Raw genomic sequence first — 144,179 nt, 5'->3', positions numbered from 1 at the left:
ATGCCAAATTCTCATACTGGTAGCAGTCGGGATGTTTGAGGGCTTATCAGCCCTTCAATTTTCTCCATCTAGACAGCTGCAACTCTGCCTCTGACTCTTGTCAGCACCCCTAACTTCCGTGCTGTAGAAAGTGTCTCAGAAATAGCACATCAATATGACCACCAGGAGATTTCACATTGGTTAGAATATATAAGGGTTAAGGAGGGGATTAAGGTTCTTGCTCTATAAGAGAGGCAGAAAACTGCATCAAGGACCCAAATGATTCTCTAGGAGCAGCATTTAATGAACAGTTCACATGGCATGAATCACCTGGCCAATCTGGTTAAAATGCAGATTTAGACGGAGTGAGTCAGGGCGGGGACAATGAAACCTAAATTTCTAACCAGCTCCTAGGTGATTCTCAGGGTGTTGGTTGAAGGACTATTCACTTTGAATAGTGAGGGTCTAAGACACCTCCTAGTAATACCTCATCTGGTGGTAAGGAGTTCATTGAAACATACTCTCTTTTTTTAATTTTTTTAATGTTTGTTTTTGAGAGAGAGAGAGAGAGAGAGAGAGAGAGAACAAGTGGGGGATGGGAAGAGAGAGAGGAGACACAGAATCTGAGGCAGGCTCCAGGCTCTGAGCTGTCAGCACAGAGCCTGACGCTGGGCTCGAGCCCATGAATGATGAGATCACAACCTAAGCCAAAGTTGGAAGCCTAACTGACTGAGCCACCCAGACGCCCCAAAACATACTATAAGATCCTCCAATTGCACTCCTTGGTATTTACCCAAAGGAGTCAAAAACGTATGTCCACACAAAAACCTGCACATAGATTGTTTATAGCAGCTTGGTTTATAATTGCCAAAGCTGGGAGGCAACCAAGATATCTTTCAACAGGTGAATGGATAAATACACTGTGGTCCATCCAGAGAATGGAATATTATTCGGTGCTAAAAAGAAATAAGCTATCAAGCCATGAGGTCATGGAAGAAACTTGAATGCTTATTACTAAGTGAAAGAAGCCAGGCTGTCTACATATTGTCTGCTCCCAACTGTATGACATTTTGGAAAAGGCAAAATTATGTGGACACTAAAAAGATCAGCAGCTGACAGGGGCTAGGAGAAGGGGAGGGTGAACAGGCAAAGCACAGAGTACTTTTAAGTCAGTGAAAATACTCTGTATGATATAATGATGGGATATACGTCATCATACATTTGTCCAAACCCATAGAATGTACACAACCAAGAGTAAAGTCTAAGGTAAACTATGGACTTTGAATGAGGATGATGTTTCAAAGTAGGTGTATACTTGGTAAAAAAAAAAATGCACCATTCTAATGACTGATGTTGATAATGGGGGGGACTATATATGTATGGGTGCAGGAGGTTTGGGAAAGTCTCTGTACCTCCCTTTTAATTTTATTGTAAGCCTAAAACCATTGTAAAAATTAAAGTCTTTTAAAAAGAAAGAAAGAAGAAGTTCATTGACGACAATTACAACCCCATACGGGCATGGCCAGAGTGCTCGGGATTTGCTGGAATGAAGGTTCAGGTTGTACTGTCTGGTATTCAATCCTGCCCAGCTGGGTTGCTACCTGAAGGCAAAGCAAATGTGAAATGCAGAGAGAAGGAGGAAGCTATAAATGATGGTCACGACTCACGATGTATTGCGCAAGTAACACCCCATTAATTTTTTCTGGTTCTACTATATGCCAATTTATTTTTGGACTCTATCTCGTGCCTCTACTCTTTTATTTAAGGTGGGTCATTGGCAGGAAATGTTACAATTCAGTCCTTAGTTATAAGGTATCAAGTAGTGATCGTGGCTGAAGTATAAGAACAATTAGAAATCAAAGACCATAAAACATACTCTTAAATTCTGCAAACTGGAATTATAGACTCAATTTGGCATCATCTTTAATAGAATTATACACTGGGCAGCAATCATAATGATTTGTGAGGAACAAGAAAGTCAGGGTAATCAAATTCACTTTTATAATAAAACGAAGCAGCCAGGGGTTTGAGTGATAGTGATAAATGTAATAATTCTAGATGCAGCCATTCACAATGGCCACATTTCTGTGTCATATACTATAGCCTCTGTAAGATGGGAAAAAATGAAATAAAAATAGCTTACTTCAGAACTTTCCCAAGGGTCAGGTTAGCTTCACGAAATATTAAGTGAATCACAGGTGGATTTGTAGATAATGTGGACGTGCTCTTCTCTAGGATATCTCATCAAACGAATTTTGAACGGTTAATCTTTAGATTTATAATTTTGTTTTTTGTTGTTGTTATTGTCAACATTTTTACCTGAAATCACTAGCAATAAAAAAGGTTCCTTTAAAAATACCCTGACCCACAGAAGGAATTTAGAGAAAAAGGGCCATTATTGTTTGCTTGCGTTAATTTTGAGAATACCTTTCTCATGATCCAATTACTAAATGGTGTTAAAAAGAAAGTCTGAGGGGCGCCTGGGTGGCTCGATCGGTTGGGCGTCCGACTTCGGCTCAGGTCATGATCTCACGGTCCGTGAGTTCGAGCCCCGCGTCGGGCTCTGTGCTGACAGCTCGGAGCCTGGAGCCTGTTTCAGATTCTGTGTCTCCCTCTCTAGAGCTCCTCCCCTGTTCATGCTCTGTCTCTCTCTGTCTCAAAAATAAATAACGTTTAAAAAAAAAAAAGATTTAAAAAAAAAAAGAAAGTCTGAGGGGTGCCTGGGTGGCTAAGTCGGTTAAGTGTCTGACTCTGGCTCAGGTCATGATCTCACAGTTGGTGGTTTCAAGCCCCGCTTTGGGCTCTGCCTGCTTCGGATTCTGTGTCTCCCTCTCTCCCTGCCCCTCCCCTGCTCACGCTCTGTCTCTCTCTCTCAAAAAATAAACATTTTTAAAAATTTTTTTAAAAAGGAAATCTGAGATGGTCACTATTTTTATGTTGTCTTATCTTTTAATCACCGAAAACATCATATACATACAAAGAAAACAGAACAATATAAAGAATCTCCACCTACCATTACTCAGTTTCAATAATTATAAACATTGTGCCATTCTTATAGTGTCTATACCTCGGCTGGTTTCCCACTTCCCACTCAATAATACTACCGACAATAATGATAATGACAACTACTTCATGGGTAAGAATAATGACTAGTTGTATTACCATTATTGGCCTTCATTTGGGGTATAAGTTCCACACATTAAAAGGCATTGAAATGTCAGCTGAAAAATGGTGACAAATGGATACAGCTATGTAACCCACATCCATTGTGATACAGAACATCTCCTTCTCCCCAGAAAACATCCTTGTTTCCCTTCACAATTACAAGTCCCTCACTCCCAAAGACACTGTTCTCATTTTTCTCCTTAAAGTAGTTTTGCCTGTTGTAGAATTTCTTATAATCACAGAATTTATTTTTTCAAAATATTTTGCACCAGCCTCTTTTCTTCAAACCATGCCTGAGACAATCATTCATGCTGTGCTGTGTATCAGTAATTAATTTTACTGCTAATCAGAATTCCACAGTATGGATATACCATAATTTGTTTATCTATTCTCTTCATGACAAATAACTTCCTAATTACTCCTTTAACCTCTTTTGACCTATTAATTAGTCTGAAATGTATTTTTTTATTTCTAAATATTTTGGATTTTTCCACTTTTTTATACTAACAAATGCTGATGATTTCTAACCTCATTTCATCATGGTTAGAGAATGTATCTTACAGTATTTCAATCTCTTGAAATTTGTGTATCAAGACATTTTTTAGAGGTCAGCATATGGTCTGTCTTGGTGAATGTTCCATATTCACTTGAAAAAAATGTCTGATCTTGTAATTGTTGACCATATCGTTAGAGGCCAACACGATTAATGGTGTCATTCACATTTTGTACATCATTACTGATTATTTTTGTCTACTTGTTCTGCTGAGAAGACCGTGTTGGAGTTTCCAACAGGACTTTTGGATTTGTCTATTTTTATTTTGTCCTTTCAGTTTTTCTTTCATGTAGTTTGAAACTCTGTTACTAGGACCATACATATTGTAAACTTTGTTTTCTTGATGTACTAATACTTTTATCATTTTCAATGTCCCTCTTTGCATTTTTGATAAAATTTGCTGTTTAGAAGTAGGTTTTCCACGACATATAATACAGCCCTTCCAGCTTTTTATTAGTACAGTCTTCATGACATATGTTTTTTGTGAATTCTAACTTTCAACTTGTTTGTATCTTTGTAATTAATGTTATGTCTCTTACAAACTATATATAGGTGGGCCTTGCTTCATTCATCAGATTAAAAATCTTTGCCTTTTAATTGTGGCATTTAGTCATTTATATTTAATGCAATTATTAATATATTTCAATTAGGGCCACTATTTTACTATTTGTTTTCATTTGGCTTTAATGGTTTTTTGTTCCTTTGTTGGCTTTCTGGTTTCATTTAGGATAATTCAATTCTTTTTTAGTATTTTGTTTTGATTTCTCTATTAGAATTTCAGTGCTTTGTGCTATTTTTCAAGTAGTTACTCGAAAGTTTACATTATGAATCTTTAAATGGACATAATCTACTTAGTGTTAACTCTGTACTATTTCACACTAATTTATGTTGCTACAGTATGGTTATATTTACATTTGTTCTTTGTGCTATTCTTGCTATATATGCTACAACTATTCCCATTATAAATCCTTCAACATGTTACAATTATTGGTTTGTTAAAGAAATTAAGAAAATAAATTATATGTGTGTGTATTTACATATTTTGAAATTTTTAAATGTTTGACTACATGTTTACATTTCTGGTGATCTTCATGCCTTCCTATAGATCCAAGTAACTATCCTCTGTGTAATTTCTTTCCAGTCTGACAAGCTTCTATTACCATTTCTTGTCTGTTTCTGTTTAATCTTCAAGAGTACATACTCCTCCATTTTCTGTCTGATTTTGGCAACTCTCTCAGTGACTTCAAATTGTTGGGGGCTTTGAGGGCATTGTGGAATGGGGCAGATTTGATAATTGTTACCCGTAGCTGGCTTAGTTGGATCAAGCCCCTCCAGCATCAGCAGAAGCTAAACTCCCTATGGTTTATGTTTTAATACGCTAAATAGTAGTCCTAGTCATTCATTAAAGAAACACTTATTCAGACTTTAAAATGTGCTGGACATTAACAAAAGTAAAGCTTTATACATAGAATTCCAAGTGACTTGATATGATTAGAAAAGAGGGCAAACTGGGGAGAGTGGAGAGCAGTCTGTGATAAAAATAGCCATGTAAACATACATGTATTCTACCTTGTAGGTTATAAGGATCTGTGGATAGAATTTAAACAAAAGAGAAATACAAGCAGATAGGGGGTTTTTGAAAGACCAATGGTATGGATAAAGAAATTTATAGAGCAAAGCCTATGGGTAAAAAGATCAATTGGAATCCTTAAGGAATTCATGTGGATTTAAAGAGAAGGAGAGAAAACCAGAAAAGCAGAAGGCAGAATTTGGGGACTGATTTGGATACTGAGAGTATACAAAAGTGATGTGACAGAAGGTACTGATCCCAAGTTTGGCCATTAAAAAAATTAACTTAAAAGAACTAACTTAAATTCTGAATATCTTTTTCTGCTAAGCCTTACTGATACAGTGGTCTAAACATGGTAGTGCATTTCCCTGACATATCTAACAACAGTTCCTGTCATCTGCTGTGTGCAGAGGACACGAAGCAAGCAGGGACTCAGACATCTCGTAAGATCAGAAGCCCAGTATCTCAGACGTTAGGAATGTTTTCCTGGAGTAGTGGTTCTTAATCAGGATGCACATAAACACCAAGAGAGTTTTTAAAAAGCCTGATATCTAAGTCCCACCCAGAGAGGCTGAAGTAACTGTTCCGTGGCTTGGCTTGGGTATTGGAATTTTTAAACCAGTGGTTGTCAAACCTCACTGGGCATTACAATCACCTGGAGGACTTGTTCAAACAAAGATGCCTAGGCCCCACTCCCAGAGTTTCTGATTTAGCAGGCTTAGAGCAGGGCCTGAGAATTATTATTTCTAGAAAATTCTCAGGTGCTGCTGATCTGGGGTCCACATTTTGAGAACCACCGTCTTAGAGAACTTCCCAAAGAGCAGCTAAAATTCCATAATAGCACACATACCATGTTAGGAATAAAGATTGCTTTGATCGATAGGAAAATAAATAGAAAAAAGTTTTCCACTCCATTGGGTAAAAGTTTAAGTGATATAAACCAAGAGGATTACAAAATGCCCAATAAAGATACAGAAGGATTGGTTAAATAATATAAAATTCAAGAGCCCATAATTTTAAAGAGTTGGATGTTACCTGTCTAGGTGATTAAGAGAGAATTGTATAAACGATCTTTAAAAGAATGATACTAAGTGCTCTTATCTTCTACAGAGAGCAATTCAAGGTGAAATTTATTCTGAGATGCTGATAAATTATTAGATCAATATTTTTTTCTCAAGGATGGTAATTAAACAAAGCTTACCAAGATTGCTTCTGGGGTAGGGTATTTATGTATCTTAATTCTAGAATGAGTTGAATATAGTTTTTTCCCAGAATGTGTGCCTGTGACATCTGCATTTTCTACCTTCATTGTTGCCCACTGCTTGCCCTTTTGTTCTGTCTACACGATTTGGGGATTGGGTCCAAGATGGTGATGTTGGAATACCCTGAACTCTCCTCCTTCACAGAACACATGAAATTACACCTATTTACAGAGCAATTCTTCCTGAGGAAGAACTGAGGGCTCACTGAACAGCTTCTGCACAACAAAAGACAGACAGAATGGCAAAGAGAACAGCATGAGAGGCAGAGACGGGTAACAAAGGGAACCCCCACCGGGCCAACTCCACAAACTGCCCTAGGGAGGGACAGTACTGAGAGAACTATTCCTCCACCCTTAAGCACAGGAAAACAAAGCCTCCTGAGGAGATCAACTAGCATACAAAAAAGCCAGCCCTACAACTCTGCCAAATGGCAGGGGAGCTGCTGGAACTCTCTCTACATGGGAGGGCCTAACACACAGGGTTTTGACCCACCTTGAAAGCACACCACCTGGGTGCTCTACCCAGCCTGCTGCCTCAGTGGGCCCTGGGCCCCTAGCCTGCACCAGCCCTAGCAGTCCCACCAAGGTGGCCAGGAAGTGGTACACACACCCAAACATCCCGTGGTAGCGCTCACTACAGTTCCAGCCGTTGTGCCAAGGGGACACAGGGGCAAACCACCTTAGAGCACTCGAGGCCCACACCACGTTGACTTCAGACGGCTTGCTAGGGCACTGTTAGCACAGATGATTCCAGAATTTGGACTTCAAACAAATCATCCTGACTCTCTGCTCCAAATCCAGACACTCTGACAGGACGGCCCCTGCACTGAGTGCCCCGGGACAGCCCAACTTGCACTCACTTCAGCTTTAGCTGTCCCACCAGATCAGCCTCTGCTGGAAGAGTCCTGGGAAACCCCAGCCTGCAACCACTTCAGCTTCAGGGCACGTTTTGTGCAGAGAGCCCAGGAACCACACTGGCCCACATCCACTTTAGCTTCAGCTGTCCTGCGGGACGACCCCTGTACACAGCACCCCAGGACACCTCACCCTATACCCTGCTTTGGCTCGAGCCTCCCCTCCAGGACATCCTCTCTGCAGAGAACCCTGCGTCCCTCTGGCTTGCATCCACGTTAGTTTCAGTTATCCTGCCAGGGCACCCTCTCCAGAGAGAGCCCCAGGACGTCCCGGCTGGCATACCACCTCAATCCCAGATACCCCATCAGGGCACACCCTGCACAGAGTACCCAGGACACCCCAGCTCGCACCCCTTTCAGCTCCAGCTGTCCTGTCAGGATGCGCTCAGGACGCAGAAGCCCAGGATACCCCGGTCTATATCAGCTTCAGTTTTAGTCCTTCTGGCAGGGCACCTGTTGCACGGAGAGCTACGGGATCTCCTGGCTTTCACCCACTTCATCTTCAGCTATCCTGCTGAACCCCAGGACACCACAGCCACACCACACTTCAGCTCCAGCCACCCTGCCAGGGTGCCCTCTGCATGGAGAGCCCCAGGAAACCTTGGATAGCACTTACTTCAGCTTCAACTATCCTACCATGATTCCTTCTCCAAGTAGGGTGTCGGAACACCCCAGCCTGCACCCACTTTAGCTTTAGCTGTCCTGCCAGCACATCCACATCCTGCATGGAGAGGCCAGGGATCACGGTGGCTTGTGCCCACTTCAACTTCAGTGGAGTTTATCAACACTAAATCAGCCTTACAAGAAATATTAAAAGGGCTTCTTTAAGTGGAAAAGAATTGGCCATAATTAGATATAAGAAAATTATGAATAAAAAGATGTAAAATATGATAGCATGTATATGATATGTGGAGGGAGTAAAAAAAATGAAAAAAGGTTTTTTTTAGTGTTTAGGGGTGCCTGGGTGGCTTAGTCAGTTAAGCATCCTACCCTTAGTTTCAGCTCACGTCATGTCTCACAGTTCGTGAGTTTGAGCCTCTCGCCAGGATCTGCACTGACTGTGCAGAGCCTACTTGGGATTCTCTCACTCTCTCTCAAAATAAATTAATAACCTTTAAATATTTTTTTTTTACATTTATTCATTTTTGAAAGACAGAGACAGACAGAGCACAAGCAGGGGTGGGGCGGACAAAGGGGGGGTGGGACACAGAATCTGAAGTAGGCTCCGGGCTTTGAGCTGTCAGCACAGAGCCCGACGCAGGGCTTGAACTCACGAATCATGAGATCATGACCTAAGCTGAAGTGGGATGCTCAACCGACTGAGCCACCCAGGTGCCCTCCTTTAAATATGCTTAAATGTAAATGACCATCAACTTAGTATTATAGATTGCTATATTCTTAGGATGTTATATATGAGCCTCATGATAACCACAAACTCAAAATCTGTAATAGATACACAAAACTTAAAGAAAAGGAAAACCAAACATAACACTACAGAAACTCATCAATCACAAAGAAAGAGAGCAAAAGGCAAAGAAAGGAACACAGAAGAACCAGAAGAACAAGCAGAAACAATGAACAAAATGGCAAGTCAATACCTATCAATAATTACTTTAAATGTAAATGGCCTACATAATTACTTTAAATGTAAATGGCAAGTCAATACCTATCAATAATTACTTTAAATGTAAATGGCCTACATAATCCAATCAAAGACACAGGGAATAGATTAAAAAAACAAAACAAAACAAAAAAACACCAAGACACATCTATATGCTGCCTACAGGAAATTCATCTCAGACCTACAGACAAATACAGACTGAAAGTAAAGGGATGGAAAAATATTAACCCTGAAAACGGTGCAACAACAACAACAAAAAGCTAGGATAGCAATACTTATACCACACAAAATAAACTTTAAAACAAAGACTATAGCAGACAAAGAAGAGTGTTACATAATGATAAAAGGATAAATCCAACAAAAGGATATAGCAATTACAAACATTAATGCATCCAACATCGCAGCACCTAACTACACACAACAAATATTAATGGACATAACAAGAGAAACCAATGGTAATACAATAATAGTAGGGGACATTGACACCCCACTTACATTAATGGATAGATCACACAGACATAAAATCAACCAAGAAACAATGTCTTTGAATGACATGGTCTACCAGATGTATAAGATATATACAGAACACTGAAGCCCCAAACAACAAAATACACGTTCTTTTAATGTGCACATGAAACATTCTCCAGAATAGATCATATGTTATATCACAAAACAAGTCTCAAGAAATTTTAAGACTGAAATCATAACATGCATCTTTCCTGACTACAACAGTATTAAATTAGAAATAAATCATAAAAAAATAAACAAAAACATGCAGAGACTAAACAACATGACACTAAACAACAAAATGGATCACCAAAGAAATCAAGAATAAATTTTAAAAAATACATGGAGACAAATGAAAATGAAAACACAGGGATCCAAACTCTTTGGGAAACAGCAAAAGCAGTTGTAAGAGGGAAATATATAGAAATACAGGCTTACCTCAAAAAATAAGAAAAAGCTCAAGTAAACAATCCAAACTTTCACCCAGAACAAACAAAACCCAAGATCAGTAGAAAGAAAGAAAGAACGAAAGAAAGAAGATGAGAGCAGAAGTGAATGACACTGAGAATAAAAAAATCAATAGAAAAAAAATCAATGAAACCAAGTGCTTGTTCTTTGAAAACACGAACAAAATTGATACGCTCTTAACCAGACTCAGCTAGAAAAAGAGTAAAAGGGTCCACATAAATAAAATCAGAAAGAAAAGAGAAATCAGACACCACAGAAATAAAAAGGATTATCAGAGAATACTGCAAAAATTATATGCCAACAAATTGGACAATCTAGAAGAAATAAATTATTAGAAACATACAATGTTCCAAAACTAAATCTAGGAAGAAATAGAGAATTTGAACAGACTAGGTACTAATAACAAAACTGAATTAGTAATCAAAAAACTCCCCCAAAAAAGAAGTCCAACACCACATGGATTCACAGGTGAATTCTGCCCAATATTAAAAGAAAAGTTAATACCTAGTCTCCTAAAAATATCACACACACACAAAAAAATAAGTGGCAGCTGGGTGGCTTAGTTCCTTAAGCATGTGACTCTTGGCTTAGGCTCAGGTCATGATCTCACAGTTCATGAGTTTGAGCCCTGCATCGGGCTCTACTCCAGTGGCTGGCATGGAGACTACTTGGGATTCTCTCTCTCTCCATCTCTGCCCCTTCCCTTCTCTCTCTCTCCAAGTAAATAAACATTTTTTTAAATAAATAAATAAGAAAGGAAAGCTTCCAAATTCATTATATAAGTTACCCTGGTTACACCAAACCCGACAAAGACACACAACACACACACACACACACACACACACACACACACACACACACTGAAGAAAGCCTCAGGCCAATATCCCTGATGAGCACTGATGCAAAAATCCTCAAAATATTAGCAAAGTGAATTCAACTACACATTAAAAGGACCATTCACCAAGATCAAGTAGAATCTATTCTGAGTATTCAAGGATGGCTTACTATTTGCACATCAATAAACATGATATACCACATCAACAAAACAAAGGACAACAATCATATGATCATCTCAATAAATGCATGAAAAAAGCATGTCACAAAAGTCAACATCTGTTCATGATAAACACTCTCAACGAAGTGGGTTTAGAAAAAATAGGTTTCAACGTAAGAAAGATCATATATGAAAAAAACCACAGCTAACATATTCAATGTTGAAAACTGAGAGCTTTATCTTTATGATCAAAGACAAGACAATGATGTCCATTCTTGCCACTTTTATTCAACCCAATACCAGAAGTCCTAGCGAAAGCATTCACCCAAGAAAAAGAAATTAGAGGCATCCATACTGGTAAAAAGGAAGCTCAACTATACTTTTTGCAGATGACATGATACTACATATGGAAAGCTTTAGAGTACCCAAAAACTATTAGGCCTGATAAATGAACCCAGTAAAGCTGCAGGATACAAAATTAATAAACGCATATTGGTAGTGTTTCTCTACACTAACAATAAAGAGGTGAAAGAGAAATTAAAGAAAATAATTCCATTTCCAATTTCATAAAAAGAATAAAATATACTGGAATAATCTTAACAAAGGAGGTAAAAGAAGGTACCTGGGTGGTTCAGTAGGTTAAGCATCTGACTTGATTTCTACTCAGGTCATGATCTCACAGTTCATGAGTTAGAACCCCACATTGTGCTGACATTGTGGAACCTGCCTGGGATTCTCTTTTCCCCTCTCTCTGCCCTCTACCACTTGCATTCTCCCTCTCTCTCTTTCTCTCTCTGTCCCTCAAAAATAAATAAACATTAAAAATAAAACTTAATAAGGGCACCTGGGTGGCTCAGGCAGTTAGGCACGGTCATGATCTTGCAGTTTGTTAGTTCCAGCCCCACGTCAGGCTCTGTGCTGACAGCTCAGATCCTGGAGCTGCTTCAGATTCTATGTCTCCCTCTCTCTCTGCCCTTCCCTTGCTCACACTTTGTCTCTCTCAGAAGTAAACATTAAAGAAAATTTTTAAAAATTTTCTAAACAAACAAACAAACAAAAACTTAACCAAGGAGGTAAAACACCTGTACTCTGAAAACTATAAAATACTGATGAAAGAAATTAAAGATGACACAAACAAATGGAAAGATATACTATGCCCACATGTTAGAAGAATTAATATTGATAAAATGTTCAGACTACCAAAAGCACTCTACAGATTCCATCAAAATACCAGCAGCATTTTTCACAGAACCAGAACAAATAATATTGAATTTGTGTGGAAGCACAAAAGACCTCGAATAGCCAAAGAAATCTTGAGAAAGAAAAACAAGGCTGGACGTACCACAATTCCATATTTCAAGATATACTACAGAGCTGTAGTAGTCAAAACAGTATGGTACTGGCATAAAAACAGACACATAAATCAAGAGAACAGAATAGAGAGCCCAGAAATAAACCCATTCTTATATGGTCAATTAATCTATGTCAATGGAGGCAAGAACACACAATGGGGAAAAGACTTTCTCTCCAATAAATGGTGCTGGGAAAAGTGGATAGCTACCTGTAAAGGAATGGAACTAGACCACTTTCTAATGCCACACACACACACACACACACACACCACACACAACATGAAGACCTAAATGTGTGTTGTGAAACCAAAAAAGTCCCAGAAAAGAATACAGGCAGTAACTTCTCTGACACTGGCCATAGCAAAATTTTTCTAAATATATCTCTAAGGCAAGAAAAACAAAAGCAAAAATAAAGTATTGGAACTACACTAAAACAAAAAGCTTTTGCACAGTGAAGCTAACCAACATCAAAATAAAAAGGCAATCTGCTGACTGGAAGAAGATAATTGGAAATGACATATCTAATAAGGGGTTAATATCCAAAATACATAAGGAACTTATTCAACTCAACACCAAAAACAACAACAACAACAACAACAACAAAATCTGATTAAAAACGGGTCGAGGAGTTGAACAGACATTTTTTCAAAGACGACGTAAAGATGGCCAACAGACACATGAAAGGAAGCTCATCACTCAACCACAGGGAAATGCAAATAAAAACCACAATGAGATATCACCTTACACTTGTCAGACTGACAAAAACAAAAAACAAACAAACAAAGAAATAACAGGTGCTGGCGAGGATGTGGAGAAAAGGAATTCTTGTGTACTGTTGGAAGGAATGTAATTGGCGCAGCCACTGTAGAAAACAGTATAGAGGCTCCTTAAAAAATTAAAAATATAAATACCATATGATCCAATAATTGTACTACCGGGTATGTACCCAGTAGGAGAAGACACTAATTCAGAAAGATATAGGCAGCCCTATGTTTTCTATAGCATTAATCGTAACAGCTAAGATACAGAAACAAGTGCCCATTGGTAGATGAATCACTAAGGAAGAAGTGGTATATATACACAGAAAAGTGGCATATGTATGTATAACGTAATATATAACATACGTATAATGTGACATTCCATAGCCATAAAAAGAAATGAGATTGTACCATCTACGACAACATGGATGAAGCTAGAAGGTGCCAAGTCAGATCACGAATGGCAAATCCCACATGATTTCACTCACGTGTGGAATCTAAAAAACAAACAAACGAATAAACAGCAAAAAGTAGAATCAGATGTATAAATACGTGGAAGAAACTGATGGCTGCCAGAGAGGAAGGGTGTGGGGGGATGGCCAAAATGGGTGAAGGGGAGCAGGAGACACAGGCCTCTAGTTATGGAATGAATAAGTCATAAGAATAAAGGTCACAGCATAGGGAATATAGTCAATGATATCGTAATAGCGTTGTATGGTGACAGATATTAGCTACGCTTGTGGCGAGCACAGCATGACGTGCGGAGAAGTTGAATCGCTAGGTTGTACACCTGCAACTAATGTAACAGTGCGTGTCAACTGTACTCAAACAAAAAAATTTAATTTTTTTAAATTAAAAAATAAATGAATTTAGGAGCTCAGATTATATAGAGGAAAGGAGTGAGAAGGCAAAAGCTGGGAAAATTTTTTCAAAATTATAAAATCCATGCTATATTTTTCTGCCAATCAATAACTTGAAAGGAATTTTTATTTATCAGTACAATTTTTGTCATAACTAATTAACAGACATCCAGAATTAGTAGTGCCTTCTTAGATATGACTATCATTTTTAAACACAACAGTCTGTGGATTTCTCCCAAAATAAATAGTATTTTAATAAACAGATAACAATGGAAAACATATAAGAGAAACTATAATTATTCATGTATGTTGTCAACTCTCAAAGACCTATTCAAACACAAATGGCAAGTGATGTTTATCTATAGTTTTTTTATAGTGTTCTTTCAGGAAAGAAGCATTTCCTGTTATTTCTTTGGCAGTTTATCTGTATCCTAAAACATACTAAGTATGGGTGAAGCCATTCTAATTTAAAACAAGTATATATCTGTATGTATGCCATTTTGTTATAATGACATTCCTATCTACACCTCATTGTTTTCTTTACAACTAAAACCTCAAAAATAAACTGCTAGAGAATGGATAGGTACGTGTATCCTAACAAACTGGAGGTTGTAGTTCAATACAAGGAACCACTTGATGGGTTACCAGTACTGACCGTTGATAAAGTCATTCACTCGGTCCTGACGTTTATTTCGCACAATTTTTATTGTCACCTGCTTAGTCATTTTTTTCATCTTACTTCCCTAAGTTTATTTTCTTATTAAACTTTAATTTACCTTCTGTTTCTAAATTATCAAGTGACATAAATTCCATTAGAAAAAAAAAGTGAGAAAATAAATTACAGGTGGACAGATGGAGGTCTGTCCAGATGGATGGTCCTACTACAGATAAGAAATGGTGAGTCATACAAGAGGGGAGAGGAGAAAAGGAGGAAGCAAGGGAGGAGGGAAGAGGAAGAGAAGGAGGGAGAAAGGAAAGCTGAAGGAGAGAAGGAAAGAAAAGATTTCCATCAGTCACTTGGGGTAATAAAACCTTTGGACTGGATTCAAGAAATGCCATCTAAAAGATCAACGAGTTGCGTGTCTAATACCTTAGTTTATTGTTGCAACAAACAAACTTGGGCAGGAACCAAAAGTACTGCTCGCCCTCTTATCCTCAATTCTCAGCAGATCCAAAATTTAACTTATTTTCCCTACTTCCCTATTTTTTCGTCTGGTTCTTCTGTCCTCACTGTACCCCATATAATGAGATGATTAGAATAATGCAAAATATTTTGAAGACCGTCATAGGAGTTTTGAAGAACAGAGTAAATTCAGGCAAATTACCATTTCTCACCCAGTTTCCTCACTAGATTGCTAGGATAAAATGAGATAATACTTGTGAAAACTCTATTTCCCTGCCTTTCACACAGGAGCTGTTCAGCAAATAAAAGTGTCTTTACTTCCTGTTACAGTCACAAGCCTATTGTTTTTTAACTTCAAAACTACAGAATGTAATTCCTTGTCATCAGTCACCTACGTTGCTGGAAAAATGTATTATCCTGTTTCTCTACCTCAATCTCGTTCTGTCTACCTCTCAACACACCCTTACCCTAGCTGAATAATGGTAATAATTCATTTCCCCAACGCTCTTCTCACGGCGTTAAGCGTTTCTGTGTAAAGCCTGTCAGTGGGTGGTCACTGCAACCAGGTGAATAAAATTTACATTTCATCTCAGATGTGTTTTCCATTTCGGCCAACTCCAATCTGGTCTCCCCACCCTCCCATTCTGACAGGCCCTCTTACTTTCCCTCTATACACATCTCCATCTAGCTACCTGTGAACTCTCTCTTCTCTGGGCCATCCACGTCACCCAGAAGCATTTTTCTACACTTGTCCCTATTGCCTGGTTTCCCCCTCTCTCCTCAACCGACTGTGCAATATGACCTATGCTGCCAACAGGTCACCAAAATATTTTAGTCAGGCCAGCGGAGGGTCCAGTGAGTGTTCCTCAGAACTCAGCTTACTTTTTTTTTTTTAGTTTATTTATTTATTTTGAAAGAGAGAGAGAGAGCAAGAGCAAGCAGGGGAGAGGAGAGAAGAGACAGAGACTCCCAACCAGGGTCCACACTGTCAGCATAGAGCCCAACACGGGGCTTGATCCCCTGAACTGTGAGGACGACTGGAATGGAAATCAGGAGTCGGACACTTAACCGACTGAGTCACCCAGGCGCCCCGTCTTTCTTGGCAGGACTGACGCTGCTCGTGGACACCTCTATGTCAACATACTCTCCTCTCTTGATCTGACAACCCAGTCGCCTAGCTTTCTAATTTATAGGCCACCCCTCACACTCCTTACACCTGGTCCTATTCAGCTTTCCTATCTTGCTGAAGGATCCATCATCAACCCAATGGTGAAAACCAAAACCTGAGATCCAGCCCTCAAACTTTTCTCTGGTTCATTCTAATGCTCACTAAAACAGAAACTCTTTTGAATCAGTAAAGCTCTTGTGAATTCATCCACCTATTTCTGGTTCTGCTGCGACTATCCTAGTTCAACTTCTGGCCTTTTCTTGACTGAACTGTCATAATTGTACCCTGTACCCTCTTATCTGTTCATAAACACTCCCATTCCATTTTTAGCACTGTAGTAAGGATATTAATTTAAAAGTAGAAGGCTGATGATGTCACTATATCATCATGAAGCCCAAATCGGCATTATGAGATCTGGCTGAGAAGTCATAAGCCATCTGCTGGAAAGTAATGAATCCATGCAGTTCAAAAGAAACTGCAGGTATAATACCTCCACTGATAAAGGAGTTTCAGAAGAACCACAATAGCCAAAGAGAATTCTCTCTTTTTAATGTACAGCATAGGGAATATAGTCAGTAATATTGTAATGTCTTTGTATGGTGACAGATGGTAACTACACTTATCACAGGGACCATTCTAAAATGCATAAAAATATCCAATCACTAAGACGTACCCTTGAGCTAGAATATTGTATGTCAATTATACCTCAATAAACAATTGCCATGTATATACTGTACCCCCAAAATACAATTTGTATACTCACATTTCTGAAGTTTATAAAAAATGAATTATTAGGTATTCTCTTGTGAGTTGCTTTTCTCACTCAATATTATGTTTGCAAGGTTTGTGCATATTGATGTACATATTTGTAATCCATCCATTTTAACTGCTATATAGAACTCCATTTTCTGGAGACCTATAATTAATCTATCATTTCTACTTTTGATGGAGGTTTGAATTATTTTCTAGTTTTGTTTTGTGACTATGGAATAAAGCTAAGAACATCGAGGGGAAAAAAAGATCCACAACAGCCAAAGAAAGTTAACTCTTAACGTTCTCCAAGCTCAGAGAATAGTGAAGGTAGACCATCAGGGCACAAATCGAGAAAGACGTTTCCTCCTTTTATCTCCTTATCTTCTTCCCCTTCCCTTATACTCAGAAGCATCAGAACTGCAGCTTGCAAGAAGAAGGCAGGGGACCAGCCACCGAAAGCAACTGCACTCACCTCTTTCTCTCTATTGGCAGTAAGACTGTGTAACAAGACGAGGAGGGAGGGCTGCAATTTCTAATAAAGACAGAAATTCTCTGAATTGGAGTAATGAATTACAGCATGCAGACTGCTTCTATGTCTAGAAGAAGCTGGAAGGCTTTTTATTACCTAAAAAGATCAGAAAACTTATTGGGCCTGACTTAATTTTCATGCACCTGGCAGGAGTCAGTTTAAGAATGTCGTCATGAAAAACCTCGGGTTCTTTTCTAATTATACACGATGAATCTTTCCCGTTCGATGCACCAGTCCAGGGAGATAAAATATGCAGAACTTAGTGACTGAGCGGCAAGTGAACAGGAGGAATCAGGAACCGTGGACGTGGAAGTTGCAGGTCCAGCACCTGTCTTGTGAGCAATTGGACGACCTTGAGATAGAAGCCTTGAGATGAATAGCAAAGCGGAAAGACTGACTGACTCCATGGGCCTGATGAATGTACTGCCACCACATCAGCCCTATTCTTCTCCCCTATAGGCCCATATTTCATAAGAAAGTGTATGCATGTTTGCACATATATCTTCCATTTTTTAAGTAGATTGATATACATACCAGTCTTTCCAGGAAAATATAGGTTTACATCCATTGTTACAGTGTAATTGTTGCTAGAACCTGTTTTGTTCTCAAAGGGGTCTTATTTCTTAGACAATATACATGGCACACGTAACAGAGATTAACGATGCGTGGAACAAAAACTAATATAAGTGTAAGGAGAGATGGACAAACCCAGATGGAGGCACCCTTGTCCCTCTTGTGATAACTCAGAACAGGTAGACAGAAAGTCAGAAGGGACATAGGAAAACTGAACAACACTGTCAATCGGTTTGACCTAATTGACATTCATAGAAAATTCACCATGCCACAGAATATACATTACTTTCAAGGGCACATGGAACATTTAGCAACTTAGAGCATATTCCATGCAAGAAAACAAAGGTTAATAAATTTTAAAAAATCAAGCCATACAAACTACTTTCTGTGTTCACAGTATAAATTAGGGATAACAGAAAAATTTCTGGAGTACCTGTATTTGAAACTTACATGACACAATTATAAATAACCTATGAGCCAAAGAAGAAACCAAAAAGCAAACTAGAAAGTACTTTTCCCTGAATAAAAATAAAAGTACACGTACCAAAATTTGTGGTATGCTGCTAAAGAAGTATGCACTTAGAAATTTATAGCACTAAAGCTATAAAAGACAAAATGTCTGAAATCAATGACATATTTTATCTTAGGAACTTAAAAAAATACAATAAACCCAACCCACACATAAGAAAATAATGAAGAGTAGAATCAATGAAATAGAAAACAAAAATTTTAGAAAAATCAATTAAAAATAAAAAGTTGCTTCTTCGAGAGATCAATGAAATTGATTAGCCTGTACCCAGACTGATCACAAAAGAAAGGGAAACAGAGAGGGGGAAGACACAACCACTGATATCAGGAACAAGAGAGGTAACATCAGGACAGACTCTACACATACTCAAAGGAATAAGGAAATGTGAAAATTTTATGTCAATAAATGCAACAACTTAAAATGAAAGAAATCCACGAAAGGTACAACTACCAAAGCTCATTCAAGAATAAGTCAATAAACTAAGGAGACATATATTACATAAATGGAATTTACAGTTAAAAAGTCTTACCACAAAGAAGATTCAAGGTCCAGATGGTATCAACCGTGAATTCTATCAAATCTTTAAAAAAGAAACAATACTTTTACTCATTTGTTTTGCTTCTTAAATTCCACATGTATGTTGTGCACCCGAAACTAACACAAATAAAAATTAAGAAAACAAATAAGACCAACTGTATGCAAACACTTGGAATTATTCCAGCACAAAACAGGTTGATTTAATATTTGAAAATCAATCAGTTTAATTCATCATATTAAGCAGCTGAGAAAGAAAGCTCATGCAAATTTTTGTCCCTTGTCACATCAAGATCTTGACAAGAATGTTCATAAAAACTTTGTTTGTAATAGCCAAAAACTGGAACAACACAAATTCATCAAGAGGCGAATGGATAAACAATTATGGTACATCTGTACAATGGAATACTAATCAGCAAAAAAAAAAAAAAAAGAAAGAGAAAAAGAAAAAGAAAAAGGAATAAACTTTTCATGTACTCAACAACATGGATGAATTTAAAAATTATTATGCTGGATAAAAGCGGTCAGACCTAAAAGTGTACATACTATATGGCTTCAGTTATATAAAATTCCAGAAAATTCAAACTAACATATATATATATAACAGGAAACAGTTCAATAGTTGCCTGGAGATGGGGGAACAGAAGGAGGCGACATGAGGAAACCTACAAGGGTGATAGGTATGTTCACGACATTGATCATGGTGATTGTTGCATGGATGTGCACATAGGCCAAAATTTATCAAATTCTATGTTTTAGATATGTGCAGTTTATTGTATGTCAGTTACATCTTTATAAGGCAGTTAAAATAATAAATGAATAGATAAGTTTCTGTCTCAAATTCCTTGCTCACTTAAATTCAATAAACTCTTGCGCTAGGTGATACAATAAAGACACTGATGAATGAGATTCAGTCTCTACATAGAAGCTGGTTAGCATTAAACATGAGGGCCAAGGCAGCGGCAGATACAATTTTTATCAGATTGTGATTTGGAGGAGGTTAGAAAGGAAGAATGGGAAGGAGGTAGAGAAGGGAAGAAGGAGAATGAGCAGAAGAAGAAGCATCTGTGCTTTGATTACCCAGGGTAACACGAGGCTCACTTATTGTTCAAGTATATACTAAGTATTTATAATATTCCAGGCACCGTGCTCATCACTAAGAAAATACCCTCACTAAGTAAAATGTATGAGATAAACACACATTTACATCATGAAATTTACAAAAATAATGGCACACAAAAGAGGAAAGAAAGAATTCATTCTGATGGCTTAGATAGGAATGTCTGACCATGACCACGACGATGAAGAAATAAATAAAAATAAAAACATTTCGGTGAGCGTTAAGACTGGAAAACATTGCTCCTCTTATGGAAATAAAAGGAAAAATGTGCTTTGGTGAGACAGTTTCTCTGGTGTGACTGAGAAATGAAAATCCGTCTAGTATGGTTGGCAAATAGGACCCACAACAGAAAAGAAACAGGAAATTAAGCTAGAAATGTGGGGCTGTCATGATATTGTGAAAAAAAACCGCATCCCACAGTAAGCACTTTGGAATCAATTCTGTAAGCATGTGGCTATTTAAAAATGACAGCATGACGACCAATTGTTCTAATCAACTGAGATGGTTCACAAGTAATCTGTTAATTATAATGATCATATCACTCATGTTTGTAAACAACAGTTTTAAAAAGTCAATCATTATTTTCCCACTGATAAATCATACTTAGCAACTAGCTTTCCAAAATTCTTTGACAAGCATGAGGGTTGGATGTGCAATCACAATTGCTGGGTGGTGGAATTTCAATAATCTTTAGGAATCACAGGAAAGTGTCACAAAAGTGAACTATGCACACGGGTATCACAGCTGGACAATTACATGTGTGAATATATACATACGCATAAAGAGAAAGAGGAATCACTGGGATCAACAATGGGGGGCAAGTTCAAAATCAGGTAGAAAAATTCTAAGACGCATCAGGAAAGGATGAATAGATGGAATGAATAACAAGAAAAGTTAACACAAATGAAAATAAAGGTAGAATGTCAACATCTGTGTACAACATGTTCTAGAAAAACAAGGGGAAAAAACAGCTTGTATAAATTATTTGAAGACATATGACCCATTATTCAGCAAAAATTACCCCCCCCCCATACATACAAACATGAACTCAGATCAAGAAAACCCAAAGCGTGCCAAAGAAGTTACAAATAAATCACTATGGACACTTACAGGGAAATTTAATAACAGCAAAGACAAATGGACCATTCTAAATTTTCTGACAAGAAATGGCAGATCATCTGAGAAGGAAAAGCACCACAGCAGTACTCGTCAAGTGACAGTAAATAGGGGGCAGTGCTTAATCTCCTGGTCTGGAGCCACCTGCTTTGAATCCAGGATCTGTCAAACACTAGCACTAGCTTTAACATTAAACAGGATATTTAACTTCTCTGTAGCTCAGTTTCCTCATTTACACAATACAGATCACAGTAATTTCCATGTCATAAGATTGTGGCGACTACTAAATACATTACAATATGTAAAACCCATAAAAACACAGCAAACACATAATAGGCCTTATATGGCTGTAAACTATTCTTGTTTTCAGATTTCTTGGTAGCAATATTTCACGGAGAAATACAATAAAATAACATTTTTTTAAATGCTTAAGAAAAAACAGTCAATGTGAGAATTTTATATCCATTGGGACAATCATTTAATTACAAGGGTGAAAAAACGGAAAAAATATAATACATGTAAGGAAGAAATGAAGATTAATATATCAATATATTATTAACAGCATACAATTATTAATAATTATTAGTCATGCTTTATCCAAAATTTATTGAGAACGTGAAATGCCACGTATTATTTTAAGTTCTTTACATAAATTAACAAATTTAGTATTCACATGAACCCCATGTGGTGAAGAAAGGTTCCCCAGAGGTCACTCAGGGTAGGTCTGATAGGCAATCAGGAGTATCTCCATACTAAGCCTCCTTTGTAGGTCCGTAAATGTGAGACAGATCTTAAATACAAACCATCTGTTCCTTGTTCCCTTTCTGAGTCTTTCCTCCATGAAAGCTTGTTTACAGACGTTATCTCTAAGAAATGGTCCTTGAGTGTGGTTTCGGTGGAGGCAGAAACCTTTCTTTCTAAGGAGTTTGCATTTTGGTTACCTGTCCTGTTGTGTTCTCATCCGCATAAAAAGCCAGTCTGTGGTTGAGTCCAATTATGGATGAAACCAAATATTTCATAACAAAGGACTGGCACTAGCCGGTTGGCACCCGTATGCAAATGTGTGCAAAACACAGAGCTCTGCTGTTTTTTTTGGACAAATCTTGCACACATTTCTCCCAGTATTTGAGTCAGAGCAAGAAATGACTAAAGACAGAGAAAGCAACATGAAAGTTAGAGGCCTTGACTTTTCACTGGTTAAGAAATAACAATCGTTGGTTACCTATCCAGTCCCCTAAGCCTATAATCATGGAGGAAACTTGCCAAGAGGGAAAAGAACAAAAGCTTATGGATCTGAGCATGGTTCCAGTCCTCCAAGTCTAGTACCATAGGCCTCTTCTGGAAGCTGGCCTGCAGTGGCCGTCCTGTAGTCTTGGCACAAGGCTCTGAAGTGGAAGTTCTCTCCACCCAAAGACCAACTGCTTCTAAAACAATTCTTAAGAATTCCTAATTTTAAAATGTCTCAATCCTGCTGTCAGTGGGACAAACCTTGCCTTTTCAGCTGGATACATGAATCTAAGTATTTTCTTTCTCAAGTGTAACCGCTCTTCTAGTGATCAGAAATTAGCCCAGCATTTTTTTATGGTGTCTTTTCCAGCTGACAAAGTCTGAGTTTTTTAGGTCGTGGAGAGGCCACGTGGGAGAACACGAAGGAAATGCCACTCATCCCTGTTAGTACTAAGCCTGGTCAGATTGCCTGAGTCTCTTTTAGTCTCTGCCCAAAGCAAAGTAGAGCCAGAATTGGGGTCGAAATGAGCACCCTGAAAGGGAGGCCTGTGACATACTCTTATGGTAAGAGGCAACGAGTGTTCATTTGAGTGTAAAAACACCACACCTTCTCTATTCTTCATGATCACTGTGAGTAATAGGGACAATAAAATTTCGGAGTAAACATCGAGGCTTTGCAAAGTTCTTTAGTAACCATCCCAGTACACTGAGTACCTCCATTACCAGAGAAATAGTTTGGAAATTCCCCAGATTGAAAACACAAGGTCAAGCAACTTTTTTGCCATGACTAGAACTATACCTTTCCAGCAAACAAAAGTTTCATTCCACCTTGAAAATTAGCAAATATTGACTAGGATATTCAAACTCCATTGCAAGTGGAGTTTGGACCCATTTGTAAGTGTTCTAGGGCACCTGAAAATTACGGTTCTTGTCTACATTCCATCTGTACAGCTTCACCAGAATTAATCTGGTGCAGATGCGACATGCAACCAGAGACAAGCTCAGCAACCTTAATAAAATTTTCTCACCAATGCTGACAAAGTATTTGTCAATTTGTCTTCCTTGAAGCAGGTGATTTCTTCTTAAATGTTTGCCAAGTTTCCAACTGAAGACTTCTTCTGGTGATGCCAAGGTGACAGAGATTATCTTCCCCAAGTGTTTTTTTTTTTTAATCTGCATACTCTAAAACAGGTATTGTGTCACAAAAAATATTCCTCAGTCAGACTCTTGGGGACTTTAAGAGGAAATGAGATATGGAGCCCGTGACAGTCATTTGTGGCAGCTTCATTGATTTTCCCTTTCCTTTTTTCCCTTCAGTTTCACTTGGCGAGAGTTTAGAGGTCCAGCAACAGGACTGTTTTCCATTCCAGTTTTTGCTTGCGTATGAAATCCCTGATTTCTGACTTAAGGCCATTCAGTGAGGAAAGAGCTGTGGTCATCGCTGCTCCAAGATCTACACCTGAATGTTTTCCAAAGGTGTTAAGGTCTCCAATATATTCATCTTTCTATTTGTCTGTGACCATGGTCTCCAAAATTTCTAATATTTATAGTGTTTCTAAATTCCTCTGGTTTTATTATAGAATTTGACATCTTCAAAGCCACAATCAGAATATTCACAGTACCTTTTCCATTGAATTTTATCACATATGAGGTTCCTAATAACATATAACTCAATTGATGTAGACCTGGGAACTCTCAATTAAATGCCCTTAGAACCACAGCAAATTGCTGTAAATCTCCACCTACCCTGCATAGGTTTTGGAAAGCCTTTGAAAATCACTTTCAGACCACATTCGGGGCTCAAGTTCCACCATAAGGGGCTTTTTCTGACCTGGATACCTTTAAGAGCCAATTCAGCTTTCAGAGTGGTTGGCTGGCCAGCAGGAAAGGAGAGCTGGTCAGAAAGAGTGTTGGAGGTAGGGGACAAGGGAGGACCACAGGATAGAAGAAGAGGGAGGGTAAGATCAGAACTTTTAGGTTCAAGTTATGGTTTGGGCAGATCAGAAAGACAGTCTTTCAAATTGTTCATTTGTCTCCTTCACAGAATATTTAGAGAGGCAATCGTAGAATCTGAATTTCTCTTGCAAGCTTTCTCATACCAATAAAAAAAAAAAACACAGGTCATTGAATGTTTGCATTTTTAGTCCCTTTCCATTCTAAAAACAAACAAACAAACAAACAAAAACACTTCTCAAATGAACAATTTTGTTCCAATGAAAGGTTTCCCCAAATGGCCACTAAAGTTAAACTACCGTTGGTAAAACTGTGCCATTTCGGACACAACTCACGTGTATTTGTTACGGTATAAATACACGCAAGAGGCCTTCAGGAGACACACACCTGGGTTCAGTCTGGGACAAACGTGTGACAGTCTGGCAATGGGCCGTCAATCCAGTGGCTTGTTCACCTATGTCCTGGGCTCCCCAACCTATTGGCTTGGTGGTCTCCCCTGGAAGACCTGACAGATCTCGGAAGACACGAGGTTTAGACATGAACTCCCACCCATCCGAGAGCGACAGAAGACCACGAAAAGCACAGTGACCCAAACCAACGTTGTTAGTACTGAGACAGCTTTCCGCCAGGGATGTGTGTCTACAGATAGGATCGAATCACCAAAGAGTCCCTGAAAGGCAACCTCACAGGACAAAATACACTTAGCACTTCAGAGCCTGATGAAGACTGGAACTGAGACCTAATGGGGACACTTACCTCATTGCAGGCCTCAGGGGGGCCCCCCATTTCTGAATTAAGGGACTTGGGCTTCAGCACAAAGGGGACTTTAAATAGGGTCTCGGCGGGACTTCCAGGTTGTTTAGCTCACCAAAGTATCACCGGATAACCCTTCAATAAACAAAAGTCTCGGGCGCCTGGGTGGCTCAGTCCGTTAAAGTGTCCAGCTTCGGCTCAGATCATAGTCTCGTGGTTCATGGGCTCGAGCCCCGCGTCAGGCTCTGTGCTGACAGCCCGGAGCTTGGAGCCTGCTTCGGATGCTGTGTCTCCCTCTCTCTCTGCCCCTCCCCCGCTCTTTCTCTCTGTCTCAAAAATAAACATTAAAATTTTTTTTTTAATAAACAAAAGTCATATTTAGAACTTACTGCATTAAGGGACAGCACCATTGTGACAGTTTTAGCAGTGTCCCTGGAGAGGTCAGTCAGAAGCAGAATAACTGTAGGACTTTGGGGTCTGCACTCAGTAGGTTAAGATGGTGTAGGACTGGGCAGTCTGTGATGTCACCGTTCAGGACTGGTTGACACATGAAGGGGAGGGTCTTGATAAGGAAGCTGTTACTGACAAGAAGGCTGTTGCCAGAGTGAGATTACTGTCTTCGATACACTGATTGGTCGGCTTTTACTGCAGCAAACTGTGGATTTAATCGCTAGTTTGCAATCTTCTCTTTCCTAGGCTAAAGTTTCCTAGAAGGAATAACTAAGTCGCATTGACATAAGTGTGTTTATCGTTGTCTCCAAGTCAGGTTTACAGATGGCCTCAATTCTCAAAGACTCTGATTTTAATGCCAGTAAAAGCAGAATGTCAAACGAAAACATCAGATATTACAAAAAAGGACATATACCAGTAAAAGAAAACAATTTGATTAAAAAACACATTATGAGCATTTCATCTTATTTATTTATTCATTTTATGTGTTTGAGAGAGAGAGAGCAAGGGAGAGGGGCAGAGGGAGAAAGAGAAAGAATCTTAAGCAGGCTCTAATATGGGGCTCAACACGGGGCTCAATATTATGACCTTGGGGTCATGACCTAAGCCAAAATCTAAAGTTGGAAACTCAATGAACTGAGCCACCCAGCGCCCCACATTTCACTTATTTTATTTTTATTTTTATTTACTTTAGAGAGAGTGAGAGCACGAGCAAGGGACAGGAGCTGCGGGGAGGAGAGAGAGAGAGAGGAAGAGAGAGAGGGAGAGAGAGAAAGCCCCATGGGGGCTCAATCCCACAAACTGTCAGATCGTGACCTGAGCTGAAACCAAGAGTCAGATGCTCAACTGAGCCACACAGGCAGCCCCCCCAACACATTTCATTTTAAAATTCGATCTCGAGAACAGAATATTACAATAAGCTCAAACTTAATATCCAGCAAGAAGGGGGCACAGAGAATTAGTTCCCCAAGTCACATAGAAAACCTCAATGCTGGGGCACCTGGGTGGCGCAGTTGGTTAAGCGTCCGACTTCAGCCAGGTCACGATCTTGCGGTCCGTGAGTTCGAGCCCCGCGTCAGGCTCTGGGCTGATGGCTCAGAGCCTGGAGCCTGTTTCCGATTCTGTGTCTCCCTCTCTCTCTGCCCCTCCTCCGTTCATGCTCTGTCTCTCTCTGTCCCAAAAATAAATTAAAAACATTGAAAAAAAAAAAAAAACCTCAATGCAGCTGTAAGGTCAACATCATCTATAGTACAACTAAGTCTAATAAAATTAAAAACTACTAACAAAAACTTCACGTGTCTTTTTCCAATGACAAAAAAAATTTAATAACTTCTCAAAGAAAAAAAGTCAAAAGAAAATTATGGTAAATTTACAACACCTCAAAGAAAAAAGTCGAAAGAAAATTATGGTAAATTTACAGCTCACCACAGAAAGCAAGAGCCAAATGCAGCACGAAAAGGTAAAACAGCCTGTCCCCTTCGACCTTCAAGGCACTCTTCACCTAATGCACGCTGGTCTTCTAAGACTGGTCTTTCTTTCAAGTGTACTTTTTGCCAGCATTTCTTTTACTTGAAATAATAACAGGGGTAAGAAGATAACATTTTTGAGAAGAAAAAAGTCTGTATGTGCTTCCTGCTGTATTTCATATAAAATAGATCATACCGTTAATATGATACATTTTTAAAATATGTTTTCATCGTTGATTTGCAGTCTCCACACTATGCCCTGCCCTAGGAGTGTCCTAAATGCCTGAGAGTCTCAATGTGGTGGCCCATTAGGGTCCTCAGTCCACATCCTACCCCAAACCAATTAAACCAGAAACTCTCAAGGGTACACTCAAGCATGTTTTCGAAACCTCTGATAGGTATTTCAAGTGCGAAGCGGAGAAAGGCTCTCAGAGAGAACGGTCAAGAGAAAGCTCCAGCTAGGACTTCGATCCTACTCCCGGTCTGACCTTGCCTCCTCCTTTCCCACAGCTTCATCAGTATCTGAAGACAAAGAGAGCAAACTGATGAAATAGGAGTAGAAAGACAGCAAGAAGAATATCCCAAAACATCCCACTATGCCATGATCTTGGGCTGACTCCCCGAGTGTTCCCAACATAATAGAGATAAATAACAAAGCTCCGATCTTGGGCACAGGAAACCAGCTTCACAAATAGTGGGTAATGTGCATGTGACTAACACCAGTGCACATGAAAAATTCTTGAGGAATTTAGTTGATTTTTTTAATGTTTATTTATTTTAAAAAATTTTTTAATGTTTTATTTATTTTTGAGACGGAGAGAGACAGAGCATGAGCAGGGGAGGGGCAGAGAGAGAGGGAGACACGGAATCTGAAGCAGGCTCCAGGCTCTGAGCTGTCAGCACAGAGCCCGATACGGGGCTCGAACTCACGGACCGTGAGATCATGACCTGAGCCAAAGTCAGATGCTTAACCGACTGAGCCACGGAGGCACCCCTGTTTATGTATTTTTGAGAAACAGAGACAAAGTGTGAGTGGGGAAGGGTCAGAGGAAGAGAGGGAAACACAGCATCTGAAGCATGCTCCAGGCTCTGAGCTGTCAGGACAGAGCCGGATGTGGGGCTCAAACCCACAAGCCGTGAGATCATGACCTGAGCCGAAGTCGGACACACAACCATCTGAGCCACCCAGGTGCCCCGAATTTAGTCGATTTTAAGTGTAGTGTGAGTCAGTAGTCATTTGGCTGCCAGCAAATTAACTCCACCGGAGGCTGGATCAATAAATGTATAACGTCTGGACAGAGAAGACTCTGTACGTGCTCACGGGAACACTTTAAGTACTGAGTCATGTTCTGAGCAGCATACTATATGAAGAACATGGAGAATGAGATTAAGGTTGATGAGGGAACTTGGAACTGTCATCTTCACAAAAAGGATATTTTGCTGGGAGGAAAGCTAGCATAGGGAAAACATGACAGATGTTTTCAAAATATTCAAAGAACTCACATGTGGAAGTTAGATTAGATTTATTGCGTAAAGTCCAGAAGTCGAAAGCAATGGCTAGATGGAAGGAAATGCTTTTCGGCAGTGTTGGTTTTGCAAAGGCACAGAGGACTCCCTGTCCCGGGAGCTATTTGAGCCTTCAAGTATGCAATGGGTGAGGGCGGTTTCCGAACTTGCAGAGAATTGAATCAGAATTGAATCAGATAACAGCGCGTCCTCCATCTAAGATTTTAGGATCAGTGTACTGAAAAGTAGCTCGGGCTTCTGTTCTGAACACTGTTGAAACCCAGTAGCTTGGTCATCAGCAGCCCGTCCACTCTGCCCCGAGGAGGAAGACACCAGGGCAATCAGCCCCACAACGTGATTTTCCCAATGGGGACACGCAGTGACTTCTCCGCACAGGTCACTTCCTACACTAGGATCAACACACGCGGCTCTTTATCGCTCCCTTTCCCATTTAAACCCAACTTCCCTGCAGAAACTGACGCCTCGAGACTTTGCTCTCCGCGAAGACTGTGGCCCTCCATCCCCACCCGCCCCAAGTTTGGGATTCCAAGGGGATCATTAGCATTCACCCCCGTAGCCTGTCCTGCACTCTGAGCTCTTGCTGCACATGAAAGTTGCCCAGAGGAGGGGAGCGAGGGGGCGGCGGCGGGCTCCGAGGTCCCGGCGGGGTCTCCGCCATTGTGACGACTCTCTCTCTCTCGGACCTTCCGGAGCCCCCCGGGGGCACTTTGCAAACCTGGAGCAGGAGGGCGGGGGGGGCGCGGAGGGCGAGGCGTGCCGGTGGGCTAGGGGCAGGAGCCCGGGAGCCGCCTGCCGAGGACAAAGGGTCGGCCTGCCTTCCCCACCACGCCGACTCGGTCGCGCTCCCCCTCCGCCCCGCGCGGCCCGCCGGCCCCGGCTGGACTCGCCCCACGGGCCGCGCTCCCGGGAGGGGGGCGGGGGGAGGGGACGCGCGGGGCGCCGGGGCGGAGGCGCGGGGCCGCGGGGAGCGCGCGGAGCGCTTCCGAGGGAAAGTGAGAGGGGAGGGCGGCCGGGCTCGGCACGCTCCCTCCCTCGGCCGCTTTCTCTCACATAAGCGCAGGCAGAGGGCGCGTCAGCCATGCCCTGCCCCTGCGCCCGCCGCAGCCGCCGCCGCTCGCCCCGCGCTCCGGAGCCGCCCGCGCCGCCGAGCTCCCCCGGCCTGGCCGCGCGGCGCCCCGCCGCCCTCCTCCCGGCCGCCGCTCGCTGCACCGGGGGAAGGGGAGGGGAGGGAGGAGGGGGCCGCGGGCTCGGGGGGGTGGGGGGGCCGCAGGGGCCGAGCGGCGCCGAGGGGGTCGGCTTTGCCCCCCTCTAGCCAGAAAGCGAAAACAGAAAGGCGGACCGAGGCGCCGTCCCCCACCCCCCCCCCTCGCCCTCGCCCTCGCCTCACCTCGCCGGCTCCGAATGCGGGGAGCTCGGACGTCCGGTTTCCTGTGAGGCTTCTACCTGACCCCGCGCCCCTCCCCGGCCCCGGCCAGCACCGCGACGCGAGGCGTCGGGAGCGCCCAGCCGCGGACCGCTGCCGCCGCCTCCGGCCGCCCTCGGGGGGTCGCCGGCGGCTCCGCGCGCAGGGAGCGCAGCGTCGCGGGGGCGCCACGCGCCCACCCCGCCCCCACCGCGGCCGGGCCGCCGCGCTCCGGGTCCTTCCACCATGCACTTGCTGGGCTTCTGGTCCCTGGCGTGTTCCCTGCTCGCCGCTGCGCTGCTGCGGGGTCCGCGCGACGCGCCCGCCGCCGCCGCCGCCTTCGAGTCGGGACTCGGCTTCTCCGACGCGGAGCCCGACGCGGACGAGGCCCAGGTAGGTGCGGGGCCGGGCCGGCGGTGGGGGGCGACCGCGGGGCGCTGCGGACCCAGAAGCCGCGCCGACCGTGTGTTGCTGTTTCACCTTCGGAACGTTGCCTCCAAAGTTATACCGAGTTATACTGCACGCTTCCTGGGAGAAAAGTTTTGTTTTTGTTTTTGCATAAAGTTGTTACTAAGTAGGAAAGCCAGAAAGCCTGGTAGACGCAGCCGCTGAGGTGGGGGGGGGGTGGTAGAGATCGCGGAACCTGCTGGGGAGCAGTCGTCCCCCGCGGGTGCGCCCAGCGGGCTGGAACCCTCCCCGGGAGCGCGGCTCGTCCGGGTCCGCACTGCTCTTTTCCCTCCGGAACAGATTAGTGGGAGTCCCCTCGGCTCCTGGGGCCAGGACGACCGGTCAACCGAGGTTCATTTTCCCGGAGTGTTCCCCTTAGGCGGAGCACCAGGCGATTTTAGGATAATGTGGAAGGGATTTAGTCACCGGGGCTTGAGGGCTCAAGACTTCAGAGTCACTTGGAGAAGTTGGCCAAACTTGAGCTGCAACAGGATCTCCCGTAGATCACGATCAGGCATGACTTTTCAACTTCAACCTCTGCGTTGCTGAAATCTGGTCCTGAAAGTCCTGAACAGTAAGGTGGATTGTTGTTTTGTTGGGTTTATGAAATAGCGGTTTAACCCTTTGCCGGAAAATGTTGCCAAGACACTTTGGAGACATTCTGATTTTCAAAAAGGAGTGACCGTAGGTGTGCCCGCTTCTCAACTTGCTTTTCCAAAATGTGCGCCTAAAAAACGTTCAGATCTGACATTAAGGATGGGTAGTATTCGTAATAGAGTTGGGAAGTCCTGAAGAACTTTTTATATTACACATACTCTGGGACGTCCCCGTTCAAACATGCGCAGTACCCCTGGCTGGGTACAGAATGCGGAGCTTTATTTCAACCGATGGCAAGTGGAGAGGTGCCCATGGTGTGTGACTATCAACTGTGAGTTGACTTGATTGAATGACATATGTTGAATGTGCAAAAATTGAATTGCCTTCACAGTTATTTTGCAATACGTTTTAAGATTGAGAAGACTAATTAAAAAAAAAAAAACTACCTTTAAATTTTAAATTTCGGGGTGGGGGGGAATTGAAAAAAAAACCGGAATCTGTCATTCAATATAGAAGTCAAGGAAAACAACCTTGCGAATAAAAAAACTGTTAAATTGCCGAACAGAGTGTATTCTAGGACTTGTGAAATTCCCACTTAACAGTGGTAGAACTATTATCGTGAGAATGTCTTCCTGTGCTTAAATGCCACAAAAATGTAGCATTAGACCCACTAACACTTCCTGTAATTGGAATGCCTGGAGTTTCATGATATCGACTCACTTTCTGTTTCTGCAAAGTCAAGCCATTAAAAGTATCATTTAGTAAGGCAACACCCGGAGAGGTGGCTGGTGAAAGAGACCACGTAACCTGTTCCAGAGCAGGTTATTGCCTGTGATTACTTTCTTGAGTTTACAGTAAGAAAGTGTGAAGAAGGAGGTAAAATGAGAAGTCTTGCCCGGTAAGCCAGAAGCCTGTACGAGAGTCACTCACCGGTGGGTCGGTCGTGAATGAACATGCCCCTGTGTGCGCATGCGTGTGTGTTATACGTGGGCGTCCCGTTGGAGGTTAAACTTGTTGTTAGTCTTCAAATCATCTTCGCTGGTGATGTAATCAACTTTTTCTTTACTGTGAAGAAAATCTTTATGCATTTTTATTTGCTTTTCATACTTAACCATCTTTTATATCCTGTATGGTGCACGTGAGTTGACATTCTGTATGTGATACGGACTCTTTGTCACTTGGTGAAACATCATTTTAGGTCTCTTGAGTTCCACGGCCCACAGGGCAGTATATTATGCATGCACTAAAGTGTTCCTCATTGGTCGAGTAGAGGCTTGACAGGGCGTGTGTCATGAATGCCTTCAGTGAATTGCTGTGTCCCTGCCATGAAACTCCCAGAAGACCTGGTCCAAAGACTCCATGTCTCTCCCTAGTGGCCTAAACAAGTGACTCACAGGGATGGAAACCGTGGAGAGGGAACTGATTGTTAATTTCCTGTGAAATACCCATATCCCAAGAAGAGATTTCAGAAGGTAAATAAGGAACACTGAGTATACAAAATCTCCAACAAATGCAGGGTTTTGGTTAATTCACATTTAGGAAGTAAATGCTTTTGTAATGTTTAAAAAATACAAAATAGCTCACAAACTATAAACAAAGCTTAGCCATCCAGTCCTTCACCCCACCCACAAAAGCACACAAAAATCGGGAGGTAAAATCACAAAGACAAATGAGATCTCCTTGTTACTTGACTTATATTTGCATTTATTAGGTTCCTCTAATTATCCGTGGTACAGGACTTACTAAAAGATCCCAAAATGTTTCCCTGAAGGACAGTAGTGCAAGCAAGCCAACATCAGAAAAGTGAGGCAAACACAGTTTTGCCTATTATATAATTAAAATTAACTAGGCGTGATGGGAAAAAGAGGAAATATATAGAATTATCGTCCAACTAAAAATAAAAAACTGCAAAGCCTAGAAAGAGCAACTAGATTGCTAAATGAAATTATTTGCCAACATGACATTGCACAGAGTTCACTCTGGTTGGATGAAGTTCAGGATTTTGATGTTCAAAGGAAAAACTTTATAATAATAAAGGAAGAGTTATGTGAAGTATACTTTTATTCCAAAAAGTGTTGGAGTGTAAGTACCTAGATCCTTATATATTTTTAGAGTAATGAATTCAAGGAGAGCATGTCTTATGTTGCACATGCCTTTGTTAAAGGTCAAAATCAACAAAAGAAAGCTTAAAGATTTATAATCTTGTATCAATTAAGTGAATAATCTAGAAGATCTGTTATTCTTGAGTGTCAAAATATAACTTCTGTTTTACATAACTTTAAGTATCCCTACTTTCTAGTTTAAATGAAAAAAACAAGATTAGCTTAATATTAACATGAATTGCTTTAATGAGAATTGCTATTTTAAATTCAAATACTGGAAGCATATATGGTTTATGGTGTCTATCACAAAAAAACTTCCTAATATTGGCAACTGGTTTGTAACATGCCAGGTTTTCTGTCTCTATTATTTATAATTCTGCGTACTTTTGTACTTGTTTTATTTGCATTTACGGTTTCAAATTAATCAGTGATGATGTTTTTCAAAATACTATCTGTATGTTACTCGCATGAGAATTCCCTAGAAGTCTTTAATTTTTTTCCTCTTACCTGAGACCAGCCAAATCTCTCGGTTTGGGTCTAGGAATATACATTTTTAGTGAACATTCTAGATTACTCTCATACACAATGACAGTTTTAGATTCGTTGGTTTTACCATCTTCATTATATAACTGTTGAGTTTGCAAGGTAATGTGTTAGGGACTGAGCATCTTAAAAGACATAAGACATTTTCCTCTCTTCAAGGAGCTTACAACTCATGTAGAAAAAAGAAAATCTTAAGCACAAAAATACTGTGAGATACCAGGGGAATGGTACCAAAGCATTGTCTGTGTCCCGAAGTTGGCACAAGACACTCAGGCATGTGGCCTGGTTGGTCCGAGTGCTTTGACATAAGGCTGGACTTGGGCTAACAACTCGGGTGAGAATTTCTAACAGATGACTACATCAAGCACAGGAATCCCTTCGTGTTGTGGATGGCTTGAGAAGGTGAGAAGGCAAGGGGATTATATAGCGTAACAGCGAAGAATCGTAACTATGAATACGTTTTTAGAGGTGACTGGGGCTGCACTGCATAGGGCCCACGCCAGTTGAAGGTGGGTCATGGAGGGTGATTCGTGCACTGAGCTCCCGAAAGACACAGGGAGCAAGAAAAGTATTGGAACCATTTGTGGGATGTTATTAGAGATCACAAAGACTTCTGGGGACGTGGTCTAGTGACCAGCAATACTCTAGAAGGGGAAGTGATGAATAGGGCAGAGTGGAGGCAGTGAGACTAGCAGCCAAAGCTGTCACGGAGGAAGAACCCATAGCTTTGGTGACTGATTTACAAGAAAGCTTAGGAAGTGGAAGAAATGGACCTTGGCGTCAGTGTTTTCATCATAGGACAATGTTGGTCCTACATGCAGGATTAGGGCGTCGCAGAGAAGAGCAGAGGCTGGTTTTCATGGACCGTTGATGGAGGATGACGGCATTATTCTGTAAATCACTTAAGATTTTACTAGACTTCAGACTCTTTGGAGAAGCAAAATAAGCTTTACACATTTACATCCTATTAAAGGAAAATAATTGCCTGGGATCAACAGGACTTAAATGGTGTAATATCCGTAAAGTATTTGAGCATTTGACAAGTACTATTACAATCCCAAAAGGAAAATTAACAGTATGCATAGTCTACTGCCCTGCATTCAAAATAAAGAGGCAAATTTTATTCCACTGAATTAGGCCATAAATGCAACTATAATATGTAGTCATGGACTTGCAGCCTTCTCTGGGCTTCATGCCTCAGTACCCATGACATTTCCTGATGTACTGCAAATGTCCATACTTTCTGGCAGCAATCTTTAGAAAGGAGGTTCGGTAGTAAGGAAATACATTTGTGAAAGTGGAAACCCATGAATTCTCTTGTCTTCACTTCACTCTGCATCAGTTTATGGCGGGTGCCTGGAGTTTCACTCCCTGGAGTCCCTTTCTGAGGAGGGCAAAGGAATACATAATGGAAGGATTGGATTGGGTTCTTGCAAGCTTCCTGCCTTATGAGAGATTTCTGACCAAACTCTTGAGTGATGCTGGGGATCTATGGTTTGGGGCATAAGAAACTCAATTCATCCTTCACTTCTGTGTTTCCACTTCTGTGTAGTCTTTCTTCTGAATTGTGAACACCTGATTGGCAGTCATTTGTTCGAGAATCAGTTATCATCAAAATTGCTTCATAGGAAGCAGTTACCGATATCGGTGGCATGGCTTCCAGACCAGTGGGTCTCTATTCTTGTCCTTCTGAGTTGATCTGAGAAGGTGGAGGGTGGCGGACTGGGGAGGTGTCTTTCTGGCCTTCCAGTTCTGGAGCTCTTGATATGGAGGTCTTGGCCTCCTATCAACATGGGACCAACCAGGAGCTCTGTCTCATAGCTCTTTCTAGGGTGTTTTGGGACACAGGGGTGGTGGGAGAGGAAAGATGGTTTCCTGTGCCCCTGGCATCGCTTTTGTCTTTGGCAGCTATAGTGGTATTCACAGGTTCTAATTGCCCCCTGGGTACCATACATATGTCTGAATATTGCATAGATGTTTACATCATAATTTGCTTTCCTCTACGACATCCTCGGTATCTATCTATCTGTGCCATGCACTGTGCTGAGAGCTTTACAAGTTAAGTTTGTTTTTCACACATCTTTTAAATTTTTTTTTTAACGTTTATTTATTTTTGAGACAGAGAGAGACAGAGCATGAACGGGGGAGGGTCAGAGAGAGGGAGACACAGAATCTGAAACAGGCTCCAGGCTCTGAGCGGTCAGCACAGAGCCCGACGCGGGGCTCGAACTCACGGACCGCGAGATCATGACCTGAGCCGAAGTCGGCCGCTTAACCGACTGAGCCACCCAGGCGCCCCTGTTTTCCACTACATCTTTATGAGATGGATGTTATTCTGACTTAGCCAGGAGCAAGGATAGAGCTTTTTTGTTTCATTTCTCGTTTTACTTACTTTTTAATTTTTTTTACATTTATTTAGTTTTGAGAGGCAGAGAGAGATAGAACATGAGTGGGGAAGGAACAAAGAGAGGGGGAGACACAGACTCTGAAGCAGGCTCCAGGCTCTAAGCTGTCAGCACAGAACCCTATGCGGGGCTCCAACCCACGAACCATGAGATCATGACCTGAGCCAAAGTCAGATGCTTACCCGACTGAGCCACCCAGGGACCCGCATTTCTCGTTTAAAAAATACTTACATGGCATATGTTTTAGAAAAGTGTGATAAGGGGTTTGGGCCTTCTGGATTTATGAAAGACCCATGATCATATATATATTCCTTTCTTGTTGCAGCTGGGTGCAGGAAGGCAGAGAGAAGAGGTACTCTGCCTACCCAGTTACTTTTATTTAAGTCCTGATTCCCTGCAGTTAGACAAATCTGAAATAAACCTGTACTTTCTTCCAGGCCTTACCATATGGTGCCCCTCTGACCAAAGAGCCATCACAGATGGCCTAATCCATAATAGGCTCGTAAGAATGACTGCGTAACAAGAATCTTCACCAGAATTCCTGACAATAATCACACAGTTTTTCAAAGTTGCACTGCTCTGACTTCAGTGAAGGATTATGGTCTTACCTATGCCAAGCGACCTTTCCAGGAATCATTGGATTTGGAGAGAACAAACTGTGGTTGGTGGAAGCATTACAGGCCCTCTGACTTCTGGGCACCCATTGTCTTATCCTGTACCAGTTACATTATTTCTGGTAGAGGTGCAGTCAAATACTACCTGGTCCTACGTTTTGTTGCAGAACGCACATTTGTAAGTGCGACTTGTATACATTTTGACTTAAGTATCATTGAGTTTTCACATTAGAAATAACAGATGTAGCAGAGAACTTCAAACAAGGGATGATAGTTCAGTTAACTTATAACGTAATTCTACAATTTACATTAAAGGGGCGCCTGGGTGGCTCATTTGGTTAAGCGTCTGACTCTTGGTTTCGGCTCAGGTCATGATCTCACACTTTCATGAGTTTGAGCCCCACATCGGGCTCTGTGCTGACAGTGCGGAGCCTGCTTGGGAATCTCTGTCTCTCCTTCTCTCTCTGCGCCTCCCTTGCTCAAGCTGTCTCTCTCTCTCTCTCTCTTTCAAAGTAAATAAGTAAACTTTAAAAAAAGTGTTTAAAATTTTCAGTAAAAATTATAGGTTTGTCTGGATAATTGTTTCTTCTGAAATTTACTCGTGTATATTCAGGTTCCTATCTTTAGTTGATTTACTCTTTTTCAGAATTTGTAGTTTAACTGTTAGAAGAAGACATTGTCTTTCTTGGCATTCATCGCAAGAGTCAGTCAAATGGATGCCTGGAAATGCCTTTTGCCGGTAGATTCTTACTGTTTTCTGGTACTGATCGTGAGCTAGTGTCTTTCAAAGTGTTAGGAGGCTTTCATGAAGTTCTGGAATCCAAAAGCATTTTCATAAATTATTTGGTGCTATGACCCTGATATAACATAAGGCTATGTATAGTATTTATCCTCTGGGTTTGAATATTTCTAAATTTCATTAAAGAAATAGTAAGGTGTTCACTTACGAGATGTGTATACATATACCCCGGGCTTGCTGAAGAATTCTGGGATCTGAAGTTTGCGCAGGCTCCAGGACAAGGGGAAGGGATTGGATTGTCGAATGATTCTTTTCCAAAGGCTTCCCCTAGTCCCCTGATCACCCCAGTGGTCACCTGGAGGGGATACTGAGGTACTCAGGAAGGAGGCCACGGTGATGCTGCTAACTCCGCTTGCCCGTTAGTATCAGGTTTATGGATTTCTTCCTCCAGATTCTCCTATTTAGATTGACTTCAATTCAGGGGCATTTTAATTAATTCTCACTAGTAGCAGCTTCAGTCGTAGGCAGGAAATTACAATGTGGTGAGTGATCACACAACTCAGAGTGAGTGATTCTTGTCTATAACAAGCATGTGATCTTGTGTAAGGGACAAGAAGCTTACTCATTAAAAATACCAGAAGTGGGTTACACTGGAAACGCAGACAGTGGAAGAGCTATTGTAAGGAAGTCTCCTGATTTACCAGAAGTTGTCGAGTGAGCCCCGGAGGCTGCATGGACAAGCATGGGAAGGCCGGACTGGTATGAGGTCAGCTGTGCAAAGCAAGTCGATGGTGGTTGCAGAAACAAAGGAGGGGATTTCACATATTGAAGTGTGAGTGCAAAGTACAAGTCAGTCTAGTCAGCAGGGTGTTTGGGGAGAAGGGAGTAGACTGTCCAGAGCTTTAAGGGAAACAGAGGGGAATCTTGTAGAAGGTATAAAAAACCAAGGAGCAGGACCTAAGTTTGGATCTCGGTTGACACAACAGGAGCCACTGAAGATTCTTGAGTGATAGGCTGAAATTGGTGTCTTAAGGAACTTAATTTGGCATCATTGTGCAGAAGTATCTAAAAGAAGAAGACTAGAAGGTGGCCGCAAGGTTCCCCGAAGCCATTATCAACTGCAGACTTCCTTGCAGTGTCTGTCAACGATTGCTGTTCTCATTCTGTGGGCCACCCATATATGGAATTTGAACTCCACTATATGTTCCTGGTTATTTCTGATGATGATAGTGATGACCACTGCAGATTTATGTAAGCACCCACCCCTGCGCTATCTGGAAACATTTATAAAGTATATTAATAACAGACATTTTCTCTATTATGGCTCACATTCCAAACAGAGCAAGTAGTGTAAACAATGGTCATGCTTAGATACACACACACACACACACACACACACACACACACACACACTACCCCCCACCCTTGTCCCTTTCTGTCACCACTCCCCTCCCTTTAATCATTCTTCAAACTGCCAGCCATGGCTTCTGTATTTTTTCTTGCCTAGCTAAATATTTTCGGACAATCCATTGAAAGAGAATATAAAAAAAAATCAGAGTATATGATATTATATTCTCCACAGTTTATATACTGATTTGTAGTTCAGCTGACAAAGAGCAAGAAAGGGAGAGCAAGAGAGAGAGACTGATAACTCTTAAGTGTCCCAGCAATTCCTACCCCCCCACCCTTTTTTTAAGATGGCTCTGTGCCCACTGTGGGGCTTGAACTCCCAATCTGAGATCAAGAGTCACATGCTCTACCAACTAAGCCAGCCAGGCGCCCCAGCAATTCCCACTTTTTAAAATCTGCTTTGGGTGCCTGGGTGGCTCAGTCGGTTAAGTGTCTGACTGGCTCAGGTCGTAATCTCGTGGTTCATGGGTTCAAGTCTGGCATCGGGCTCTGTGCTGACAACTCAGAGCCTGGAGCCTGCTTTGGATTCTCCCTCTCTCTCTCTGCCTCTCCCCCACTCATACTGTCTGTCTCTCTCTTTCTCTTTCAAAAATAAATAAACATTAAACAAATGTTTTTAACCTGCTTACAAGTATTCCTGCCAACAGTAAGACTAGAGGGGACAGCCATAAGCTATCAAATTCTATAACTTCTTGTTAGATAGATGGGTTTCATCGTCAGAAACACATCATAGACATAAAGGCTGTGGTCCTAGGCCTAGGAAGTAACTGTGATATTCTTCCCAGTGATTCTCCAGCACCTCCCACCTAGTTTATTACATTTTTATTATAAGCTTACAATTTTCCTGATTTCGAAAATATGGGAAGAGGAGATAATATTGATATTTGATTTTGAGACCACTGAGTCCAGGAATAGGGGACGATGGTCATCGTCTGAAGTGCCCTGCACTTAAGTCATTTGGTGAAAAGGATTTTGATACACACAAGACTTTTACAATGCCGTATCATTTCACATGACCTCATCCTGAATACTTTCAAGGCTTAAATACTTTAAAGTTCAAATCTCTGGTAAAGAAACAGACTAATGTTGCCACTTTAGTGTGTAAACCTCTCAAGTCTTTATATTATTACCTGGCATGAGAGAAATAAAAATATACATTCTAAATTTATAGGGAAACCTTTCCAGAATACCTAAAATATTAAAAGCGGAGTGTCCACGAATAAAACATAAAGAAAATGTCATGCCAGCATGTTACCTGCAAGAGGGAAGCTTGTGTAAATTTGTTTAGGAAAATGTACTAGCCCTGCCTCTCTGGGGCAACCTTCCAGACCGGCAAAGTCTGTCCGGTCGGTGCTGTCATGGAGATGAACCGGGGAGTAGACACTTCACTTCGAGAGTAAGCGTGGTTTACCTGAGGACCCTGGCTTGCTCGCGGTAGCTGATTTTGTTCGATGGTTCTGTTTGCTGGCCTGCCAGTCAGTAGACACTGAAGTTCTTGGTGCAGCCTCTTGGTGCGGATGGGGGTGAGGAGTGTTGGAGGTGCACGAGCAAGGAAGGAAGAGGAAATTCATATAAGTGGGGTACACAGCTCCTAGCTCCTCAAGAGCTAATGCTGTATTTGTTCTTCATTAACATCTTGAAAGTACACTTCCTTAGGATTCCAGTACAGACGTTAGCGGAAGTATTTTAGGAACTTCTGACCAGATCCCGTATTTCTAAACTGAGAATGTTGTCCTGACCCAGTCCGGACCAAAAGATTAGATGCTACTTAGGCACTCAGCCTCCTTGTAACTGAATAAAGAATTAGATGACATATTAGCTATAGAAATCCGTGCATATCTATGTAGATTAGCCATTCAAGTCTTTATGCAGGTACGGGTATCCCCCTCTTTTAAAGTGAGTTGCAGGGGCGCCTGGGTGGCTCAGTCGGTTGAGCGTCCGACTTCAGCCCAGGTCATGATCTCGCGGTCCGTGGGTTCGAGCCCCGCATCGGGCTCTGTGCTGACGGCTTGGAGCCCGGAGCCTGTTTCAGATTCTGTGTCTCCCTCTCTCTCTCTGACCCTCCCCTGTTCATGCTCTGTCTCTCTCTCTCTCAAAAATAAATAAAAACCTTAAAAAAATAATAATAAAAAATAAAGTGAGTTTCATATTTTTATTTCAGGATCAGAACTATGTGTCATGATATAAAATGCAGCTTCATATGTAAGTGCCATTATATGCCCTATTTTCAAATTTAAATTTTGCAAATTTAAATTTTAATGTAATTTTCTTCACAGTAACTTTTATACAATTTTTTTTTTCCCTGTTAAAAGGGCTGTGGCTTATATTTTTGGTCAGAAACAAGATTAAAATAGCATTGCATATTTAATATTCCTTTATATGTGGAGGATATGTTGTGTGATTAGTAATACTTTCGCTTCCAACTTGCTGAAGTACTTGAAACAGATGAAAACTTTCTGAGAAGAAAGAGCAGACTTTGATATTGTAGTTGTTTAGGAAAAGTCTTACATATATATGCATGGGGAGCCACACTCCTGGGAACTGGCTGGGAGCAGGGAAACTGACTCCTTATCACCTCCTCAGCCAGCTAGCGGTCAAAGGTTTAATGTCTTTTTTTCTGAAATGGCAAAAATCATTACCTTACTAAAAAAGATGTGTTGGTAAGAGCCCTATAACCTTTCCTCAAGAAAATAGCGCATTTTCTTTTCTTTGTTTACACTGACATGGAGCCTTTTCTTCCAATGCTCACCTCCCCCCCCACCCCCCCAAAACAAATGGTGGGTGGGTAAACTTGACAAATTAAATCAGACTGAAATCTGAAAGAAAATAGTCCTGATTCTCTTGTAACCAGAGTGACCACACATCTGCCATGAATCTTAGGACTGAATTCCTATAATCTGTGAAAGGGGTTGTTTTTTCCTTTCACTCAGAGTTCCTTGGAAGTAGCCGGTTAATATCAAATACCAGATGTGATGCTGTTTTAAACCACTGTGGTTTACTTTACTACGGTTAGCATTGCCTCCATGGAATATTTTTGATTCTTTCTTTATGTTTGCATCTGCTGTGTATATTTCGTTACTTTATCCTTCTTAAAGGCCTCTTCCAAGTTTATGTTTTGAAAAATGGAACACTTATGGAGGTTCATGTTTGCTTATGGGTCATGACACTTAAGACTTCCCTAAAACACAAACTAATCCTTTTGTCTCAGAGCCAGATTTACGTTTTGGGATGACAGTGAATCATTGTTTGTTCTCTTTGAATCCTAGGGCTTAAAAAAAAAGAATTGGTGTCCATCCATGCCAAATTAGAATTTTACCAAGGTCAAAATTACTCGTGAGTCATGACCATTACACTTAAAATTGAGTAATTTGAAGCTGCTTTAGATACACAGATTAAGCAAATCATGATGTCATAAATTGTAGCACAAATGATTTTTTTCCTCCTAAATATTGGTAGCCGGGGTGGGGGGCTGCTCTGTTGAGACCCATTCTGTTTTACTTTAGAAAAACGCACCTTTGTGTCATGGCCACAGGAGCGTAGCATAATGATATTACTGTAACCTAGCATACGGTGACACCCGCCTTCGTGAATGGAAGATGAAAAGATTTAAAATTGGCGTTCCCTTTCTGTGTCACGCTTATCTGTCAGTGCAGCCTGCAGTTTCTTCTGGATTCTTAAACCGGGGCCAATGTTAGTGTGACTGCCTCAAGCTTCCTCCAGCAGAAAATACCTGAAATTTTGCCGTCGCAGGTACCAAGGTTTGCTGTCGTCGTCGTTGTTGTTTTTAAATAAAGGTGTTCTTGACATTGATTTTGACTTTATTGCACCTCTGTAAGGTGTTTGCGGTGTGGTAGGAAGGAGAACAAATATGCCTGATTTGCCTTAAATACCCTCTTACGACTGACTGTGGGTTTTCTCCTCCCAGGAGTGTTTTAGATAATTATAAATTGGACCTTCTGCCCCCAAATTAAAATGGTAACTTAAACACTAAGATATCCATGTGCTAAAATTGAATCTGTGACATTCAGATGAGCTGTATGGCACACCATATGCACTGTGTGTTGCACGTAAGCGTTCTACACTTGCTTAGCCAATGGGTTATAAACGAGTTGTAACAGCTGCGTCTGTGCAATGCCAAGCACTCAGGTGCCATTAGTCTGAACTTTAGGAGTTCCAGTTAAATAGTGAAGTTTAAAACCTTTCCCTTTTTAACGAAATGTCACCAACCTGTCATTAAACAAGGACTTCCACACCCGTGAGGAACAGTGTCGTTTAGACCTAATGGTACGCGAATCTCTGAAGCTGTGTGATTTCGTGAGCACCCTGGTGCATTGTTTCTACCCGTATTTAAGTTCAGTCTTTTCCAGAACAGTTTCTGCCTTTCTAACCCTAAGCCTAAACGATTACCATTTTAGTTAACTAAATTCTGTTTTGTTTTGTTTTTTTCTCTGGGTCCTTTGCTGGACCCCCTGACACGAGTTGGTCTGTCCCAAGGGCAGAAAGAACATGTTGTAATTCCAGGATCATGGGCTCCCTTGAAGGTTACAAAGACTCCTGATTAGAGAGTAATGCTTCACTCTAAAGCAACGTATCCCTCTTGATAACATGCCCTTGGGTGCTGACAGACATGGGACCATTCTTTCATAAACCAAAATTACAGACACATAATAGTCTTCCTGATAAATTACATAATCTTTCCTTTTCCTATATTCCATCTTTTTACTCTAGTATATTTTGCCATTAACTATTTTTCAACACGCTTTAAACAACTTCAGCTCATTACAGAATAACTATGTCTACCACTGCCAAGAGTCATTGTTTATACCGCCTTGTACTTCAGTCTATATATAGCATTCTACAAAGAAGGTCAACAATTTAGTGAGAGCAGAATTTCTTACAGTACATTTAAATTTGAACTTAATTTCTTTTTGGAAAATTAGGCTCCAGGCTCTGCCATCTTTGCACCTCAACACATCTTCCCACTATTTTGGTGCATAAATGATGCTTTTATATCACAGTTGCTTCCATTTTAATGTAATAGTAGCTGGTTGTGGCTTGGAAAACTTAGTACATACACTTCTTCCATGACTACAGAAGTACACATAGTATGTAGGTCGTATGTGCATCTAGGGTGCATTTAACATGAGGAACCAGAATTCCTTCCCAACTTTGGGTGCTTTTTCTTGTGGCAATATATATAAATTTATAATTTTGTTAAACTGGTTTATGCTGTTGCTGCAATGTGCAATCAGAAAATTTTCCAGGATATATCTGGAGTTTATGAGGACAGCAGGAATATTTGAAGACGAAACACTCTCAGGAAATTGGGAAGGTAAGTTGCTACACATGTAGAATGTAGAACAGACAGTGTTTTGGGCGAGACCAGATGTTTCACAGCAGGGAGTGAGAGCACGGTTAAAGTATATTTGGGTCATATGTAGCTATCAAAACCCGACTTCACTGAGACTGGGAATTAAAGATGAGTATAGTTTAGATTCACCCTTATAAGTCTTCAGTTCAACAAAGTAACTTGCTTGCAGGGCCAGGTGATTTAGTCGGAATTATTTAATTAGTCGTTCTTACTTGAATCCGCATTTGATCGTAATAGATGTCATAGCGCTAAGTAATTTGGGATTGCTAGCTTAATGATTGTTGAAGAACAAATACTTGTTTTCTTTGTGTTTTTTTTTTAAGTTTATTTATTTTGAGAGAGAGTGCAAATGGGGGAGGAGCAGAGGGAGAGGGATAGAGAGAGAATCCCAGCTCATAGTCAGGAATCTTGAGTTCATGACCTGAGCTGAAATCAAGAGTCTGACGCTCAACCAACTGAATCACCCAGGCGCCCCTTGTTTACTTTGATGTAGGGCACCTTAAGGAACACTTTTCCCTCTGGTAGCATTCTTTTCTAGAAGGGGACCGTTCACTTACTTTCTTTGTGTGTGTGTGTGTGGGGGGGCATTCTCTTCCTTGCTTCCAATTATAATTGTGAACAAATATCAGTAGAAATTCCATGTAACCCAGTATGGATTAGTTATCGAAGCTCACCAGCAAATGTATTTACCCTGAGAATACAGTCGGCCACAACTAGACCATTAGCATGTGAAGTCATATTGTCCCCTGTTGCTCATGCATTTTTTTTCCCCTTTTTATGTACTGTTCTGGCTAAAGTTCAGTATTTTGGTGATTATAATTGTGGGCCGAATAAAAATGTATTTCATTTTGAATTGTAAACAGAAAAGACATCAAGTTCTTTGACTTGAAGAATTAGAATTTGAGTCTAACTTTGAGCTGAGAGAAGTCAAAGAATTAGATTTCTAGGCACATTCTGACTATAAAATGGATACCTTACATATACCAAGAATAAATCATATCCGTATCTGTTACTTTATAAAATTGATTACTTGGTTCACTAAGTAGTTATTGCCTTCTATGTGTCAGCATTTATGGTATTAAGTAAAATCTGAGGAAAACAATTCTATAAGATTCCAAGATGTAAGCTTTTATGTGCTTAAAAGTTTCATATATAATAGTGACTTTTTTTTATGGAACAGTTTTCATGTACTCGGTTAAAATTTATAAACTTCTTTTCTAGTGTTCTTTGTAGGTGGCACTGGCATAGGATATTCTGGCCAATGAAGTATAAGGCAGAATCCAAGATTTATGGGAAAACTTTCACTTTTCTGATAAAACACTGCTTTTCTTCTTGTTTTCTTCCCTGGAAATAAGAAAAGTCGCTTAAATTTAAAAATACTTCATACTTAACAAAGAACACTTTTAGACTTGTGTGGACTAAAATTTTTTAAATTATTAATGTAAGCATGTGACTGTGGAGTGACTTTCTAAATTTGTACGACGTCCTCAATCTGTTGCCCCTAGACTTATAATAATTTGTATCTTTATATCCAACATTTTTTGCATGACTGATGGATTCTCTTAAGATGATATTTATGTTCATATTTTGTAAATACTTTAAGCCAGCCACATCTGAAATAAATAACAATTGTGTCTATGAAGACAGGTACACCTCCTGTCCCTTCTCACCGTTAGAAGTATTAGTAGCTTGAGAGTGACTCTGGACCAACTCTAATTGTTTAGAAAATGGCAGCTAGAGAGAAAATTCTCATGGGATTTAGAGAGAGAGAAGACTGGATGAGAAGTCTCAAATATGAGGAAAAGATGTGCAAACAAGGAAGTATTTTCATATCTTCATTCAGATTAATGAATAAACACCTGGGCTGTGCAAAACTTGTGTTTGATTCCAGGCCTTTACGAGCCCAAATGTGTCATCGGAGCATCAAGATGGGAAATTAGGAAAGCATGCTAATTTAAATTTAAAGCAGCTGGAAATACAGTACATGGCATAGAGGCCCATCTTCACATCTGTCAACAAGTGCTTACAGATGCCACATGAATGGCTTTAAGTGCAATTATAAAACCCAATGGAATGTTCAGAGGTGCCTCCAAGAATGTGATTGGCCAACGTACAGGGTACTCATTCCTAGGAAAAGCTCTGTCCAAGACAAATTTGAAATGTGTACAATCCCTCCTATAGTGATATACAGTTTCGGCTTAATGTTTGGGGGAAAAACATCAAATTATAAGAGATATATTATGTTAGTTGACTTTTCTTTGTGTTTTAAGTTTATTTATTTATTTTGAGAGAGAGAGAGAGACAGAGCACGAGCAGGGGAGGAGCAGAGAAAGAGAGAGAGAATCCCAAGCAGGCTGCACACTGTCAGCACAGAGCCTGATGTGGGGTTTAAACTCACAAACCATGAGATCATGACCTGAGCCAAAACCAAGAGTCAGATGCTTACCCGACTCAGCCACCCAGGCGCCCCTTAGTTTACTTTTTCTAATAAAAGTTTATTTATAAGCACAAGCACAACACAGTTCTCTTTCAGTTAGATTTTTTTTTCCCTCAGCTGAAAGATTTTGGATCTGGAGCTCACAGGCCAGTTGTAGCAATCTGCAATGATTAAGGATTTCATACTTGACTAGCCCTTCTCCCTGAAAATTACTGGCTCCCTCTTGGAGCTGTGGATTTATTAACTTCCACTCCAGGGTGGGTAAGTGTCCTAAATTCACTTCTGCCACGTTATTTGCCATCTAGGGGACTGTTAGGCTATCGGTGGGTCAGCCAGAATCGTACGGTGGACTCCCTATCTATGCTCAAGGCACTTTGACCATATCTGGTCATTAAAATCTGATCAGTCGTGGTTCTAGTCTGAGGCTAAACCAGTTGATGGCTAGATCCTTTTACCTGGCAATCTAGAGAATACAAATCAAGACAGTCATATGCAGGAAGCAACACGAAATAAAGCATGCGTTCTAATGCTTTTCCCTTAAAACGCAGTATGGACCATGACGTGTATTTTTACTTACTAAGTTTCTTATTGGGATATTATTTTAATTTCTAGAAGTGGTCATACTTTTCCATTTCTCACTTCTCTGATGTCTAAATTTTCAGTTTTGTATTCTTCCATGTTACATGCGGTAGCCGTTTTATATCTGGAAAGATCATTTTTGTTGCCACAAAAATAAGTGTTTGACACACCCCACACATGTAGACTACCGGAATAACTCAATACAGGGACTGAGTCGCAAGCAAAAGTGATTCTTTGATTTTTTTTTTGTTTCTCAAGTTATTCACTACCTATTACTTTCTGTCACATTTAAAACCTAAAGCTCATAAAGTTAATTTTCACAATGATCACTGAATGTAGTAATTCAAAGTATCGATGAGAATTCGTATTTAACAATTTCTCCTTAATTAAAAATCGTTTGCTTAACTATACCTTAAATAGTCCTATGCGATACATTATTCAAGAGTTTTAGTCAATTGCATGTTGTAAATCAACTGCGTATTGTGGAGGACTGATTTTTTTATTTTCTTTTTTCTGAGCAGTGTGCTGGGAACAAGGCTATTCCACAAGCAAAGGATACGTGCTTATCATTATTCAGTCTTTCTAAAGAAGTGAGGTTGTCTTAAGTGAATTTTCTGGACTCCTGCAAATTAGCACTTTTAAGTATAATACATCATATTTATATTGTGTTGATTGAAGCAAGTTAAACATAACCTCGTTTTAATAATTGGGCTATAAAGGGGCGCCTGGGTGGCTCAGTCGGTTGAATGTCCGACTTTGGCTCATGTCACGATCTCATGGTTCGTGGGTTCGAGCCCCGCGTCGGGCTCTGTGCTGACAGCTCAGAGCCTGGAGCCTGTTTCAGATTCTGTGTCTCCCTCTCTCTCTCTGCCCCTCCCCCACTCGCGCTCTGTCTCCCTCTGTCTCAAAAATAAATAAACATTAAAAAAAATTACATTAAAAAAAGAATTCGGCTATAAAATAAAAATTACTGCTACTTCCCATTTTTCTTCCTACCACTGTTATTTACCACTTCTGTTTGCAGGGTCCTTTGCACCTTTTAAAAATTTGTTTTTATACTTGTCTTTTTTGTTTCCTTTCCCTAATGCTTCTGTACGTCTGTTCTTTGATGGAAGAGAGAGATTTTTTGGTTTTTAGCTTTGGGTTCTTTATTATTATTATTATTATTATTATTATTGTTAGTGCCATACCATCAAAGAATTCTATTTCAGCCTCTGGTGATCTCGCCAACTACTCTGAGAATATCAGTTAAAGTGGGATCGGGCCATTTGTACCAAAACTCTAGCTCAGCGGCTTAAGCGAATTTGAGTTTCCTTCTCTCCCCAGCGGGCAGTTAAGGGCTCGCGCAGCCAGGAGCTCCACGGGGCTGTCCGCGTGTCAGCCCCTGTGCGCTTCCCCTCTCACGGCTGCAGCAAAGCTGCCTCCTCCCAGCCTTATGTCTGGTCTGGAGGAAGGAAGGATACGGAGATGGGAAGCGGACGTCCTAACAGGAAAGCAGCAGCTTGCTCAGAAATCCCTGGTAGATTGGAACTTACACTGCCCACAACCGTCCTGTGGCCATCTCTAGCTGCAAGAGAGGCTAAGAAATAAAATCTATGCACCTTCAAGCAATATTGGAACTCGCTCCCTAAGGAAGAAAAGGAGAATGGATTTTGAGTAGCAGTGTTTGTAGCGTGGTATCAGTATGATTTGTAGCTTTCCCCCTGAAATTTCTCACGTTTTTCCTCACGCCTGCAACATCGCTGTGTCCCTTAAATACTTACCTGAAAGATTAATGTCACTGAAGCGTTGATTTTTAAGCAATATGAATGTATCACACGAGACCTTTCGACTCTTCAAAAGATTTAAAAATCCAGTTTGGAGGGGCGCCTGGGTGGCTCAGTCGGTTAAGCGTCCGACTTCGGCTCAGGTCATGATCTCGGGGTCTGAGTTCGAGCCCCGCGTCGGGCTCTGTGCTGACAGCTCAGAGCCTGCAGCTTGCTTCGGATTCTGTGTCTCCCTCTCTCTCTGACCATCCTCCGTTCATGCTCTGTCTCTCTCTCTCTCTGTCTCACAAATAAATAAACATTTAAAAAAAAATCTAGTTTGGAGAGATAGTGCCTTTGAAACATTTATAGAACATGAGAATTTAAACTTGCTAATTGTATTGTGTCAAAAGTAAGTGCAGTAACAGAGAAGGGAAAGACCGGAAAAATCTAGTGTTCTTGAAAAATACTCGAGGGGTGTGGATTTCAGTATAAGACAATACTACCGCCCCAAGTAAATATAACCCACTTCATTTAAAATTTTTTCAGTAATATATTGGTGTCGATTTTTCTTTTACTCTATATTTGCTGTGAGGTTGGACACGGAAACATTTCAGATTTGACGTGGCTTCTTTCTGACAATGGAGACATCACCATTGCTTAAGGCATGAACTTAACGTGCTCAGTCTTTCCTCTCCGTGGAGCTGTATTGTTTGTGAGGCCAGCTTGGTACTGATGGAGACGTCCCCTGTCTCCTTCCCTCACACGGTTCTGCTGGAAGAGTGGGGCACGGCTGCTGTCAGATCGCAGCCCACTCCAACAGAGTACCATCATCCCGACTTCACTGTGTTGATTTACAGATCACACCCCCGAGATAAGGACGGAAACTAGCCCTGAGACGGGGACGGAGTCAGTGGCCTCACCCCCCCAGTAAAACGCCTGGTACGGATCCGGCTGTGTTGTCCTCACACAGGACCAGGTGGGGTGTGCACGGCATGACTACCAGATGTGAGCATCTTCCCGTGTGTTCTACGATGCCACCCTGTGGATGGCGGCCGGGCAGGGAGAAGGCGCTCACCACATGGAAAAACAAGATGATGTATTAGGCCTTAGTGGAATTCTCACCGCTTTTATTGAACTGTCTGTCCCGATTGCTTTAAACCAACTCAGGAGAATGTCTGTTGGCGAAAATAGGAGCTCAGTTGTTTTTCAGGGGCAGTGGTCCAGAGGACACGATAATAGGAATAGATAATTCCAAAGCTGAAAATACATTAGATACATTCTTATTCTCTGTTTGGAAAGTCTGCCTGGAGACTTTCTGCCATTGTGCTGTCTCAGGGAAATACCCTATTCAGGTCACTGGAAATAACATCTCAGGTTTGAAAAGAGACTTCATACATAGCCAAATAAACTGGGTAAATATGTTTAGAAAGTCATTCTAGTGACTAATATATTAGAATGTTTCCACAATAATAATGTTGGTGATGTTAGGATTTATCCTTTTCAATGGAATGACTTGTCACATCTGGAAAGAGACTTTATGGGTAGCTAAATATACTTGCTAAATGTGTTTAGAAAAGATTTTTACTATGGGCACCCGACTGGCTCAGTCGGTTAAGCGTCTGACTTCGGCTCAGGTCATGATCTCACAATTTGTGGGTTCAAGCCCTGCATCGGGCTCTGTACTGACAGCTCAGGCCCTGAAGCCTGCTTTGGATTCTGTTTCTCCCTCTCTTTGCCCCTCCCCTGCTTGCTCTCTGTCTCTCTCTCTCTCTCAAAAATAAACATTTAAAAAAAAGGTTTTTACTAACAGTTTTGTTTCTGTTTTTGTTTTTTTTTTAAATAGCTGATTAATTTCAAGCAATAATACTGATTGAAGTCTTTGGGTAGCCAGGGGTAGGAGTTACTCTGGTTTTGTTAGTGTAGTTCTAAATATTTTCAGTTTGATGAGAAAAAAGGAATAAGATGTACTTACAATTGGAAGTTTGAATGTTTAAGCTAGGTGAATTTTGTTTTTCAGAATGACTGTTTCTAAGATCATGTGTAATTATATTTTTTAAGTTGCCTGAAAACTTATTTTCTAGTAAGTAGATGTTTCTTCCCAAGCCTTGTAGGAATATGTTTTATATATTTTGTAAACATATAAAATTTTCTTTTAGCATAGGTTAGCATAAGATAGTAATTTGGGGGAGTACAGGGACCCAGATTTGATTCCCAGTTAATTCAAGTAAGCCTTTTATAATCCTTTCATTCTGTTTTACTCTCAGAGAACATAGGGTAGTTGAAACCACTTGGACTTTGGGGTCAGAATTGAATTTGAAATTAGCACTGCACTTTAATAGCTGTGAGATCTTAAGACTCCTGAGTCAGGTTCTCCACTATAAATTGAAGGAAATAGTGTATTCCTTACAGCACTGTAAGAGAGCTCATGTAAAGCAGTGCCTCATGTTAACTACTGATAAAGCCCTAGTTCTCTCTCCAGGCCCTGGAAAAATATTTAACTCCATCCGTGTGATTCACACTCTTGCCTTCAGAGTCCTTAATTAATGTTTTGTGATCAAAGGCCCACAGATGGAATAAAGTTCATCTAAACATCCATTTATTAATGGAATATCTACTGGCTAAATACTATTAATTAAATATAAATAATACATTGCTCTTTGCAAGATACCAGTGATCTCCATGTTGCTGAAGCCAGCGAACCATCATCAGAACTTTGTGTTCTGTGTTCTTTTCTGGGATGGTCAGTCAGATGTGGCCACGAGAGGAGTCACAAGAGAGACGCAAGAAAACAAAGTCTATAATACTCACAGGAAGAGCTCCCCACAAGCCATGCGTGGCCACAGGGGAAGATTTTGGTGAGGAGGCAGAGAGCAGGAGTGAGGCAAAAGCAGAGTTTCCACAGGAAAGGCATAGCAAGGCATGGTGAACCGGTTAGGGGTTAGGATTGGCTGGTCTGAAAAATGTCAGCGGGCTCTACACTGGAGGGGTGGTCCCAGGTTGCCTGGTAACTGGCCTGGGGGCGTGGGGGACGATGAAGGCAAAGAAGAAGTGCCTCAGGGGGTGTAAGGGCCAGCTAGAGCAGGTGCGCCTCTGGACTGGTGAGTTTGCTTGTCAAAAGCATGCTCCCAGCTGCAGCCCTTGAACCTCTAAGAATTGGCCAGCCTGGGAGGGGCGGTCTGTCCCTGCCAGCCAGCGCCGGTGCGGAAAAGAGAACCTGAACTACTGGCCGTTCTTCTTCCTGGATTTTTAATACCCAAGTGCCCCCAGCCCCACCCCATGCCCTCTGTTCTGGTGTCCACTCTCTCTTGGTGACGCAACCCAGGCCCGTGGTTCTCAATGTCCCCCAATAGTGTCTTCAGCCCAGATCCCTCTTCTGAACTTTCTGAACTTCAGAACGTAACCAACTCTCTTCTCATCTCCCTGTTTGACATTTCCACTCGGACGGGTGAGAGACATTCCAAGTTTAACATATTCAAAGACTGATCAGACTGATCAGACATATTCACCCCTGATCAGACTGCCTTATCCACAGCTTTTCCCTAACTCAGTCAGTGGCACCAAAGTGCTTCAAGATGGACAAGTCAAAATGTAGGGAGTCATCCCTGACTTCCTTCCTTCCTTCTTTCCTGCCCCAAATCCAAATATGGGAATCGAGCCTGCTTGGCTAAGCCTTCAAAGTATATCCGGAATCTAACCACGTCTCACCACATCTACTGTGACCTGTCCTGTTCTGAGCCACGGTTGTGTCTCACGGGGATCACAGTGAGACAGTGCTGTGTTCTCTAGTCTCTCTGGTTGTATCCTTAACCCCTTCATAGAGTATTCGCAACGGAGCAAACAGAATAATCCTTTTAGAACGCAAGTCACATCACAGCCCTCTTCTATTGAAGGCCCTAGAATAGCTCCCTATTTCACACAGAGCAAAAACCAAAATCTCTGCAAGGGAATAGCAACCAGGATTCTAGAAATGTTTTAATCGAAGAGAATTTAATGAGGATATGTTTAAGGAGGTGTGGGTGTTCAGGAAGTACCCAGGGCCTTAGCAGCCGTGGGAAGCCCTAAGCACCTGGGTCCTGCAGGAGCAGGGTGAGGGGGTGGTCCTGGAAGTGACGGAGGGACTCGATCTCCAGCAGGATCTGGTGTGTGGCAGGCACACAGGCTCATATCTGTGGTGAGGCAGGGACGTGCAGGAGGAGAGTAAATGTCCCAACCCAGTTTTTGTTCACATCCTGGTCAAACGCTTGATTCTGTCACCCTTTTCCATTTTAGCCATTCTGGTTATTACATAATCCTATTTCATCGTGGTTTCATTTTGCCTTCCCATGGTGACTGTAATGAAGCTGGACACGTTTTTATAAGGGTTTTTGTTTTTGTTTTTGTTTTTGCCCATTTTGGATATCTTCATTATAAAAATGCCTGCTCATATATTTTGCTCATTTTTCTGTTTGGCTGTATATCTTTCTTTGCAATTGTTTTTTCTATTGTTTATTTTAGAGAGACAGACAGACAGAGTGTGAGAGCAGGGGAGGGGCAGAGAGAGAGGGAGACACAGAATCCCAAGCAGGCTCCAGGCTCTGAGCTGTCAGCATGGAGCCCTAAGAGGGGCTTGAACTCATGAACCGTGAGATCATGACCTGAGCCGAAATTGGACGTTTAACTGACAGAGCCACCCAGGCACCCCTCAGTTGATTTTTAAAATAAATATATGTGACTGGATACCAGACTTTTTTAAGATATATATTTCAAGTATTTTCTTCCACCTACTACTGGCCTTGCTTTTTTATTTCATTCAATGGCCACAGTTTTCAAATTTTAATCGTAGCGTGATTTTCCTTCCTTTTATGATTAATGACTTTTATATCTTAAAAAGAATAAATTTTTTCTTAAAAATTTTAAGGAATCTTTGTCTACCCAGTGTCATGAAGGTATTCTTCAAGAAGCTTTAGTGTTTTTACCTTCCACAGATTTATAATGAACCTGGAATTATTTGTACAGCAAGAGGAGTATGAGTCGGGACAAATATTTTCTATTTAGATATCTAATTACCTCCGTGTGTTTTACCACTGATCCTTGGTGTTACCCTTGTAAAAGTGTTCTCTCTATACATACGCAGTTCCTTTCCGGATTGTCTGTTTATTATTTCACTCTATTTGTCTTGTGTTAGTGTTGTGTGCATTTTTTGTTTGTTTGTTTCCTAGAAAGACTCGATATATGGTACAAATATTTCCAGTTTGTTTTGGATGTTGCCTTGACTACATATGTTGGAATTGCATTGAATCTGAAGATGAATTAAGGAAAACTGGCATATCTAGCAATATTGAGCCTTCTATTTAGGTTTTTAAAAATTTCTTTCAGTTGTACAAAACCTTTTTTTCTTTTTGTGTAGAGGTTTTGCACGACTGCCTCGTTGGTGCCCGGGTATTTGACATTTTGATGCCACTGCAAAGGGGATTTGCCTTTGCATTCCATTGCCTAACTTTTCCGGGTATAGTATTCTACATTGGCATTTTTTTCTTTACCTATTTTATTTTTTAGCATTTGTTTATTTTGAGGGAGAGGGGAGAGCAGCAGAGAGAGAGGGAGAGAGAACCCCAAGCAGACTCCATGCTGCACATGGAGCTCAGTGTGGGCCTTGATCTCATGACTATGAGATCATGACCGGAGCTGGTATGAAGAGTCTGACACTTACCTGACTGAGCCACTCAGGTGCTCCTATCCCTGTTTTAAAGATTTTTCTCCCCCGGCCCTTGTTCTGATTTCATTGTTTCCACTGTCAATGTTATTACTCCTTTGAACAAGAAATGAGCTTCCTTGTTGGCTTTTGGGGTTTTCTGTTTTTGGATTTCAGTAGTTCTGTTACACTTTTAGGTCTAGCTTCCTTTGTATTTAATATGCTTGGAGTTCATAGAAATTCTTCAGTCTGTAGCTTGACTGTTTTTATTATTATTTTGGAAAATTCTAAATCATTTCGTCAAATATTTCTTCTGTCCTGTAGTCTCCATCCTCCAATTGAATGTATGTTAGACATCCTCACTGTGCCCTCTATTTCTGCATCAAATTTTTGTGTTGTCTGTGTCTATTAGGCTTTTCCTCTAGTTTCCTGTGGGGGTTTTCTACTGACCTATCTTCCAGTTCACTGATCCTCCCTTTGTCCTAATACTGTTAATCCATTGTACTGAGATCCCTGTGTTTTCAGTTAGTATGTTTTACAGTTCTCAAATTGCTGTTTTTTCTTTGATAAATTCAGTTTCCCTGATAACATTCTTCATCTTGCCTTCTATGTTCTTACCCATACTAGTCACACATATTGCAATACCTGTTTCAATATCTGGCTTATCTATGGTTTTATTTTTATTGCATACTTTTTCTGTGATTTTGTTTTCTTCATCTAATTTGCAAGTGTGGTTGAACATTATTGATTAAGTGCCTGGCATCGGATATGAAGAGTTAAAACTGAATTAGGCTTGTTCTTTCAGAGAGGGTTTACTTTGTCCTCTGCTAGTCAGCTAAGATGGGGACAGGCCACCCCAGTTCAGTCAGAGGGTGGCGTGCCTAGAGGCTTGTCTGCAGTCTGGGTGTGGGTCAGGCTGCTGTGGTTCGCCCATGCTCCAAGGGAGTACACTCAGGGGATTTATCTGGGAGCCATCGTTGCTCCTCGGTGGGTCCTGAACTCCAACTGTGGTTTCTGAGCACTGTGATACCGCTGAAAACACCCCATACTTTTCAGATTTTTGCTTGGTTACTTTGCTTCTTGCCCTGGACAGTTTGAAAATCTTATCCAGTGCCCCAAAAGGAAAACTAGAAATGTCAGATTGCTTCTCTTGTCTTACCGTCTCTCAGGATGTGAGCCCCTCCAAGCCTGACTTTCCCTGCAGGCCCAAACTTCAATGTTCCCTCTTTTCAACCCAGCAGATTGCCAGAAGTCCCCACTTTTAACTTCTATGTTGCTTTTTGCCCGAATGTTCAGCCTCTTACCCATGCGAGGACTGGCATATTATCCAAGGGTAGTGCTGAAAATGTCAGCCCAGCTTTCTGAGTTTTTTCTATCCATCATCCTGACTCCTGAAGCCTTGGCCACCTCTGCAGTTAGATATTCCAATATGCGTATGCTGTCTTCAATTTTATCTTGTATGTTCTAGTCCTGAGCAGAAGCTGCACCCATGATGGTTACAAGTGACATTCACTAAACAAGCCATCTTAATAATTATCTGGTTAGGATGGCTCGGTGACTAAGGGAACAAAGTTTTGGATAGGTTTGTGATTTGAATTCCACTTACTGTGTGAAATACCTACCTAGTGAGAGCTCAGTTTTATCACCTGTAATCAGAAAATCAAAGCTTTTTCATAAGATACTTGTCCCCTTAACACCAAGTCTCTGTAATTCATCCGTGGTAACATTTTGTACCTGTAGTTCTTTCATCCCCCTCCCCCCCCCCATTTTTCAACGTAGCGAGATTTTAGTGTAAAAATATCCCCCAAATATGTATTTTTCTATGAATAGAAATATGTTTTCTGGTTTTTCATTTTGGACTTTTTTTTTTTTTTTTGGAACTATATCTAGGTGGATTGAGGATGAATTTCTGTAGAGCAGATTTGTGTTTGCTGTGTTAGGCACCTGTGGACATCATAAATAGAGACCACTTTCAAAGGTAGATTTGGTTAAAGTCTGCTTGAACTGCACAGGTAGATTTTTTCAGAACACAGACCACGAGGAGAGCTCTTTTATGATCACCTCACAAGGAAGAGAGTTCTTCCCCTCTTTCACCCGGAAGAAATGTTGAGGTAGCAACTCCTGCTGTCTCCTGCGGCTTTCTTCTAGTTTGCCCTTGTACTGAGGGGACACTGTAGACTTTGGGTGTTCTAGCTTAATACAGGAATATTCTATCAGACTTCCAAATCCAGGGGAGTTCTTGGCTCTGTCTTCTCTGACACGATCAATCTCAAAGCCCAAGTTCACCAGCCAAAGCACCTGTTTCTCATTCCAGAGTGAATATGACTTGAGTGCTTCCTTCATCTGTGATTTCCCTCTTTCACTTCATTTTTGGCTTCCTAGGAATCTTTACTTTCTTACCAGACTTTCACTGTATATGGGATGCACACACACGGACACTTTTATATGTACATAGGTCGGTCGGTCGGTTGATAGATCCCTTTTTAGAAAACATCTCTTCTACCAAATGGTTAGAAGTAACTAATTCATTTTTATAAGAGATTTTAGGATTGTCCTTAAGACTCGGTGATTTTAAGGACTTGTGTTCTGTGTCTGCTTCTGATACCAATTCTCAGCGGTACCAGCTGCACAGCCATGGGCATCTCTAGTCATAGGTGCAGGGTAAGATAGACAATTTTCACTTCCTTCCTAAGCTTAGTTGGTACAAACGCATGGGACATTGCTTGGTTATACTGAATAAATTGATTATTCTAAATAAAATTAATACACAGGTCAGAGACAGCTGGACTTTACTCACTATCCCTCTCTTACCTTTGTCTCTCTGCCCATATTTTCTTCTCAGACTGATGATGTCCTCCAACTCTGAATTCTAGTACTTTCTTTCACCCCATTTATACTCCATGCCTTTCTCTCTCCCCGTTGATCCTTCCATCTGTGTGTGATGAGCCTGCATGCCCCTCCCTCTGTATTATTTGTGTGTACCATAAGATATAATTAGCCTAGGTGCTAAGTATGTGTTTATTTTTCTAATGTTATATGGGCATGTATATAATGTGCACAGGGAATCTGTCTGACAATTTATATCAATTCATTGTTGTCCTTGATGTAGTATTCAACTTTATCAATTCCTACAATCTTAGTAACTCTGTGGCATAGTTTTGTTTTTGTTTTAGGGATCATCTATAAAAACTATGTGTTTGCTCCCCAGAAAACCTCCATGTGTATATAGTCACTACAAATGATAGCAGCTGTTTTTATATTCACCGATACTAGGTTAAAGATAGTTTATATTAGAGTATTCACTGATATTTGAGGGAAAATGTCCAGCAAGAGGAAATAAATACATTTGCTTCTCAATTGTGGTATTTAATTTCATAGAAGTTTTAGGACACTTCCATAAAAGCACTGTGATCATGCACTAATTTTTATTTTTCAAAAACTGTCACTTGCTTTTGTTAGATCAGTAGCAGGAAAACACAGAACTTTTTCACTTTAGGGAACAGACCATTTTAAATTCCTGGGAGGCCTAGCCTTGCTCACTGGGCCAGACACACAGCACGCCAAACTTGTTTATGCTGACTTTGAGTGATTTTACCGGGAGCAAAACGATTGCTGATACGATGAGTAGTAATAAGCTTAGACAACATCCTAACTGAGATTGATGCCATCTGGAGCCGCCTCAATGTGGTGTTTGTTCAGTTCTTTAAAAAATAATTCTTTGTTTTGGAATCCGCAGATTATTAATGAATGGCATATTTCTGGGGGAATAAATAGGACTTTTTCAAACCCTATGCATGGGAAAAAATTGGCCAGAGAAAATGATTCTTTCATTCTGTGTTTCACAGAGAACTTGAGGTTGTATGAAAAAAGGTCTGGAGTAGACTGCTGAGGGGGGCTGTTGGATAAGAAAAGGAAACACTGAAAGCTTGTTACAGCATAGAATTCTTATTACATTTCCTCCTTACCTGCTGCCCTAGAGAGCCGTCAGTCAACAGGTGGATATATACGTATTACAAAAAGTAGACATCTGAAGACATTGTAGCTGGTCTTAACTGAGTCTGATTAAACCCAGCAACCACTAAAAGATAGTTTTCCTTGGAGAATTATTTTTTATTTGTCGGAGATAGCTATATAAGGAAAGACTGTTGCTTAGTAATCTAGTCAAAACATATGCATAAAAGTCAATTAGAAATAGCCTTTTTGGGGAGCACCTGGGTGGCTCAGTCTGTTGCGTGTCTGACTTTGGCTCAGGTCATGATCTCACAGTTCATGAGCCTGAGCCCCACATCGGGCTCACTGCTATCCATCTGGAGCCCACTTCAGATCCTCTGTCCCTCTCTCTCTGCCCTTCCCCAGCTCACGCTTGCTCTTGCTCTCTGTCAAAAATAAATAAACATTAAGAAAAAAATGTTTTTAATAGCCTTGTTTTGAATTGCTTGTCTAAACATGTGTTAGATCTTGATAGGTAATTTTTAAAAGTCAGAAATATATTAAAATGACCATCTGTAACATTACTATAAGTGCTTACCATGTTTTGCCCTATATTTTTCCAGGCTACAGTTGGAAAAATTAAACCATGCTTAAAATACTGTTTCATAGCACAATTTTAAAATAGAATATTCTCTATTTTTCATATTCTGTTCCACAAGAATGTGATTTGAATGACTGCATTACTTCATTTTTTATTTGTTTTGTGTCCTCCTGGCTGTTAACTATTTTCATTTTTCTGTATGATAAATACACAAGTACCTTCTCCCTCTGTTCTCCTAAATGAATTGGCTCAACCCAGAAATGCCACATCTAAGAAGTCTTTTCAAAGGGAAGCCTGTTAAATGTAATCTCTAAGCATAAATTAAGCAAAATTTATCCTGACAATTATAAATTTCAGTAGGTAGTGCAGTTAACTGAGTTTTTACTTTGGTCAGATGCTATTTTAGCTTCTTTTGTATTTGTGAATTTTTCCAATTCATTTGTGACTTTACAGGTTCTCTTTTAGGAAGGCAGATACTTTTAATGACATAATTATCCCTCCGGTGAGAGTTTCTTAGTATTTCAGAAAGTCTCCTGGTTCTTTTAATGGGAAACTCTCCTAGTGCCTTTAAAATGGAGCTCAGTAGCTAGCAGTGGACCAGAAGGTAAGTGATCCTGGCTGTGCTGTCCCTGGATGCGGGTGCAGTGGGACAAGCACAGGAAGGCTGGCGTAGCACCGAGCAAATGCCACTCAAGACTAAATACATGGAAGACATCAGGGGACTGTTCTAGGAATGGCCGTGTGATAGTGTAAGTGCAGACAAGAGTTAGAACCTGAGCATCTCAGGAGCCAAGAGATTGGCAGCTTGGGTATAATGTCTGGTATCTGAACGCAATCATGGGCCCTGAGGTGGACGTCATGGGAAGGTTTCAGACTTTGGATACAAGACAGAAGCTGTTCTGCTAATAACCAGGGCTTGAGGAAGAGCTCATTTTCCGGGGAAAAGTTACACAAAGCGAGAAAAAGCAGCAAGTCCAGAATGGTTGGTGTCCCATTTGGGAAGCTACCTACTGATGGACTTTATATCCTCCCTGGCACGGATCCGGATAGATAACCACATTTAATTCAACGGTAGTGAACAGCAAGGAGGTTTTCTAGTGCCGGCTGCCAAGATTAAAAGGATGTGCATGTCCTAGCACTACAAAGTGTCTGGTGTGACTGATGCTTGTACTTGTTCACCTAAATGTGAATTTACTACTGGGAAGTATATCTAACTTCAGGATCTTCCTTCAGTATTTCATCAGCAAGGTAACTGAGTGTGGCCTCTCTGAATGGTGAGGAATAAACCTTAGTGAGAAAAGCAGAAGCAATTAAGCTTATGTCTGTCCTCTAAAAATGAAGCCTCAGATCTATAATGGGGTTTTATTTGCTGCTGGTAACCAATGTTTCCTTCCTTTTACTAATGACTATTATTTGGGAATATTTTTCATCTCTCACTCTAACAGGACCATGCCTAAATCATTTTCTTCCCTTCTACAAGTTAAAAACAAATTGAATGACCAACACATAATTGAATGACCAACAAATGTGTGTTATTGAATGAACAAGTGAGAAATTTACACAAGATAGTACTAAGATCTAGGATACATAATTTCATGAAATACAGAAAATGCCCAGCGAAATTATGCTTTCACTTTTATGGAAATTTAGGACAAGGCAATATATTGAATATAATAAATTATCATTTCCCAAAATGATATTGCATCTATAATGAGGTTAATTTTCAAGGAGATTAAAGAGGACTGTTGCTGTTTAAACATAGGACTAATTATACGAGAATGAGGTGTATGGAAAGAGAATTGAAAGCTGATGAAAATTGTGAAGGGAGCTGGCAGAATGTATGTTCAGGTAGAAAAAAGAATTTAAAAACTGAACTCAAAAGATGACTAATCATAAGAAATGTTAATAAAGACCATAAAATGTACAGTATTAAAAGAGAAATTTTTGGTCTGTTTGATATTCCTTTAAGTCTCTGAGTTGGTAATGCATGCCTTAGAATTTACATTAGAATGCAATATCTGTGATTTAACTGTGGAAGCAGTGTGTTGCTCTCTGCTATTGTCTGTTTGAAACAGTTTCTAACAGATCAGACTGTCTATTTCGATTGAATTTCCAGTGCATAGTATTGCATGGCTTAGGTTAGAAGTAGATAATGTAATTTCTATATTGAAATTCTGAGTTTATGTCACAGATCCAGTGATCCTCTGTCTTCTGAACTCCTGTGTGGCCATCACTGCCTATTCCATTCATTTGGCATTTAATATGTGTTAACACCAAGACTGGTACCATATGGGGGGCCCTGGGTGGCTCAGTTGATTGAGTGTCTGACTTAGGCTCAGGTCATGATCTCACATTTTATGAGCTTGAGCCCCGTGGTGGGTTCTGTGCTAACGGCTCAGAGCCTGGAGCCTGCTTCAGATTCCGTGTCTCCCTCTCTCTGCCCCTCTCCCGCTCGTGCTGTCTCTCTCTCAGAAATAAATAAACATTAAAAATTAAAAAAAAAAAGACTGGTACCATATGTATGTCCCTTTACAGCCCTTAACATTCAATAGATATGTGTGGATTATAAACAGTGCTCAGAAAAAAATATACGTATTGGTAATGAATAATTGTTCTATCCATATATTTATTTCTGCTGCCTGTTAACATACTGTCTCCATTTATATTCCTCATTTTACTGGTCTGCGTTTAAATTCTCTTTCCACCAAGGTTTATCATGTTGCTATCATATACTGAGAGCTTAATATGTTCTAGACATTCAGCAAGCCTAGAAGCCTAGCCTTCTGTGTAATGTGTATAATGAATCTGGGAAACATCCAAGATCTTTTCTATTCTTTGCCTAAACCTCCAGCCATCTATCAGCAACTCAAGGCTTCTCTTCCTTTCAAATGAATCCCAAATCCACTTAATTTCACTGTACCTCTATCCTAACTTAGGCCATTGTTATCCCTTGCTTAGATGATTGTAACAGAACCAAATTGTCCTATTGCCACGCTTCACCCTCTTTGAATCTAATCTAACCATGACAGCTGAGGTTTTTCTAAAATTGTAAATGAGATGATATCATTCCTAAATCCCAGCCCACCAGTGGCTTCTTTCCATCACATCCAGACTAAAATCCAGACTCCCAACCATAGATGCTAAGACCTGGCCTCTGACCCTCTTTGACTTCACCCCCATGACACTGTGCCACACCATCCCTTTTCTCAAAAGACTACATCCCCACATTTTTTTGTCTACCATGTAAACACATTCTTTCCATAGAGCCTGGAATGTTCTTCCCTAGAGGAGCATGGCTGGCTCTTGTGTTGTTGTTCTGGTTTCAGCTTCAGCACGATTCTTCATTTTCTTTTTGATTTATTGCTTTATTTCTTAATTGATTCTGTCTCTCCACCAGAAACTCTAACGGTTTGGAGTGTTTGGTTCACAGTCAAATGCCCAGAACCTAGAATAATGTCTGGCATTCAAAGAATATCTAGAAGTGTTGAGTACATTTTGTTAAATAAGAAAATATAATTTCACATAACTCTGAGGACATCATTATGAGTTTAATGCTGTTACTGTTATTTAGCATTTGTCAAAATCAGAGATTTGAGAGGTTAATTACCTTGCCCAAAGCCAGTGAGTATGTTCAGTGGTAGAGGCAGAATTTGAACTCAGCTTTGTCAGACATTAGAACTTTACCTGGATTCTTCAGTCTCTATGCCATGTTATCCCCTTGCGACAAATTATTTCATTAAGTTACGATATCAAAGAAGATATCTACAAAATAATCTTTGGCAGAGGAATATAGTCTTTGCATAACACATCGTGCAAAAATTAACTGGACACATAATACACCTGTTGACTTGAATTGCCTAACTAAAAATACCAGACTGGCCTTACAGTAATGCAGTAATGCATTCATGTTAAAGATACAAACTCATGGACACATTGATAACACATTGATAGCTATGTGACTATGAATATACGTATACCAATGGGGTCATTAGTTGCGGTTTCCTAGAAGTAGACTTTGAGATGGGGATTTTGAGGCAAGGAGTTTATTTGGGAGATGATGCAAGGGTACATTTATAAGGAGGTGATCAACAACTGAGACTGGATGGGAGAAGAGCCAGTCCCTTATCAAGCGAGCTACTGCTGAGAGCATCTGAAGTTTAATTCCACTGGGTTACTCTGGGAATCAGCGTAGAATGTGCAACTCAGAGTTATCCCAGCCAAGGAGCAAGGCAGCTGGGGTACTGGTATTTACTGAAACAGTGAGGACATAGACATTTAGGGTATTGACAGGGGCTTCTAAACCACCCATGTGCACATGGTAGTTTCTTGTGTGTGTATATGTCTGTATGAATTGGGGCCAACCAAAGAAAAGTAGCTGACTGAAAACGAGAATATAGGAATTACTTAGATGCAATTGCTGAGACAGAATATACGGATAATACTCTATGTAAATTGGTTTCTGTCTGAATGTATATACTGATGGGAACCGTATGACAGTCTGCATTTTAGGGATTGTTGGTATATTTCAGAAAGCTACATCTTTATATAATATATAACCATCCTCTTTAGGATATGATCTCAGTAGATAATCCTAACAAATTTAACAGCGTGTCTCTATGTTAAAACACCTCCAACCCCATCGGTATAACTACACAGTGTTTAGATAACTCAGACCTACCTGTGGTAGGCAGAATATTGCCTTCCAAAGATGCCTGCATCCTAATGTGTGGAATTTTACTTTACATGGCAGAGGGGACCTTGCAGATTGGATGAAGTTTAGGAAGTTTGGGAAGACTATTACCCTGGATTATGTGAGCAGGTCCAATGTAATCCCAGTAGTCCTTAGAAGTGAAACAAGAGGTGGCAGGAGAGTCAGGTTCACAGTGACACGGTGTGGAAAAGACTCTCGTGGCCATTCCGGGCTTTGAAGGTGGAATGGGGACATGAGCCAAGGAATGTGGGCAGCTTCTAGAAGCTGGAAAAGGCAAGAAAGTGAATTCCCTTTTAGAGCCCCTTAAAAATGACCACAGCACTTGTGAGAACCACTTTGGACTTGCTATCTCCAAAATAATGCAGTTGCATTGTGGCAATTTGCATTGGAGCACTTTGCCCCAGCAGCAATAGGAAACTCCTATACTACCTAGTCAAACACAGAGATGTGAGGTCACCTCAAGTGAAAAAAAAAAAAAAAAAAGGTTGACCTGTATTTTGTAAATCATAGCAATTTTCATATAGGTAGATGGATAGATGAGTGTAGTGAATACCGTTTGGAACACTGAACAGATTTTGGAATTTGAAAAAAAGCAGAACTGGTTTGGAATTCTGCCTAATTATCCTCTATTTCATCTCAGTTAACATTTCATTTCTCTTAGCTCTATGTTTGTGCTCTGGAACACAGGAAGAGTAATAACACTCTTGCTTCTTTCAGGAGTTTATGGAAAGATCGGTTTAGAGAATCCACGTAAAAGTACTTTCTAGACTGCAAAATAGTATATGCAGGTTACTTGGCTTTCTCAATAAATGTTAGTGCCAAAGAGTTAATCTCAGAAATCAAATATTCAAAATATACAAATGAAGCCACATAATTCTGGTCCATTTATAGACGTTTTAAGTGTTTCTGAATCAATGAGCAGGTATATATCATATGTCCGGTCAACAAGTCATAAGTCCATGTTAAGCCACGAATATTTACATCGTTATTTTTCTGTCATACATTTTAAGGTGCATTTTCTAGCCCTTAATTAGAAATATTTTAGAGCCGCCTGGGTGGCTCAGTCGGTTAAGCATCTGACTTCGGCTCGGGTCATGACCTCGCGGTTTGTGAGTTCGGGCCCCGCATCGGGCTCTGTGCTGACAGCTCAGAGCCTGGAGCCTGTTCTGGATTCTGTGTCTCCCTCTCTCTCTGCCCCTCTCCCTCTCCTGCTCTCTGTGTCTCTCTCTCTCAAAAATAAAAAGAGACATTTTAACAAGAAAAAACGTATTTTAAAATACTTCACTGACGTGGGAATAAAACATCGCAGCGGACTATCAGATCTTGAACCCAGCCTCCTCTCCTTCAGCCGGTTTATGAAACCGTGCTCTTGCTCTAGCTTTTCTAAAACTTTGGCACAAATGTTGTTCGGAGCCTCCCTTTGCATCTGTCTTAACATCAGCAAAGATCGTTTGGGGGCACAGAAAAGGACCGACCGTCTCTGATGAAAGGGGTCACCCTTCCTGCGACCAAAGGGGCCGCCTGCAGGGCTCCAGGTTGGCCGTGGGCTCCCGGGTGAGGAACCCACACGGCTAATGAGCTCCAGAAGGTGTGGCTGCTGGCTTCTCTCTTCTTAAGCCCCAGACCCGAGGCACTGGTGCGTGGGTTTGTTCCCCTGCGGCCTCTGTATCACCTCCCGCCTTCTCCTGCCCCTTCCAAAAACAAGCTCAAAGCAAAACAACAATAAACAGTTTGCTTTTTGATTTTCGGACACCCCAGCCATCAGACAGCCCTGAATGCCACAGCTGCAGCCTGTCACTTGATGTTGCCTCGGGAAAGCCCGGAGGTGGGAGAGGGAGGCAGGGAGGGCCGGCTGTGTCACCGTTTCTCTTCCTATGCGGTTTTTCAGTTCATCGCCCTCAATGCCGGCGAGCTGTTCCGGACCTGTTTCCGTGCCTTCAGGTCCCGCGCTCCGTCAATGGACAAACTGCATGCCGCAGACTGTAGTTTGGGTCTTTAAAATAACATCAGATGGAGGGACCGACGTTCTCATTTTAGAAAGGAGAGGGCTGAGTCTGAGAAGTCCCCCAGCCAGCTGGGAGGTGGCTGGGCCGATGGGCTGGGGAACCTAAGCTGTCTTGCTTTGGCCACGTTCCGCTTCTGTGGGAAAGCCACGTCCCCTCGCTGGGTGTCAGGAGCACCCTTTTTGGCTTGTGTACGTGCTTATGCTTGTGTGACGAGCACACGGTACATCTTACGTGGAGAACTTGCCTTAGAGGATGTGCTCGTCCTTGCAGGACTATTGAACTGCCACTTTGGGCTCAGAGGAAATTCCCATTTTAATAGTGAGTGGGAGGAGTGGTTCTTTTCGCATTATCACCCCTTCCTGTCTAAATGCCTCCTGTGCTGTCATGGTGTCAGGTGATTTTCAGTTGCTGTCGGTGGTGTTACCAGTGCCCTCAGAGCCAGAAGCTCTGGCCTCTTGTGCACTCAGATTACGGAAAGTCAGGAGGCCGCTACGAGTGCCCAGGAGAGGATTTACTCCACAACCTCTGTTTTCCGTACAAATTGTGCCCTGCGTGTTCCTGGCACCTTGCCGGGGGAAGAACTGCTTCAAAAGTTTCAATTCAATTTGATGCAAATTTTGAACAAAGTAACATAATCATTTTTGCATCAAATTTTATAGAAGGTAAATTGAATAGGGCTTATCTTGTCAGTCTGTTGTAGATGAGGAAATGGAAGCAGAAGGACGTAACGTGAATGTGAGGTTGTTCACCTAGTTGGTTTCTCACTCTCTTTCACCTCCTCTCTCTTTTCTTTCTTTCCTTCAGTCTATACCTGTGTCACTTAGCTAGTAGCTGCATATCCAGGCACTGTACAAATTGCTTTTTTACATTTAATTTGCAAACCATCCAAATATATGGATATTATGGTTCACATGTTTGAACTGAAGAAACTGAGACTTAATGAAGTTAGTAGCCGTCAAGTATAGATTTTACAGCACATGACCTTGTAAAGCTCAAATATGGGTTCAGATATTTGTTTATTTCAGAATCATGCTCTAACTTCTATGTTGATTTGCCTTGTTTTTTTAATATAAAGTAATAATTCATCACCTCAACAATTCTCTATGAGCTGTTACTAAAACACAAAAAGATCTTCTCTTACATTAAAATGAGTTTTACCTATGTGATCGCATAATAATGTGATGCATCACATAATAAATGGATCCATACAAGAACAGCCTGGTGCAGGCTTAGTGTAGTCTAAAACTTTCAGGACTTTTGGTTCACATATTAAATGCCTCAACACATATTTAAAAAGCGTTTGCCAATCCCAAAGGAATTAATTTAATATTTTTTTTTTAAATAAGGCTAGGGGCACCTGGTGGCTCAGTTGAGCATCCGACTTCGGCTCAGGTCATGATCTCACAGTTTGTGAGTTCGGGCCCCACATTGGGCTCTGTGCTGACAGCTCAGAGCCTGGAGCCTGCTTCGGATTCTGTGTCTCCCTCTCTCTCTGCCCCTCCCCAACTCACGCTCTGTTTCTCTCCATCTCTCCAAAATAAAGAAAACTAATTTAAAAAATTAAAATAAGGTTAAACTCATGGTGTGTCCAAAGTGCATAACACTCGGTCTACACCAGCATCTCCCTTCCTTCTGGCCCTCATGTCCCCCTTTGTTAGCATAAGCTATTTAATGAGGCAGAACTTGGTCATTCCTTGAGTGCTGTACCTGTCCAATCTCTGCTTCTGGGCCACAGCCCACGATTATGCTCATTATAGTTCTGAGTAAGTACTGACGGTGATATTTCGGTTAAAGATAGTGGATTTGTTTTTATCTAATTTATCTCTGCCTGTATTTTTACTATTAATTATTCAAAATAGATCGGCATCATCCTGTATTGTATAAATAATTCAAGTCGGCTTACTTTAACACAGGGTCCTAAAAGAAGAACATACTCAGTTCATGACTTCAGTTTGTGTCCATCTTGATGGGTCGTTAAGTGCCTCTCATTTCCCTGGGCTTCCCGTTTTAAAGCTTATACAACCGTGCTGTTACATTTTCTACACAGAGTCACAGGATGCAGTCCCCTGCCATAGTCTCATGACGTCAGATCTCTGAATTGTGAGACGGGCGCCATGAACAGAAGCACACCTCTCACTCACCGTGCACGGTCATGCAGCGTGATGTTCAGAGGATGCTTTTTCTCCCTCTGGCCACAGATTTCTAGAGCGCATGCCTCCATGGTACCGAAGCACTCGAACAATAGGCAGGTTTCTGCATCTGGTTAATAAATTAAGCAAACAAGAGTTTATCAACATCTGGCATCTGCCTTCCTTTAGTGGCTTTACATGAGTCACTGATGCCTGGTGGCCTTTGATAATTTTTGTGGTTGCTTGGAATTTCAGTAGTGGTTTGATGTTTGTGTGCTCTTGTCAATGTTCACATCGTAACCGGCTCTCTCTTGGCTGCTTTACACTTCCTAGAAATCACAGGGTCAGCCAACGAGAGTCTGTATAGCCGTCAGTTTGGGTCACATATACCTCCCCTTGAAGAACTTTACAAAATACAAGCACAAGAGGAAAAATATTTAAGAATTCTATTTTATAAGGGAAGGAGGGAGGGAGGGGCACCTGGGTGGCTCAGTAGGTTGAGCATCTGACTTCGGCTCAAGTCATGATCTCATAGGTTTATGGGTTGGAGCCCTGTGTCGGGCTCTGTGATGACAGCTCCGAGCCTGGAGCCTGCTTCGGATTCTGTGTCTCCCTCTCTGCCCCTCCCCCACTTGCATACTGTCTCTCAAAGATAAATAAGTGTTTAAAAAAAATTTTTAAAAAGGGAGGGAGGGAGATTTTCAAAAGTATATTACAAGCAAGTAACAGACACTGACTCCTACAAGCTGCTCATTGAAAGGGACTTTTTTATTTTAAACAATGATACCATTTTAGTGCGGAATGCCAAGTAAAGACTGCACAGCCAAGACTCTGGAAGGTTTCTGGCTACTCCTGGATCTCAGCAGTAAATTTCACATCTCTCAGACATATGTACATTCAGGTGTTTAGTTCCAAAAATCATCTCCGTCTGTATCTTAGGACCTTGGAATTCCCAAAAGGATGAACATCATTAACGCAGCATGGGTTTTCTCTAGGTGCAGAAGGACTAGCACAAACATTAGCCTGGGGGGTGATGTTAACTTTGTGAGCTAAAGAGATATGCTGCTTGTCTTTGTATATAAATGATGAACAAAAACTAGTGACTAATAAACAGAAAATGCCCTACAGCATCATCTTCTGGTGTATCTTCTGCACCATCTCTGGCCAAGTATCTCCCATACCATCCATCACAAGTTACTTGGCTTCTGTATGATGTTGGCCTCACTCCCTTATGTTATAGGAAAGCTCTAGCACTTAGAAAATGTTCAGGATGAACCAAAAATTTGCCTTTGCACACTGGTTTCAGCTCTGTCCCCTGAGTAACAGAAAATGTCCTCCAAATCCGAACCCAGTAAGGATTTGGAAATAGATATATTTTCCTTTGAATTTGTACTTCCTACACTTTGTATCTCTCGTGCTCCTAATAACACTTGCTGTGGCCTTTTAGTATTTTTATTGTCCCTCTTGTCCTGCTGTGGATCATCCTCTTCTGTCTTGAAATGAGGTGCCTACGGTTGGACACAACGCTTCAGCTGTGGTCTGCCCAGAACAGACCCAAGCAGGCCTCGGTGCGACTTTAGCTGGACATCACAGTTTGGGATTGGGATCAATTTATAAACCCCTAAAATACCCAGACTTTTTCACATGAGCTGTTAGGCCAGGATGTTTTCTGCATTACTTGAGATGTGGTCTGACGTGATAGGTCCTGGAACCCGATCTAGCAACTTCTGTAGGCAGGCAGTGGAGAAGTCGGCTAACCCCACAGTTCCTGGCAGGTGCAGACTGGGTGATCTGTGAGAGTGGTCTGCAGATCTGAATCCCATGCCGAGTAATTCCCAATGATCAAGAATACATCAGTATCTATAGGAGGCAGACCCAGGGACTTCTATTTTCAACAGAAAGTAATATATATATATTTTTTAATATTCTTTAAATTTTTTTTTTGAAATTTGAGAGAGACAATGTGAGTGGGGGAGGGGTAGAGAGAGGGAGAGAAAGAGAATCCCAAGCAGGCTCAGTGCTGCTGGCAGAGAGCCCGACGCACAGCTCGAACTCAGGAAACCATGAGATCGTGACCTGAGCCTAAACCAAGAGTCGGATGCTCACCTAAGTGAGCCACCCAGGTGCGCTGTATTTGTATGTTCTTTAACAAAAGCTTTGGAATCAGCGGTATGGTAAAGGTGCAAGCAGTGGATGTTCGGGCGAGCGATGAGCAACTGTGTGACCACAAGGAAGGATAAAGCGTCCCAGAGCACTCCCAGAAAAGGTGACATTCGGCAACCTGCAAGGATACGTGGCCGGTGGTTGGAGTCAGGGCAGCCTGTCTTTGAAACCTCGGTTCTTGTTACCAGCGCTCGTCAGAGTCTTCAGCTTTTCCACCAGCTGGATGGGGAGAAAAGCTGGCTGTCGGGAAGGAGTGAGACCCAAAGGGTAAGACACACCTGGTTGTCAAAGCTGCACTACGCCTGGGGAGTGTGAAATTATAAACTTCACAGATTTCTAGGGGCACCTGGGTGGCCCAGTCTATTAAGCGTCCGACTTCGGCTCAGGTCACAATCTCACGGTTCATGAATCTGAGCCCCGCGTCGGGCTCTGTGCTGATGGCTCGGAGCCTGGAGCCCGCTTCGGATTCTGTGTCTCCCTCTCTCTCCGCCCCTCCCCTGCTCACGCTCTATCTCTTTCTCTCAAAAATAAATGTTTAGATTTTTTAAAATAAGTAAAATAAAAGTCACAGATTTCTAGAATTACATAGAAATTCAGAAATGTAGTGCAAATAGCACCGGCTGTGAAGTCACAGGAATGTAGATTTGAATCCTGTCTTCCCTGCTTATTGGCTGCATATCCTTGGCAAGTGATTTAACTTCTCTAAACCCCAGTTTCCTCATCTGTGAAATGAGGTTGATATTACCTACCTTGAAGTACTGTTACAGGAGAAGCAATAATGTATGTTTTAAAAAGCTAGCACAGATTCTAGTTAACAATAAAAATTTCAATAATTATTGCTATTATAATGAGCTTATAGATTTTTTTTAATTTTTGTTTTTAACGTTTATTTATTTTTGACAGAAAGAGCATGAACAGGAGAGGGACAGAGAGAGAGGGAGGCACAGAATGTGAAGCAGGCTCCAGGCTCTGAGCTGTGAGCACAGAGCCCCCCGCGGGGCTCGAACTCACAAGCGGTGAGATCAGGACGTGAGCTGAAGTCAGATGCTTAACTGACTGAGCCACCCAGGCGCCCCATATAATGAGTTTATATATCTTGATTATCCTCCTTCTCATCAACAACTATATCATTACAAGAGTATTACCAAAATATCGGGGTTCACATGCTGAAATCTCTCCTGTGAACATAATTAACACGAAGTCCCTAAAGAAAGAGGTAACATCTTATGCAACATTGTATCTATAGGCCCATCCCAGATGGACCCTAAATTGTAAAGGGAATGGAGAGTTACTTTATCATTTAGGAAAGGACTTTGATATTTCTTAAGGAAATGTTTGCCCTGGGCACTTCAGGCTTGCTAAGAAAATTCGGTATTTCTTTCTACTTAAATTGTGTATAGGCTGCCCAGGATTCCCTAGCTGTTCTGAGCATTCTCTATACTCTAGCTCAAAATCTCACCCATCACAGATTCCATTCAAAGTAAATTAAGTATGTTTATAAAGTAGAGGCTAGTATTGTCCAACTCCGTTCACTGAAATACTTATGTAACCAGCGACATTGCGGCCAGACAGAGTCCATGAATTCACAGGAATGAGTATCCAGGACTAATCACTGCCAAACATTTTCAACGTAAAGTGATTTTTCTTTCTTAAGATGAGAATTTTACTACATTCAAGTTTTATTAATGCCCTAAGCATGACAAGTTTTGAGTCCGATAACGGCTTTGAGAAAGGATACCTGAATGTAAAATAGAATAACAAAGGTTTCTTGAAATTGTGGCCATTTTTTCCTTTCTGGATGGTGACCAGCATTTTTGGAAATCAAAATTTTGATACGTTTGCGTGGCCCTAAGTATGGGGCGGAGACTTGGAACCATTGGTCAGAAACAGTAGTTATTCCACATTTACAACGTTGCTATGTTATGAAGTGTAGACCGTAACAGCTAAGTAACAGCTTGCAGAGTAGATGTTTTAAAATCAGTAAATAATATATATTATTAACTTTCTATACACATTTGTCATTCATATTAATAAAACAATAGAGAAATACAAGATAACATTCCATTGCTGCTGAAAAGATTGTACTAAGCATCCTCAACCCTGGAGCAGCATATTTATACAAATATAGAATCATAAGCTCTGTTATATAACATATATTATTAACATGTTATAATACATGTTATATATACAGTGACTATACAATTGTGCATGCTACATCCTGTTTCTAGTCTACTGTCATAGAAGGCTTTTCATCATTTATTCTCACTTTATGGTTCTACTGTGTGATCTCTTTATTAGATATCATTTCATTTACTTAAATAAGCAGGGCATACCAAATAGCTACATACATAGTTTATTACAGATTTTCTTGCCCCAAATATTTTCAGCATTTGTATTCTATTAATATGAAAATGCTTTGAAAACAAGCTCTTATTGTATGCTCTGTCCTGAGTCTTTGAATCCACACGGCCTTCCCAGGGACAGGAAGGAGACAATGTGCAATCGTAATGAGCAGGAACGCTCAACAAGGGTGTTTGCCCATGGCCCATGTCTACCTTTTGACTTCCTTCTTGAGTTCCCTCTTACTGTTCTTGTTTCCGTGGGTTGCTAGGCCTTCCTTGAATATATCTGACTTCAGTATCCTTCCTTTCCCCTTCATCCAACACCCACATGGGCTCCTTTGTGTGGCTAGCTGACCGTGGTCAATACCAATACTTTGGTATTGACATTATCACTGTCTCAAATTAGGAGACATTTTCCACCTGCCATCTCCAGCACCTGGGACATTCTTGCCAAATAAATATTTTGGGAGGGAATAAATTTAGTTTATGACCTTTCGCATCATTATGGACAAAAGCTACACCACCAATCATAGAATAGTTTGAAAAGAATTAATTAAGAATAGAGTTGTTTTTAGAATAGTACAACTTAAAAATTAGTACCAACAAAATGCATGAAGACGGTGATATGTAGTTGTTGAACAGGTTGAGCATTTTAATCTTCAGAACAACCCGAAAGATAGTTACTAAGAAACATGTTTAAACATAATTAAATTGAGACTCAGAATTATTATGAATAATTATTTGAAGGTAAGCCAAAAAGTACATAGAAGAACTAGGATTTGAACCAAGGTCTGTCTGGTCCCAAACTCGTGATCTCCCCTTAAGCCATACACTTGAACCATATGAAGAAAGAGAAGAACAACATTGAACTGAATAAGAGAATTGATTTAATACTATATGATTTATGGCTTTTCTTCTTAAATGTCATAACTGACAAGAAAAAGTGTAATAGCCAATCTTGCACCCCTTCCCTTTCCCTTACATAGGTCTTGGATATAGTCCAGAATAGTTTTTCTTAATGAACAGCACAATCAGTAACAGTTGCACCAAACAGTTCAATTTAAAATCCTCATTAAATGGTTTTTTCAACTAGAGGTTACACTTTTTTTTTCTTTTTTTTATCATTCACAGCATAATGTGTTTTAGGATGTATGGGACCCTGTGTACTCTCAGTTTAAAATGAGGAACCAGAGGTATTAGACATCATATACACAGCATAATTCAGTAGCAATCTGGCAGTTTCCCAGTTGCTACAATACTAGAGATAACCGTCCCAGATAAATCAAGCCCCAAAGTAGACTCTGTCCTGGATTTCTCACTTTTTAATATGCCTGCAGAGTATCCCAATATCATATTTAAAAAAAAAAAATTTTTAACATTTATTATTGAGAGAGAGAGAGACACAGAGCGTGAGCAGGGGAGGGGCAGAGAGAGGGGGAGACACAGAATCCAAAGCAGACTCCAGGCTCTGAACTGTCAGCACAGAACCCGATGCGGGGCTCGAACTCACAAACTGCGAGATCATGAGCTGAGCCAAAGTCGGTCGCCCAACCGACTGAGCCACCCAGACGCCCCACCCCAGTATAATCTTCATCAGTGTTGACTGTCCAGCTGTCACAGCCCTGGGCACACATGTGGTTTACATAAAATAAGTCATTATTCCAACAACTAAACCAGCTGAAATTAGCATAGCCTTTTTGCTTGTTTCTTATATTAAGAATGCTTCCATGCTACAATGTAAGGATTTATGTGGAACAAACACGTTTCCTGTGTTCTCTAACTTTCCAGTTTACTATAAATGATGATTTTACATAAAGATAAACCATCAAAATGGAGCTTTAGCTTTAAAAATGAGCACTTGGGGCCCCTGTGTGGCTCAGTTGGTTGAGCATCCGACTTTGGCTCAGGTCATGATCTCATGGTTTCATGGTTCAAGCCCCGCATCAGGCTGTCTGCTTTCAGCACAGAGTCTGCTTCAGATCCTCAGTCTCTCTTTCTCTCTCTCCCTCCCCCACTCACTCCCTCTCTCTATCTCTAAATAAACATTAAAAACAATATTTTTAACGAGCACTTAATGTGCTTCATGTGGCGTGCACACACACAAAAGGCCAAGTACATAAGAGATATTGGGCAGTGTCATTGATAAATGAAGAATGTGAAACTAAATATTGACTCCTCAGGTTTTTTGTTGTTTTATCTCTCAAATTTAGTGAGTTCTCATTGACCTCCTTAATTATCAGATTAACAACTTTATACAACAAACATTTGTTGAGTACTTGCATTCGTTTCAATCAGTAAGTATTTACTGAGGTCATACTGTGTGTAAAGAACTGTTTGAGGGGCATTGGACAAAAGTTACCTGAACTTGGGACAAAGGAGAAGTTTGCTTTTGCTTAAGATGTTTTTGGACTATTGACTTTTGAAAATGTCTCCATCATCTGTAGCAGTTATTTTTCTTTGGAATAATCTAAATAATGCCAAATATAAAAACAGCCAAAATCATTTGAGGCCAAGTTCTGTAAACCATGTGAGTATTCCAATCATTAGAGAAGGCTTGTTGTGATCACAATATCTGTATAAGGTGTTTGTTGTTGTCGTTGGTGGTGGTGGTGGTGGTGGTGGTGGTGTGTGTGTGTGTGTGTGTGTGTGTTGAGAAACAGTTTCAAATTTGAAATTGATGGTTTGGGCATGTTCCTAACCCTTTCTACAGCCTCTGAAGACAAAACCCCCCAAGCAGATAATAAGCAGGGAAACACAGATCCCAGCCTACAGCTCACTTACATTTTCCTAAACTTGATTAATTAGGCTTGAGGTTTATTTCTTTGAGGACCAGCCTTACCATCATCAAGCTATAAAAATACGGTTAATACCAAAATTCAGTTTGGAAACTACCAAATCACCGTGTAATTTAAATGTGGCGTTTACCAAAAGTCTCGTGTCTGATTTGCTTTGATAAGGTGATCCAAAAAGTGACTTCAAACTCGCAAAGGTCTGATTTCAACTACATACTGATGCGCTTTGGTCCAGAGCATGCTTTGTGCAAAGTCTCTCCTATGTTCCCGGTTCATCAAAAGTTGCTAAACTTATAAAACGTAACCTCACTTTGGCCCAGCATCCATTTTTAAAAGCTTCAACCCATTACCTACCTTGTTTTGTTTCTTAAAAAATTTCAAAGCCTTTTTCTCACAATTTCAAGCTGTAGTTTATTCCTACCTTTTGCCCAGATCCAGCATCTTATTCTGTCAAGTTGATATTAGAAAGATTCTTCTTCAATTTAAATTTGTTTAATGGGTATTCATTTTTTGAGAGAGAGAGAGAGAGAGAGAGCACCCAAGCCAGGGACGGGCAGAGAGAGAGGGAGACACAGAATCCGAAGCAGGCTCCAGGCTCTGAGCTGTCAGCACAGAGCCCGACGCGGAGCTGGAACTCACAACTGCGAGATCCTGACCTGAGCCAAAGTCAGACACTTAATTGACTGAGCCACGCAGGCACCCCAGAGTTTTCTTCAATTTATTATCATCTCCCGAACAAATAAACTTTTATTCAACAACTAAAGAAATGTGGAGTAGTATCTCTCAAAGTTTGCAAAAACATTCTGCTCGTTTTGTGCTTTGCATCTGCAGCTTATATTTTAAACTAAATTTGAAATTATATGTAATGAGAATCATGGATTATTTTTAAATAGCCACTAAGGAATAAAATATGATAAATTATGAAGAATCGATGTGATTTTCCAAGGAGAGTTTTATTGGGAAAAAATTAAAGTTATACAATGAAAGTTCTATAACTAGACTATCTGTATAATTATTCTGTTTAAAACAGTAATTTATATCATTATTTGGGGCTCTTTTCATAAAGTGAAAGAAGAAGGTATTTCTCCTTTTCAAATAATTTTTAGATATGAACTGTATGAACACTGAACGATAAATGTTTTTAAGAAACATTGAATAAATTCTGCATTAATCTGTAGTTTTTTCTGAAAAACATCTCAAATTTAACATATGTTAATAATTACAAAACATTTTTAGAATATTTTCAAACAAACAACAATTCCCTCTTCTTTGAATTAATAAATTTTTATGGTAGTTTACATTTCTTTTTCATTGTTTACATTTTATTTTAGGATGTTTATTAGTTAATTCAACATATTGGGTGGTCTCTTAATTAATATTATCACTCAGGTTTGTAAATAGTGCATGTTTTGTATGACCATTTAGAATTTATACACTGACACATTAGATATTTTGTTTAAGAATGGTTTACAAAAAAATAATTATTAACATTTGTTGAACTAGGAGGATCAATATTTTAATATGAATCCTTAAAAATAAAACATGTTACGTTCACTGTGTAGCTCATTAATAAATATTTACTCCATAGTTTTCTTCTATCTGTATGTGTTTAGCTAAGAATTGTTTTTCATTTGGTGAATAGTACCCTATTTAGGAATATGAGAAATGTTGGAGCAGTTACAAAATACTTAACGATTTTATAAAAGAAGAAACATTTTAAAAAATCACCACAAGAGGAATTCTCATTGAAATGAATACTTATATCCAAGATGGAGTCTTTCTTTCCTTATATGTGCATGAATTTAACTTTAAAATGCATACTTCTCTTGGAGCCTTAGAGGAAGTAGCTTCACACTATGTAGTATCTATTGACACATTCAGAATTATACTGAATTCTATACACATATTATCTCTTCTGTTTATTTATTTATTTATGAGTATGGTCAACACACAGTGTTATATTAGTTTCAGGTGTGCAACGTAGTGATTGGACAAGATTACGCATTATGCTATGCTCCGCACAAGTGTAACTACTTTCTGTTCCAACACATCACTGTTATAATATCATAGGCTATATTCCTCATGCTGTGCCTTATGCCCATGATTTATTCATGCCAATATGGAAGCCTGTTTTTCCCTCTCCCCTTAACTCATTTTGCTCAACCCCCCACCTCCCTTCTCCTCTGGCAACCATCACTTTATTTTCTATATGTATAGATTTAATTCTGCGTTTTGTTTATTAATTTTTCTAGATTCCATTCACGAATGAAATCATAGGGTCTTTCCTAGTCTGCCTTATTTTACTTTGCACAATACCCTCTGCGTCAAAATAAAAAGCTTCTGCACAGCAAAGGAAATCATCCACAAAACAAAAAGACAACCTAATGAATGGGAGAAGATATTTCCAAATGATATATCCAATAAGGGATTTACATCCAAAATACATAAAGAGCTTATACAACTCAACACCAAAAGAATCAAATAATCTGATTAAAAATGGGCAGAGGACCTGAACCGACATTTTTTTTTTTTTCCAAAGAAGACATACCAGTGGCCAAAAGACACCTGAAAAGATGCTCAACATCACTCATCGTCGGGAAAATGCAAATCAAAACCACAGTGAGATACCACCTCAAAACTGTGAGAATGGTTGAAATCACACATCATCTCTTTGAATCATTGTAAGAAATAGTGAGGCAGCCAAGTTTGTTATACCTTCTTTATAATAGAATTCGTTGAGGCACAAAGATACTAAATAATGTATATGCAGCTGAGTTTGTAACCTCCGAGGCTAGACCTAAAAACTAGGTTCTTAACTTCTATATTGAATGTGTAGAAAGATTTATTGTTACTTAAAATTATAAATCAAGAGGAAAACACCACAAAATGTGACTGTAGGGTACTTAGCCATTATTGCCCAAAAGCATGCAACCTTTTAGTTTTCTATTGGTAATTTAGGTGCACATTATTCCAATATTTTCTGTCTTATTCAAGAAATAATTTTCAAGCCTAGAGCCCTTACAGAATTTCTCTGGTTATAAAAATGAAGGAAGAGTCTCCATGGAGGAGATGCTCCAAGCTGGAGATAGTGTCTTTCTCTAGCAGGAAAGAGGGGCTAAAAGTCCATTTTTAGATGAACAGGTACATGTGTCACAATTAAGGCCAAAGTCTTTGCCATTTTAGATGCTATAAAAGGCTATTTAAATGTGTCAACTTATATAAGATTTCAAAAGGTTATGAGAATTTTACATACATCACTGAAACAATTTCATAGTCCTTTCAAATAGCCATTTGAAAACGATCCAAATGGCAGACACCCCTCTGAAGTAGTGTGATGCGATTTGGTCCAGAGTCTCCTCACACTTGGAAGGTCAGCATTAGGGCCTCCAAGATTAAACTCTGCAGTGTTCTATTCAAAGTGTCACTATTTGGAAGCGTGCTTTTGCAAGTTCTTGAATATAATATTTCATATTCACTTACTCCATTGAATTCTTCCTATACAACCAAATAGAAAAAGATGAGAATTTCATTTCTGGGAAGATTTCCTCTAAGAGCCTCTGTCCAAAACATCCAGTGCTGAAAAAGCAAAGATAGTGGCAATAGCTAGCCACTATTATTTTGTTTTGTTATAGCTAGCCACTGTTATTTTGTTTTGTTTTGCTTTTTCCTTTTCTTTCCTGTGTAAAGAAAAGAACTGGGTGAAAGGCTTGTGAATAAGAATTCTATCTGTCTAGATCCAAAAGGTTGACAAATCTGCACTTTTCTGAACAGAGTTATTCTATACTGTCGGTATTTAACTTATTAAAGTAAAAACACATAATGACTAATCTTACCGTGGTGTTTCACAATCTTGTATTTGATCCTAAAAGTATATGTAAAAGGGCTGGATAAAAGAAAATGATGTTTGAAAAATATCTGAGGATAAAGAATAGAAAACAAATTTTCATTTGTACCTGAAAGGCTGATTTTGGGAAATGTTACTAGATTGTGAGGATTTAAAAGGTGTTTTTGAATCTATTTGCCATCAGTAAGTCATGTAGGAAGGAGCTCCAAGGGGAGAGAGAACTGAATACTGCAAGAAGAATAAAGATTCCCAGGAGATTGAGAATAAACAAAATTCCATTACAGAGAAATCCACTGGAAATACCTTTTATTGAAACCAGGGAATGAATCTTTCAACAACAAGAGATAACATCTTTAGCAAAATCAGAAATAGTTGCCTTGCCAGTCATTTAAGTTCAAAAGAAAATGTTGGAACCATGATCAAGTGCCATTTATTCCAGTGATGCAAGAGTGGATTAACGTTTGCAAATCAGTGTGATGCATCACACTTATAAATATTATCATCTCAAAAGATGCAAAAAAAGCATTTGACATTCATGTTAAAAATTCTTAACCAAGTAGGTTTAGAGGGAACATACCTTAACATAATAAGGCCTATATATGAGAAACCCACAGCTAACACCATACTCAATTGTGAAAAGCTGGGAGCTTTTACTATAAGATCAGGAACAAGACAAGAATTTCCATTCTGCTAGCCACAACAATCAGACAAAAAAGAAATAAAAGCCATTTTAATTGGTAAAGAAGAAGTAAAACTCACCATTTGTGGATAACATTATACTATATATAGAAAACCCTAAAGACTCCTCCAAAAAACTGCTAGAACTGATAAGTGAATGCAGTGAAGTCACAGAATACAAAATCAATATACAGAAATATGTTGCATTTCTTTTCACTAAAAATGAAGTAGCAGAAAAAGAAATTAATAAAACAATTTCATTCCAGTTGCACCAAAAAACAGAATACCTAGGGAAAACTTAACCAAGGACGCGAAAGACCTGTGCTCTAAAAACTATAAAACATCAATGAAAAAAACTGAAGACAACACAAATAAATGGAAAGACATTCCATTCTCATGGATTGGAAGAATCAATATTGTTAAAATGTTCATACTGCCCAAAGGAGTCTACAGATTTGATGCAGTGCCTATCAACATTTTTCAGTACCAACAACATTTTTCACAAGCTAGAACAACTAATACCAAAATTGGTATGGAATCACAAAAGACCCCAAATAGCCAAAGCAATCTTGAGAAAGAACAATCCAGAATTTCAAGATATACTACAAAGCTGAAGTAATCAAAATAGTATAGTAGTGGCAGAAAAAAAATAAACCCATAGATCAATGGAACATAAGACAGAGCTCAGAAATAAACCAATGCCTACATGGTCAATTAATCTACAACAAAAGAAGCAACGATATACAATGGGGGAAACATGGTCACTTCAACAAATGGTGTTGAGAAACTGGACAACTACACGCAAAAGAACAACAGTGGGCCATTTTTCTTACACCATACACATAAATAAATTCTAAATAGATTATAGACTTAAATTTGAGACCTGAAATCATAAAACTCCCAGAAGAAAACATAGGCAATCATTTCTTTGGTATCAACCATAGAAACATTTTTCCAGATAATGTATCCTCTGGCAGGGGAAACAAAAGCAAAACTAAACTACTGGTACTACACCAAAATAAAAAGTTTTTGCACAGCAAAAGGAACCATCAGTAAAATGATATAAAAGCCAATCTACTGTGTAAGAGTAGGCATACCTACTGTATGATATATGCAATAAGGGCTTAATACCCACAATATATAGAGAACTTCTACAACTCGATGCCAAAAAAATAAATAATCCATTTGAAAAAATGGGCAGAGGATCTGAATAGACATTTTTTTCAAAGAGGACATACACATGGCTAACAGACACATGAAAAGATGCTCAACATCACTAATCATCAGCGAAATACAAATCAAAACCACAATGAGATGTCACCCCACACCAGTCAGAATGGCTAAAATTATAAAGATAAGAAATAACAAGTGTTAGCGAGGATGTGGAGAAAAAGGAAACTTTGTGCACTGATGGTGGGAATGCAAGTTGGTACAGCCATGGTTGAAAACAGTACGAAGGTCCCTCAAATGATTAAAAATTGGACTACCATATGATCCAGGTATTCTATTACTGAGCATTTACCCAAATAAAATGAAAACAATTTGAAAAGATAAATGTACCCATATGTTTATTGCAGCATTATTTACAGTAATAGTCAAGATATGGGAGCCGTCCAAGTATCCATCAATAAATGAATGGATAAAGAGAAAGTGGTGTATTTACGTATATGTATGTGTATACATATATATATGTATACATGTATACACACACACACACACAATGGAATATTACTCAGACATAAAAAAAAGAATGAGATCTTACCATTTGCAACAATGTGGATGGACCTGGAGAGTGTAATGTTAAGTGAAGTAAGTCAGACAAAGACAAGTACCATATGATTTCACTCATATGTGGAATTTAAGAACTAAAACACAGAAATAAAGAAACAAAAGACCAAAAAGCATGCTGTTAAATACAGAGAACAAACTGATGGTTGCCAGAAGGCAGGTAGGTGTGGGGATAGGTGAAAGAGATAAAGGGCATTAAGAGTCCACTTACGGTGATAAGTAATGTAATGTACAGAACTGAATTGTTATGTTATACACCTAAAGCTAATATAACACTACATGTTAATTATACTTCAACAAAAAAATGTTTAATTGACTGTTTTCAAATTAACATTTATTAAATTTCTCCCTGAATACAGTCATAAAAATTGTCACTGTCTTTAATTACTTCTCCTAAAATCATTATTCTAAAACCACGTACACAGAAGTTGGGTGAACATTTCTCCACTGACATTGTATAAATGAAATCCTTCTTTGCAAATGAGTAATAAATATGTATACCCATAAACACACATATCCATTCTAAACATTTTCTTTTCTGGTACTCTCACACACTTTTAGGTTTCTGTCACTTAACTTTTGCCAGTTTTACCGGTTTCTTATAGTCTACAAATTTCTTTCACACCATTTTCCTAAAAGCAATTAGTCAGTGCTGGCTTTACTAGGCTTTGGTTACCTATAAAAGTGGTTATTTTTAGTTAAAAACATAAACAATATGTTTGTTTTAAAAACTATTTTGTATTTTTTTCTCTTATCCGTCTAAAGATGGGTTTTTTTAATGTTTATTTATTTTTGGGAGAGAGAAAGAGAGCACAAGTAGGGGAAAGGCAGAGAGGGAGACACAGAATCTGAAGCAGGCTCCAGGCTCTGAGCTGTCAGTACAGAGCCCAACGTAAGGCTCGAACCCAAGAACCGTGAGATCATGACCTGAATTGAAGTCAGAGACTTAACCAACTGAGCCACCCAGGTGCCCCTAAAGATGAGTTTTCTAACATAAAAATGTGATAATCCCTTCTGTGTATTGACCACCTGTATAATTTATTACAATAACTGTTGAATGTGTTTTTTAAATGTGTTTTCAATGATAAAATGTTTGCTACAATTACAGATAATGACAGAGCAGACCACCCTGTGGATCTACTTAAAGTAGATTTGACTATCTTATTCAAATTTTATTTATTGTACTTTGCACACTACAAAACATAAAACAATAGAAAAGCTTTTTACACAGGTGCTAAAATCAGTATCTTTTTAATAGGAAACTGAGACCCAGAGAATTCAGGTCACTGTTCCAAAGTTACTTAGCCATTAACTAGAAACAAAGCCCATATTTGACCCCAGATTACCACCTTCAACATAATATTGCTTCCAACTCACTCAGAATATAAGATCATACCATTTGCAAAGGAAAAAAAAAGAAAAAGAAATCTCATAAGTCCTATGCATACCAAAAAATTTATTTCTAGATGAACACCTAAATTATATTTTTTGTTTAAATTCTTTTTATTGCTAAAAAAATCGATAGTGTTAAGGTTGTGTTTCCCTTTTAAATTGGCCTTTTAGTTTTTATTGGTACAAATATTTAGATGAAAGATAAAATTATATTTAGTCTTCAGTGTTTATACGTTTGCACTTTAGTTAGACGTGGGATCCATTCTTTGTAATAAAGTTTAATTATTATAAGTATCATAATAATATCCCTTATTAGCATTTAGTATCGTATTTTTTTTATTTCATCCTTTCTCACTGATATAGAGTGGTATCTCATCAAGTTTATAGTGAGCATTTCCCTAATAATAAAGTGGAGCATTGTTTCATTTGCTATCTTTATCTATCTTTGGTGAAATATCTGATAATATCTTTTGCCCTTTTGGTTATTTTTTCATCATTGGGTTTTGAGAGTTCCTTTCTATTTTGGAAACAAGTCTTTATCAGATTTGTGCTCTGTGAATATCTTCTCTCAGTTTGTGGCTTGTGTGACTTTCCAGAAGTAGACACTCCAGTTTTCTTGAAATACAATTTGTATTTGTATTTTATCTTACTTTATTTTAGGTTTCCTTCTCTTGGTATTAAAAACACTTTGCTTCACCTAAGAGCACAAAGATTTTCTTCTAGAAATTTTGATGGGGTTTTACATTTAGGTCTCTGAGAACTTTTTTTTTTTTTTTTTTTTTTTTAATATATGCGTTTTGTGTTTATTCTCTCTGTACTTCACCTCCTGGCTATCTGAGCAATGCTGAGGCATTCTACTTTCATAGATTCTCCAGAAAGATGAGGTGGTTTTGAAATCTATCCTCAAAAACTGGCGAGTCACATGTTTTTTAGTGATGTTATTTGGCTCCCCTAAGAACCTACTAAGAGTCCCTCAAACCAACCTAGACGCCCCCCCCCCACCCCCACCGCAAACTTAAGTTTATTCTTTTAACAAATCAGCAAGAACTGGTTAGGGAAATTCCCATTCTCCTGGGTAATTCATCCTTCAACGAATCGACCCCTTTTTATTTTGTCTGGCTCTGCCCTGCACTCCACGGATGAAATCACCACCTTTGTTCTAGTCCTTCTGATGGTTCCAGCTGTCATCTTACAATGGATGCAGACAAATGTAACTTTCGTTTTAAACCATTCCCTCCTTTCGGAAACTTTCTTCTACCTTAAATTTTATGACACCACCTCCTCCTACCTCTCCTTTTGGTGTTTCACTGGTTCACTCTCTGGAATCTGAACAGTCGGGTCTCGGAGCTCCCAGCCTGGGTTCTCTGTGGCTCTGCTCACTCTGTATCCTTTTCTGAGGGAATCTCAGCCACACACGTGGCTTCATGTACCAACTAGACACAAAGACAGCTGTCATATTTATATTCACAGGATAGGCTTCTTCTGATTGGTAGAGTCACTGTTCTATTGCCAACTCAGAGTTGGCACATGAATGTCTTAAATGCTTCTCACCTGGAATGTCCCAGGTGAATCATTATTTGCCCCCAGCCAAATCTGGTCCTCCCACAGCATTCTTCTTTTCACCTTTTGGCACTCATTCCAGAATCTCTGTGCTCACACGGACATCTCCCTCTCCCTCACTTTGCTAATATAAACCACGTATTCTACATTTTAGAACTCAGTAGCCCTCAAATCTGTTTTCCAATGTCCATGTCCACAAAAAGAATGGTTTTTCACACACAGGGAGAATTCAGCAAGTAATTGTTGAATAATGATGACTACAGTTGCCCCACATTAAAAGAGTGAATAATCAAGAGCCAAGATGTGAAGTTCACTGAACTTCAGAATGGCTGAAGAAAAACTCAAGATGAAATTAATACATAAACATGGCCTTGAATAATTGGTACCTTTTTGATGGATGAGAAAAGGAAAGAAGTAGTTTGAAGAGGGGTTGCATTAAGAAGCAAATTACACATGGGCACGATGAGAATCATTTGGTACAGAATCATGTCGGGGAATGGGTGGGGGGGAAGGTGTGTAGAAAGTTGGATATGAATTATGGAGGATTTTAAAACCCACTGACTGTTGTGTGATTCATAGGCTAAAATGTTGGGCTATACATTTCAACCAGATTCTTCAATGATTGAAAATTTAACTTTTGATTAAGTGATACATTAGGAAAGTTAAAGGTAAAATAGTTTCATAGCTCTACTAATGAAAAAACTATTGCCACAGCCTCTCTTGTTCTTAATCCTGTTCTCCAGATACAGTCTCTTTCCTTTTAATGGTTGCTGTTGGCCGTTACCTCCATATTTTGGCACTCTCTCTTGATTTTTTGTATTTGTGTTTCCTCTATTGGCTTGTTATTAAAGAATATAAGGATCTGGTCTGTGTCCCTCCTTTTATCCCTTTTATACACCTGCCACTGATTATTCTCTGTATTAAATAAACACACTTCTTATCCATCCATCATCTTTTTTTAAGTGGTAGGGATTTTTTAATGTTTATTTTGAGAGTGAGAGAGAGAGAGCAAGCGAGCACAAATGGGGGAGGGGAGGAGAGAGAGGGAGACAGAGGATCTGACCAGATTCAGGGCTCAAACTCATAAACCCTGAGATTGTGACCTAAGCTGAAGTCAGACGCTTAAGGGACTGAGCCACCTGGGCTCTTACCCCTTACCCATCCATCATCTTAAAGGAGCTACAGTACATCTAAATTTGGGGTGGAACATACATTGTTTACTTTTTCATGCACTGTACTATTCACTGTTGAGTAGTTTTTCTTCTTGTACAATAATTATTTCATAGGTTGCTTGTCCCTGCCACAAATTTTCTCCAGATATTCTAAAATAATTATAAAAGTCTACTGAAAATTGGTAACAAAACATAGAAGTTAATTTAGAAATTATATATTTTTCTCTCACTCTCTTTTTTTTCTCTCCTGGAGGCTTCTCTCTGCCACTATTTTCAGTTTGTACAGTTCTTTGTGCCTTTCCAGTATGCGACTGCTAATCTCCGGGGCCGTATGTCTTTTTCTTGGCTTCTTCCCTCATTTTGTTGAAGAATCTCATTTTTTAAAGTTTGTATTTAAATTCTACTTAGTTAGCATACAGTGTAATACTAGGTTCAGGTGTGCAGTATAGTGATTCCCCACTGCCAACACCCGGTGCTCCGCACAAGGGGAGATTGAGAAGAATCTCATTTTTTAACAGCTTTATTGCAGAATAATTTGCATACCATAAAATGTACTCACTGTAAGTAGATCATGATTTATAGACCTACAGCGACCATCACGATCCAGTTTTCTATCTTTACTGCCCCAAAAAGCACCGTTGTGTTTAGTCAATCCCTGCCCCCACACCCAGGCTCAGGTAATCACCAATTCGTGTTCACTTTCTACAGTTTTGCAATTTCCAGAAATTCCTTATAAATGGGATTATATACTGCATAGTCTTTTGTGTCTGGCTCTTTTCAGTTAGCATAATGTTTTTGAGGTGCATCAGTCATGTAGTATGTATCCATAGTCTATTCTTTTCAACTGAAAGTTGTCCCATTATATCAATATAACACATTTTTCTCATATTTAGCCAGGTGACGGGTTTGTAATGTTTTTTTCCAGTTTGGGTGTATTATGCATCATGTGACAGTGAACAATTCACATACAGGTGTTTGTGTGGACACTCCACTAGCAGTGGAATTTCTGGGCCATATGATAAGTATTTGTTCAGTTCTTTAAGAAACTGTCAAACTAACTTCCAGGGTGCATATTGTACATTCATATGAACAATATATGGGTTGTCATTTCTCCACATCCTCACCAGTACTGGTATGTGATTCTTTTGGATTATAGCCATTCTAGTGGTTTGTGGTTTGATCTGCATAACTTACCTTAGTAACTAATGATGCTTACCATCGTTTCACATGCCTATTATCTATCTGAATATCTTTTTAGGAGAAACATCTATTCACGTCTTTTGCCTCCCACCTTTTTAAACTTGGGTTGTCTTTTTTTATTTGGAAAATTTCTTATGTATATTCTGGATGCAAGTTCTTTATCAGCAACGTGATGTTCAGACATTTTATCTCCATGTTTGGCTTGTGTTCTGATGTTCTTAATGATATCTTTTGAAGAACAAAAGTCTCCATTTTGATAAAGTCCAATCTACCATATTTTCTTTTATAAATTGTGTTTTTGATATCATATCCAAGGTACTGTGGCCTAATCCAACTTTGCAAAGGTGAAACTACATTTTGTTCTAAACATTTTGCAGTTTTAACGCTTACCCTGACGTACGTGATCTATTTTGTATTAACTTATGAGACTAGTGAGAAGGAAGTGGTTTTGTTTTCTGCTTTGGGGGGTTTGGGGGTTGTGGTTTTGCTCTGTTTTCGTATTGGCATATGATTAACAGATTGTCCTAGCACCGCCTAGGACTACCCCTTCTGCGTTTATTTGCCTTGGCACTTTAGTCTAACATCTTTCGATCATCAGTACAGAGATTTTTTATTTGTTTCTGCCCTCTCTATTCTAACTTATCAGTCATTTCTTAAGCCAGTATCACACTGTCCTGATTACCCTACAGAGTTTGAGACCTGATCATAGGATCTTCCAACTTTGTTCTTCTTTTTCCAAATAAAATTAGTTATTCTGACTCTTTGCACACACTTTGAGGTCAGCTTGAAATTTCTACAAGAAATTCTGCTGGGATTGCATTAATGTACTGTAGATCGGCATGGGGAGGATTATCAATTGGTGATACTGAATGTTCCAATCTGTGAACATGGTAGGTCTCTTCCTTTATTTGGATTTTCTTTAATTTCTCTTAGCAAACACCACTGAGAGCATGAGAATACAAGTTTTGTATTGGAAGAAGATGTTAACAATACACATATTCAACAAAGGATTTGTATCCAGGGTCATTAAGAGCTCTTACAAATCAGTGACAAATAAGACAGCCAACAGAAATGAATAAAAAACTTTTAATTGGTACTTTTTAAAAGAGGATTACCTAATATCCAAATAATATGAGAGTGGTCAACATATTCATTGAGGTGTGCTACACATTAAAACCACAACAGAATATTATCACAACCTCATGGAAATAGCTAAAATTAAACACCAAACACCGTTAGTCATTGGCAAACATATGGAACCAGGAATTCTGATATACAGCCTGCAAGAGTGTAAATTGGTAAGATTATTTTGGAAAACGGCCATTACTATAAGCTACATATATGCATACCTCATGAACCGCCATTCCTGTTTCTATTTATAGACCCCCCCCCATGCATATTATGGTCATCACAAGACATGCTGAGGGTAGACTAGATTAATAACTTGCAGTGCAGACAATGAGAAAAGACACAGCAGGAAAACCAGCTGCTTCAAACAATGGAGATCAATGTCACAAACATAAGGGTGAGAAAAAGGACCTGACAGAAAATATTTTATGTTACTGGATACCATTTATGTAAAGTTGAAAAAGACAAAAAACTATGTTGGTAGAAAACAGAAATGCCTAAAGATAACAAAATGGCAATATTTGGAGGAGAATTGTCACTGAGGAGAATAAAGGAAGTATCTGGAATGTGGTCGATGCTCTGTATCTTGATCTGGGCGTGATTACACATGTATGTTCAGTTGGTAAAAATTTATCAAAACTGTGTCATTTGTTCACTCTCCTGTGTGAATGTTCTTCATTAAAGATTTTTTAAAGCATTATTAGTATTACTTCCAAGATTAAATAGCATTAACATAAATTGGCCTTTAAAATAGCAAAGAAAAAATGTACTGGAAAGGGATATTATAATAACCTATTACATTTTTTAATTTCAAAATTAAATGTATCAGATGTTCTTGAAATTAGTTTAGTCTTCAAAAAAATGAAAGCAATCAAAGGAAAATAATTATGAAATGTTTTGAATTTCCTTACCTAGAAAGACTGTGTCTGAACTGGTACATTCTCTTCTCTTTATGAAACAAAGGAATGGTGTTGAGAAATGCTTATGCAAAAAGAAAAATGAGATGTTACCCTGAATGATAAATAAATCTCACTAAGAATGTTACTAAGTCCACCTGCTGGTGGTGTTTTAGATCCATTCATTTACTCATTCTGATGTCTGTAGGGATTTTAAAAGGTAAAATTCATGCAAATTTTCAGCCTTCTGACATGTTCTTAAGAGGCTAATAAATGACAAAGCCCACTCTTACGCAGCTGCAGAGTTTACCAACAGCAGCACCAGTGAGTGTTGGCCTGGATTATCCTTTTCTTGTAGGGATCGTACATTGTAGAATGGTTGGTGGCACTCTTAACTACTGCCAGGAGCATCACCCCATAGTTCTGAAAATGAAAATGTCTGCAGATGATGTTGCCAAATGACCCTACTGGTGGAGAGCCACTGTTCTACAATATGCATATATTGGAATACTAGAGTCCTAAGTTTTAGTTCCTTGGAATTACCCTGTTGTCAGTAAAAACATTATCTTTGGCTTCATCCATCTGGTGATATCTTTGCCATCATATATATATATGGACACAGGTTGCAATTAACAGCTCTAAAATGGTTTTGTCATTCTACAAGGAAGGAAAACCAATTCTGTTTGTAAATAATTGGCAAGGAGTGGTTCTCAGTGTGTGTAGGTTTCTCAAGGTGTGTGTAGGAAAGTAGTGTATACAGAGTGATCGTATCCAGTGTGTGCATTATGCAGATGTGACTGCCTACTTTGGCATTAAATTAGAAAGTTGTCTCAGCTGTAACAGGGGAAATGAAGATTTAAAATATTTTCTAAGAGTCTACTTAGATGATGAAACCAGTATTTGATTTTTTAATTTAACTCATGTATGTGATAAACTAAAGGAGTGACTTTTTAAATGCTTCCACACATACTTTTCTTACAGTGCAATATTGGTTTCAGGAGTAGAATTCAGTGATATCAGTTCCATACAACGCCAGGTGCTCATCATAAGCATCCTCCTTAATACCCTTCATGTATCTATCCCGTCTCCCCCCTCTTCCTCTGTCAATCCTCAGCTGGTTCTCTATCATTAAGAGTTTCTTATGGTTTGTTTCCCTCTCTTCTCTTTTTCCCCCACTCCTCATATGTTCATCTGTTTTGTTTTTTAAATTCCACATATGTGTGAAATCATATAGTGTTTGTCTTTCTCTGATTGACTTATTTCACTTACAGTAACACATTCTAGCTTCATCCATGTTGTTGTAAATGGCAAGATTTCATTTTTTTGGTGGCTGAGTAATATTCCATCACATATGTATACCACGACTTCTTTATCTATTCATTAGCTGATGGACATTTTGGCTCTCTCCGTAGTGTGGCTATTGTTGATACTGTTGCTGTAAACATCAGGGTGCATGTACCCCTTCAAATCTGTATTTTTGTATCCTTTGGGTAAATACCTAAAGCAATTGCTAGATTGTGGGGTAGTTCTATTTTTAGTTTTTTGAGGAACCTCCATACTGTCCTCCAGAGTGGATGCATTAGTTTGCATTCTCATCAACAAGTGCAAGAAGGTTCCCCTTTCTCTGCATCCTTGCCAACACCTGTTATTTCTTGTGTTGTTAATTTTAGCCATTCTGACAGGTATGAGGTGTATCTCATTGTATGAGGTGGTATCTCATTGTAATTTTGATTTGTGTTTCTCTGCTGATGAGTGATGTTGAGTATATTTTCATGTGTCTGTTAGCCATCTGGATGTCTTCCTTGGAAAAGTGTCTATTCGTGTCTTCTGTCCATTTCTTAACTGGGTTGTTTGTTTTGGGGTATTGAGTTTGATAAGTTCTTTATAGATTTGGGATACCCTTTATCAGATATGCCATTTGCAAATATCTTCTCCCATTCTGTAGGCTGCCTTTTAGTTGATTATTTCCTTCACTGTGCAGAAGTTTGTTATCTTGATGAGGTCCCAGTAGTTCATGTTTGCTTTTGTTTCCTTTGTCTTCAGTGATGAGTCTAGTAAGAAGTTCTCTGGCCCGGATGCCTTTTCTTTTTTGAAAAAACAATTTATGCTATCAATAATATATATAAAAAGATTCCATTTTTTATTATGGCCTTATTTTCAAAATTTGTAACAAAACATTTTCAGAGGATTAGGCAAAAAATTAAAACCTAAAACTCCCAATTAAAAACTTCCAATATTAAACTAAAATTTAAATGTCTGCTTCCAGGGTTACCTATCTGTGGCACATCAGGTTGGTGTAGACATGGATGATGGGTGACCTGTGGGGGAAAGAACCTGACTCTGACACCTTCACTGAAACATTAGGTGAAATGATTTGCTAAGGTCATTTAGAACATTTAAAAGTTTCTGTTCCTTAGAAGGATATCATTTGATTTTATATATTTATTTATGACTCTCTACTAAAGGGGGATTTTAAAAAAGAAATTTTACAACTATGTATTAGATGATTTTTCAAATCCAAAACCTTCTACATTCCAGCACCTTGCCCAGATTTTGCTTTAAAAAGGTATTTTTCATTAATCGAAATATAATTTTAAGACTTCCAAATTTGCCTAGCGTGGATAGTTATCTGAAGGAAACAGAACAACTCACAGTTCACGTGTCCTGCAACCGCCACTGTTAAGAAGGACTGAATAAGCAAGTTCCTTTGTTATGTTAGGGGAAGAATGATTTCAACAACTACTTATTCTAATGATTGGATCTGACCTTATTTCCAAAGAAAGAAAGAAAGGGAGGGAGGGAGGGAGGGAGGGAGGAAGGAAGAAAAGAAAGAAAGAAAGAAAGAAAGAAAGAAAGAAAGAAAGAACGAAAGAAAGAAAGAAAAGCCAATGGTAGTGTAGAGTTATTGATCTCGATAATTGCCTTACAATAGATTGATCCTTACTGATAATTTGGCTTCTTAGGACAAAGGAATGATGCATGTGATGAATAACATGAAAAATACTTTCTTTTAAACTTTTTTAGTAAATTTCTTGTCTTAATAAACTGATAATTGACCAAATAATTTTCTTTTTACTTTGTTTTATGAAATTATCCATGAAAATGTACATTTTAAAAAATATATTACTTAAGCCAGACTTTTTTAAAGATAATACATTTAAAGAAAAAAATGTAAGTATCTCTTATTTTCCAGTTTGCATAGTAAGTTATCTCCTCTCCCCCCAAATATAAATATATTGGACAACTAAACAAATTGCCTATGACCATTTTAGCTGCTTCATGAAAATACACTAGTGTGACCAAACCTATCTTTGATGGATGGACCCGTGCCCACTCTTTCAGTTCTGATGATTATGATTTGATAAGAGTATATCCTTTTAAGCGAAAGAAAATTTTCCATAATTAAAATATGTCCATTTCCTCATGAATTTTCAGCTTCATAAATTAAATGAGTACCAAATTTATATATAGTGTAGCAATAATTTAAGATTGTTGTTTGAAGGGATTATTGACATTGGATTGGTGGGATTTTTTTTTTTAACTTATTTCTACTCATTGACAAATGCCAGGCCATTACTGACAATCCTAGGTGACTTCCTACTTATCATTGACTCTCTGGGTTGTTACATTTGGGGGAAGGAAGGACAACCTCTGTGCCCTCGTGATTTCTCCCAAACAGACATCTGAACAACCCCTAGTCAACACAGAGAAGCAAGAGGAAATCTAGATTTTGTAAGCCATATGTGTACAATGTAAAGTCAATTAGGGTCCACAGCCGATGCTACCTCAAGTGTTCACTTCATGTTATGATTCTTTATAATGAAGTGGGTTTACAGATTGCAGGTAAACCCCCAAAGTTTGTTCTCATCGTGTCACTTCTGGAATCATCATTCTCCTGTTACATTAAGAAGGGAATGTGTTTTAGGTACGTGCCTTTGACACTACACACTCAGCTTGACTTCCACAGCACCTCAATATCCTCCACTGATTGTCACGTAGGTTGCTCTTTGCAAATGTATACATGCTGAACGTTAGATAAGAGTCATCACTAGAACCTCCTAATTGAGCCCTCCAGAACAGAATACAAAACCATATTTATCTTTAGATTACTTGAAGCTTTTTATTACAGTTGAGTATCCGTTTTTAAAACACTTTCTATTTTAAGACATACCACATTGCTTTGGAAAATAAAAGGAATATGTCAACCATTCAAGCAAATGACTTCAAAATGCTGGAAAACACTGGTGAACATAAACACTCAAGAAAGCATTTACATATAGCAATGCAGGCCTACCTTGAGAAACAAGAAAATTCTCAAATAAACAACCTAACCTTACACCTGAAGGAGCCAGAACAAGAGGAACAAAGCTCAATGCTAGTAGGAGTGAAGTTTTAAAGATTAAAGGAGAAGCAAAGGAAGAAAAGACAAAACAATAATAATCAGTGAAACTAAGAACTGATTCTTTGAAAAGATAAGCAAAATTGAAAATATTTAGCCAGATTCATCAAGAGAAAAAGAGAGAGGACTCAAATAAATAAAATCAGAATTGAAGAAGGAGAAATAAGAACAAACTCCACGGAAATACAAAGAATTATAAGAGAATATTATGAAAAATTATTTATCAATAAACTGGACAACCAGGAAGAAATGGATACATTCCTAGAAATATGCATCTTCTAGAAATGAATAAGAAGTAGAAACTTTGATACAGATTGCTAGTAATGAAATTAAATTGGTAATCAAAAAGCTCCCAATAAATGAAAGTCCAGGACCAGATGGCTTCACAGATTAATGCTTCCAAATTTTGGAGAAGAGTTAACATTTGTTCTTCTCAAACTATTCCAAAAAATATAAGGGGAAGGAAAACTTCCAAATTTATTCTACAAGGTCAGTATTACCCTGATTATAAAGACACTCCAAAAACAAACAAACAAACAACAGAACTACAGGCCAATATCTCTGATGCAAAATTCCCAACAAAATAGCAAACAAAATTCAACAACACATTAAAAGGATAATTCACCATGGTCAGGTATGATTTATTCCAGGGATACAAGGGTGGTTCAGTATTCATAAGTCAATCAATGTGATATGTCACATTAACAAGAGGAAAGGTTAAAACTTTATGATCATCTCAATAGATGTAGGAAAAGCCTATGACAAAATACAGCATTCAATTCATGATAAAAATTCTCAACAAAATTGGTTTAGAGGGAACATACCTCAACATAATAAAGGCTGTATATATAAAACCCACAGCTAACATCATACTCAGTGGTGAAAAACTGAGAGCATTTCCTCTAAAATCAAAAACAAGACAAGAATGCCCACTCTCAATATTTTTATTCTACATAGTAATGGAAATCCTAGCCAACACAATCAGACAAGAAAAAGAAACAAAGCTATCCACATTGGTAAGGAAGAAATAATCACAATTTGCAGATGACATATTATATATAGAAAACCCTGAAGACTCCACCAAAAAACTATTAAAACTGATAAATGAATTCAGAAAAGTCACAGAATACAAAATTAATATACAAAAATGTGTTTCATTTCTATACACTAGTAACAAAATAGCAGAAAGAGAAATTAAGAAAATAATCCCATTTAAAATGGCACCAAAAAGAATAAGATACCTAGGTATGAATGTAACCAAGGAGGAGAGAGACCTATCTATATTCTGACAACTACAATATCAATGAAAGAAATTGAAGATGACACAAACAAATGGAAAGACATTCCATATTCATTGGTTGGAAGAATTAATATTGTTAAAATGTCTATACTACCCAGAAATCTACATGTTCAGTTCAATTTCTATCAAAACACCAATAGCATTTTTCACAGAACTATGACAAATAAATTTGTCCTAAAATTTGTATGGAACCACAAAAGAATTCAAATAGCTAAAGCAATCTTGAGAAATAACAAACCTGGAGGTATCACAATCCCAGGCTTCAAGATGTACCACAGAGCTATAGTAACCTAATCAAAACAGTGCAGTACTGGCACAAAAATAGACCCATAGACCAATGGAACAGAATAGAGAATCCAGAAATAAACCCACAGTTATATGGTCAATTCATTTATGACAAAGTAGGCAAAAATATGCAATGGAGAAAAAGTCTCTTCAAAAAGTGGTGTTGGGAAAACTGAAGAGCTACCTGCAAAAGAATGAAATTGGACCCCTTTCTTATGCCATATACAAAAACAAATTCAAAATGGATTAGAGATTTAAGCGTAAGACCTAAAACCGTCAAACTCCAAAAAGAAAACCTAGGCAGTAATCTCTTGGACGTCAGCCATAGCCACATATTTATGGATACGTCTCCTCAGGCAAGGGAAACAAAAGCAAAAAGGGAACTATTGGAACTACACCAAAATAAAGATTTTGCACAGCAAAAGAAATCATCAACAAAATGAAAATGCAACTTTCTGAGTGGGAGAAGATAGTTGCAAATGATATATTTGATAAGGGATTAATATCCAATATATATGAACACCTTATACAACTCAATACCATAAAAAATCAATCTGATTAATAAAATGGAAAGAGGACCTGAATAGACATTTTTCTAAAGACATACAAATGGCCAACAGACACATGAAAAGGTGCTCGACATCACTAGTCATCAAAGAAATGCAAATTAAAACCACAATGACATACTACTCGTACCAGTCAGGATTGCTAGTATCAAAAAGACAAATAACAACTGTTGGTGAGGATGTGGAGAAACAGGAACCCTCGTGGGCTGTTGGTGGGAATGTAAATGTGTACAACCACTGTGGAAAACATTATGGAGGTTCCTCAAATAATGAGAAATGCCATACGATCCAGTAATTCTAGGACTTTACCCAAGAATATGAAAACACTAATTTCAAAAGATACATGTACTCCTGTGTTTATTACAGCATTATTTACAACAGCCAAGAGGGGCGCCTGGGTGTCTCAGCTGGTTAAGTGTCCAACTTTGGCCCAAGTCATGATCTCACAGTTTGTGGGTTTGAGTCCTGCGTCGGACTCTGTGCTGATAGCTCAGAGCCTGGAGCCTGCTTCAGATTCTGTATCTCCCTCTCTCTCTGCCCCACCCCCTCTTATGCCCTGTCTCTGTGTCTCTCTCAGAAATAAGTAAACATTTTTAAAAAATATTACAATAGCCAAGGTAAGGAAGTAACCCAAGTGTCCATCAAAAGATGAGTGGATAGGGGCACCTGGGTGGCTCAGTCGGTTGAGCGTCCGACTTCGGCTCAGGTCACGATCTCACGGTCCGTGAGTTCGAGCCCCGCGTCGGGCTCTGGGCTGATGGCTCAGAGCCTGGAGCCTGCTTCTGATTCTGTGTCTCCCTCTCTCTCTGCTCCTCCCCCATTCATGCTCTGTCTCTCTCTGTCTCAAAAATAAATAAACGTTAAAAAAAAAAAAAAAAAAAAAAAAGATGAGTGGATAAAGATGTGATGTGTGGAGGTACACACACTTAACGGAGTATTCCTTAGCCATAAAAAAGAATGAGAACTTTCCATTTGCAATAACATGGATGGACCGAGAGGGTATTATGCTGAGTGCAGTAAGTCAGACAGAGAAAGACAAATACCATATGATTTCACTTATATGGAAATGTGGGACCTAAAAAACAAAACAAGCACTCTTAAATACAGAGAACAAACTGGTAGTTGCCAGAGGGGAGGTGGGTGTGGGGATGGTTGAAACAGATAAAGATTAAGGGATACAAACTTTCAGTTATAAAATAAATAAGTCATGGAGATTGAAACAACACATGGGAATATAGTCAGTAATACTGTGATAACATTATCTGGTGACAGATGGTGACTACACTTACTGTGGTGACCAATGAGTAATGGAAAGAACTGTTGAATCACTATGTTGCACTCCTGAAACTAATATAACATTGTATGTTAATTATATTGCAATTTAAAAAAAAAAGTTTTTAGTTTTTAAAAAATATTTATTTATTTTGAGAGAGAGAGAGAGTACAAGCAGGGTAGGGGCAGAGAGAGAGGGAGAGAGAGAATCCCAAGCAGGCTGCGCAATGCCAACACAGAGCCGGGGGCTCAATCCTATAAACAAAGAGATCATGACCTGAGCCCATATCAAGAGTCGGACGCTTAACCAACTGAGCCACCCAGGCTCCTCCCCCCCCCCCAAAAAAAAGAAAGCTTTGAGGGGCGCCTGGGTGGTTCAGTTGGTTAAGCATCTGACTTCATCTCAGGTCATGATCTCGCGGCTTGTGAGTTTGAGCCCCACGTTGGGCTCAGTGTTGACAGCTCAGAGCCTGGAGCCTGCTTCAGATTCTGTCTCCCTATCTCTCTGCTCCTCCCCTGTTCACTCTCTCCCTCTCTCAAAAATTAAGAAACATAGGAAGGAAGGAAGGAAGGAAGGAAGGAAGGAAGGAAGGAAGGAAGGAAGGAAAGAAAGAAAGAAAGAAAGAAAGAAAGAAAGAAAGAAAGAAAGAAAGAAAGAAAGAAAAAGAAAGAAAGAAAAAGAAAGAAAGCTTTGAGAAAGAACTTGACTTTTACTTGACTTCTACTTGAAAGATTTGAATGCATCCCAGGTTCAGAACTCATTCTAGGTTACTGGGCCCCCTTCTAATTCATTGAAAGTAGAATATGAAGATACCATGGTGAGCTGGTATTATCTAATCTTAATATTTGGGTCTTCTCTGGATTCACTCAGTAGCCCTGTCACTTAGCTGACGATGCTGAATTCCTAGGTTGCTGCTTATTTAGAACAAAGATGGAGAAGACAGAGGAAAAGAAATATCATCCCAGAACTGGTACAATACTGAGAGTTATAGTCCAAAACTGAGTAAAAATTTCAATTTATCTAAAAAACAGTTTCTGTACTGTTTCATCTCTAATGATATTATAATGACAAGTAATTCCACCCTTAACTGTAAGATTTGATCCTTCTATATCAAATGTCTGTTTGGATCATCATAAAAATTCTGTGAAGAAGGTATCATCATTCCCATTTTACAGAGCAAAGGGAGACTCAAATGAAATCTAATGATACTCCATTAAGTAAGGTCTTTAGCCAGGGTGGAAATCTGGATAGCTTCTTTTTCTTACACAGATACAATGACTGAAGTCTAATGGGAATAAGTCAATTAATTGCTCAGTATCAAGCTATTTTTATACCATTTTGTCTGTCATAGCTTCTGCTTTTGGCAGTGGTTGCTATACATTAGGTAATATTTGAAAGGCACGCTCTGTGGAGACAAAAGAGTAAAGCCAATGAAGGCTGAACTAACTGCTGATACTGTGCCCTGCCAGTACACTTAAAGATGATTATTTTTATTTTCTTTATTATTGTTATTATTGTTTTAAAAAATTAAGTTTATTTATTTATTTTGAAAGAGAGAGAAAGCGCAAGTGGGGGAGAAGCAGAGAGAAAGGGAGAGAGAAAGAATCCCAAGTAGGCTGTGAACTGTTAGAGCAGAGCCCAACACGGGGCTCAAACCCACCAACAGCAAGATCATGACCTGAGTCAAAGTCAGATGGTTAAGTGACTGAGCTGCCCAGAGGCTCCTATTATTTTTTTTTTAAAGAAAGAGAGTACAAGCAGGGGAGGGCAGAGAGAGGGAGGGAGACCATATTAAGCAGGCTCCATGGCGCCTGACCCAGGGCACCATATCTCATGACCATGGGATCATGCATGACCTGAGCCAAAATCAAGAGTCAGACGCTTAACCGACTGAACCACCCAGATGCCCCAAGATGATTACTTTTTTTTTTAATTTTTTTTAATGTTTATTTATTTCTGAGACAGAGAGAGACAGAACATGAGTAGGGGAGGGGCAGAAAGAGAGGGAGACACAGAATCAGAAGCAGGCTCCAGGCTCTGAGCTGTCAGCACAGAGCCCGACGCGGGGCTTGAACTCACCGCGAGATCATGACTCGGGCTGAAGTCGGACGCTTAACTGACTGAGCCACCCAGGCGCCCCAAGATGATTACTTTTAAATTTTCATTCTGCTAGTAAAAGTTATATATGTACATTTTTTTTTAAATTTAAAGTACGTAAATATATGAAGAAGGACATAATACCTTACATCCTGTAATTTGGATAGGATATGTATAGATAGATGGAAAGATAGATCTATTTTTGCTGCATTTTTTACTCTTGTCTATAAACACACACGTATGCATACTATCTCTACATAAATTTGGTTTTATAAACAAGACTGTACTACAGGTATAAACAATGTGCGTACTGTGTATAAACTGTATACTGTACTTCTTCATAAAGTATTTATGAACCTCTTTACATGTCTCAGTTATGTATCATTTTATAATGTCATTTTATTACATTTCTGTGCTAATTTCTGTTTGTGCTATATGTTATTTAATATACCCTTTTATTATTATCTGTATAGATTATTTTTCACATTCATAATGATAGACAGCCCCATGATGAAGTTGTACATACATCTGGCATAATTATATTCTCACTTCTGTCGGTCGGAAATTTTAATTCCAAAGTGAATGTGCCGTATAAAATGAAGGTATTTTTTAAATCCTTTCAATTTGAAATAACACATTTGCCTTAAATAGCTGTACAAATTTATACTCCCACCAGGATTGAAAAAAACTATAGCTTCCTGCTTTTTACCATCACCAAAAACAAATTAATATGTTCTTAGTGAATATTCCATTTAAGATCTTTGCCCATTTTTCTACTGAAGTACCTGTTTACTTTTTTGTCATTATCATGTTCACGTGATATTTTAAGAATACTAGTCCTTCTCCATCTGTCCTGTATATTGCAAATAGTTTTTCTACTTTACTGTCTTTTATTTAGTTTACAGTATTTGCTACCATACAGATAGTTTACATTTTATTTTTACATTCACCTTCAGAAAGGCCTTTTTTCAGCCTAAGAGCTTAAATATAACTTTCATTTTCTAGTCCTTTGTTGTGGTTCGGTTTTAGGTTCTTTTCTCAATTTTTTTTATATTGCATTTTTTCTATTTGGAATGCTATGCTTATATTTTTCCCCTATTTGTCTACTGAGTGACAGTGTTTTCTGTCATAGATACAAGTATTGTTATTTTCCCTTCTTTTTATTTATCTTGAGAGTGAAAGAAAGCGCAGGCAGGGGAGAGGCAGAGAGAGAGAGAGGAGAGTGACAATCCCAAGCAGGCTCCACACTCCCAGTGCAGAGCCCGACACGGGGCTCGAACTCCCAAGCCAGGAGATCATGACCTGAGCTGAAATCAGGAATCGGACGCTTAACTGAATGAGCCACCCAGGCACCCCTGTTATTTTCCCTTCTTAATTTGAAGTACAAATTAAAACTTAAAATAATAACTTAATTGGAAGTCCCTCCTTGCCACTATCTTTTATCTTAATGGCCTGGGGTGCACATTTCATTGTGGCGTGTAACACTGGAGTGTGGTCCCACAGCCCTTCCTGGCAGAGTGCACACTCATGCCTGTGCCTGTGAGATTCATGTGATCAGCTGAGGTCACATCCTGACTTTATTTCTGGCCGAATTATGGAGAAAAGAATCCCGGGGACCCACCAGTCACACAGACCCGTGCTGCTTCTGTTGGTTCAAGGGCTATTCAAGCAAGCAGAGGCAGCCAGAAACCCATCCATAGCATTTCACTTCTGGTAGCAATGACCCTACATTGGCCCATGTACTTCTGCAAACTTTCCTTCCAGTTGCAATCCTTTTCCATTACGACACATTTTGAGTCTTGAATGCCGTGTCATGTGTGAGATTTTCTTGAGACAAATATTTCATTAAGAGTTGAGAGACTGTGTGAGGATATGTGGTCACTTTCGCTTAAGCTGGGATCTGTCCATCCCCACCCGCCATGTTGCCAATGGAATTACTCTGGGTATAGCTGCCTGGCATGTCAGCAATCACCCTACATATTCCAGAAGGTAATGGATTAATATCGGTATTTTTAAAACAAAGACCTAAAGACATTAAGTGATATGCCCCAATTACACAATTAATGAAGAAAGGGAAAATCCTGAAATTCATAGCCAATTTTATTATCTAAAAGAAAGGAACACATTTCATAATCTACTGCCTAGGAGGCTCTATAATGATAAAAGGAAATCATGTTAGATGCCGTTTCTCAAAACACAGTACAAATAGCACCTACATCAGAATAACTTTGATTATTCAAAGTAATGGTGAAAAGACTTTCAATTAAATAGTATTTTGATTTTTCAAAGCAAATATTTCAATTTTGTACATCAGAAATTAGAAAGGAGAAACCTGTAACCTGCTAGAATGTGGACTGTTGACCTCCATCTGAGACAGGCGGGGCAGTTCCTGCATTGAACAGCTCTCCGGCTGACCCCTGTGCACGCCCCACTTGAAGAACCAATGTCCGAAGTGTTTACTTCCATATTTAGACCTCCATATTTATGAAAGCATAAACTAAACTTCTGATGTTGTAGTTCACTTTGTATACAAAGTTAAATAATGCCCCATTTTCCCCAAATTTCAAAGTATGATTTAGAAAACTGTTGTTTTTCATAGCTATGGTAAATACCTGAATATAATTGTTTTCAGTTTATTTATTTATTTTGTGAGAGAGAGAGATTGTGTGTGCGAGAGAGAGGGGGGCAGAGAGAGAATCCCAAGCAGGCTCCACATCACCAGCCTGCACAGATCCCAGTGCAGGGCTCAAAACCACAAACTGTGAGATTATGACCTGAACCCAAATAGGACACTTAACCAGCTGAGCCACTCAGATGCCCCAGTAACTACCTGAATATAACTTGGAAAGTTCAACTTAATTGGATACACTAATGTAGACAATCACGTATAAGCAGAATTCACCTTCTCTGGATTGTTTCATGTCTTTTTCGTGGCAAAATAAATCTTCAGTGTCAACATTTTTGGGAATACTTGGAGGTTCTACCAAAATACATACCTAAATGTGATACTTTTGTTGAAATCCCTTTCTTCATGGGATTATTTATTCTAAAGTAACTTCTGTAAAATTAGATTCCTAATTCCAAGCATCCTGCTTAATTATATTATATTGATGCTGGTAATTAAAAGTGAAGCAAAGGATTACAGCGGACTACGGTTTATATGTGCTGAAGGCTAATACGAGCTTGAATAAATTTTCCAACTAAAGTTTGCCAATTAGGTAAAACTGTATATCGAACAGGCTACTTTAGAAATTGTTTTTAAAATTATGTCTCACAAAATTTTTGTCTTAAGACCCAAATATATATTTTCCAAATTTGGTTGTGGTACTTAATTTCATTTTTAATTGTGGTATTGATTCAAATTAAAATATGAATATAATTTTACCAAGAAAAGTTAAAACTCAGGGATAATTGATAATATATTTTTTAAATTTTTTAAATTTATTTTGAGAGAGTGAGGAGGGGGGAGGGGAAGTGGGGAGAGAGAGAATCCAAAGCAGCCTCTGTGCTGTCAGCGCAGAGCCCAACATGAGGCTGGATCCCACGAACCATGAGATCGTGACCTGAGCTGAAACCAAGAGTCAGACACTTAACTGACTGAGCCACCCAGGCGCCCTGATTTTTTTAAATTTTTTTTAATGTTTATTGATTTTTGAGAGAGAGAGAGAGAGAGTGTGTGAGCAGGGGCAGGTCAGTAACAGAGACAGAGGGAGAGACAGAACTCGAAGTGGGCTCCAGGCTCTGAGCTGTCAGCACAGAGCCCGACACAGGGCTCGAACTCACCAACTGTGAGATCATGACCTGAGCTGAAGTCGGACCCTTAACCAACCCAGGCGCCCCAGGCACCCTGAGTTTTAATAAGGATCTGGCATACGTAACACTAAACCTACAGGTTTTTTGCGTGCATTATTTCCAAATCCCCTAATCTGAGAAATGACCGATCTTGCGTGTTTCTTTGATAGGCATATGCCGGCAAAGAGCTGGAGGAGCGACTGCGGTCCGTGTCCAGTGTCGATGAACTCATGACCGTACTCTACCCAGAATATTGGAAAATGTACAAGTGTCAGTTAAGGAAAGGCGGCTGGCAACATAATAAAGAACAGCCCAACATCAATGCAAGAACAGAAGACACTGTAAAATTTGCTGCAGCACATTATAATGCGGAGATCTTGAAAAGTAAGCATGGGAAGAAAAATATTTGATAAGCTTCAGTCAGCCCAGTGAAAGCTGCTAGTCTGTTTTCTTTCTTTTTAATTTCAGTGTTTGTACCACTAAAGCCCTTTAGGGCTGAAAGCAGACAACAGAAATAAAGGTTTTCAAAATATAGCGTTTTATGACTTCACTGTGAGTGGTTAAGAGGATTTCTCGAAATATAAAGAATAGAAATGTGGATGCATATCAACACGTTTTGTTTTTTTTTCAATTGAGGTGATATCCCAATGCAAAATTTTCAAAAGGTGAAGATATATTTTACACACTCTGCAAGCATTTAAGCATTCTATGTCTTACAAAATAATTGCACAGAAATTCTTTGATTTGGATTCAGAAATGCTGAATTTCTAAATCACCCCAAATCATCTTTCCAATGACTTCTTCTTGCCTTGTTTCTTGATAGCTGGACTCTGGGAAAGCTACTAAAAGATCTAGCAGAAAGAGTCACAAAAAATTACGATGCCGGGTAAAGTGGCATGGTATAAATTGGTGGGCTACTTTTAAAAAAATAAGTCCCTTCGGTTGTTAGATATGAATCGCTCTCAAGGTTTGAGATTGCAATTTATTCCCAAAACAAACACACACAGCATGGCTTCACGGTTGAGTAACCAATAGCTTCCACGCTTTTTTTCTAAAAATTTTACTTGAGGGCAAATAGGGGAAAAATAAGCTAAAACATGTAAGAAGTACGTCACCTATAATGCAGCAGTTAAAAGGTCAGCAGTGCTATGGCCAACCCACTAACCCACTGTAAACAGAATTCCAAGAGAGAGTATCAAAGGAACAGAAAAATTAGACTTTCCCGAAAGCACTTAGTTCAGGATCCAGGCCCCACTTGATGGAAAATACCCCTGCGTTTCAAGCAGCCACGGCCATGACATTACCCAAAGCTGCCAAGCAGCCTGCCTGAAAACCATCTCTGAACGCAGTCCAAACCCATAGCCATTTTCTCATTTATATCTCAGTTTAAAAAGAAAAATTAAGTCACGTTCATATTTGCTCGGAGACCACAAAAATAGTCCATGCTATAGCCGAAGAACGTGACTTCCTCTCCGCGGGTCCTGCAAATGATTAAATTTTCATCTTCTTAAGCAAAGAAAACCGAGCACAAGTGCTGTAGAAAATCGGTGTCGTTTCAAGAAAGCATAATCCTAATTTTAGCTTGTTACACGGCTGGAGAGATCCGTGTGTCAAGGAAAATATCCGTAGGCGCCCCGTGAAATATCGTATCATATTCCAGGTCACGGGGGCAGCTTAGGATCCCGTCGACTCCTTTTATATTTTTGTAACGTTACATCTCGCGCTTAAATCTGGAACTCTGAAATGGAAAGCCGCTGGCGACTGCCAGAGGCTTCTGGCCCTCGCTGGCTTCGTTGTGACTCACGGCCTTCCCTGTGACCCGGCAGGTATTGACAGCGAGTGGAGGAAGACTCAGTGCCTGCCGCGTGAGGTGTGTATAGATGTGGGGAAGGAGTTCGGAGCGGCAACAAACACCTTCTTTAAACCCCCGTGTGTGTCCGCCTACAGATGTGGAGGCTGCTGCAACAGTGAGGGCCAGCAGTGCATGAACACCAGCACCAGCTACCTCAGCAAGACGGTAGGTGGGTGGGTGCCGGGGCTCTGCCCTCCAGAGCCGCCGACGTTCTCGCTGGGAATGAAGTTCATTTCTCAGGGCCCCGCGGTTTGGATGGTACAATCTCACAGAGAAAGTAACTGATGCTTGAGGAACCCTGTTCGTGGTAGCGGTATCCGAGAATAAACACACGTACGAGTGCGTGTCTGAGAGAGGGAGACCCAGCTACTTTCCTTGGGCAATAAAACGACTGTCAGGTGCGTAAGTCTTCTGATGACAGAGACACAGCACGAATTACACGTTCAAGATACATGCTGAAATGCGGGTGGGTGTTCTGTGCAACAGGCGTAATACTGAGACGAGCCAGCACCCTGAGCTGAATTGTGTTCGTCTAGGAAGCAAAGGAAATGGTCTGCCGCTCAGTCTCATGGATTCTGAGTTACCTGTGAGGTCCCATCACACGAGACGGGAGGCTTCGAACAAACAGCCCAGAAACGTATCTTAAGGTTGGGTGCTGGGATCTTGGGAGCGGATGCGCTCACCTGCACCGCGGGTCGGCCGTGGAGGAGGCGGCTGGCCGTCAGAGGGCACGTCTGGGCGCTGGTGGTGGCCACGGGGTGTTGTCTGAAGGGGTGTGAGCCACTGGCCTCTGCACAGAGATGTCTGGAGAAGCCCGGGGCCTGGGCCGGGCCGAGGCAGACTCCCCGAACGACAAAACCGTGTTTGCCTAAAAGGCTTTTCTGATCCATTTTGGGAGGTGGAATAACACAGGCAGCCTGGCTACATCCAGAACTGTACTTTGACTTGTTTTTTTCAGTTTTATTTATTTATTTTTGAGAGGGAGACAGAGAGAGTGAGTGGGGGAGGGGCAGAGAGAGAGGGAGAGAGAGAGAATCCCCGGCAGGCTCTGCTCTGTCGAGCGCGGAGCCCGACTCGGGGCTCGAACTCACACACCGTGAGATCATGACCTGAGTCGAAACTAAGAGTCGGGCTCTTAACCGACTGAGCCACCCAGGCACCCCAAGAACTGTACTCTGACTTTTAAAGTGAAAAATAACTTCAAAAACGGGATGCTCGGTGTGATTTGTACAGTGTGGAATGATAACAGGGTCACGCTTTTAGTCAGATAATGTCTCTACTTGGAACCCGTGTAAGAGAGGCTTCTTCTCGTATAGACCTTGCTGCTCAGAAGTTTGGATCGCACTAATAAAATCTCTTATTTTGATAGAACTAAGTGGAAATGAAAGTTAAATTGCCTTTTTGAAAAAAAAAAAAAACAATCGTATTTCTTTTTATTGCTCATACACCTGCTGAAGGAACCAGCTGTTTCAGATACTAAGACTTGCAGGAGGAAACAAAAATTATCAAACTGTATTTTCTATTCAGTTTACCTCTGCCTAAACTCTAAAGACTAAAAACAAAAATGAAAAGGTGATGCATTGGGGCCTGGCGTCCTCCCTGTTATCATAATTAAGCACAGCCAGAAGGACTTCATTTATTCTTGATGAAGCAGCATACTCCTAAATATAGTCACGTATTTAGAAACTTAATCAGTAGAATGTTTGTTTGTGGGCCTAACATAGCATAACATTCCAGTGCTTGATAAAATTCTGATATTTGAATGGAATAACACATCATCGTGTGTTTGAGCACAGCACCTCTTTTTCCTCATTCCCCTCCTTCATCAAACAGTGATTAGAAATTTGGTAGCTGAGAACCGTACATTTACCGTATACTGTTCGGAATAAAATGCTACTGATTTCACAGGTTTTACTGGATAATAGGGCTTTAGCTCATCATAACCCTGAAGTATAACAGGATTTTAGAAATCCTTTTATAGGTGTTGGCACTAAACACCTTTTTTCAAAAATATCGAACTACTTATTCTAGTGGGATAGTCTCTAAAACATAACACTCATTTTTAAAGAGATGTTAAAATTAAAAATGTTGCTGGCTTTCATATTTTAGCTGAAGCCCATAAAAGGATTTTTGGCCTTCTGTGTTGTCACAGTTAGAGAAAATACACGAGGGTGATTTGGGAAATTACCTTTTTGGAATGCCTTTAATAGAATATATTTGTAAATATTTCTATTAAGCAATATGATATCTACCCTAGATTATATTATTATTGTGGGGTTTGACTTAAGGCAAATAGCAATTTGGTTGACCTTCAAAAAGTCCAGATAAACCAGTTGCATTTTCCAAAGACCAAAGGGCTAGATCTCGTTTAAAAATGGGATGGCATGGAAGAGGCTCAAAAAATAGATTTTGAAGATTTCATGGAATAAAATGTTACCTACTAAGAGCTCATTATTTGTCATTTCAAAAGTGCCTTATTGGATTTGGTTGTTGGGTGAAACTTTATCATCAAAGTGCTCGTGTTGTAAAGGTGAAAAGTTGAGTCATAACTGTTTTAGCATTGGGATGTTGTTTCGTTGGTTCATTTCTTGAAATTCCTGTCTTTTTAGAGTTAATTTATTTTCTCAGTGAAAATCAGTTGCCAGTTGACAATAATGCTGTTTTTCATTATTAATTCCTTCCACAAATTCTTCTAGGATGCCTTGTTAAGCTGACAGAAAAAAAAATAGTTTGAAATGAATTTTCTCTGGGGCACCTGGGTGGCTCAGTCGGGTAACTGTCTGACTCTTGATCTCGCCTCAGGTCATGGTTTCCCATTTCGTGGGACCAAGCCTGCGTCGGTCTCTGGGCTGACAGTGTGGAGCCTGCTTGGGATTCTCTCTCTCTCTGCCCTTCCCCTGCTCACATGCATTCCCCCCACCACTGAAAATAAATAAACTTAAATGAAGTTTCTGTAAAAAAAAAAAAAAGTCTCAGACTTTATAGTATATTATTTATTAAATATTTTCATATTTAAATTACATATTTCAAAATATATCTTTTTTAGATACAGATGCTCAGATGTTCTGTGTAATAGTTCCTCAGATAAGCTCTTAGTTCCCCAGTACCACGCTCAGCCCAAACAACACCCTGGTCTTGTGGTTTTCCCTCTGGACGCGTGTCTTCATCTCTAGTCAGGAGCACAGGGGTCGTCCTTGACCGCTCCCTTCTCTTGTCACACATCCAGCCTATCACCAGTCCGATGTTAATTTTATCCCATAAGTATCTTGAATCCCCATGTCTACCACCATCACTCTAGTCCAACATACTTTTCATGCTTTTTCCAGCTAATGAAAAACCAGCCTCTCTGTTCTCCTGCTTCCATTTCCCCTTGATTCTCTCAACTGCCCCCAAACGCGATATTTTTTAAAACACAAGTCTAAGGGTGTTTCCAGCATAAAGACCCTTCGGTGATTTCCCACTGCTCTTAGAATACAACCAAACTCTTTATCACAGCCTTGAATGTCTGCTTGGCTCTACAACATGGTCTGCCAGAAGTGTCCCTTGTCCTTACTTTTTGTGCTTCTAAATGCTCTAGGCTTCCTTGAGTTCCTTCCACCGTGCCCCCTCTGGCCCAGGATCTTTGCTCACACCCTGGCCTTCTGGTTTCCTCCTTGCTGGGGTACCAGTTCTTCCAGTCTCCATCACATGACTCAACAAGTCCCTGGGGGAGATTTATCTGACCTCCTTGATCGGATCCTGTTTCTTTTAAATTCTTTATAGTTTCCCATACTTTTCTTTCATTGCACTTAACTGCAGCTTATAAATCCATTTGTAACAATATAGCCATTATTATTTGATTAATGTCTGTCTCCTCCTTAAAGCCAAAAGCAGGTCTGTGTTGTTCATGGGTTACCTGAGTATCTACCACAGAATTAGCATACAACCCCTTTTGGAACCACATAAAAACTGGACCCTCTCACCAGAAAAAATGAAAATATGGACATACCCACAGTATTTACCCCAGAGTTCCAAGGATATGGCTTCCTTACCCTACTCCTTATCTGTTGAACCAGATTTTAAAACTACTGCCTTGAAGGTTAATAATAATAAAATAGTCGGGGCGCCTGGGTGGCTCAGTCGGTTAAATGTCCGACTTCAGCTCAGATCATGATCTGGCAGTTTGTGAGTTCGAGCCCTGCATGGGGCTGACAGTTCAGAGACTGAAGCCTGCTTCAGAGTCTGTGTCTCCCTCTCTCTCTGCCCCTCCGCCACTCACATTCTTGTCTCTCCCCCCTTCAAAAATAAACATTAAAAACAAATAAAATAGTTGATTAACTCACCTGTGTAATTTTATTTATTTTTGAGAGAAAGAGAGAGAGCATGTGCTCTCGAGAGTGGGGAAGGGTCAGGGAGAGAGAGAGAGAGAGAGAGAGAGAATCCCAAGGAGGCTCTATGCTTTTAGTGCAGAGCCTAACATAAGGTTCAGTCCCATAAACTGAGAGATCATGACCTGAGCTGAAATCAAGAGACAGAGGCTCAACCAACTGAGGTACACAGGTGCCCCAACTCACTTGTGTAATTTTTAAATAAATGGATCCTATTGCCTAACAAAAGTATATGCTGTCAGTTTTAGAACAGTATTGTTAAATGTCTGTTTTTTAACACATAGAAAATTCCCCCACTTTCTTTTCCCATTCATAGATGGCGAGAGCAAAAGTCACCATTCTAGGGGTGCCTTGGTGGCTCAGTCGGTTAAGTATCCAACTTTGGCTCAGGTCATGATCTCCTGGTTCCTGAGTTCGAGCCCCACATCAGTTCTGCACTAACGGTGTGGAGCCTTACTTAGGATTCTCTCTCTCTCCCGCTATCTCTCTCTTCCCCTCCCTCTCCCTCCCTCCCTCTCTCACTCTCTCAAAATAAATAAACAAACTTAAAAATCACCATTGTATTCCTCTTACCGCTGTCTTGCTAAATACATGCTTACTTTACACAATATGTGCCAAATAGATCTCAGGAGTGCCTTGAGTAAAATCTAAACTTGGGAAACATAACATCACTGTTAGTAAACAAAATCAATAAATGTAGTCTTCAGTTGATCATTGGTGGTTTTTCTGTGACCAGTGCATATTTGTTTCCTGCAGTGGCATGATTAGGTCCCATGTTGACCTCATTGGTGCCAGAGTGAAAGCATTTATTCAAGGATGAGTATGTATGCACAACAGCACACACGCTTCTCTGTCAAGTTGGAAGCCTCACGTGGGTGCAGGCTTCAGAACGTTATAAGGCTTCCAGGCTAAGAAGAACATTTAGTGCTAAGTTTAAGGTATGTGTAGGTGAACTAGAATTTGGTCCAGTATATTTTTCTACAGGAAAACTACATCTACTTTAGATCATTTGGAATCAGTTCTCAGTGTGTTTCATCCTCTTGCACCTCTAGCCTTCAGAGAATTTAGGTTTACTAGTATAACAGATTTATGATGTTCAAATCATTTCACCTGCCTCCTCCAGTCATCTGCTCCTATGAAAAATCAAGAATTTACCTATAACATTTTTGAGATCTGGTTCCTTGCTGTTGGTTTTGTGTTGTTTTCTCAAGTTTTTTTTGGATCCTTTTTGATAGGCTTGATATGTGCAGTAATCATAATTCTTATAAGTTCTGATCTACAGAGCAGTAGTGTTTTTAAACGTTGTATGCGTCACTGTAACAGCAGGCTAGATCTCATCTCCGCACTTCGTTTGCTGAATAGTTGCAGAGTTTGAATTAAAAATTTGAAATGCGTTGAAAACAAGGTACTTAGCCCTCAAAGTTCTGCCCCAGGACACGTTCTTTTCTGACTCCACACTCTTTCCTTGGGTTTCCTCATCCACACTATTTTGCTCTTCATGGGGATGACTCCAAAATCCTTATCTCCAGCCCAGACTTCTCTCGCGGTTCCCATACTCAACCCTGTGACTCCGCTTCCTCTTTGACAATCATGGAAAGTGTGTGCCCCACTGGAGTTTACGACCTGTTCCCGCACAGCCACCCCACCTACACAAGTAGACAAGCAATAGGCCCTTTCCTCTTCCAGTATTCTCTTGGTAAATAACACCCCTCATCTTGTGGGTTAATCCAAGTTATTCTTCCTTTCACTACAAGCCCAATCAATTCCTGTTAAATCTGTCTTCCAGACATGGCTAGAATCCATCTGGTGTCTTCATCCTGCTGATCCCACTCTGATCTAGGCCACATTCATCAATCACCTGGGCCAGCCAGCCTAGTAACTGGTCCCATGTCTCCACTCTTACTTCCCTCTAGTCCATTGGCTACATTATAGCAGTAAGTTTTCTCTTTGCTAAATGGTCAGTTATTGCCCACGTTAGCATCGTTCTTATTGGTCGATGCAAATGTTCTAAGTCATTAAGTATTTTGAGCAGCACTCTCCTTTAGGTGTCTTCTTTAGGTTAAATCCATCAACACGGTTCGCTAGGCCCTCCGTGATCTGGCTGCCACCTAAATCTGTAGCCTCAGTGGTCACTGCTTTTTCCCCCAAATATTGCTTTCCACAAGAACCCAAATGCTTTCACTCCTTCAATTATGTCAGTATCTCTTAGCCTCGAAGTCACTACAATACTGTCCTTTGTGTTTGAACATCTCCTTATATACCACCTTGACCTCCCCATTCATCTAGCTAATTTCTACCCATCTTTAGCTAATTTTTACCCACTTTATCTTAAGTGATAAGAATGTCACTTCCAAGGCATTGTGTTGTCTGCTCCATAGCATCCTTTATTGCCCATATAACATCGTTATCTATTCTGTCAGGCTGTTTTAGTCCCTGAGCCCTAAACTCCATGAAAGCAAAGATTGTGTTTGGTTATTACACTGGAGCACAGCACAGTCATTGGCACATAGGAAACGCTAAGCACTCAATTGAATGAATACAGGAAAAAGAACAGATTTGAGGCCAAGGGTAGAGCTGGGAATATGCCGATTTTGAAAACTCTGAGTGATATTTATGTGGAGATAGGAAGAAGATTGGGCAGGTAACTCTAGAATTCTATAACAGTGATGGGATCCCTAGCTATAGCTATAAGAGGAAACATCATATTGATAAATGTTGTCTGAAGCCATGGTGTACTTGTTACTATGGAGAGAATTCATATAAAAGCCAGTGCCAAGGGAAAGCCAACATTCAGTCATATAGTACCACCCGTTTCTCTTCCTAATTTTATAATATCATCCCTTCTCCCACCCAAAGAATCCACTCAGATAGTTTTTAATAGCAAAAACAATTATTTTCATTTAAATTCAGTTAAGTGTAGTGAAGTACCCACTATGGGTGCTTCATACCCTGTTGTATAATGGGTATACAGTCATGTATGGACCGTGCACTAACGGAGCTTACAATTTAGCAGGGAAAATCAGCATTTATCAAGCAAATAAAAGGAGCCTAAGTGTTGTAAAGAAGAAATAAATGCAAGGGTTTATGGAAATGCATATCAAGGAGGACAAGGCGTGAAACTCCTGAAGGCAATGTTTTCATGCATGGTTTAACATTTTCACTAATATTGCAGCTTATAGAGGCTTATACCTAATACCTTTCCTAAGTGTATTTTTTATTATATTTTCAGTGTACTATAAATGGGAGCATGTGATGATCTCTTTCAAACATAAAAGGAAGTTTCTTACTGCTGTTTTTTCCGAAGGGGATGAAAAAAAAGAGTTGTCGTTTTGTCAAAGGAGTTCCAGACACAACTTTTAACAACAAAAATCACCAACTAGAATCATATAAATTTTAAAGACAATGTACCTTAGGTGATATAAAACCCAACGTTTTTTATAGAAACTTCCTTAGAATTCTTTTTAATAGGGCTCAATGAAGAGCAGGTTTCTAGAATGTGCGAGAAACCAGCCATTTGAAAAGTGAAACCACATGCCCTAAGCATTCCAGCGTGAACTGATAGGTCACAACCGCTTTCAAAGTCCTCCCTGCTATCTGCTTCAGAGAAGTAAACGGGGTGGGTGTCTTTCTGACCTCCTTCATAAACATGCGCCTTCAGTCTATTTTCTTACGAGAAGTTGTATATTTAAAGGGATATGACCAAAAACCAGAAAGTGAATTTTGCAGGAGATAAATTATTTGATGACTCAAATAAAAGCAGAAGAAGGTCATCTCCTTTGGAGCCAAACACTTGGATTAAAAAGTTATCTAAGTGTTAGTATTTACCTTACATGGTTTTTCCAAAGATAGGAATGAAGAAGAAAAACTACAGAGCCCATGGGGCTTCTCTGGAAATCCTGGGGTTAGAGCTCAAGAGACTATACCCTCTTTGCTGTGTTTTTTGGTGCCAGCAGAAGGACCCCGCTCACTCTGGAAGCTGGGCCTCCTCTGGTCCATGCTGATGGACATGGACAGCAATATTTAAAATTCTGTGTTGCCATCCAAAAAAAAAAAAAAACTATTACATTTTTAATTATTCCATAAAGAAATAATATAAGCATATATATTAGCAAAAACATTCCAGATTGTATCTGAGTTCAACTGCATGCTTCATAAAATGTTCTTTTACAGAAAAATTTATTTAAACCCGAGTAAAAATGTGCAACTATGGAATCAAACTGCGAGGTATTATTTTGTACTGCAGCAGTTCGGAAGATTCCACTCGTATGTATTCAACAAGTGGAGTGTGATTTGTTTGGAATCTTTAGCTAATTAATATTTGGCAAGCGCAGTTGTTGGAAATCAGGTTTTGTCCAGATGTGGGGAAAAGCTCTCTACCATACCAGTTATCAGAAGTGAAAGAAGAACGTTTGCCTGAAGGAAAAAAATAACGCATCTGTTAAAAATACCTCTTTTCCAACTCCAGGCACTGTGATCCTGTGTACAAAACTGATTCAGTGTTTCTAAAACTCCTCAGTTGGGGTTTTTAACTATAGCATTGTTTATGCATTTTATGTATAACATTATATAAAATTAATTCCATCCCAAATGGCAATCTGTTCTTCCCAGACCCAATTTAAGTTCTATATCCCCTTGACAGTGGTCCTGTGGTTGGTCTGCTCACTTGATAAGCTGACAGTGAACCCTCAATGTTTAACTTTTCCCATTTTTAGGATTTACTTAAGTGCTGTGTGGTTTCCCTATATCATCTTACGGTCATTAACTATACTCTCCAGAAGCTCCAGATTGCCTCTATACTTAATTAATGGACTCAAGATTGGAATATTTAAATTAAATATGGCAACGAGACATGCTATGAAAAGAAACTGGTTATATTTTGGGGGTATAAAGATGTCGTAAAGGGCAGCATTTTTTTGTTTCATATTTGTACCCACACAGACATTCCCTTAAAATGTAATACTAAACTGTAGTCCAGGATCTCGTCAGTAAGGAAGTTCTACACCTTTTTCTTGAATAGCCTGCAAGATAAGTAGAAATAGGAATTGTTGTTTTACAACTGTTGCTAGGCTGGTATAAACAGCCTATTGTTTCAAAATGTGGCTTTATTTGAAGTCCATTCTTGTTGGTGAGAATTGACTATTAAATACTCTTATTAAAGAATTCCAGTAGATAACAACTGGGAACCATTCAGTTGGAAATGCTTGGCGTTTCCTCTTTTTTATTGCAGCTTTACAGAATACACAAATATTTTTTTTCCCAATGTCCAGGCTTATTTAAATGCCATCTTTATATAAACCCTTTTGATCTCTAAAACCAGCAACTCCTCAAACAGACATATGCAGATAGTATGGGTCCATTATGAATTATATTACTCCTTAAATCCTAACTTAGCTACAAGCTATTATCATGTACTGTTCAAGAACAATTCACTTTATAGCATAAAACTATTTTAGGAAAATCACCACGTTCAAAATATCCAAGTATAAATGTCATCATCCTCAATTAGGATTGACTGAGTATACATATATACATGGAATTGTTAGCTAATGCTGAACATAATACATAAATTTTGCACTCTGTGAGCTTAAATATAAAGTAGAGAATACCGTTGTGCACACATTAAGGCACAAAACAGTCTGACAATGGTATGAGGATAGTTTTATTGAAATATAAAGAATTTATATGTTGTTGCAACAGTGATGTGCCGGAGAGACCTTGACTCTTTTGAGAGAAAATTATACTGTGTTGGTTCAGATCTTTATATAATGGCAAGCACAGATTTCAAGAGAGTTAAACTGCAGGTTCTTGCTCACGAACGGCATTTGTGATAAACGATTTGATAGTTTAAAAATTCTAACATGGTATCATTGTATGTGTATATGTGTGTGTCTGTATGAGAGAGACGGAGGGGGCAGAGGAGAGAGAGCTGCATGGGGCAAGAGCCACTGATTGATGAGAAGCTGTCATGGCACTTGGTACTCGGCATCTTGTTGGTTCTCAATAAGGAGTTACTGAAAACTAAACAAGGTAAAATGTCAAATCGTTGGGATTCATCTACCAAAGATTCAGATCAATTTTGAAGGAGAACCACTGTTCAGAGAACACCGCTATGACATCACCACCAGTATTATCCCTATTTTATGGATAACAAAATGGAGGCAAAGGGAAATGGGATAATTCTTCCAAGTCACGGAAATAGTAAATTGCGGATGCAGGACTCAAATGTCTGTGTTTCTAAGACTTGGTTCTTGGTTACTATTCTAACGCTGGTAAAGGAGAGAGGTTGCTGGTTATTTGGAAATTACATTTAATGATTGGGGGGGGCTGTGAGTTTATAAAGTGATTCAAATTACTCATTTTCCGTTGTTGTTCAAACAAGTTTACCGTTTCTAAAGCACATACTATCTGATTAGGGAAAAGGGCCTGTGGACACTCTTCATAATGTGGAGATTAAATATAGCTATATAAAATTTACAAACGGATCTGGAAGGAAGGAAACGGAATTTATCATACTTCTTAAACAGGTGGTGGAAACCTTATAATCATTTTTTTTAAATGAGAAAAGTCAGTCAATCCACACACGTAAGACCAGTGCAGGAAGAAACTGGAAAATGAAAGAGGCCTCTTCAATACATGACAAGAGCCACAATAGGTACCATCATGCCTGAATGCACACACATACGGCACGCTCCCCTATATTTGGGAAGTTGATAGATGAATAAAACTTATTTATCAAGAAACTTCTACTTTTAATATTGGTCAGGCATCTTTCTCTGGACCCTTAAATTTTGTCCACACTGACACACTCAAGTAGAGAATTAAAAAAAACTATCTGAAAAACTCAGGTAAATATTTGGAGTCGGAAGATGTGTTTCAAGAGAAGGGACTTTTTTTTTTTTTACTTTATTTTTTCAGCCTATTTATTCCTTTCACCCAAATTAACTGAATTCCGCTGCCCAGTTGCCTGCCTAGACTCAAATAAGAGAAATGAAACATAAGTAATTAAAATTTGGGGGTTTTATTTCACAAGTAAATTTTTCTCTCACGTTCTACTGTACTTTTAATACTTATGAATGTAGTTGTAATACTTAGCAGGAAAAAAGAGTTCTCTAAACAGCGATTTTCTTTTACTGCCTGTTTACCTGTCCCTTTGTGCCTTTAGTCAGTGAGTTCACAGACCCCAATCTCTTCCACCCCTTGAAAGTGTACAGCCAGGCTTTTTTTTTCCAGGAAGATGCTTTCTTAATGCAGAAGGGTGTTCCCCTCCCACTAGAACATTCTTCAAAGCCCCAGTTCCTAAGTGTACACTTGGGACTCCAGGGTGGGTCCTGAGTGTGGACGTCATCCCCCCAGCAGTGGCTGAAGGGGACAGATCTCTCTTGGCCCTTGGGAAACCTTGCCAGGGTGGCCTCTGGGAGGTAGCAGTCCCTGAGGGCGGGGAACATCAGGCAAGCTTGCACAGCAGCGGGGTCTCAAACCGCACCTCCCCCGTCCCTCTCAGGCCCCCGGGCTGCCGCCTGTCACTGGAGACAGTGCCAGATCCCCAAGTGATTCCATGCGTTCCGTAAGCAAACACCGCTCCCCTGGCCTGAGCCCACTGAGCGCTTTCCCTCTGATCCCGAGAGGTCTGTCTTCACCCCCTGCTCCGCCCTGCTCCCCGTCCCACAGCCCGGCCCCCCACAGGGCCCGGAGCTGCTCTGCTACCCCGTTTCGGTCGACCTGTCCTAAGGCTTCATTACCCCAAGACATCAGGCCCTGTGACCACACACGCCTTTCTGAAGCTCTCCTGTCTTCCTTTGGCTTCTCTTGGTCTACCAGTAAGCCCTCCTGGCTCTGCGTCTTCATTCTTTCTTCTTCCCAGACATAGTTACTATTTGCCTTTTCCACCCCTTCATGATGCACCTGTTCCCCAGGCTTCTGTCAGACATTTTCCCCTTCATTCAGAGTGATCTCACCAAGTAATCTCATCGGGGTCCAAGATGTCAAGAAGGGCTTTCATATCGATGGCTTTGAAGTGTCTGTCCTAGGCTCTAGACACAAATCCAACTGCCTGGTAGACCCAAGTTCTCAGGATTTTGTCAGCCAGCCTGTGAATCCTACCATTTCTACCATTACACAAGGTTTACATAATTTTTAAATTTTATACATATAAAAATTGAATAAGTAGTTTATGAAACATACATTTCTTCTGTTCCACTGGTTCTATGCTAGGGTCCAGAGATGCGATAAGAAGCAGAAAAACTGTGGTGTATATAGACACTGCAGAAGTCTGTCTCTTAAAATAGTTTTACCTAGTGCAAAGGATTTCTAGCGGGGTGACCTGTCACCTAGTAAAAGGTGTCTTCCAATCTGCATAAACGAATGTCCTTTTAGAGAAGTGACTGGTCAAAGCCATAATACTGGGATATGTTGAGGTCATATGTTGAGATTTATCTGTGTATCATGGGCAGTATTCTGGAGGAGATCTAGAATCTTGAGAATATGTGCAAAATATAAAAAATATAGCAATCAGTATGCATATCACACTCACTGACATTAACGTATGTCATTTTTATAACCATCCCATGGACAGTGGGTCAGATGTTTCCTCAACTTGACTGATTTTTAAAGAAATATACAGCTTAGGTAAGTTAAATGACTTTTCCAAGTTTACACAACTTACAAGTGGGGTTGGTAATAAAACTGCCCTGTTGGGGTGTGGCCTTGTGCCCCTTCCTCCTAAGGCACCTGTGCTAACAAAGTAGCTGAATTTTTCAATGACTATACAATAAATGTATTTCAAATGTAGAAAATGTGCATTTTATAATTTAGGTATCTCTGTGTTTCATCCTTCAAATTGCATGTCCATAAATCTCCCTGTAGGACTAAATGGGCAACTAATTCAATTCCAATGATCTTCAAGTGTTGGCTTGGAAGGGCAGTGAGGGGCCGGGTCACAAGGCTCTGGAGTTTGTCATCGTTTTTAGCTGCTCAGATTGCCAGAAAGACAGTAACACCAAAGCCATTCAGCTATCGTCCTACTACTACAGACGGATCTTATCAAGCACATAATGGCCAGGACTTCACTTTTACCATGATTATTGAGAAGTTAGATTTTTAAAAAATTTTTTAAATGTTTATTTAGTTTTGAGAGAGAGAGACAGAGCACGAGCAGGGGAGAGGAAGAGACAGAGAGGGAGACACAGATTCTGAAGCAGGCTCCAGGCTCAGAGCTGTCAGCACAGAGCTCAACGTGGGGCTCGAACTCGGGAACAGTGAGATCATGACCTGAGCCAAAGTCAGATGCTTAACCAACTGAGCCACCCGGGAGCCCCTGATCAATTAGAATTTAAGAAACTTAAGAATTTAAATCCACTCAGTTTTACTTAACCATTAATTTATTTGTAAATTCAACTTAAAACATTGACTTTGGCGAAGGAAGAGATGAATTGAAGTTCCCATAAACAAGGCATTCAGAATGAGACTTTAAATTTTCAGACTCTAACCCACAACCACGTATCATGTCCTACCTTATTTTAAGCTTATTATTTTCATAATGCCTGTGACAAAAGAGCAGAAACAAAGCTTTATCTACTAAGTGATGAATGTGTTTATTTTCTTTTAAACCTAATAAATTCATAAGATTATCTCGGACAATTGTAAAACTACTTTGAGGTGGAAATTTAGTCTGGAATGAAAATCGATTTCACATCTATGTATTTTATGTCTCTGTATTCAGTTTACCTGGAATAAGACTTAACCAAAGATCTCTAGGTTGTGTGGCCAACAGCTGTTTACTCTCATAGAAACAAAGATATTTATATCTGTGCCACTTTTTCATAACCCCTGGAATAATCGAGGACTCCGAAAAAATGCTTTTTCCCCCGAACACCCTGGTCCCTTGCATCTCTGCTCCATAATCATTAGCCGGTTATCAAAATTCTAATATGCTTTACAGTAGTGACATGAGAGAAGCATATGGACTATTTATTATTCTGATAAAGGATACTTACTGATTTGAAGCAAAATAGTTTTTACGTCGTAATCATGAAACAACTTTTGCGTCCTGCATATATCACGAAGCACTACCTATCATAAAGAATTTATCTCACTTTTTTTGGACTCCGACATTTACCATAAAAATGCTTTCTAGCATCTATATAATTTTTTCTTCTTTTTGTCCCTTCTTTGTAGTTGTTTGAAATTACAGTGCCTCTCTCTCAAGGCCCCAAACCAGTAACAATCAGTTTTGCCAATCACACTTCCTGCCGATGCATGTCTAAACTGGACGTTTACAGACAAGTTCATTCAATTATTAGACGTTCCCTGCCAGCAACACCACCACAGTGAGTATGAATTAAATCTATTTTTCTGCATCCTCTACTAATATAAAATGATTTTCAAGTAAACACAGTTTATCAAAAGAACTTTTGTGAAACTTGCTATAATATACTTTGCATCAAATGCAAAAGACAAATTGGATAGTGCACCACGAAAATAAAATCAAACTCAAACCAGGAAGCCCTTCGTAGAGACCATCTAGTTAACAGTATAAAGCAAGTATTTCTATGAAGTGACACGCATCCCCCCAATATTCCTCTTATAAGTAATTTAGCCTAATTGATCTAACATCCATGAAATCAAGTGTGCGAACTCATAAATGACGTTTTTACAGCTAAAAACATTTAAGCCTCAGTAAGATTTTTGGTCCCAAACAAAAAGTAAATAGGAAAAGATTATTTTACATCTATTAGCATTCACTTGTCTTTTTTCAGTCTCAGTTGTTTTTCTCTATCTGTTCGTATTGTTTATTTCAGCCAGGATTGAATATTGAAATACTGATGAATTACCTGAAAGAATTTTCTCTTACTGTTATCCCAAATTAACATTCAAAGTACCATTTGTTACTCAAATTCCTTTCTCATCAAATTTTTTAGGCTCGTAAATGGCAGCATTTGCTGCATTAGGTCACATAGAAGGGGCTGGAGAGGCATCAGGTGTGGACTCTATGAATACTGTAGACTGAATCATTATGCATCATCATCAAAAATCTAGGAACTTTTCAGCTCACTACCCCAAAATGAGGATTCGGCTCTTTGATCTTTAGGATATCCAATGCATGGGAATAAAATTTACTGAACTTCGACATCTATAACAAACTGTTCAATAAATTGATGGGCAAACATATATATTACCAAAAAAAGTGTAGCCTTGCATTTTAGGGGACGTGACAATAAATGTGAGATGCTGAGAGCATTTTTTCCCCATTCCTGCTTTACTTAGTACGGCAGATAGGAGGCCTGATCTTTCCAGGAACACTTAAACTAAGGATAGCATCATCTAGAGTGAAGTCTATCCTCCACGTGAGAACAAAAAGGTCTTACAGGCCTCTGTAAATAAACTGATGCCACCATACAGGAGGACGAGTACCCCCCAAAGCTGTCGTGTGTGCGAGTTCACCCACGCAGCTCAGAAAGTCGCACCCCTAGCCCCTGTGGCCACTTGTCCGTTCTCAGCACCTCGGCCATTATCCCCGTACTGGCTGTCCCCAACATTATGGTTTAAGACTGACTTAAAATATATCTACATCTCCTCTATTGCTGTTTGTATCAGATATAATAGGTACAAAACTCAAAGACTAATTCTGTTTATTTCTACATTATTCATAGCACTTTTCTCTCATATTCTTTGAGGCCTTGAAATCACACGGTTGTCATTTGCTTTTTTGTCCTGATTTTATCTGGGGGGATGGGGGAGACGGGAGATATTTGCTCCAACCTATATACATGTAGTTCCTTTCTATCACTGCCATCCTCGCTCACATCATCCTGCATGCAGACCTCATCAAATGCAGCGGTGTCGATACCCGTTTTCTCATGCCAGAACCTTCTCCAGCTCCTGTGTAATGTCACAAGTAAGCTTTAAAAGGCCTCACTTCCTTCATGTGACCAGAAACTGTCGGTGGCTTTCAGCTGCTCAAAGAACTGAGCACAGATTTCTCACCTCCTTGTCCTGTAATCAGCCTTCCTTTCTTGTTTCGCTTCTCATTTCTCACCAAGGCTGGGTTTCACCAAGTCTTATTCCCTGAACACCAAACTCATTTCCTGCTTTGTTTGTCCTTTCTATTCTGGCCCTGGCTTACAATAAATTCCCTTTTTTTCCTGCCTTCCCAAAGCCCTGTCCACTTCTCAGAGTTTGGGAAAGGTCTCGGTCCTACATCTGTCTTGCCCAAATGCAAGCCTCCCTTGCTTCCTGAATGCCCATAGCAATTACTGCATTTGCCTTGTCCTCGCATGGGTTTGTAGGGCTCCATAAATACGGCATGTGTGCAACTGGATGGTGAGCATTTCAGGTAGGTTTGTACCCTCCACAGTCTCCAGCGAATAATGCTTGAAAATTACTGAGTCATTACTGTACTTTCAGCCCTTCACATGCACTGTCTCCCTGAACCCTCCCAAAAAGCATCTCTGAAGTTGATAGTGGTAGTAGCTTCATTGTACAGATGAAGCAGGTCGTCACACTCCAGAGTTAGGAGCGAAACAATACACTCCACTGATCAGCCAGTGTTTGTTAATATCAAATCACTTCTGTATCTGCAATTTTGTAGCATTTGCATGTTTCGCTCGGATTTTCACCATTACTTATTCATACAACTTATTCATATAACTTAAATGCTGTTGAAGGCAAGAAGAGACAGAAAGAGCAAATCAAGCCTGTGCCTCACAGTGAGCCAGGTCTGAGCCCGAATTCAGGTTGGCCACCAACTCACTTTCTAAGGTTGGGTTATTTCATGTGTCTGAACTTCAGTTTGCTTATATGTGAAAGCACAAAGTAAAGAGGAATGAATGAAACACTGACTATGGTGCTTAGCACAGTGCCTGGCATCTAAGCGATAGTCAGTAAAAGGCAGACTTACCATTGCCGTTAAGATCCATCTCTGATTCATCCATCTCCTCATGTTTTCTAGTGTTGTTGTTGTTTTGGTTTTTTTTTTTACCACGGTCTACAATAAAAAAAAATGCATTTCACATTCCACGTCAGTACACACATGAATCTGTATGGGTGCAATATCTATGTTTATGTAATATGCATATAGCATATATAGTGTATATATTTAAATTAACTGTATAACCTTACATGTAGTTATATATAACTGTAAGAGTAAGACAGAACATGATTTTAAAACACTCTCATTTATTACAGTAGCAGCCAACTCTTTTTTCATTATCACCCCCTAAGGATCCTTTTGCAGACCTTTTTTGTAATCACCTCCCTCATAAAGTTTTAATACCATAGACCTATTCATACAGCTTTAGGTATTATATGTATATTTGGGCTTTATACATAAAAAAAGGAAGTAGAAAGCTTTTTACAAGACAAGTGCTCTAATCCCTGAGCTATAGGGCCTCGCAATAGAAAGCTTTTTAATGCAATGTAGGACTAAAAATGACAAAAAAAAATTTATAGTTAAAAGTTAAATTAAAAACATAAAAGCCATGAACATCAAACATAATTTTATTACACAGTATTTGCTGACAAACCTTTAAGGTAAGTTATTTACTAATATAGTGGTAATATATCATATTACATACAGAAAATACCGATTGATATAAATATATAATGATACGAATGTATGTTGAAAGAAAACATTCCAAATAATTATCGTTCCAGGAAAAGAAGGATAATTTTTTAAATAATTTATGTAACATTTTTTAGAGAACTTAACTTCCACATCACGTGAGAAAACAACTTGTAACTTCTGTAACTGCTGGATGCTTACTTAGTGTCACCAGCTTTTTCTTCTCAGCATTTGACACACTAATGGCTTGAATAACTTCTGGAGAATTAAATAATAAAATAAAAACTACTTTTACTTAATTCCCTAAGCTCACGTCACACACAACACACCAGGGATCAACCATTGGCAGCAGTCCCAAGGCAGCCAACATGCCCACACAGGCAGCTGCTGCTCTGTGACCTTGAGATTGAGCACTCAATTCAGAGAAAGTCCTTCAGTGACAGCCCTCCGTTCACTATAATCTCATAGCCCTTATCTTGCAAAGACTCTGGATATCTTCGGTGCCAATCCTGCTCACGTGACAACCCATAAAACCCAATAGAAATTACTGGTTCAAAAGCTTTTCTTGGGTTTTGGAGAGACAAAAACCACTGCAACATTTAAGATTCCTCCTCTCCAATAACTAGTTTTTACTCCCTTGCCAAAGATACTGCCCCCATTGTGAATGCATGCCTTGCTACTACCCATGGGGTACACAGATACTTCTTTCTTTTCTGTTTCTCTCTTTTTTTTAATGTCGGTCTCCACTTATTGTGAAGTGTGGCCTTCAGTTTAATTAAAAACTGTCATGGCAACTTATATATGATGAGATAAAGCCATGTGACAAAACCATTTGTTAAAAATAGCAGGAATTGCCACAATGGCCAAAATTAAAAAGAAATGACAAAAGCTAATAGTGGAGAGGACATGGCGCTATGTTCATATGTCACTAATGGGAATGTTAAACGGCATAACCACTTTGCAAAATATTTTGGCAGATTCTATCAACTTAAATAATACACTTCTGATATCATCCATAAGTCATCTAAAAACATATTTGCACACAATAACTTGCACATGAATGTCCACAGAAGCTTCATTAGCCAGTAACTAGAAACAACCCAAATACCCATCAAAGGTGAATGCATAAGCAAACCGCGGTATATCCATACAGTGGAACATTACTGAGCAATATAATACAAATGAACTGTTGACACGCCCACCATGAATGGGTCTCAGAACATCAAGCTGAGTAAGACAAGCTAGACTAAAAACTAAAAACTACATGTTATATGATTCAATTTACATGAACCCTAGAGGAGACAAATAGAACCTAGACTGAGAGAAAGCATTTTGGGAGTTGTCTCAAGATATAGGTGGTGGGGATTGACTGGAAGGAGCAAAAGGAAACTTTGGGGTGATAAACATGTTCCATATTTTGATTATGGTAATAGTTACATGGGTACCTACATGTGTAAAAAAATGAACTTAAAATACAAGCATTTTATCATATGCCCCTTACTTCTCAACAAAATAAGAGTTTTGAAAAGCCAAAAGCAACAGACCTATTTTATTAACTATAATTTTGAAATTCACGTAGGTTTAAAATGGTAGATTTCTTAAAATCTTCATGATAACAAAGTCAAATATTTTAAGATTCTCAAGATTCCCCAGCAGGGAAGGCCTCCCAGCCCTCATTTGTATAGAGTTCGAAATTTTCCAGCAGTGGCCCCAGCTCTGCCCAACCCCTGCGCTCTTACCAACCACTGTTGGGACAAAGACAAGACTTGCCTTTCTCAGGTGCATGGTGCTCAAGTCCCATTATTAGGAGATAAAATGAGTAGCAGACCATTTGTTCCAGGTTATTTATGAAGAAGTATAATTCAGTAAATAAATGAATCTTTCATAAAGTGAGTTGTCCATAAAAAAACTATTGAGTCTCTAAAACCGGCCGAGAACCCTCCAAGGTAGTGTGAGGGAGGATAGACAAGGGCTTGGCTGATTCTGACCTCACAGCATGTGCGCAGTCAGGGAGGGACGATCTGAGCATGCGCGGATTCAAGGAGGGAGGATCCGAGCATGCGCACAGTCAGGGAGGGACGACACGTGTTCTGTCTGTACAATTATCACCATTATGATTTTACAAAACGTTACCATGCACCAGGCACCTGCCACATACCGCCACATGCTCATCCTAACCCTGCTAGGTGGCCGCATGGATGGTCCACACCACAGAGCACAGGGGGGAATAGTGCACACTGCAAGCAGCTTCCCAATTACAAAACTCATTTTCTGCTGTGAGTTTCGCTACCTTCGGTCAACTTTTTGTGATTCATTTTCTTCATGTACAAAACATAAATTCAAATGTTCATTCAAAAATGCAGTGTCACGTTTATAACCTAATCCTCACAATTAACCTCTTCAACGACATTTCGTTAGTCCAATATCGTAGAAGAGTGAAATAGAATAAGAGTAATAAGGAGAAGGAAGAGGACAACACCCAACACATAGGGATGCAGTGACATTTATACTCAGTGACACCTGCCCGGTCTTGGCATAGTGCCTGATGCCTGACGGTGAGCATTCAATAAACTTGGGCTGCTATTTTTACAGACATTCTACAAATGGAAAAACGGAGTATTAGAAGTGTTAATCAGCACATAACAAAGCTGAACAGCTAAGAAAAGTGCCAGAAAAAAAATACAGATTCAAGTCTTTTCATCTCTTAAGCCCATGCTCTCCCCCAGTATCTTATAGTATTTAAAAAAACAAAAACAAAAAAACCCCAACAACTTTCAAGCTTCAATATCAATACCAAGATACGTCAGAAAGTCCAGAGGTAGAAGATACTCTCTCTAGAAGTGGTTAGATATCAATATTCATGTTGATGTTCTCATAGATTATTTTCTTTCCTTCCAATTACTTCCTCCTATATTTTCCTTCAGCTTGAACTCCATGGATTCCCATGGCCCCTTACATGGAGGGTCTCTTTCTATGGAGGTATGGAGGGAATCATTTGTAATTAAGAAGTGATGCCAGAGATTTTTTTTTTTACTTGATAGAAGTAGTGTCTATCCATTCATGAGATATTTGAGTCTTACATGTGTGTCACACCATCCTAGATGAGGGATATTTTAAAAAATGGATAATTCCTTAACTAAAACCACTCTGTGCCAGAGTACAAACACAAGTATTTCTAATATAATAAGTACATAAATGTACACTGTGCTCTGCTTTATTGAGTCATTCATCAAACACTTATTGTGTATCTACTTGGTATTGCTATTATGGTAGGTTAGAGAGAGAGGAAGGTAGACAGGCTCACTCCTCTAGAGAAATCCCGTGAGTCAGAAAGGTGCACACGGGACATGAGCTGGTGAGGCAGAGGAAGAACGCGGGCTGCATCCCTCCCGTCACACACAAGATGCCCGCGTCTGCAGAGGTACAGAGAACTGCATCTGCCATGCCAAGGATGGACTTTGTCTTCAAGTCTCTCAGGAGCCATTAAGAGATACATGTATGACCCGTGATATTTACATTGCATATTACAGAAAGAACATCTGGATGGCAGTGTAATAATAGAAAAAACATGGATAGCACCATAGTAGGTAGACTGAGTCCCAAAACAAGAGGTGGAAAAACTGGAGAAGAAGCTTCTGAAATAGTCTCATAGAGAAGCAACAAGGGTAGGAACCAAGGCGGTGGAAATGGGGATGGAAAGAAAAGAGATGAAGAGACAATTTTGAGAAAGTCACGACTTGGGAATGGCATGTACAGGAGAACAGAGGCAGAAGTTGAGGGTGCAGTGCATGGACAGTATTCACCAAGACAGGGAACACGTGTTCACGGGAAGAGTGGCATCTCTAAGAAATCAAAGAGAAATGTTTGCAAGGCGGTAGGATCTGGAGCTGGGAGGGCGCTAAGGTGGCCACTGCCAGCATGAAGCTGATAGAGCGTTGGAAGAGATGAGCCCAACCGAGGAAAATAGAGACAGTAAAAAAAGCAGCAGCAGCTGGCACTATGCAGAATATCAATATCTAAGAAACTGGGAGAAATAATAGTCTGTGCAGAGACTGAGAATAGTCAGAAAAATCAGGGATTCAAAACTAGTTATTACAGAATCCAAAGGATATTGCAAAAGCCAAACAAGAATTCAAGGAACAAAGAAGTGGTCAGAAGATCAAGTCTTAGAAAAAGCTCATGAGTTACTGTGATGGACTCCCTTATCTGAAGGACATGAAACGGAGATAACACTTATTAATACCCTATCTTGCACAACCACTTTGAGAAGGAGGAAGAAGAAACAAGGGAGTGGAATTCCCAGTTACATATGAGAAACTGAATCCGGAGGATTAGGTCATTTGCCCCAACATCACACAACTCAAGAGTGGCAAACCAGAGATTCAGACTAAATTTGGAGTCAATCCATTCCTTTGGGGATGCAGTCATGACTACATTTTTAACTTCTTCACATTAAAAACAAACAAAAAAAAAAAACCCTTCAAACATATAGGAAAGAACAAAAAAAATGCAAAAACGACATATCCCTCCACCCCAATTCTGTCATACTCACTCAAGACAACAACCCAAAGCCATGGTCACCATTCAGCACCCTTCCTTGCCAGAGGTAACCACTGATTGAAAATTGTATCCTCATTCATGCTCTTCCATATTTATAAGACAAAAGAATGTATAGTACGGCTTTGCTGAAAATATGTTAAAATGGTGACAGTACTTTTTTCTCTGAACATGATGTTTTAGAGATGTAATCATTTTGAGGCCTCTAGGCCCCCTTTGTTCATTAAATACCTGTGTAGTATTCCATTGTATGGATGAATGAATGAATGAGTGAGTGAGTGAGTGAATGAATATTCATGTTTATTCTACGATACAGACTATAGGGAAGCAATATACTACATACTAGGGAGAGTAAAATCAAAGGAGAGAGATGTCACATTTGAAACATAAGTGCCATGAAATGAATTCTACCCAGTGGTAAATTCATTGGTTAATTGGTTATCACTGACAATGTTTCTAAAGGGTTCCTAAAGGAAATAGCACATTCTGGGGACAATAAATCCATGAGAATTGAACCGACGAGGATTGCGTGTTAATGGAAGAAGGCCATCGGAGATTCAATTAAGAAGGCAGTGCTAAGGCTGTGCTTAGGAAGCTTTGGGTACCAGCCTAGAGAGTTTCACCCTTCCTGTGGAGGTATTGGGGAGCATGCGGAGTTTTTTGGTAGGGGAGTGACAAGAGCATGCTCAGCACAGCCAGGGTACCTTGGATTTTAATGAATACAAAATAGAAATATGTATGATTTCAACCTGATAAAGAGGTTCTGCCAGTCTTTGGGGGAGAGCCATGATGTGGTAACAGAGGAAAAGAAGGGGTGAAAAAAGAGAAAATGGAAAACTCTAGCTTGAAGGCTCATTCATTTTTATTTGTTTACTGGTTTTCATTTCTTTTACGAAGTTGTCAACATTGTTTACTAAGACACAAAATAAAACATATTTGCCTCTAAGAAGTTAGAGTTACCCGGGCTTATTAAGGAAAATTTCATTCGTGTGAGAACGACTCTCTTCTCCAAGGAACACAGCAAATTTATCGCCCTGGCAACCTTTGATGTAGAACTTGAGGGCTCAGTGTCTTCATTAATCTATAACAGATCCTCAGTCTGAATGCTTAGAAGCTTGAATATCCATTAGGCTTTGATTTTCTCCTTTTAATTATTTCTTTCCTTTTCATTTCAAGATCATGCATTCCATTCTTGCTTTACCAAAAATAGAGATAGAGTAGCACGATGCAGTTAGTAAACTGCATCAGAACAGAAATGCAGAAACAATACATCTGCCAGTGAAACTGGGACACGAAGTCTTGCTCCAGTTGGCCAGAAACTTTCCCACTATTTTAAAACATGCATCTGTGTCCTTCCCTGAAAAGTCCCCTCTTGATAGGTTTAAAACTCTCCTGATCATATGCAGTTATTTCTGAAACCTTAATTCGTAGGTCTGCTCATCCTTTTTTTCTTTTTACAAAACTCGTTATTATCTAAATATTGTCTAACCCCTTCGAATGAGCACTGATTAACGTGAATCCATTTAGCCATGGAACTCAGGTAAGAGTCTCCAGGCCTTGGAGCATATTTTTTCTAACAGGAAGCTAACCGTGCTGACCTGTGCACCCACCTTTGGACTGTCTGGTTTCTGTCTTCTGAACGATAACAGGTGAAAGCACAGCCTTTTTTTTTTTTTTTAAGAAGTTTTAGGCTTATAGAAAAACTGAGAAAAAGGTATAAAGAATTCTCATCTACTCCATACCCTTATTCCCTAGATTCCCCTATTATTAATACCTTGCATCAGATAGTCAAGTGTAATCAAGGGCCATGCATAAAGAACTCAAGACCAACACAATTCAGTCTTTGGAAATCAAACTGTTGCAGTCTTTTCCCCAGAGTTGCGTGGCTCTGAGAGTGAAAGAAAAGAGTTGCCCTTGCAGCTGCTACTCTGACAGCAATCTTGGGAGGGTCTGGGTGGATATGCTTTCAAAATATAATTACAGGTCTGAGTGATTGCTAATCACAGCAGGTGAAGTTCAGATGACAGCAACAGTTGGCATTTAGAGAACCAAACCTGTATTTGGGTATTTATCCAAAGTAGTAACGTGGTCAGAGTGCCCCCTCTGTGTTTTCTTAATGGAGTACAGAGCATATTATTGGCTAGCTCATTGGATGATATCAAGATGCTCAGAAGAAATGTAGGAGAGCCCACAGCACATGCTTTCAAACGAATATTACTGGATCACACTTCACACTGAATAAGATTTAAGGCAGGATTGCTACTTAAGGAACACAACTGTATTACACGTACCACACTTTCATCAGAATTTTAATCAGTTGCATTGTTGTGAAGACACCTTACAAAAATAGATGCCAATCAGAGTACTTGATTAATAGCACAGTTCATGTCACAGAGACAATGTGCTATTTCAAAAAGCCATTGAGTGCCACAAGTTGAATGTGTATTCAATTAATGTTAACACTCATCTTGAATGATCTATGAAATATTTTAAGAGATATTTGGTCAAGTAGATCAGTAGTAGTTTAATACAAATCAAGACGCTGTTCATTGTTTCTCACTTAGAGATATATTACGAAATACATTCAGCTCACTTCTCACTAATGCCAAACAAAAGATGGTAATGTGTCAGCATTCCTTAAATACGGATTTGGGGGGTCAGGAGACTTCCAAGTATATAAAAACTCAAGGGGCAAAAAGTAGAGAAGTTGAAAGAACCCAAACAACAGTTTGCACAAAACAGTCCGCTGCAGTGGCCCAGGCACAAGAGCCAGTAACTCATCCAGTATGCACAGGACATATCCGTCCTTGAAAATTTCAAGAGAGAGATCAACGGCAACATAAGAACCATTTTGATCATTAAATCCATTATTCTGTAACACACATCCCCTTACATTTTTGTTCTCTGCTCTTAACTAGCAGTAGCTACCAAACCGGTGAAGTGAAGTAATGAAAGAATTTTTAAGAAAAGCGTCTTTTACCTGCATAAATATAAACGGGGCTATGGTTATGTGTACGGGGGGAAAGGAAAAGTAGGCAAGTTCGTTTATTTACATGTGATTTTCCACCAAGATTTACTTTACAAGGAATGGCATAAGCGTTGGCTTTGGAGACAAAATGTGCCCTGGAATCATAAATACAATGTACAAAATAACTAATTTATTTAAACGTTTTAATGTGTTTACACACATCAATGTGCAGAACTTGAAGAAATATCTCAATAGAATAAAAATGCTTTGGAGATTAAGATATGGAGAAAATAAGTAAATTGTGCTCACCCCTCTATCCACAGTAAAAACATTTTCTTTCATTCTAAAATAATACTTTGGAAATCGTGTCTCCTTTTTTCTCACATGAGAAGCTTTAAATGCTAACAACTTGCCATTCACTTTTAGAGTAGGGATCCTCATTTAATAATTATGAAAATGTATTCTATGCAGATACATGTTTCTTTAATTAAATGGTATCTAGCAGGATTTCAAATTTCAACATTAAAATAGGTTAACATTGAAAAGTAGGAGCTACTTATTTTTGGCAAAGCTTCTAAAGTCATTTTTCTAGAAATTTAAGTTTTAAGAATATTAGAACTTAAAATATTTAGCTCACCTTTAGCAAAGCATAATTACTAATATCAAGTTTACTTTAGCAAAAACACTTCAGGTAACATAATTGAAATTGTTATTCTGAAGACTATATTTTTACTCAACATGAATGTGCAGAGTCCAAATGGCTAGCGTAGCCAGATTATATGAAACCGTTCTGTAAAACTAGACAGTAGATACCTTGTTATGACATTTTCAGAAATACATTTCTACATTGGTTTCTATACGTGGTCCATATTTTTGAACTTATATTTTTAAGAATGTGAAATATTAGAAAACTCTACTTTTTTCCTCACTTCATGGGAAACAGGAAATGTTTTATTTTCATATCTATTTAGGGTGCACAATCTTGTATACCTACTGAAAGTTCAGCACGGATACGTTAGCACACACTCCTGCAGTTGAAGAACCCATTACTGACCAGTCTCACTTGGCTAGTGATGGGGATCTCTAGATCTCTGGATACTTCTTTCCATAAAAAATAAATAGCTTAGTCACGTGTTTATCAACTACTATAAGTAAAAAAAGAACGCATTTGACATTGCTACCATATTCACATATACACATGTGGCAGAGGGGGGAAGGTTGTATGTGTGAGGGTGTGTACATGCATATTTATATATACATGTTTATATATGCATATTGCATATATTACAAATATATATGCATATATATAAGTGGCATATAATTGCAGAAACCATCTTTATGCGTGCATTCTAGTAGTATTTTATTATATGTCATTCTTTTACATTAAGAATGCATTTCCCATCCCTTATAATTGATTTGTGATCCACTGGTGGATTACAGCTGACAGCTGGGAGAATGCTGGGTTTCGGTAATGGCAGTATAAATCACATATTGGCAAAATGAAAATTCCCTTCTACTGCAACCACCACAGCGCTGTGCCCTCCTGATACCAACATGGGAGTGTGTTACTTAACTCACGTATATGTCAAGAGTAGGGCAATACAGCCAAAATGGACTTCTCTTCACTTACAGAAGAGTAATCTAAGCTCATTCAGCCAGGATTAGGTGTTATTATTCTGTAACTAAACAGAGCTGCATCTTATTTGATGGAAGGGTACTAACACTTTGGAAAGGAGATAAAGGAAAAAACGATATTGTTTTAGAAAATTGATACTGTCTAAATGTTATGTGGAACAATGGTTTATGATTAACCAAGAAAATTCTAATGACAAAAATATGTAGTAAGTAGAGACTTGTTCCTGGGAATATGTAAAATTATCGGGAAAGTACAATGTTCCCCAGGGGATATTGTTCACAAGAAAAGCAAGGTTTGGAACAGCATGTAAGAGAGGCTGTCTTCTGTGTAAGAGAATGGAGGAAAAGATATACATGCGTACGTACTTTTCCTTTATTTACAGAAAGAAACACTGAAAACAAAAAGCAACAAAAAGTATCAGCATGCTTAGGACGTGGGTCAGAATGAATCCTCTGAATATATATTTGCTCATAATTTTAACTGAAATCACATAAATGTTTCAAAAAATAAAATTATAAAAAGGCATGTAGCATATAAGGCAAGTATATTCTTATATATACTTTAGAAAATATAAAGATTGTTAGTAACAAAGATTTTAATGGAAGTTATTAGTATGAAGTCAAAGGAGTACATTTAAAACCCCAGTAATGTTACATTGTATTTGGACATAGCTCTGTGACTGTTTTTTCCTAAAGATATGTACACGTATCTTTTACTTAAAATCAATAACCTATTTCCAAAAATATACATTGCAAACATATCTTTTATTGCTTTAAATGGGAAGAATTATAAGGTATTGTAGGGAAACCCCAAACATAACTAATCCCCTACAAAATAACTTAACTATCTGTAGGAAAAGGAACATCCTATCTTGATAGGATCTAAAATGCTCAAACGCTGTTCCCTTGATCATCCAGCAGTTATCATAGTTGTTAACACACAGTTGCTTTATATGTGGTTACTTGGATTATTTGCATGCTGAATGAGAAATTAATTAGCTTATGAGACGGGAAAGCAGATAGCACACAGCGTTCAAAGACTTGTTACAAATTCAAGAAATTTTATTTCTTAAAAATAAAATTCAAGAAAACTTTCCATCACAGATGGTTTTTCATCAAGCTGGAGACATGACCCTTGAAGAAAGGCACAAGGAAGGAGGGGTAAGGGTAAGACAGTCATTGCCATTTGCAGTGCTGTGGGGAAGGTGTTTTAGGGAAACAATCATACTGAATGGAACCAATAGAGATTTTGTGGGTCTTGGGGCTCCTGTAGAGACTGCTCGGTGGGAGAGTTCCCATAAATTCTCAGAAGTGGTTGTCCAGGAAAAAGTGGTTGCAAAATATAGATGTGCTTACACTTCAAAAATTCCTTTCTGTGGTGCTGTTCAAGACATCAGGCTGTCTTTTAACGAAAGATGTGTCATTACCTCATCACACAGTAGGCCTCTGAAACTTTTCTTAGCACCATCCAAAGCACATGTCCTGTTTGTTTACACTCAGTAGCCCTGTGAAGATGATGTTATGTTCTAACAGTTTGGAATGTAACCCAGCACTCTCCTATCACCTGTCGTTCACGATACTGAGTGTGGAAGATATAATTGTATAATTATTTCCCCTGCACCAACCTCAGCTGAACAATTAGGTAGTAAGAGATTTATATACACTCTAAGTTAGGATATTAGGAGCCAAGAATCCTTCTATTGGGTAAACGTTACCTACAGAGACATTCTATGGGATATACACGCATTTTCTAGTGCTGTGCCCCGCAAAGGCCAGTGTAACCTGATGTCACTGAACGAACCTAATCCCAAATGCCATTTTCCAACAAGCAGCATTAGGGCCCCTTGAAAGAATGGCTGATTCTGGGGGTAGGGGGGAAATGGGCAAGATGAGCTTGTGACATCTGTTCATGCCAGAGAAGCTTCAAACTAGAGGGCTCAGTTCATACAGGCGTCAACATGAAGGTGGCCCAGTTAGCCAACAGTGGGACAGCTGCAGCAAAAGAGCACTTGGTGTACTTGACTGAAGCCCGTATGTTCATAACTTTTACCGAAATAATGAGGATAGAAGAAAAGGAAAGAGAGAGGGAGGAAAACCTAGAACAGCAGCATTAACAAGACTTCGATGCCTTCCTGGTGGAGTGTAGAGTGGAAATTTGTATTAACGGACACTTTATAGTTATAGGTATCTGTGTTTCAGAAACATCAGGAAAGGGGCACCTGGGTGGCTCAGTTGGTTGAGCATCTGACTTCAGCTCAGGTCATGATCTCACAGTCCGTGAGTTCAAGTCCTGCGTTGGGCTCCGTGCTGAAAGCTCAGAGCCTGGAGCCTGCTTGGGATTCTGTGTCTCCCTCTCTCTCTGCCCCTCCCCCACTCACACTCTGTCTTTCTCTTTCTCTCAAAACTGAATAGACATTAAAAAATAAAATTAAAAAAAGAAATTTCAGTAAAGGTAAATGTATGAAGATGTTTCCTATCGAATTATTTGAAAAAGCCAAAAGTAGGAAGCAATTTCATTAGCTACCGATCGGAGATTCATAGCACATCCATTTGATGGACTGCTGTGTCACCACTAAACAGTGGATGTAACAGTACATGATGATGTAACCTATGAAGATATCCACAATATATTGTTTAGTGGAACAAAGAAATTCCAGAGTGATAGAAGAGGCTTATTCCATTTGTACACAAGCTAAACCACTATGTGATTATACGAGTAAATGCACTTGCCTTAACCCGATAAAAGTCTGGAAGTGATACAAGACCCCACCACCAAGGGTGGTCCCCTCTGGGCTTAGAATTTGGCCGCACATGGGGGTAAGGAGGGTAGTCTGAGAAGGAATATTCACATTTCACTTCATACATCCTTCTGTCATGGTAAAGCTTTTTCACAAGCATGCATTGGCTTTGTGATACGTCGGTAAGAATAGAGACGATCCCTTCTGCGTACCAGTTAGACTATTAATTCGTGTGTCTCTCTCTCTCCCCAAGGTGCCAGGCTGCAAACAAGACTTGCCCCACAAACTACATCTGGAATGATCACCTGTGCAGGTGCCTGGCTCAGCAAGATTTTATTTTTCCTTCTAATTCTGGGGAAGGTAAGCAGAATGATGTTTTAAAGACTAACTGCCAAGGGTCTCTATTTTGGTCAACAAATATGTTAGTATTAAAAGCACATGTTTGGTATTCAGATCATCTTGCTCTGAAATAAGTGACTACAAAACAGGCCACTTTCTACTTGACAGTGGGATTATTTTGAGTTTCCTTATAAAGGAACATACCCATGTTTGTGCACAACCCTTCAATGAAACACACGAAGACACTTTTAAATGCTTTTAATTGTTTCCCACCACACCTGGTGCTAAGTAAAGTATAGTAAAGATGTCTGACTGTATTTGTCTAGACTCTACAGATGGATCCCATGACATCTGTGGACCCAACAAGGAGCTTGATGAAGAGACGTGTCAGTGTGTCTGCAGAGGGGGGCTCCGGCCTTCCAGCTGTGGACCCCACAAAGAACTAGACAGAAACTCATGCCAGTGTGTCTGTAAAAACAAACTTTTACCCAACTCATGTGGGGCCAACAGAGAATTTGATGAAAACACGTGCCAGTGCGTATGTAAAAGAACCTGTCCAAGAAGTCAGCCCCTAAACCCTGGAAAATGTGCCTGTGAGTGTACAGAAAATTCACAGAAATGCTTCTTAAAAGGAAAGAAATTTCAACATCAAACATGCAGGTAAGAAATCTTCATAAATCGTATTCACTTGTCTTACTGAGAATAGTTTTTCTCAACCAAAAGAGCAGTTGCTTTTTAGAATGAGACCAGTTAAGTTCTGGGAGGCGAATTCTGCTATTTTCTAACCAAGGTTAAACTTCCACTGAGACCCTGTTTACTCCTGAGAAAAACAAGACAGGAGGCCTGGGAACCCAAACCAGATCCAAGCTCCGAACACGCGCTAATCCTTGTCCCAGAGGCTGAGGCTGTCATAGTGGTAGGGAGACAGAGGCACGGGACAGTCCCTTGACGAGCGTTTCTGGAACATCCGAACAACACTCAACTGCCCCCACCAAAAATTATGATGCCATCATAATGCCGGACACCTGTCCTCAGTGCAGAAACGTCTATGCAAAATATTCAAAGGACAGGATAGTGCCACTAATTGTAGAGTTGTATCGAGAAAGAATGACAGTTAAGCTGAATAGTGGAGTTAGAGAAATAAATCAATATATCGCTCAAGATTATTCAAGACTCATTCCTGAAATGTGGATTCTGCCCCCTTTTCCACCAAGAAAAAGAAAATGAGACCGTTGGACTCAGACCCTTCCAGGGTTGAGCTGTTTCCTCTTTAACCTGAGGGCGAGGTGGTCTGCATTTTAGCCAGATCGGTGTCTCCGGCATTTTCTTCAACCTTGCTCCGCCAGACAGGCCTTCTCTCTCCCATACTTTTGACGTCGTCAACTACTTTTCTTTCCCCTCAGCTTATGAGCGTTCCCGGACTTACATCTCATTAGCATCTTACTGGGATGCCGAGCGTATGTTAGCAGCGAAGCTCGGTCCTCTTCGAACTTGCGCCAAGACCTAGGCACTTGGCAATTGTGTTCGCCTCTTGCATCTGTCACATATTTAACCAGCTGTAACCGAGGTTACGCCCTGGCATTCCATGAGAAAGTTCTATGGAAGGTATCCGTAGACTCCACTGCCAAATTCAGTGGACACGTCGGTGTTCGTGTAACCTGTCCTTTGTGTACTTTTTCTCGAAGCTCCCCTCTTTGTCCTGGCTGACATAACGTTTCACTCTCCTCGCTGCCCTTTCAGCTCTCAGACCGTCGGTTTGTCATCACCAACACTGGCTTCTCTTCTTCCGGCACACTCTTTAGAGATGGCAATAATGCCCTTGCAACAGACGAGCACTCACATGACTTAAAACTTAAATTGAGGGGTTGGGGGAGACTCTTGGGTGGCTACGTCGGTTAGGCGTCCGACTCTTGATCTCAGCTCCAGTCGTGATCTCATGGTTCTTAAGATCGAGTCCCATGTCAGGCTCTGTGCTGACAGCCTGGAGCCTGCCAGAGACTAGGGATTCATTCTCTCTCTCTCGCTCTCTCTCTCTCTCTCTCTCTCTCTGAGCCTGCTAGGGATTCATTCATTCCTCTCTCTCTCTCTCTCTCTCATTCTCTCAAAATAAACAAACATGTTTAAAAAATTCAATTTCATGTATTTACAATTTCCTACCTACATCAATGTTTACTACTTTTCCCAGTAAGTAAAATTTCCATCTTTTTGATGCTCGTGAGGCTTGTGTTCCTGTTCTAATTTATGTCGCCGATGATCTGTCCACACTAACATTTTAGGTGCTGCATAAAGGAACTTCAGTGAATCTAGGTATCTCATGGATGACATTGTTTTCTTCCATTACTGTGTCAGAGTATCTTATAGGGATCTTGTGTTTCCTTTTTAGAATATCTTGAGCAACAACTGTATCCCAATTTTATCTGGGTATCTGCCTCCCAGAAGGATACTTCAAAAAGGCAGAATATTGTATATACTAAGTCTTACTACAGATTATTAACCATTTTGCACAGTGAACCCTTCTAAGGGACCCTACTATACTTGGAAAGCCTGATCTTATGTTTTCATAAGACTAAACCAGCCACCATACTTGTCTACAGAATTCTTATATTAACCTAAGAGAAAAGATTTCGATCTTTGTAATTCTCCTAATAGTATACATTGTTTCATGAAGACTTTCTGTTTACTGAAACGCTGTGTTCATTTTTCTAAGGATATACTTCCAGGTGTATATGTATACATCAAAGCAAAAACATATACTATTTTGAAAATGTGGACACTCATTTCTTAATATGTATTCCAAAAGTGTCGGAGAGGGGCAGAGTATATATTTTTTGCCCACTGCCTTAATCATCAGCTTCCATTGATCATTGAGAATTGCATCTTTTTAGTAAAGGAATACCAGTAGTCCAACCATAATGCATTTGCACTTAGAGGAGAAAAAAAAAGTAACATTTGAACTAGGTATGTTTTCCGGAGCACAAGAAATGACACTTCCAACTCACACGTGCAGGGTCTCTGTAGCGTGCTTTTGGTCTCCCTGCCAGGCCACGCTGCCTTACGCCCTGGACGCCCATCCCCTTCTGGCACTGGACATGTCTCACACCCCCCAAGCTTCTTCAAAGGCAGCTCCCGTTCACTGGAGCAATAGGGCCTTTGGAGCATCTGTCCTTTCCCCACTGGAAGTCCAGGGTGGGTAGAGAGGGGGGCCCAGGGAAGCACCGTCCCTCTCCCCCTCCCCCAGACCACCTTCTTCTCCCCTGGAGCCCAGGCGGAGAGGGACAGGGACCCCGTGGCACAGCCAGCTGCCTGCCGGGTGGAGAGAAACAAAGGGAGGGCGGGGCTCCCCACTGGGCCGCACGGTCATCCCTTCCAAGTCTGGGTTCCGCACAAGCACCCAGACTCCTGGGGACTCCGCCACGCCTCTGGGCTCACACTCTATCTGCAGAACTTCAACACTCACTTTCCCGGTCTCTCTTTTATGCTCCTTTCATCCACAAAGCAGAGGACACTTCAAAAGAACCAGTGCTCACATCACCTCCCCCTCACATCTGTTCGAGCAGCAACGCTGGTTTTAGGCTTTTGCGGTCCTCCTCGGTTTTCTAATTCTCAGCCTCGAACTTCAGAAAGACAGAAACCTAAGAACAGGTCTATGATCACATGAGTAACTTTGTTCTTGTTTTAAATGCAGAAAAACAACTGCGTTTGTAGCATCGTGAATCCGTTGCGTTGGTCGTCAACACAAACGCTTTCCTCTCTGTTTTCCTAGTTGTTACAGAAGACCGTGTACGAATCGACTGAAGCCTTGTGAACAAGGACTTACATTTAGTGAGGAAGTGTGTCGCTGTGTCCCTTCGTACTGGAAAAGACCACACGTGAACTAAGGCTGCGCTCTTTTCCAACTTGTCACCTGGCGATCTTGGAAGACCGTGTTGCCACGCTAGAACTGTCCGTGAACAGAGCGACCTTTGTGGGACCATGTGGACCAAGACAAGTCAGGGTTCGCTGGACTGTGTGGACAACTTTACAGAAATGGACTGGAGCTCACCCGCAAAAGACCTCTTTTCAATGACTGGTTTTCTACCAAGGACCAAACAGCTGAGGTTTTTCTCTTGTGATTTAAAAAAAAAAAAAAATAATAATGACTATATAATTTATTTCCACTAAAAAGATTGTTTCTGCATTCATTTTTATAGCAATAACAATTGGTAAAGCTCACTGTGATCAATATTTTTATATCATGCCAAATATGTTTAAAATAAAACGAAAGCTGTATTATAAACTGGTAAGTTCAGTCCATTACTATCTTACATGATGAGCAAAACTTGATGATATGAAAACGTGCACCTCCCCCTGCCCTTTTTCCTTTCCTCTAACCAGACGTCAGATTTTGATGACTCTGAAAAAGCGTGATTCTAGAAAACAAAGTTTCAGAGAGACAACATTTGCTATTCCATTTTATTTAAATTCATCTCAATATATTTAATAATTATAAATACTGTAGCACATGACACTTTTGAATTTATAACCAAGCGAGTCAATACGGAACATAGTATTAGTTCGTCTGCTTAGTATGTCCCCGAGATGAAAGTTATGCCGCTCACTGGGATGATTCATTCAGACTCTTCATGTGATTTAATATCCCTCAGTATGTATTAAAATGGCTTTAAAATATTTCACTCAAAAAGAATCCTTCCCGGATATTTGACTTCTTCTGACCAGCTCAAACACTTTGTGTAAGCAGAAATGCTCCTATCTAGCATGTTTAAAATACACTGGAGATCATGTTTAAATGCTCTTCTGTGTTAAAAAGGAAACATTTTCGTAACAGAATTGAAGTGTTTATTTCATTTAAAAAAATTTTTTTCTTAATGTTTATTTTTGAGACAGAGACAGAGGGAGACACAGAATCCCAAGCAGGCTCCGGACTCTGAGCTGTCAGAACAGAGCTGATGCAGGGCTCGAACTCACGAACCGTGAGATCATGACCTGGGCCGAAGTCGGACGCTCAACTGACTCAGCCACCCAGGCGCACCATCATTTTTAAAAAGGCATTATGCTAAAATGCTTTTCTCTAGGAACAAATATTTTGGCTACATAAATGTAACCAGATGAGTAGTTTGCATATAGACAGGATTATTTCCTGGTATGACATAGCTACAGCAATACATAAAAATAATTAGTCCTGAAAGGAGAAGAAAATTCTATAGTTATATGAAGATAAGTCTCTTAAACCTTGCAAGTTTAACAAGAACATCTTTAAATGGCATATGCTACTGCTCAAAATAGTAGTACTTGTGTTTTGCCATAAAATAATTTGCTTTCTTGAAAAATATTTAAACAGACTGATGCCTTAGACATGCCCTCAGTGTTTTGAGTACTGACTTCTAAAATAATGTTGTCCATAGTGTTTACAGAATTCCACTTACATGCTGTGCATAACTTTAACATCTCATTTATAAATTAAGACTCTTCCTGTATTAGGGGAAGATGATCTTCTGAAATTCTCTCATTATACATTTATGACCATCTTCCTGTTTATTTGTGAGGACGGCTGAAGTCTTCAGGCAGAAAATACATGTGCTGTACATTCAAAGTTCCAGCCAAGGTCTAGGGTGTTTTCAAACATGTGAACAGCAGAAAATGATGATAGTAAAAATACCAAAGAAAAAATGCTTACGTTTGACAAAAGCTATAGTTTTATGAAGATTTCTCCACAAGCACAAATTCAGGGATGATTTTACCAAAGGAAAAGTGGAGTAATAAATAATATCTTTCCACCTGATGAGACGGTCCCTAGTGCGTAAAATCGTCACCGTCTGTGAAATTCAGCAGAGATTCACTTCAATCATTTTTCATCGCATTTGAGCCAAGAATGTAAGTAAACAAACATTATGTAATGTTATGGCAATCTGGTTAATCGTTTTTAGTTTTGATACATTTAAAATGTATTGATTTTTTAGCTAATTTAGGGGGGAAAGTGTATTCTAGGTTTCAAATTAACCCCAAGGCCACATAAAGAATATGAGAACCTGATACAACGACCACTATCAGCTTTAAAAAAATCTCAAGTATGTGTTGACAATTAGTTTCTCAGAATATATGGCTAAGCCAAAAGAAATCACTAGACCAAAACTTAAATCATGAAGCATGCCAGAAAAATAACACTTAATTTGTCCCTGGAGATGTAATAATTTTGGTCAAAATTTAAAATAACATGAGCAGAAACAATATACTGCCAGAGATACTTGCAAACAATTTTATGTGGATGATAAAAATCTCACGTCACTAAATTATAATAATTGAGATTCTGTGGTGCCAGTTTAGACTAGAGATTTTAGAGTTCCTCAGAATGTTAGCAAGCATGATTCAACAAAACGCTGAAACAAAATTACAGTGAGAATGTAAACTCTCCAGGAGCCTCAAGATACCAGCCCAGCCAAATCTCAAGGATAACGATGAGAAAATACTGGAAGCTTGCCGGGATACTTGATACATTCAAATCCTAAAGAGTTTATACATAGAATTTTATGTCTAGAAACTAAATACTGTATTCTCAGTTTAAAAGACTAATGGGCCTGGCTGGCTCAGTCAGCAGAGCATGTGACTCTTGATCTCAGGGTTGTAAGTTCAAGCCCCATGTTGGCTGTAGAGATTATGTAAAAATAAAAAACCTTAGGGAAAAAAAAAGCGGTTGTGTAACATTTAGCTTCCAGATATTTTTTTGGAAGGGGGTTTTAATTTGCTAGCTGCTTGAGTGAAATCGATCCGTGATTAGACTTTCTAAAAATAACCTTTGTCTGCCACGTGCATATAACTCACACCAGAAGTTTGAGGGTGACCGTAAGCGGCATTCACTGGCCTACCCAGAATGCACTTAAACACAAGGAGAAAGGGTCACACGCTTTCCTCTCATCTCTTCCGGGGTCCCTGCTCCGATCAGGTGAGGCAGACACAGCAGGTGAGAGAGCTTATACTACAGCCTTGTATAGCTTGCTGCCCAAAGCATGCGACTCCTTGCTTGGGTAACTTCGCATGTTCCCCAACCCAGTAGGTGCTGGGCAGAGAGCCGAACAAGGGTCTGTTGCCCTCACCTTACCTTTGTGACCACACTGTCCCACCCAGATCTGAGCTTTCACTGGCAGACTTTTCAAAGGATGTTTAGGGACTTTACCTCTTGAACCGCAAATGAGAAGGACATTAAAAAAAAAAAAAAAGTTATTTCACTCTGCTACAGAATAGTGTTAACTGATTTTTATAGAGATGGATTCTAGAAAGTTCTAAATAAATCCAATATGGTATCTGAGGAAGGCACAGAGTACACCCAGAGAACAATCGAAGGAAGTCAGTGACATGTTTTATAACATAATTCCCAGTTTCTCTGTTCATGTTGGAAGTTTTAGTGTATATTAAGAATATTTTTCAAGTGGGGAATAATTATCTGTTAATGGGTGGAACGGCAAATGAGGACTGACGGCTTGAAGACATTTTTTTTAAACCCAAGTTTCACAAAAAAAATTGCTCACAACTCATCGGCTCTAAAGAGCATACAACAATGGAAGGAGTAGGGGATCGGGAATTATGCACCAGTTTTTTAATCTTGACTTTTCTGCTGTGCCCCTGAGCAAATCACCAAAACCCTCAGAGTCTCAACTTCTTACTCTGTGGAAGGACAGAGCTGGGTGAAAATGGTGTATCAAATCTCACCTCTGAAGCTGCAAAGTTTGTACTAAACTACCTGCAAAGGGGGGAAAACACACAGAGAATGTTTTTAAGAAGTTCAAGGAAGCCCCATTCTTGAGATTAATGACCCCACAAAGAGGAAAAAAATTTTTTAATGTTTTTTAAAGTCTTCTTAAAATGTTGAGAAAGCCCTGTTCTTTGAAACCAGTGACCACATCAAGAGAACGAGCATTTAAAAATGTTTTGTCTAAGAAATTATACGTGAAAACTCCTCTCCTTCTGCCTCTATTTCTTAAATGCTAACTAATTTAGACAGCCGACAGCATCGTTCTTCCTGATTTCTTACCAAAGGTGGTCACACAGGGAGACTCTGGAAAATTTCTTTCAAATGTTGCAAAGGGTAATTATCTTGAAAAAAAAACAAAAAACAAGTAACTTTCCCGAAGAAGGCAGAAAGGAACACTCCCCCGGGCACCGTGTGCAAACCTCAATCAGGTGCCCATACACTGTCTTTCATCCAGGCCAAGCCACTGCAGCACAGATGACTCTGAACGTTGGAGCCATCTGGAGTTCTGGTGATTGGCTCTCATCAGGTATGGGGCCCGCACCATCAGGACCCGGCATCTACATGATCTGGAAGTACACACGCTAAAACGCTCAGATGCTACCCTGGGGCTCGCCCACCAGGGCTGATGACACATCAGGCTTGAAAGACACGACTGTCCACACAGACAGCAATCACGCCTATCATTCGATAGCCACGACGATGAAATGCCATTAAGAACTTCTTTGAAATCCATCAAATGATAACTAGCTGCCTAAGAATTGGAAATGGTCTCAACCAGAAATAATTTCATAAATACTTTTAAAAATGTTTCCTGTATATTCAACACTACTTTAGAAGACTTTCTGACCATATTTGTAGCGTGCTGTTCGAGTCGTGGGTTTTTTTCATCATTTTAAGGCAGCTATACCTATACTTAATGTTTTTAAAACTTCATCTTCCTTCTATTCAAACTTATATATTTAAATTCAGTAGGAATTTGAGATTATCATCACACTTCCTTAAATAAAACTATGTGGCTGACACATTGTTTAAAAACAAGCTTTTCTAAAAAAAAAAAAAAAAAAAAGTGGGGGAAGGGCACCTGGGGGTCTCAGTCGGTTAAGTGTCTTACTTTGGCTCAGGTCATGATCTCACAGCTCGTGAGTTCGAGCCCCACGTCAGAGTCTGTGCTGACAGCTCGGAGCCTGGATCCTGCTTCGGGTTCTGTGAATCCCTCTCTCTCTGCCCCTCCGCCACTCATGCGGTATCTCTGTTCCTCTCAAAAGTATAAATAAACATTAAAAAAAATAATAAATAAAAATGAAAATAAGCTTTTCTTCAGCACTAGTGTCATATGGAGATGTCTTGCCACCAAGATTTCAAAAGCCTTCCTGATGTGACAAACGTGTCCTCTATTATGCCCCCTTGTTTATACTTCCGTTCTCCTTTCTAGGACAGATTTTTATTTTTTCAGCCCACTAATTTGTTCCCCTTATTTCCTGCTCATCTT

The 144,179-nt window shown here is 39.8% G+C and overlaps 1 protein-coding gene and 1 long non-coding RNA gene across 2 annotated transcripts in view; one reads left to right on the top strand and one right to left on the bottom strand.

The window, feature by feature from the left end:
- LOC122237830 overlaps positions 1 to 19,259 on the bottom strand; it is a 245,857-nt gene extending 226,598 nt beyond the window's left edge. Inside the window, exon 1 of the long non-coding RNA XR_006216477.1 lies at positions 19,207 to 19,259. This is a non-coding gene — a long non-coding RNA (uncharacterized LOC122237830). The remainder of the gene's footprint in view (positions 1 to 19,206) is intronic.
- Positions 19,260 to 30,407: 11,148 nt separating this feature from the next.
- VEGFC (vascular endothelial growth factor C) lies at positions 30,408 to 139,208 on the top strand. Its single transcript, XM_042982899.1, has 7 exons — positions 30,408 to 30,618; positions 103,103 to 103,316; positions 104,759 to 104,949; positions 119,325 to 119,476; positions 134,861 to 134,967; positions 135,273 to 135,606; positions 138,710 to 139,208. Exons 1-7 carry the CDS (start codon positions 30,472 to 30,474, stop codon positions 138,822 to 138,824), a joined length of 1,260 nt encoding a protein of 419 aa, XP_042838833.1. The 5' UTR covers positions 30,408 to 30,471; the 3' UTR covers positions 138,825 to 139,208.
- Positions 139,209 to 144,179: the final 4,971 nt, after the last annotated feature.

The sequence above is a fragment of the Panthera tigris genome, chromosome B1 (genome assembly GCF_018350195.1).
Source record: "Panthera tigris isolate Pti1 chromosome B1, P.tigris_Pti1_mat1.1, whole genome shotgun sequence".
Lineage (NCBI taxonomy): Eukaryota > Metazoa > Chordata > Mammalia > Carnivora > Felidae > Panthera > Panthera tigris.
This window is presented reverse-complemented; position numbering and strand designations above follow the sequence as displayed.

Excerpts from the sequence above, each read along its gene's own strand:
- VEGFC (XM_042982899.1), top strand. The coding sequence starts at position 30,472 with ATGCACTTGCTGGGCTTCTGGTCCCTGGCGTGTTCCCTGCTCGCCGCT. Across the intron at positions 103,317-104,758 it reads TAATGCGGAGATCTTGAAAA|GTATTGACAGCGAGTGGAGG; the intron begins GTAAGCATGGGA and ends GTGACCCGGCAG. Across the intron at positions 119,477-134,860 it reads CTGCCAGCAACACCACCACA|GTGCCAGGCTGCAAACAAGA; the intron begins GTGAGTATGAAT and ends TCTCTCCCCAAG.